This window comes from Enhydra lutris, unplaced genomic scaffold (genome assembly GCF_002288905.1).
Source record: "Enhydra lutris kenyoni isolate GAN:26980312 unplaced genomic scaffold, ASM228890v2 scaffoldscaffold6, whole genome shotgun sequence".
Taxonomy (NCBI): domain Eukaryota; kingdom Metazoa; phylum Chordata; class Mammalia; order Carnivora; family Mustelidae; genus Enhydra; species Enhydra lutris.
Window position 1 is genome coordinate 49,179,910 of NW_019154090.1, and position 134,941 is coordinate 49,314,850.

At 44.5% G+C, this 134,941-nt stretch overlaps 1 protein-coding gene across 1 annotated transcript; it reads left to right on the top strand.

Moving 5' to 3' along the window:
• The first annotated feature begins 5,370 nt into the window (after positions 1 to 5,370).
• Positions 5,371 to 107,103, top strand: LOC111141918 (synapse differentiation inducing 1). The gene is made up of 3 exons (XM_022494762.1): positions 5,371 to 5,931; positions 38,589 to 38,726; positions 106,945 to 107,103. The coding sequence occupies exons 1-3, from the start codon at positions 5,452 to 5,454 to the stop codon at positions 107,101 to 107,103; spliced, it is 777 nt and encodes a 258-aa protein (XP_022350470.1). The 5' UTR covers positions 5,371 to 5,451.
• Positions 107,104 to 134,941: the final 27,838 nt, after the last annotated feature.

Sequence of the window (134,941 nt, forward strand, 5' to 3'; positions counted from 1 at the left end):
TTTTTTTCTATTAAACTGAAACCTAACTTTTTATGATTGGTGTGAGATTTTTTTTTTTCACTACCTTGTGGAAAGCTCTGTCTAATTTCATAAAATCCAAGACTTGTGGGTTAAGAGGTACAAATCATGGAGCTGAAAGGGACCTTAAAGTTTCTCTTGCTGAACTACTTTATTAACAATTCCACTTTCATAAGCAAATTGCCCAAGATTACACAGACATTTAGTATCAAAGCTGTGACTAAATCCCTGGTTTCCTAGCTCTTAGAATAGTTTTCTTTGTATCATGACAGTCCCAAAGTAAGGAAAACTTGTTTCCATATGCTATGAAATTTGTACAGATGTTGTATACCTACTTTTGTTTTATTTTTTTTTTCTTTTTCACGATCTCCATCGGTTCTCTCTCTCTCTCTTTTTCAATTCACTGAAAGTATTTACTTGAGCCATAAAATTTATCTTTTGGAAGCCCATGTACTTTGAAACATCAGATGTGATATTCTGATCCTAAGTAGAAAGGATCGTAATGGCTTGGATTACTTAGGTTCATCATTTTCTTTTTTCTTTTTTTTTTTTTAATTTTACTTATTTGTTTGTTTGTTTGTTTGTTTCAGAGATAGAATTGAGTGATTCGTCAGTTGCATTTAAAACCCAGTGCTCATTACATCAAGTGCCCTCCTCAATGCCCATAACTCAGTTATCCCTCCCCCCCACACACTCTCTCCAATGTCTATCAGTTTGTTTCCTAGAGTTCAGCATCTCTTATAGTTTGCCTCCCTCTCAGTGTTCATCTTACTTTATTTTTCTTTCACTTACACTATGCTCATCTGTTTTGTTTCTTAAATTCCACATATGAGTGAAGTCATATGGTATTTCTATTTCTCTGACCAATTTATTTCAATTAGCATAATACCCTGTAGTTTCACCCACACCGTTGCAAATAGCAAGCTTTCATCATTTCTGATTGCTGAGTAATATCCCATTGTGTATATACCACAACTTCTTTATCCATTCATCTGTCAATGGACACCTGGACTTTTTCCATACTTTGGCTGTTTTGGACATGCTGCCATAAACATTGGGATGCATGTGTCCCCTTGAATCACTGTTTGTATCTTTTGGATAAATACCCAGTAGTGCAATTATTGGATCGTATCATTTTCTTATCTGTCTGGTATTCATCTAAACTTGTAAACAGGAGGGTTCTTCAAACACAGGTACAGATAACAAGAACCAGGGAAGGAGGAGTAACTGGGGATCACAGGCAGACACATGGAGCTGCCCCCTCACCTCACTCTCCCACCCCCACCTACCAGCAGCTGTAAGAGAAGAAGATGCAGCATAACTGACTGGTGTGATGCCTTCCAACTGGCTTCCAGTGCTGGACTCATAGAAACAGCCTCCAAAACTTCACAAAGAGAATGAAGTTGGGAGATTGGCCATTGATGCACTCCAGAAAGAGTTTTGTCAACAGGAGGCAGCATGTGAGATGTAGTCAAGGCTATTTAAGCAGATGAAGGGTCAAATAAGAGACAGCCACTGGTTCTGAATATCATGGATTGAGAAAAAAATATAAAATAAGCAAAGTATTATTTGTTATACAATATAACAAGTGATATTATACAAACCTATATGTGTTGTAAGGAGCCTGGGAAGAACAGCACAGTCACTGGATTAGGATTCCAAGAAGCAGTGAGGAGGAGGTTGGTGGGTTACCCCAATGAGTAGCAACATTTTCTCTCCTTGTTATCTCTGAGCTGCTAAACTCCCACTGGTGGAAACCTGCTCTCAGGGAGGATGGGGTAGAAGTGAACACAGAAGAAATGAGCTAATAGGAATTATGAAGTGAAATACAATATATAAAATAAGCTGGTCTGTGTTTAAAGACGTAGTGAAGGATGCTACAAGTGATAAAGATAAGATTTCACTGATTTCAGCCTCTTTCATCCCAATGTAATCATAACGTAGGATGCTCATAGTTGGAAAAATTCACTTCAAGAAGAAATGAATTTAAGTGTGTTCAATATATTTATTTGAAGACTTTTTAAAAAAGAGAGTAAATTATCCTATGTACAATGGAGCCAACTAGTGCAATAGGCCAAAACTTGCAGTATATACAGTGGAACAAAAAAAGCCTCAACCTTATGTTCAGAATCATCATTTTCTGTGGTGCAGATTCTGATTCAGTGCTCCCAGGTGTATTGACGAGTCCACCTTTCTAACAAACTTCCAGGTGGTGCTGATGCTGCCAGGTCTCGGCTGGTACTTTAGGTGTCAAACTGTGGACGGCACCTCAGAGACCTAAGTTGTGCCTACCTCAAGATGCTGTAACATCAGATTCACATTTGCACTTTGTGCAGCTCAAGGAGATCACTAAGTGGGGATTATTCTAATTACATAACACTTGAGACTTTATTTCAACTGTTCATTGAGTACTTACTGCATACCAGGTGCTAGAGAGGGAGAAGGTAATATTGGTTCTTTAGTCTCAAGGAGCTCCAGGAGAAGAGCAGAGCCAAGGGCTGGAGGAGGATGTTGACATTAGAAGCTGTCATGTTTGCTGAGAAGGAGGCAATAGGAGCCATAACAGAAAGTGTAATACAGTGGCTGAGAACACACCAGAAATGGGAGAGGTCCCTCTAGCTGGGCAAGAACATGCAACTCCATTGAAGATGTGGAGTTGGAACAGATGCATCCACATCTCTTTTGTAAGATACTTAAAACAAATTTGAGGAGAAGGAGCTGAGTCTGAGGAACCAAATTACACTTCAAGAAGATTATTCTAAGCTTTGTAGTACATCTGGCGATCACAAACCCTACAAGGGGCCCGATTTTGAGTGGCTTCTCTGTAGAAGGACAAGATTAGAGAGGTTGAGGGTTTGGATCAGAAGCACCTCAATGAGCATATTGTGCTAGCTTGGAAGATGATCAATCCCAGAGATGATGCTGACACATGTTGTGCCTTGCATGTTGCTGGTACTCAAAAGATCTTGTCTAAATAGTTTAATTAATGTTTTAGCTCTCAGACTGTAAATTTGTCTCCAGAGCTAAGTATTTCTCAGTAGCACATCAGTAGATGTGGCAGTGTGTTTTTTGACCTCTCTTAAATCTGACACAGTATCACATAAATAATACCCACCATCTCTCCGTGCATATGCTGTAGCTTGACTAGTCATTTGTCAAGTCTACTAAAATGTTATTTTCCAGTTAGTCACAAAGGTGACCTCTCTCTCTCGGCCAGTCTGAAATTTTAAATTCTTGTAACTACCACCAATAAAGCAATTATGGTATCAGAAAATTCCAAAACCTAATAAAAGCTAGAGTACTCAAAGTCCCTAAGATGTAAAAGTTTTCATAATAATAGCTACTAACTCACAAAGAGGAAATTCTTGAGGAAATTCATTCTTTTTGTTGTTAGGAAAAGTCTAAGCATTTATAAATCTTAAGAAAATGTTGTCCTTACATCATCATTATTTTATTTCTTATAGGAAATTACTCAAGTGCTTTTGAATTATTTTATTTAAAATTTTTAAAGTATTTTTTATTTCTTAACTGTAGTTGACATGCCATTTTAGTTTTATGTGTACAACATAGTAATTCAACAAGTCTATGCATTATTCAGTGCTTGCCATGATGAGTGTAGTCGCCACCTATCACCATACAACGTTATTACTTTACTTTTCATCCCCATGACTTAAGTATTTTATAACTAGAGAATTGTACCTCCTAATCTCAGGTCCATCCATGTTGTTGTAAATGGCAAGATCTCATTCTCTTTTATGGCTGAGAAATATTCCATTATATATGTGTGTATGTATATATGTGTGTACACACACACACACAAACACACACACACACACACACTACACACACTATGTCTTTATCCATTCATCTATTGATAAACGTCTTGGGTTGCTTCTATTCTTGGCTATTATAAATAATGCTGCAATAAACATAGGGGTGCATATATATTTTCAAATTAGTGTTTTCATTTTCTTTGGGTAAATACCCAGTAGTATTTGGTATTTTGATCATATGGTATTTTTATCTTTAATTTTTTGAGGAAGCACCATACTGTTTTCCATAGTGGCTGCACCAATTTACATTCCCACCAAAAGTGCAGGAGGGTTCCTTTTTTCCACATCCTCACCAATACTACTTGTCCTTTTGATACTAGCTATTCTGACTGCTATAAGGTCACCATGATTCTGATTTGCATTTCACTGATGATGAGTGATGTTGATCATCTTTCATATGGCTGTTTGCCATCGGTATGTCTTCTTTGGAAAAATGTCTATTTAGGTCCTCTGCCCATTTTTAATTAATTTTTTTTATTTTGTTTGGTTTTGTTTGGTTTGGTGTTGAGTTGTGTAAGTTCTTCATATATTTTGGATATTAACCTCTTATCAGTTACATATTTTTATCAGATACATCATTTGCAAATATCTTTTGTCTTTTTATTTGTTGAGGGGTTTCTTTGCTGTGCAAGGAAATGCATTATCTCCAAAATCTTAATCTTTAGTATCTTTTTCTTTCTCCTTCTCCTTTTCTTTCTTTATTTCTCCTTTCTTTCTTTCTTTTTTCTTTTTTCTTTTTTTGGAACATTCAATATGCTAGAGAAGAATGTCATCTAGGGAGAAACAACTTAGAGGGGTTTTTAATTGTATCCCATATATGTAGATGTTTCTCTAAGTTGAGTACCATTAAGGCAGGGGAACTTCTAGTTCAATTCCTGGAACTGTGTTGGAAGTCCAGTAGGCATGTGTGAGCATTGAGCTAGTGCTAATACATACGTTAGACGTTAGAATGTACACGTGAATGTTTCCTTAGTTGGGGAATTTTGTCTATATACAGAACTAATGGTGTGGGTCTTCTTGTCATTTATCTTCTAAATCTGTGTGGGACATTTATTTAAACCTGTTCTTCCTTGGGTGTATGTTTTCTGCTTAAATGAATAGCCATGGACCTGGGAAGATTAGGTCCCCATTACAGATTTACAGCCTTATTTTCCCTGTGGACTGGCCCAGTGTTAATGTGATTGGATTTACCCGAGGGTTTCAAGATGTTTGCTGGCAATCATAGATTTCTCTAGAGCTGCAGTGGTTCCAATTTCTGCAGATTCTCCTTTATTTGGAAGCAAAGACTTTATAGGGATGTGAGTAGTCAATTTCTGGCTTTATCTGACTGGTTGCCCTGATACAGTCTTTTAAAAATTGGTAGCATAGGTAGGACTAGACTATTGTCTGACCGGATCCCCCCAGCTCCTGTGCATATCAACTGACTAGTGCAAGCTGAAACAGCAAGGTTGCAGGTGATTAGCTTGTTTTCAGATGCGATTTTTTTTTTTAAATCTCATCTCTGTTTCCTCTTCTTCCAGGAGAAATGGGTCCCATGAGGCAAGTGTGACCCTGGAGTGCGGACTGCCAGCCTGACGCCCAGTCAGGGAGGGAGACCATCATGGATGGCATAATTGAACAGAAGAGCATGCTGGTGCACAGTAAAATCAGCGATGCTGGCAAGAGGAATGGCTTAATTAACACAAGAAACTTCATGGCCGAGAGCAGAGATGGCCTGGTGTCCGTTTACCCAGCACCACAGTACCAGAGCTGTCGGGTAGTGGGTAGCACAGCTCCAGCCAGCCTGGATAGCAGCAGGAATGAGCCAGTCCAGCAACTGCTGGACCCCAACACACTTCAACAGTCTGTGGAGTCCCATTTCCGACCCAACATTATCCTCTACTCAGAGGGCGTGCTGCGTTCTTGGGGGGACAGCGTGGCTGCCGACTGTTGCGAGACTACCTTCATTGAGGACCGGTCACCCACCAAAGAGAGTCTGGAGTACCCTGATGGGAAGTTCATTGACCTCTCGGCTGATGACATCAAGATCCACACCCTCTCATACGATGTGGAGGAGGAGGAGGAATTCCAGGAGCTAGAGGTCAGAGGATGTGTTTATCATGAGCCTTTGGGAACGGGACATGGAGATTGGGTGGGGACTTATGAGTGCCTGGCAAAAGTTAGGGATTGCAATTAATGTGCAGAAATGCGGAGAAACTGAAGCACTATTAAATATTAATTGAAGATGAAGGGGAGAAAGACTAGTAGGAGCTTCAGCAGGGATGCTGGCAGAGGTGACCCAAGGGAATAGCTATGAGGATGGAGCTACTAGTGGACTAAAGTGTTGCCAGCACCAGAAGTCAGCTGGGGATTCCTTCTAATGGCTCCCACTTGGGAGAGAGGGGTCATTGGCAAAAGTGATCAAGGTGAGAGGACCTAGCACATGGTCCTAGTGCCACATGAAGCTGGAAAGTCATGTGTAGGGACAATTTGAGAAGAGTTTTTGCTGTCACAAACCGTTTCCTAAATTTGGCATTCCAGAGTTCCTACTAAGGGAACCTTGGTATAGCTAAACCTGCTGGAAGAAACAGTAGGAATGCTGGGCTAAAGGGTAGATGAGTTGAGTTGTTACAAGAGTCACTGCTTCAGTAGACTGGAGGGCAGGTAAGGGCATTTGGGTTACATGCTTTGAAACGTGTTATGTTGGGCATGGTATAACACAACACAGCAGCCAAGAAAACCAGAAGCATCAGGCCTGGAGGTGGAATGAGAACCAGAATTAACTGGTAGGAGATGGTTTTAATCAGAAAGGAAATTCAGAAAAGGGAAATGTTTTGTAGTGATTCTTATGAATGGAGCCTATGAAAACCAGCTGGGAGGGAGTCCAGAGAAGTCAAGTTGTAGGAGAGGCCATCAGAGGAGACCTTTATACCCTCTGGGGACACTTGTTAAGGGGAACAGGATGGGGTTGGCTCTGGCAATGCTGAAGTTTTTAGAAAGCTGCAAGAAGTACTTCGGCTTCCATTCACAAGCCTTTTTCACATGTCCATTCGTTTTCAAGGCCTGAGGGCATTGCTAAATGCAAAAGTATGAATGTCGCTTGACCTGCATGAAGTTCAGGAAACAAATACACAAAAAAGCAATTTTCACAAAATACAGGAGTTATGATGGTAGAGTACCAATCCTGCTCTGAGAGCATCAAAAGAGGGAAGAGATGAGACTCCAAGTATAATGTGGGGGGTCAGGAGTCATTACAGAAGAAGCACCCCCCGCATTACATCTTGAGAAGAACCAGAACAAAATGGCTTATGGGGAATGGTGGTGGGAGAACTCTGGTCCAAGGGGATATCATGAGCAGAAAAAACACAGAGGCATCCAACCTAGGACTGCAGGGGACCGTAACTGTTTACAATAGTTAAGACCTGTGGATCATGATGAAGCTGGGGAGACAGGACCATACCAGCCTTCTGAGAGAGGCTGGAATTTAGGCAAGATCACAAACCTAGATGCCTACAAAAGTAAGGACAGGTAACAACATCAAGAAAGAGCCCTATATTGAGGAGAGTGGCCTGAGACTTGAGAGTCCAGGCCCACTGTCAGCTATAGGAGTGCTGCTTGCTGTACCTCATAGACCACACTGCTAGGAACCCCAATGGGCATCATGGGTGGGGTAGTCCCTGAGGGTTCTCAGACAGGAGGGCTGGGGTCAAATTCGAGTTTTCAGAAGCTGCTATGGCTGCAGAGTGGAACAGAGTGGGGAGATAAAGGGGAGAGGTGAGGGGAATGGGGCTAAGACCAGACTGGATTTACAGAGTGTATTGAGACCTGTCCTAAGAGATGATGAGAGAATCAGGACAGTAGTAGAAGTGAAGAAGAAGTGAAGTTTGCCATTGTTCAGACACGATGGGAAAGAAAGTGTCAGGTCTGTCCTGTGCAGAGATGTCCCTAAGCTTCCAAATGGTCAAGCTGGCCATCAGAAGATTTTCAGCTTTGTTAGGAATATTTGGAAAATAATAAATAATACTAAAAATGTAAAAGAAATCTGTGAATGTTTCCATCATCACTTTGTCACTTGTGTGAGCTGCATTCCTCCCTCCTTCTCCTTATATCCATCAACTTAAAGTCCATATCCTTGAATAACTACATTCCACCAGGGTAGGTGAGGATGAACAGGTGAGTAACTCATCTTCTTAGTCCTTAGTTTACTTCCATTCTGAGACTTCATAGTGAACTACACTAAAAGGAATTGTATTCCTCTTTCTTTAAGACTAGCATGGGCTTCAGATTGAGCTTGCACATAAACACGGCCATTATTTAAGTACAAATAGTCATTTCATGATATGTCTCAAATCACATTTTTGGCAATCAATTATTGAGTCCATTTTTTGGCAACAATTTTCAGACAATGACCTCAACCACTAGATGTGGCCTTTGGAACTCTGCATAGGACCAGAACACACTTAGAGACAGTCTTTTAAATTAAATGCTAGGAGGTTGGTGGCTGGCACAACAGGCTTCCCTACCTGGTCAGTCCAAGACTTTGACAGGTAATACAGGTTTCTGGGGAAATGAGCTCTCCCACCCAGTCTGTTTCCCTGTCCTGGCAACAGTAGTGATAGCCCATCAGAAACAGTTAACTTTAATGACACAGCAGCTGGACTCTTTACTCATGATGTAGTACTCATGAGTAAATGATGTGGTACTTACTGTGTATTAACATGTTTATAATCACCTCTAATACAATAAGGTGGAACATGCTGGCATTTATATCTTAGCCAGAAAGGGCACACCCAATGACATTGGTGAAATAAGTTGTTTAAAAGTTGGATTTCCTCATCTGAGACTTTCTGGTTGGCAAACCCAGACCAAGAAAAGGCTCTTTGCACAGGCTCTGAGGGGAAAAAATCAAGACACAGTATGTCTCCTGTCACTCCTTCAGTGCTATTTAATACAGCCATGGAAATCCAAAGTGGTTGACTTGGTCCATGAGGAATTCTGTAAAAACAAGATATTTTCTCAGCAACGTTCTTATGGTGTAGCCATGGTAGTCTTTATTTAGGAAGAAAAACTAATGAGTAGCTAGAAGAGTCAGCGTGCATGCAGCCACTGTTGTAAAATTTACTGTTTTTCCATTGCATGAAATAATAAAGGGGCATGTATCAGTTAGCATTTGCTGCATAACAAATATCGTAAAGCCTAATGGCTTAATACATTTATTTAGGTCATGATTCTTGGGGTCAACAGCTGGAATTGGTGTCAGCCGGATGGTTCTTGCACTGCTAGTCTCACTCAGTTTCCCTCACTAGTCTGTAGGTAGCTGCAGCTCAGCTATGCAGCTGTACTAGAGACTGCTGTCTGGCCATTGACTGAGATGACAGAGGTGGCTGGACCACATGTCTCTAATCATCCAGCAGGTCACTCCACCACATAGCAGTTATGCTAGAGATCCCAGGAGCAGCAAGAGAGGGTGAGTCTCCGCATATGAGGCCTTTCTGAGTCTTTGCTCGTGTTATGCATGCCATTGTCTTATTGCCCAAAGGGAGGTGCATGGCTAAACCCAAAGTCATTGTGGGAGGGACTTTTTAGGATGACAATATGCGAACAAATTGGGTACCAATTATTGTAGTCTGTAGTCTACCACAGAGCAAAAACATTTGGCCTATTTGAGGTCTATTTTTTTTTTGTAAGATCATCTGATTGAACAGAGAGACAACAGCCATAGTTATTTTGTGACTTAAACAGAAAACACAGTAGATATTGATCTGAAGCCCTTCCCAGAAGACAGCACTACTTCAGAGAAAACAACAACAAAAAATAATTCAACTTCTTCACTCAATCTATAGCAAACTGATACTATTTCCTAAAAGCTGCAATTTTCAGAAAGCCATTGTGCTGACAAAGAGCAGGGGTCCTTGTCACTAGAGTTCCTGTGTACCAGACAACATGCCTCCTACCTTATCACGCTACCTAGAGAGGTTCATCCCGGACATTTATAATGAAGACATCCCTGATCTAGAGGGTTGCTCATTTGGTGCACATTTCTGCAAGAACATGTGGAGTTTTCAATTAACCCTCAAGGTTTTATTAGTATGAGTAGGTTGGGTAACTAATGCCAAGAATCTTTATGGAAAGGCCTCAGAAACTGAAATTTGTGCTGCTCTATCCAAGAGATGGTGAATTGCTGGGGCTCTGAATCAGATCAGGAGAACTCAGGGGGTCTCTGAGGGATCATGGGAGTACAGAGGTGGGTGCTCTGCATAGGGTGCCCATTGCACTCAGTGTGACCAGACAGGCCTCGCCAGGAGGGACCCTCTAGCCACTCTGGGTGCATGATTTGGGGCCTGGTGCTCCACAACCCAGGGCCGCCTCCCTGGTGTTTGTCTACTGCTTCACCAGTGTCCAGACCACTGTTAAAACTGCAGCTTTCAAGAACACGAACAGCAGGAAACCACTTCTTTTCACACAGAGAAACTCAAACAGAGATTTCAGGCCTGGGTAATAAAGCAGTTCTATGAAATGGAAAATTTGAGTTTAAAGCTATGAAATAAAGTAGGTGGAGTTCATGGCTAGAGAGGTCTAAGCTCCCTCCTGCTGTTAAAGATACTTATCCAATGTTTAAAGGCCAATCATTACCCTTATATTTGTAATGGTGCAACCCCTTCAGGATCCTAGAGCACATGGAATATCATCACTTAGAAACAGTGTCCAAGGTGGTCGGGGGAGCTGTTTCTTCACCATGGAAAGGAAACGGAAGTTAGGACCCACTGAAGGAGTATCAGTCTGTGCCAGGCCCTTCATGAACCCGCTGTCAGGTAACCCCCTGGCAGCACTGGGCAACAGGTGCTGGTCCTGTCTCACCTTGTGCACAAGGACACTGAAACTTGGGAGGTGTCCAAGGTCACACAGTTGGCTCTACTGACAGCTCTTGGAACTGAGACATGCTGACTTCAGACTCTTGCGGCCTAATGGTGATGCTGTCCTCCTATGTTGGCGGGGAGGTGGGGGGTGGAATACGTGTTACTGTAAACTGCTCTTTCAGAGGCCACAGGTTAAAGAACAAGAAGGCAGGGCTGGGGCAGTCACAGACCACTTCCTCATTGCAATGAGCCTGCAGCTGGGTCTTCCCAAGACCAGGAGTCTGCCCTCCTATTACAAATTTGAAGCCTGTCAGGAAAGACAGAATTTCACAACTGTGATATAACCCTGACATGTGCCCCTTTCATAAATGTGAGTAAAGAGGAGGGATTCAACAAACACTTGAAGAAAATTCAAAACCATGAATGAAACAACAACAATAGAAATGTTGACCCAGAGGAAACAAATAATTCAGAAAATAATTGACAATATTATAAAAAATATTTTTAGTCTCCCTTGAGAGATTTGGGGCAGGGGGATTTGGGGTTTGATTTTCTTTGTTTGCTTCATTGCACTGGCTAGAAACAGATAGGATGTTGAAGGAAAATGGTGAGCAGGAGGCATCCTTACCTTGCCCCTGATCTTAGGTAAGCACTCGGACTTTCCTGATGAAGGATAATGTTGTCCATGCTCTTAATCAGGAGTAGGAAATTCCCTTCCATCACAACTTTGAACAATTTGGTCTTTCTAAAATAAAAAATAGTCATTTAATTTTGACAAATGCTTTTTCTCTATTTAGATTATCATGTGTGGGTTTTTTCTTTTGACCTTTATTCTATTAATATGATCTCTTACATTAACTGATTTTCAAATATTAAAGTCTCCTTACTTTGGGGGATAAATCCCCCTTGATCATGATATATACTCCACTTTAAATATTGCTGGATTTGATTTACTAATAATTTGTTAAGAATTTTTATGTTTGTGTCCATGAGTGATATTAGTCTGTGGTTCTTTTCTTGTAATATCTCTTCCTAGCCTTGGTATCAGGGCCTTATAGAAAGAGTTAGTATCAGCCTTATAGAAAGAGTTAGAAAGGGTTCCCTTTTCTTTTGTCTGAAATATTCTGCATAGTATGGTTTTTGGTTTTGTTTTTAACATTTATTAGACATCATCAATGAAGACATCTGGTCTTGGCTGTTCTTTGTAGGACGAGTTTTGATTACAGATCTGATCTGATTTTTTATTGTTTTAAATCTATTGTATTAAAGAAAATCTTAAGATTTTCCTTTCTTCTTGACTCAAGTTTATTAATTTGTGTCATTCTAGGGATTTTTCCATTTTATCCAAAATGTTTCCTTTGGGTTAAAATTGTCTTTTTTTTTTAGTTTCTTTACATGAGGCTTAGTTACTGATTTGAGTTTTTTTTCCCTTCATAATATATATTTTTAAGCTATAACTTTCTCTCAATCACTGTCTTGATTACAAATTTTGATATGTTGTTTTCATTTTAAATATTTTTTATATTTTATATTTTAAATATTTTTAAATATTTTCTAATATCCATTGTGATTTCTTATTTTACTGAGTTATTTATAAAAGTATTGTTTGATTTTTCAAATATTCTTAAGTGTCCCAATGTTTTTTATTATTTATTCACTTTATTTCATGTGGTTGAAGAACATAGTTTGTATAATTTCTCTCTTAAATTTATTGAGATTTGATATGGGACCTAGCATATAATATGTTCTGGGAAATGTGCCATGTGCACTTGTGAGAGAATGTGTATTTTGTCATTGTGTAAAGTATTCTATAAATGTTTGTTAGGTCAAGTTAGCTGATGGTGCTGTTCATGTCTTTTGTCCTTGCTGTTTATCTGCCTAATTAATCCATTGATTTTGTCAGTGTGTGTTTTATATATTCTGGGGCTCCATTGGTATGTTCATGCACATTTATTATTTTTTAAAGAGTTATTAATTTATTTTAGAAAGGTAAAGAGAGAGACAGCAGGGGGAAAGGCAGAGGGAGAGAATCTTCAAGCAGATTCCCTGTTGAGTGCGGAGCCCAACATGGGACTGAATCTCATGATCCATGAGGTCACAACCTCAGCTGAAACCAAGAGTCAGGTGCTTAACTGACTGGTTCACCCAGGTGTCCCTCTTATTATTATTATATCTTGCTTAAATATTGACCATTTTAGTATCATAAAATGTTCCTCTTTACGTCTAATAATATTTCTTGTCTTCAGGTCTATTTTGTGTGATATTAATATAGCCACTCCCACTTCCTTATTATTACTATTTGCATGATACATCTTTTTCCATCTCTTTGCTTAGAATTTCTTTTTGTCTCAGAATTTAAAGTATATCTCTTATAGGAAGCATATAGTTTATCTTGTTTTCTTTCTTTTTTCTTTTTTTTTAATTGTCTTACAGCCTGTCATTTGATTGGACTATTTAGTCCATTTGCACGAAATGTAATTTTTATATGATTGGGTTTCTGTCTGCCATTTTGATTGTTGTTTTCTACTTTTTCCTTGGTTTTGTTGTTGTTTTCTTTTTACCTCTTCCTGACTTTTTAGTGTTTGGCACCATGTCAGCCAGGAATGTGAAGAGAGCTTACTAAAACCCCTCTGTGGTTCTCTCATTTCCAGGAGTTCTCTGTTAAATTTCTGGGTTGTCCTCCAATCTGCCATTTGACCCAACCAGGACTATAGCCATAGGTTGGGAGAGCTTTAGGGTTTTCTCGTTCATAGCTGGGAATGGATTTTCCACTCTATTTCCAATCAGTTAAGCCCCTCCAGTTAGTTCCCATGGCTAGCCTCACCCCCAGAGAAATACTGCATGGGCCAAGCATGGGGGCCAGGCATAGACCCCCATTGTATTTACTCAAATTTCAGCAGCGGGTGGTAAGTAAATACTTCTCAAATACTATTGGTCTTTGGTCAATGTTGAGAACCTTTATAAGGCTGTATTGACAATTTTTTTCTAGTTGTTTCTGGAAGATAACATATGCCTACCTCCTGAGATTGCCATCATACAAGAAGCCTTGCTAGGATATTGCCTGAAGTATTAGACATGCATTTTCCAGCATCACTAGATTCAGACAAAGAATATGTTCAGATGTCCGCAGATGGCTTGCAGTTAGGTTAAGAATTTTAATCAAATTAATTATCTCTTAATAATATGACATATATTTGCTTATAGCATTAGAAAATTAAATTATCATTTTCCTCCGTTGGGACAGTCTGCAATTAAATATATTTAGATATCCCAGTTTATTTTGGATCCACCTGTGGATCCAAAATGAAAGAATAGTTTTATCTTCTTAGGGTCATAACTCATTTGTGTTGCCCAAACTGCAGCAACCACCTTATTTTTTCAAAGGGCACTGTATGAGTATGTTTGACTCATCTAGAAATTAAATATACTTTTATGAAATATTTTCCACTAATGAGGGCATTCTAAATACCACTTCCAAAAGAAAAAAAGTTCAAAATTATTTTGTGAAATATAAATGTGATTAGCATAAGAGTATGCCATTTATTGTTTTAATCTTTTGTATCAAGGGTAATTCATTTGAATGTGGAATTCAAGACACGTTTCTTAAAAAATAGAAATCAATCTCTTATGTTCTCCTCTAACTTAGTCTCATCTTATATATCAATAAAAGGCAGTGGAGTGTGTAATTATAGCCATTAGATGGGAAGAGAATCTCCCAAGATAATAAATCCATCTGTCGTAATACAAGCTGATCATTTTTCATATTCCTCTGAAATACTTTTCAATATATAAAAGGGTGGGAGCATCAAATCAAATTTATATGTCAAATAAATAAAAGCCTTTTTTTTTTTTAATTTTTCAAATTTGTGCTGACCAGATTTCTTGACTGGGACTTCTGAGCCACTAGTCACAATTGTGGGTGAGGAGGGGCTTGTCATATCTACAGCTGCCTTAACGAAGGGAACTAGTGCCAGAGAATTGGAATCTTCTGTCATTGCAAGACTGTACTTCTTGTAATGAAATCAGCTTTGATATATTTACATGTAGCTGTGAGCTAAATGCTTTCTAACATGGGTAAATGCAGTCCGAATACCAGTGAAGAGAAGACTCAGGCTTCTGATGAATTTCCGTCATACTCCATTTTGAGCAAATACCAGCAAAATGTTTATTCTAAACCCAATTGTATTTTAATAAAGTTTCCCCAAGCTTAGCTGAAGGGCCACTTATCTCTGGTAACATTCATTTGAATGAAAGCCAGTCCAGACAGGATCCTTTAGAGATCCAAGTAATGTAAATTTGCACAATCGTTTATGAAAACATTTCGTGTCCAGGCCACCACTAACCTCAACATTCTGGTGACTCTCTAATAAGTATGTAAGGCAGACTTCCTTGGTGATTAGACTTGAGACGTTGGTGGTACCATGTAACCCTGACCAATGCTGATAAAAACATCATCTCCTTCTTACCGTATCATAATACCATAAGAAAAAGAAAGTAACGACAGGTATTGAAGTTTGTTAGAGAGATGTATCCTTTGTATTCAAAGTGTCGGTTGATGAGAATGTGCTGGGAGGCAGGGTCCTTACATCCAGCACAGCTCAGCATCCATGAATCATGCTACCGGGAAGCAGTGACAGATACAGCACTAAAATCTGATGTGAGCCCAGCTTTTATTTGAACCAATATTTTTTTACTTTTCTTCACCAGCAAATCATTCCAGTTCTTCTTAAAAATAGAAAGAAAAAAAATCACACAAGTGAAACAGGTGGTCTGGAATGCATCACCAACTAACATGGTAGGTCTCCTGCCACGCAGTGTGCTGGGATTTTTTTCAGTGAAATTTCCATGACAAGAGGCATTTTGTGGGATCAAGGAGCTGTTTCTATTCAATCATCACAAGGGTGAGACAGACTCTGTCCTCACGGAGGAAGAACAAGCACAGCCATCTTCAGTGGAACCAATTACTGTGGTGCACGTGGCCTGTGTTTTATGCACGTGGAGGAGCTGGAGAGGGAAGGAGGTAAGAGGGAGGCCTTCAGTGTGGAAAGTATGCCGAGTGATTCTTGCCAGGCTCATCTTTCTCATTTGTGAGTGGACGGAAGCAGACTGCTGCCACCGTGGCTGTCCTGAAATTTGGAGCTGGCTAAAGATCTCAGAAGAAAAGCTGTTTTTCCTAGGTGATAAAAATCACATGGTTGACCCAGAACCTGTCACCAGAGAAATGCTAGATTATGGGAGGATAAATAGCTTCTATCCAGTTAATAGGAAATGCATGTACAAAATAAGATATATATACTGTTGTACAGTGATGTTAATTGAAAATGTCCCCTCCATAAGGTTAATCCGAGTCTTCAGTAATTTTCACATGGAGCCTCAAAAGTACCCGTGAGCAAAATGTAAGCCAGCCTACAGTGGACAGTGGTGTCATATGTCCAAGGACAAGTCACTAGAATTTCATGCTTGGGAAGTTGAGAACTACCAGGGGAAATGGTAGAAGTCTGTGTCATCATAAGACAAATCGAATATGTGGAGTCAGGGAACAGTCCTCACAGTTAGAAGAAATATATTTAGAAACAGAATACATTGCTTGGAATCTTATAACCTTAAATAAGATATTACCCATTGAGTCTAGACTGTGAGATACAGATTCAAGAATGAGTTAGTAGAGATGGAGGCTTGCTGGTGGAGGGGACAGGGCAGGGGTGGGTGGGTCATCTGTAAACTGAAGTTGGATCCCAGAGAATGGCCTTCTTTCTAGCAATCTGTCCATGTTGTGTTGGCTGGGTGCAATCTGGGTGTGTTTCAATACAGTAGATTGCAGGGACTTTTACTCTGATACTTCTGCTAGAAAATAGAGGGAAAATCAAGCCTTTGGATAGGTTCATCAGTCACTGAGGCTCCCCTTCTAGGACTTTTGCTTTTATCTCTTCTAAACTATAGTTAGGTAGCAGATAACCCAGAGTTCAATAAAACACAGACTTTCTGTGGGCCTTTAGGAAGGCCATGAGTTATGCTCCTCCCCCAAGGCCTCCAAACCCCTGCTTCTTCCCCACCACCTGCAGCCTCAGGGCAGCCTTCAGTCTTTCGACCTTGACCATGGGGTTTCTGCAGCCATTCCTGATGCCTGGAATGTTCCTTCCCTTGCCCTTCACTAGCCTGTCTTCTTCTCAGCACCCATGTTGCAGTTTCAGTTCTTTATCTGTTTCCCTACTGTTTTATTTTCTGTCTTCTTTGCCACAGCTGTCTGAGGTTGAGTTGGCCAGAAGCAGACAGCAATGTGAGGATTCATGAGCAAGCGATTGACTAAGGAACTGCTCTCGGGGAAGACAAGCCAGTCCACTGGGAGAGGCAGCCTAGGAGGGGAGTTTCAGGCTACGTGTCACTGAGGGGGTCCCAGCCTGGCCCTGGGAGTCCTCAGTATGGTCAGATACTGGTGGTCTAAGGACCACTTCTCCCACAGGTGCTGTCAGTGAGTGGTTTGCAACCTCCAGAGTGAGGAGCAGAAGCATAAACTCCCACTTATGTCTCCAGGGCTTAACCCCAGCTCCATAGGGTAAGCACATAATTAGGATTTGTGCTCATTACTTTATTAATGAAAAAAATGAATCTACAAGAGGGAGGGAAATTCCAACATCAATTTCCTAAGATTGTTTTTAATAGTAATGAAGCCAAACTATGTGAACACCCAAGCTCCTTGAAGAGTTTTCTTGGCAAGAATTTTATATAACCTTGAATTTGTTTGATACACTTTTTATAAAGTCACCTGTATCAAGTGCAAGAAACTGAAATAGGATGGGCGTCCTCCTGGCACACGGTGAGCTGCGCTGTAGTAGCATCAGCATATCTCCTGTCTTGGGACTGCTGGTTAGCGGCGCCAGTCAAACGGCTCCTGAGAAATGTTCAGTCCTGTGTTGCAACACAAGAGCAGATTGTGTTTTTCAGAAACCACAAAAACAAAGACAGGCTCCAAATAAGGAATAAGGGGGAAACTTGACATGAAGAATGTTATAAATGACACACCGTTGGTGTCTCATTTAAAAAAAAAAAAAATCCCACATTGGTTTTGCCTGGATAGCTCTCACTCTGTGGGCTGTAGAGTAGGGAGAAGCCACAGAAAAGCTGGAGCAACCAAAAGGCATTGGGGGTCCAGACAACACCCACCTTCTTCCCATGCCTGCCCTCAGTCCAGAGCCCTACTCTCCACTGGCATCCATGTCCTCCCTAGCTTTTAAACCCAGTGATTCAGAGGTCACACCCCAAACCAATTAAAATCACAATCTCTGGGGTCAATATTCTTCATAAAGGCTATAAGTGGCTCTAATTTAAGTCCCAGAAGTGCGACACCACATTTGTATGTTTGTATATGCCACGATCTTCACCAGAACAGCTGTTCTTAGACATCTTATCCCATGAACTGTGGGCCTGTTCCGAGTAGATATGGAGGCAGGCAGCAACCCTGGCACAGATTCCTTAAAACGGGTTCCACGGAACACTCACCTGGAAAAACAGAAAGGGTTTGACAACCCTTAGACACTCCTGATATTCCTGCAAAGCGACAGCCCTGCAAGTCCTATCAGCCAGTTTTGGCTGTGTCAGAATTCACATGGCTGCCTTTAATTTAGTGATTCTTGGGTTAATTTGACCCTGAGCCGTTTGGTTTTCAAAACACCATTGATTCTGGCCTCCTGAACCGGTGTGCCACAGCACACCCTGGCCTAGCTGTTCCTCAGCCAATTGGCACCATGCCAGGTGAGCTATGTGACAGCAAAGTGCCTGTGACAGTCGTTCCAGGCCCTGTCATGAGGACCTGCATCACGGTGCAGGATTAAGTCATCGCAGACAAGCTCCAGAAGGCCACTGTCACCTGGAGACACTCCCTCTTGAAACAAAATGAAGCTCATGGTGCCTGAGGGTTCTGGAGGATGGACTCTGAACTGTGAGCAGAAAACAAGGGGAGAGACTATTAGTTTATTGTACTATTGCTGCTGCTTGCTTGCCAAAGTGGAGGCTGGACAAAAAGCCAAGTAGCTCAGGGCAGAAAGCTGGGGAGTGTCCCAGCTAAGAGACTCCTTGGTGCTCCACTCTGGAGAGAAGCTCCCAGGGAAGGAGCGATCCCTGATGACTAAATGTCCACACGCTTCTTCTGAATCTCATCCAGTACCAAGATGCCCTTCCACGGACGAATGGATAAGGAAGATGTGGTCCATATACACTATGGAGTATTATGCCTCCATCAGAAAGGATGAATACCCAACTTTTGTAGCAACATGGACGGGACTGGAAGAGATTATGCTGAGTGAAACAAGTCAAGCAGAGAGAGTCAATTATCATATGGTTTCACTTATTTGTGGAGCATAACAAATAACATGGAGGACAAGGGGAGATGGCGAGGAGAAGGGAATTGAGGGAAATTGGAAGGGGAGTTGAACCATGAGAGACTATGGACTCTGAAAAACAACCTGAGGGTTTTGAAGGGTTGGGGGGTGGGAGGTTGGGGGAACCAGGTGGTGGGTATTAGGGAGGGCACATATTGCATGGAGCACTGGGTGTGGTGCAAAAACAATGAATACTGTTACGCTGAAAAGAAATTTAAAAAAAAACACTTCTGATGATAAATCAAAGTGACACATAAGCTACTTATTATCAGATACCATTCCATTAATTAATTAACCAATAATTATTTTTATTCCTTCAAACTCCTGAGCCCAGCATACTCAAGTATATTTCAATAAATATCTTTTGACTTTTTTTCTGGAAAGATTATCCATCATTAATGGAATCCCCCTCCCCAAATGGGAGAGAAAGAAATAAAAGAAAGAGTTCCTCTGGGAAAAAAAAAAAAAAATCTCATCCAGCGTGAGTGTGCTAAAGAATCACTTCCTGAAGGTGAAGGTGGGGACTGAGAATCTGGATTTCTAACATCTCCAAATTTGTGATGCTGCTGCTACCCCTGGACCACTCAGCAGCAAGGACAGAGAGCTTCCCTGACCAGTGGTCCAGATGGCTTCTCCTAATCCACTTATGGTTGGAGAACGTTCAAGATCAACCTTTGCTGGAAATATTTTCCATCTTCAGAGGTAGACCTACCCCTTACAGATGCTTCTGGAAGCCCAGGGATCCCTTTCTGTCTTCTTCTAAGATGGCCCCTCACACCCTTTGCTGTCCCCACCAAGACTGCCAGGGCCTGGACAGAACACCCACCCCACACACCCAGTATCTCTACTCTTCATCTTAGGACACTCTTCTACTCTTCTGCTCATCTAGATCACTCTGGACCCCTCTTGAAGTGAACCAAGAAATAGATAATCCAGAAGTGATCTGACCTGCATGAAGCTGACAGGAGCCTCCTGCCTCTCCTTCTGGTTACTTCCCTCCTTGGAACTCCTCCCCACTCTGTGGTTTGTGAGCCCCGCCACAGCCTTGTACCCATCTGGGTCGGATCTACCTCCCTCACGGCTGACCTCTGCCTCCCACTGCTGCTCTTTCCACAACAAGGATGGGCCCTTCACATGGTTTGACACTCTGCCTCCGTGTTGAGGTATTGGCTATAACTGAGGCTCGGATCCATATCTCTTCCGCATGCTTCTTAAAATGCCAGCCACTGGTCCAGTTCTATAGAAGAAGTAGAGATGGCTCCTGGAGGTTCAGGTTTTATCTTTGCTTTGGGCAGTGACCTGGAGGAGATAAATGTGCTCATAAAAGGGACTTACACAGCTCTCTGCTTTGCTAGCAGATTGGGCCATATTATCCCAGCTGGAATTGTCCCTTGTAACAGCCCCATCTGTCTGTTGTTAGCGTGCACTGGGGAGGAGGTATGAATATCAACCTCCTAGAACTCGATGCCCTTGGGAAGCTGTCTTCCGACCTATTTGGATGCCCTTCTCATAGCACCTGGCATCACCCTGGCTGGCAGGACTTCAGTATTCAGAAGTCCCACAATAAAGTGACAGGAATGTGAAGGGAGTTTTGGAAGAGCCACCTGCCAAACAAATGAGAGGCCCATATCATCCCAGTCACCTTTATGGATCTGGAAGCAGCAGAGAGGATTTTCAGAATAGGATAAAATTAACAATTCCTTTATTAGGGAGCCTGGGTGGCTCATTCAGTTAAGTATCTGGCTCTTGGTTTTGGCTCAGGTCCTCATCTCAGGCTCTGCACTCAGCAGGGAGTCTGCTTAAGACTGTCTCTCCCTTTCTCTCTGCCCCTCCCTCCCCTTCTTGTTCTATCTGTCTCTAAAATAAATAAATCTTTTTTTCTAATTGCTGTATTTCCATAAACTCTCATAATGTGCTATCAGTAGGGGAAGGGTAGTCATAGTATTTGTTGTATCAGTAAGGGCTAGTCTCCAGGCTGGGGATGAAACAAGATGGTACCACTTTTTTTTTGTTATCCTCTTTCAGAATATTCACTGCAGCTTAAACTGATTCATCTGAACAAATGGTGTGATCCTGGGCCCGCTGGTCAAACTTCTTAGAAAAGTCAGGATTCAGGGTTCCTGGGTGGCTCAGTCAGATAAGCATCTGCCTTTGGCTCAGGTCATGATCCCAGGATCCTGGGATCGAGTCCCCAATTAGGCACCCTGCTCAGCAGGGAGCCTGCTTCTCCCTCTGCCTATGCACGCTCGCTCCCTCTCTATCTCTCTCTCTCTCTGTCAAATAAATAAATAAAATATTTAATAGAGAAAAAGAAGTGTCAGGAGTCACCAAGTCCACTACTTGATAAACTGGAGTTCTCTGAGACAGTATAAGTACATCACTCATTGTAAAGGCCCAAGAAGCTGTGGCAGGGGCAAGGGGTGCTGCACAGCTGGGTTAATGCCTCCTAGCTCATCACAAAATCTACTTATAGAAACTGTCTCATCCCAGTCAGGAGACAGAAAGTGTGCATGCCCTTCGAGAGCTAACCTGTTGAAAGAGAAATAGGCCCTTTATAATATCAGAAATATAAATTCTGGAATGTCTGCAAACTGACAGTTATTCTCATTCCTTACCCTTAACTTGCTAAGGATATTTATGTTTGAACCATATGAGGAGAGTTTCTATATGGAGCAAATAAAAGGCAAGAAGAAATAATTCAATACTCAGGTAGTATATGGAAGGAAGAGTGACTCAGGTCCTGCATGCTTCCATCCCTAGTGTTTTCCTAGCTTGATCAGGAAGATGTGGTACCCCTACTTTACAGATCATGAACTTGAGAGTCCAGACAGTGGTTTTCCATCTTGGCTGCATATTAGAATCACATATAAAACTTACAATCACATATAAAATACTTACAAATTCCTGATGCTTAAAGCATCAGAAGACCCAAGCATCAGGAATCTTGAAGCACCTAAGTGAACCCCCAAGGACAACCAGACCTCAGGACATTGGTGACTGGCCCAAGGTCACACAGCTAGGAGAGACAGACCAAACTTGAGCTCTAAATCCTTTACTTTTTTCTATTCTACCATAATAACTAACTGGTATCTTTGAGTCATATTGATTAAATTATCTAAATCAAAAGCTTTCTAGAAAATCAATTTTTGTCAATTTTACTTTGGAAAACAAATACCAAACCTCAGTTGGTGACATGCATGTTGCATGTGTTTAGGGAGAGTGTGCTGATGTCTTCAGCTTACTTTGAAATGCATCCAAGCAAAGGTTAGATGAAGTGATGGATGGATAGAAGAATGAACAAATTGGTAACTGTATCATAAAGTCAGTAGAATAATGATAACAATAGTAGAATCTGAGTGAAGGATGTGTGGATTCTCTATATATTTATTTCCACTGCCATGCACATTTTATCCGTTGGAGTGCATGTTGATGCAAGGAATAAGAAAGCTGTTGTCTCTGTACCATTTATTCAGTAATCCACTCTTAACCTTCTGTTTCACAATTATCATATACAAATCCCAGGGTCATATTTTATTTCTGGAGTTTGTGTTGACAGGCCAATGTGTCTTTGTGGTTGAGTTAATTTACTGCACAAATGGTGGCAACTTTTCTCTGAAAAAGAAATGGGCTGTCACATTCACATTTAAATGTGAAGTGTGTAAGTCTAGAGGAAAACATAGGAAATCTCTGTAACCTAGAGTTAGGTGAAGAGTTTTTAGATGTGAAATTAGAAGCACAATCCCTAAGGGAAAGGATAGATAAATTTGACTTCATCAAAATTAGAAATTTACTCTGAAAAAAGATGCTTTATGTAATGAACAGACAAGCTGAGGACTGCAAGAAAAATATTTGCAAATCACATGTCTGACATAGAATGTGTATCCAGAGTATATTTTAAAACTCTCTAAGCTCAAAAATAGGAAATTAAACAAACTAACTTCTAAAAGGGTAAAAGAGGGCGTCTGGGTGGCTCAGTCGGTTATGCAGCTGCCTTTGGCTCCTGTCATGATCCCAGGGGCCTGGGATCAAGTCCCACATTGGGCTCCCTGCTCAGCAGAGAGCTTGCTTCTCCATCTCCAGCTCTGCTTGCCACTCTGCCTACTGGTATTCTCTATCTCTGTCATAAAATCTTTTAATAATCTGTCAATAAAATCTTTTAAAAAATAAAAAAATAAATAAAAGGGCAAACGGTTTGAACAGTCACTTCATCAAGTAGGGGTATGCAGATAGCAGGTAAGCAGAAAAAAAACATTCGGCATCATTAGCCATCGGGGACACACAGACTCAAACCATGATGAGATGCAAGGCACCCCTGTTAGAATGGCTGACATGCAAGACATAGACACTTCATGTGCTGGGAAGGATGAAGCCACGAACTCTCATTCATCGCTGGTAGGAATGCAGAAGGCTACAGCCATGCTGGAAAAGTTTGGTGCAACAATCCTACTCCTGGGTATTTGCTTTAAAGAAATGAAAACTTATGTCTGCACAGAAACCTGTATGTGTACATCATAGCATTTATTTGTAATAACCAAAACCTAGAAACTAACAACCTCCAGCCGGTGAAAGGACGGGCTTCATTCATGGATTGTGGCACTTCCTTATCATGCCGTATCACTCGGGAATAAAAGGAATGCGTTACTGATTCACACGGGTATTGTGCTGAGCGGAGGCCAGTCTCTAATGGGGGTGCACTGTCCGATTCCATTGCTCTGACATTCTCCAGAGGACAAAAGTGTAGCAACAGGCAGCAGCTCTGTGGTTTACAAGGGTTCAGGTTGGGGGAAGGAAGGTAACTATAAAAAGGCAGCAATAACAAGGAGCTCTTTGGAGGTGATGGGACCTTCCTTATATCCTGATTGCTGTAGTAGTTACATAATCTACACAGCAACAAACCCATAGGCCTATAGATAACCAACAAACAAACAAAAAAGGGCCAGGCCAAGCTGTGAGATCCGATTAGGTCTCTGGTTTCGCTTTGTTCCCGTGTCAATGTCCTGGTTTTGGTCATGTGCTGCGGTTATGTAAGAGGCACTGTAGGGTATGTGGGAACTCTCTGTTCTATCTTTGCAATTTCTACAGGAACTCTATTCTATTTCTGAAACTTTTATGTGAGTCTAAAATTGTTTCAATTGCACACACACTGAAATAGTTTATACGTGCATATACACATATATACACGTATACATATTGTATGAGGTCATTGCTAATGAATTTTAACATTCTTTCTATAGGTTTCAAAAACTAAAAATACAACTTAGATACAACTTAGATTCCTTTCAGTAAAGCAGAATATTTTAGAACAATAAGAAAATGGGGAAATTAATGATTTTTTTAAATGGCTGATATCTGATTATCTAAAACACCCCTGTCTGTCAGTCCCTTGATATGTAGTCAGAAGTTTGCTATAATTGGATTTTGCACAGAAGCAACCTTTGGTTTAGAAAATATTCTTTTTTTAAGGTTTTATTTATTTATTTGACAGACAGTGATCACAGGTAGGCAGAGAGGCAGACAGGGGCGGGGGGAAGCAGGCTCCCTGCTGAGCAGAGAGTCCAATGCGGGGCTCAATCCCAGGACCCTGGGATCATGACCTGAGCCAAAGGCAGGGGCTTTAACCCACTGAGCCACCCAAGAGCCCCTGTTTAGAAAATATTCTAATTCTTACAAACTAGGGAGCCCACGTGGGCCAACAGATACTTCCAGATATATGTGGTTGTGGTCCATGGGCCCTCAGTGAGCTGAGACCAAGCAGGTGGCTTCTGTAACCATGTAAATACAAGATTCTCCCTGATCCCATGTTTCAGGAAGTTGTATTGTAGGGTTGGAAGATGTGAATTCAGGGGTCTCACAGCACATAGGGGTTTGTGATTGGCCAATGCCTGAAACTCTGAGAGGACAGAAGAGACATTGAACAAGTCAGCTGGGAGATCCACATTCTACACATTCTGGAACAAGACAGGCATGCCTCTCTCTCAAGCAAAAGAGGTTTCTGGTAGCCTGGGGTGGAGAACAAGGCTGGACAAGTTAGGGGGAGCAGAGATGATGACCTGTGATCTCTTAAAAGAAGGGGTGCTGTGATGTTCACCTGTACCCCTCCCATAGCATCTAGAATAATCTCTTAACTAGAGACACATAGACTATTTGTTGGGTAGATAGATCGTTTGGATGGATGATGTCTCATTACCCCAAGCTTTCCCATAAGCTTAGGAGTACTCACATTCTACCAGGCTCCTCTTGTTCCTAGCCGGTCCTTCCTCACCCTCCACAGCCTGAAATTTCATTAATTGTTTTTCTCTGAGCTCCTGAGTTTGGTATTCCCCCGTAGATAGCCTCACTGTGGGCACTAATGAGCCATCCTGTACCAGATTCCCCCAGGAGCCTTTTGCTCCCTTGGCCCCTGGCGGTGGCACTCAGTTGCCCTGTCCTGTGAGATGATACCTCTGACTTTGCATGATGTCTGTGCTTTATTTTGGAAGCCCCCTTGGCCTTGTTTAGTTCAGCCAGACATCTCTGAGATGTTTGATGTGCTATGCTCCTGTGGGCAGGTGTGTGATACCAAAACACCACTAAGTAGCTTCTCTGAGGAAGCATGAAAAGGACAAGTTTGATAGAATACCAAATTTCAATGGAAAATGAATTATTCATGCTTCATGAAAAAAAGTGTATTCAACAATTTTTCCATTTTTTCCCATAATGCTCTCAGTGTTTCCATTAAAGCACAACTGTAAAAAGAAAACAATGTATGCAATCCTCAAAGGAAAAAAAAATCAATTTAAAGTATAGTTTTCTCCTTCTAAAATGGCATGGGTAGGAAATATATTTTTTTTTTACTTTTTATTTTTGAAATAATTTTAGGAATACAGGAAAGTTTCAAGACCAGTACTCCTGTATGTTTGTCACCCTGTTTTCTTCAGTCTCAATAGTTCCCCATACTTCCTTCATCATTCTCTCTATCCATATACAGGTGACTTTTGAACAACACAAAGGGTAGGGTACTGACCCCGCATCATCACAAATTTACATATAACTTTTGACTCCCCCAGAATGAAACAACAAATAGCCTGCTGTTGACCAGAAGCCTCAAGATAACATAAACTAAAAAAAAAAAAAAAAGAGAACAGTAACTATTAACACATTTTGTGTATTGTATGCATTATATACTGTATTCTTATAATAAATTAAGCTAGAGAAAATCTTATTAAGAAAATCATAAGATAGGGGCACCTGGGTGGCTCAGTGGGTTAAAGCCTCTGCCTTCGGCTTAGGTCATGATCCCAGGGTCCTGAGATGGAGCCCCCCTTCCTCTCTCTCTGCCTGCCTCTCTGCCTGCTTGTGATCTCTGTTTGTGTTTGTCAAATAAATAAATAAATTTTTTAAAAAAGAAAATCATAAGATAAAATACATTTACAGTACTGTATTTATTGAAAAAAAAATCCACATATTTGACCCACTCAGGTTTTGGGGGGTTTTATTGTGTGTGTGTGTGTGTGTGTGTTTATTTAAATTCAACTAGCCAACATATAGCACATCATTTGTTTCTGATGTAGTGTTCAGTAATTCATCAGTTACATATAATACCCAGTGCTCACACATCACATGCCCTCCTTAACGCCCATCACCTAGTTATCCCATCCCCCCACCCACATCCCCTCCAGCAGCCCTCAGTTTGTTTCCTATAGTTAATAGTTTCTCATGGTTTTCCTCCCTCTCTGATGACTCTCCCTTCAGTTTTCCCTCCCTTCTCCTATGATCCTCTGGGCTGTTTCTTATATTCCACGTATAAGTGAAACCGTATGATAATTGTCTTTCTCTGATTGACCTACTTCACTCAGTATAATCCCCTCCAGTTCCATTCATGTTGATGTAAATGGTTAAATATTCATCCTTTCTGTTGGCTGAATAATATTACATTGCATATATATATATATATATATATATATATATATATATATATATAGTATCTTCTTTAGCCATTCATCTGTCAATGGACATCTCAGCTGTTTCCACAATTTGGCTCTTTGGCTCACACAGTTTTTGACTCCTGCATTTTGGGCAAGACCACCACAGAAGTGAGCCCATGCCCTTCCTGGCACAGGGCATCAGGAGGCACATGGTGTCAGTGTGACCCATAATTTTGTCACCTGTTGACGATGGTGCTAGCCAATGTTCTCACTGGCCAAGAGATAGTGTTTCTTTGCAGTCAATCAGTATCTTGTAGGGTGGTACTATGAGACTATGGGGACATCCTATATCTCACTAGTTATTCTACTGGTTTTAGCATTCTCCCATAACAGGTAATCCCATAATCCCTTCTGTATTTATTAGTTGGCATTCCACCATGAAACAGTTTTCCTTTACCCCATATTTATTGTTTCCCTCATTTAGAATTTTATTTCAGGCTGGGTCATTGATTCTTTTTTTATTCAATGGGTTACTCTTCCATTTATTACAGTATTTATTTTATGTTTATTATGATGCTTACTTTTTTATATTCTTGACAGTCCTTTCAATTTGGCTTCTGTGTCCTTTTGATGTAACTCATCATTCCTTAATCATCTGCATCATCATTTCCTAGTACAACAAGCTCTTTTAGATGTATCTTTTATTTTGGCAACCCTAGCTATGAAATCAACCATTCCCCCAAAGAACCCTGGCTGCTTTTATTGGAGAACGGTATTTAGAAACCAACATCTGGGTGTTAAGTCTGTTCACTGCCCCTGGGAGGAGGATTGCTGTTTCCAGGCACTCTTAGCAGACTGAGCTGGGAAATACTTACATGCATATATTACATAAACTTATCTATATAACTGTGTGTTATAGGTTGATGGAAATAGATACTCTAAGTTTCAATCCAGTCAGCTCACAGTGGTGTCCTTCATGCTGTTTTAAGCTTCACTGCATTCCATGGTGTGGATGTATCACAGTTTATGTGAGCATTCTCCTTTGAATGAGCATTTCAGTCATTTCCAGTAGTTTACAATTGCATATAATGCTGAAGCAAATAACTTCAAGCATATGCATTTTCATATTACTGGAGGCGAACCTTCAGGATACATTCCTAGAAGTGAGATTACAGGTCCAAAATAAACACAAGTTTAATTGTGTTCTATCGACAAATATGCTTCATAAGGTTGTACCAATTTGCATCCCAATCAGCCTGTTTCCCCACAGTCTAACTAATAATAAATTTGATTGTACTTTTTAATTTCTGACAACTCAATAGGTGGAAAATGGTTTCTTGGTGTAGTTTTCCTCATTCTTTCTGTGAGTGAGGTTGAGCATAATTCCACCTGGACTAGGGGGAGGCAGGCCAAATGCCCAGGTCATGAAATTCAGGTGGTACCCTATCTCAGATGCTGGCCGTGTACATGAGGGCCTCTGAGAGTGAGGAGCACCACAGTGGCAATGATGCTGGGCTAAGAGTTCAGTCCTAGTTCCCCTCTTTACCTCAAAACCGGTTCAAATCCACCTTGCTACAACTACTTGGACTTTCCTTCTGAAACCAGTGAGGAACTCGGTGGATAATGTTTTGCATTCCTCAGACAAATGTAATGTAGACTAGAAGCAAGATGGTCTAAAAAAGATAATCATCACCTTATGCAATGATGTACACAGCTTTTCTGTGGAGAAAAATCATACATGCAAAAAGCACAGATTAGAAGCAGGGATGCCCCTCTAGAAACTGGGTCAGCAGTTAATGATAACTAGACATGTTAGGGCTGGGTAAACCAACCTCTGGATTAGCCATAAAACATTAGCTTCCTGTTTATTTCCTGATACTGAATAAGCCTAATTTTCTCAAGCTGTGGAAAATGGCCAGTACTCTGTATGGTCTGGCTGTGAGCACCTCTTTGCTCCCACTTCACACCATTTTCTTTCTCACTGTCTAGAGCCTTGTTTGTGTACAGTGCTCCTGACCCAGGGCCTTTGCATGTGTTGCCCCCAGGTCCTTCACAAGCAAGGGGCCTTCAGATGGGAATCTAAATTTCTTCACAAAATCTGAAGTTTAGTGTACAACTCAGTTATATCCATACTGTGGATAAAACACAAAAACGTGACGGTGAAAAAGTAACCTAATTACCAAAACACAGTGATTGCTTGCTGTGTCCAGATCAGTTTTACCTCATTCGTGGGGTGTTATTTTACACCAAGTCTTGCACACATGATGCATATTGTGCTTTGTGCTTGTTTATTTGGCAGGAATGAGATTTATCCCGGATTCCCACATTCCTTGTGGGCCCCCATCTCCTCACCCCTCCCAGGTGTTGGTTGTGTGTGGTAGTCTTGCTCCATCTAGCATTGCTCTGATTCAAATTTTTAAGGTATCTATGAACATCCTCAGTTTCTCCACAGACTCTGTAACAGTTGTTCTCATAGCCCCTCAGGAGAAGAGGACCAAGAAGCCCCCTGGCCTGGCCTCTGCCTAGCTGAGGACTTCCTCTGAGGACCTGAGGGACCATCTGCAAAGTGTTGGAGAACCTCTGCCCCCAGGAGCAACCTCCACCTGCTAACCACAAGGAGATGGTTCCTCCTTGTGGGCTGACTTTGGGAATGGTCTAACTCTGGCCCTCTGAGGTCCCAACAGGTCCAGGCTCTAGGTCGTACAGGTGCCTGCCTCAATGACACGCCGTTTATCAGCTGTGTTCCCAGGCAGGTCCCACTTCTCCTTCCTGCCAGTATCTCCTGTCATCATCTCCCAGGAAAACAATGCACCCCAATCTTTTGCTCAAAATCTGCTTCTAAGTGGAGCCACACTATGATCTGTCTCAAGAAAGCATTTTGCTATAAGTTGATTCCCAGAGCCCCTGAGCACTCCATACTGCAAGAAGACCTGACCTGGGGCGGGGGAGAAATGTAGAGATTTGGTCCTCCTACTCTAGCCATTGGATCAAATACCCATATCTTGTTAGAAAACAAGCTTTAAATTAATGCAGGCATATTGAATAGCCCCGTAGAGTGATCATGTCTTAACCAGCATACCCTAATTTCGGACAAACCAGGAGCAATGCCCAGACATAAATCTTAATGAAGCTTGCTTCATTTGACTCCTGTTTCCAGAACATTACAGATGTTAAGGCATCAACTGCCCTTAGATGATAATTAGACGCTTCCCAGACAAGAGATGAGTTTGCACTTTATCCAGGACAAGTAACCATCAGCAGAAGAAGATTCCCTCTTGACAACTACTCTGTGTGAAAGAATGTCTGTGTCCCCAGAGTGCTGCAGACCTAGCCCAGGAAAAATTGTGTTTGTGTGTCCCCTGCCTCATCTGTCACCTTTGCTGAGTGGGCTGTCTGAAGGTAATGAATGCTGGATGCAGCCTGGCCAAGACTCTTCCTGGAGTCACCCTCTGGACACCAGATGCCTGCCCCTAAAGGCTGAAACTTTTTAAAGGGAATTAAATTTTCAGATAAGTCAAATCTATTGACCATGGGAATATAGCCTTCATGGGACTATAGTAGGAGCTAAGACCTGAAGGCCCCACCACAAAGGAGAAAAGAAATAGAACAAAGAACATGGCTCTTAGAGGTGACCCAGAAATGGGTGTCCGTTTAGTTTCCACCATATCACATTTGCACACAGTGATGGTCTGTTCCTCAGTCTTCTTGCAAATAGTCTCCTTACATTACTTATGGTCAATCCTCTGTAACCCTGGAATCAAAGTTGGAGCTTCCCGAAGAGACAGGCAAGGTGGGAGGTAAGTGCTGAGGGGTGGCTGACCCTGCATTGTGTGTACCTGTTTACACAGAGGTATCCTGGACTGTGGGTCATGGGAACTGGGTCTCATTCATCCTGGAACATGGATGACACTGGGGCAGTATTGGATATCCCTTCTGAGTTAACTATGTTTTCCCCCCGTCTTCAGAAAAATTTCATATTTCTATGCTCTTAATCAGATTATCATCTTCTAAAAATACCTCCCTCCTCAAGGAATATAAAATCATTAAGGGAATATTGTGCCAGAAACTACCAGAGGGGGGCAAAAAAAAAAAAGTTTACTTCTGAGTGATGCATTAATTCCCTCATTTTCAGTCCTTGCCTGCCTTCCTTCCTTCCTTTCTTCTTTCCTTCTTTCCTTCCTTCCTTCCTTCCTTCCTTCCTTCCCTCCTTCAGCTGAGAGCTATTTGTTTTATAAACATTTACTTGGGAACCCAACATGAATATAAGAAGAGGTGGAGTTGTTTAGGTGCAGGTAATTTGGGGTCTGAGGACTGTCTTTCAGGAGGCCCCCGACCTGCCGCATGAAATGTAGCATGGAAGCACCCCTCTTTAAGTGAAAAGCAATGCAGCATATGCAATGACATGCACACTGTGATGTTCCACCCTGAAAAGAAAAGCATTGATTGTCATTACTGAAGCGATCAACTCGCCCTAATCATTGGGGAGTTGATTAACAAAAAAACAATTGAATTCCCAGATTTTAGGAATTAGAATAGAGTGTGAAGTACATGTGATACTTTACTGACACTGCACATAGTTTCACCTTCCAAGGATGAGCCAGGGCATGAGCTTCGGAGCAATGTCTGTTGAATGTTGCTGGGGAAAATCTGGTCACACCTGCTTTGGGCTGTCACCATGCAGGGCAGTAAGGAGCTGCTCTGTGAAGCATGTGGTCTGAATATTTCATACTTGAAAGAGACTGGGGCAAGGCCAAGTTTCTGCCTTCGTAATCTGCTCTGCTCCTTCTCTGGGCTGTTTCCCAAATTCTGAATTCACAAATTCCTTGGCCCTTGCTGAGCACCAGGAAGGGATGACAGACATGAACTTGGGATCCTTTCTGGAATGGTCTCTACCCTGCTGCTCTCCCTTAGCAGCGCCCAGGTCTGTGCCCACCCCCACCTACCATCTCGTCTCCTCCCTTCCACTCCCTCTCCTACACGGGCTTCCTTAGGGAGCCCAGAAGCAGTGGGGCTCTTTCTATCGCTTTGCTCCATTCTCCACTGAGCTATCCAAATGAAACAATACACTCAGCAAACAAGGGCTTCATTGGAGAAGTGTCTGTTCATGTCTTGTGGCCATTTTTTTACATGATTATCTGTTTTTTGGGTGTTGAGTTTGAGAAGTTCTTTATAGATCCTGGATATTAGAATTGCAAAGATTAACAAGGCAGGAAACAGCAAACATTGGAGAGGATGTGGAGAAAGGGCAACCTTCTTACATAGGTGGTGGGAAGGCAAGTTGGTGCAACCACTTCAGAAAACAGTGTAGAGATTCCTCAAAATTTAAAAATAGAGCTACCCTATGGCCCAGGAATTGCACTACTGGATATTTACCCCAAAGATACAGATGTAGTGAAAAGAAGGGTCATATGTACCCCAATGTTCATAGTAGCAATGTCCACAATAGCCAAAGTGTCGAAAGAACTGAGATGCCCTTCAACAGAGAAATGGATAAAGAAGATGTGGTCCATATACACAATGGAATAATACTCAGGCATCAGAAAGGATGACTACCCAACTTTTGTATCAACATGAATGGGACTGGAAGAGATTATGCTGTGTGAAATAATTCAATCAGAGAAAGTAAATTATCACATGGTTCCACTTACTTGTGCAACATAAGGAATAGTATGTAGGACATTAGAAGGAAAGGAAAATTGAGTTAGGGGAAATCAGAGGTGGGGGATGAACCATGAGAGTCTGTGGACTCTGGGAAACAAACTGAAGGTTTTAGAATGGAGGGAGGTGGGGGGATGTGTTGCCTTGGTGATGGGTATTAAGGACGGCAAGTATTGCATGGGGCACTGGGTGTTGTATATAAACAATGAATCTTGGAACATTGCATCAAAAACTAATGATGCATTTTATGGTAACTAACATAACACACACACACACACACACACACACACACTCGAAGGAAAGCAAACCAACAGACAAGCACTTCCAAGAAGTGCCTGAAGAGGCAGTCTTACATGTTAAAGCAGAAAACTTTGTTCGTTTATTCTTGCCCCCACTGCACCGATGTAGCAAATAACCTCTGTTTATAAGATAATTACTACCTAGTAGGAGAAATTAAATTATATGCCCAGAATAATTAGTGAATAATTTAATGTGGACAGGGGATCTCACACTCCATGCCAGCTGTAAGACCACAGAACACTGGGTCTGACTCTGGCAGGCACACAGAGGTTGGGGGAATGGCATCCCCCTGCCTGCATGTTTGTGCTGCCTTCTCCTCTGTTCTGCTAGTCAGCTTCCCTAAGTAGGACAACCCTGAACCTGACCAAGTCATCATTCTCCCCAACCTTCCCTGCGGTTTCCCCTAAATGAATGGTTAGGATGTGCACCCTGGACTGCATAGGGAAGGCACTGCAATGGGAAAAGGAGAGGAGCCAAGGTGGGAAGCAGGGCTGGAGGCAGTATATTCATGGGCACCAATAGCCCAAATGGAGCGAATCCCCTGGTTATTCCAGTGCTCTCTAAGCAAATCCTGGGAGATTTTTTGCTTCAGTTGGTACTGTCAGTGTTGGCTACATGCACATGTGAATTCTTTCACTCAACACATGTGCTTTGGGGGCACACAATGTGCCTGAGCACTCAGGATGCAGCTGTGAGCAAAACATGCAAAACTTTGTGCCCTCCTCGTGCTTCAAGGAAGAGAGTCCAACAGTAAAGAAGCCAGTGCCACCTGTGGTGCAAAGGTGACACACCAGGCAGGAAAAGGGAGAGTAATGGCAGTCTTATAGGATATCTGGGGAAGCTATAATGAGAAATGGCATTTAAGTAAAGCCCCAGATGAAGTGAGGAAGTCGGTCATGTGTGTCTCTGTGTCTCTGGGGTAGAGAGTTCCAGGTTGAGGGAGCATCAAGTGCAAAAGCCCTGAGTCAGGTACTCACTGAGCATATTGCAGGAATAGCACAGAGTTCCCTGTGGGTGAAAGACAGTGAGGTCAGAGTGAATATGAGTCAGATCTTACAAGATAGTGCTGTCCAATAGAACTTTCTGAGCTGTTGCAAATGGTCTACACTGCACTGCCAGCTATAGGTGTTAACCACCTGTGGCAACTGAGCACGTGGCATGTGGTGGTTTGGCTGAGGAACTAATCATTAGGTGTATTTGATTTTAGGTGATCTCAGTTTCAGTAGTTCCGTGTGACTATGGCTGCCATGCTAGTCAGCCCAGATGTGTGCTGTTGGCTGCTTGGAGGCCTCTGGTCTTGACCCTCAGTGAGACAAGCCCAAGGGGCCAGGGATGAGGTCAGGTCTGACCCATGTCTCAGCGAGTAAGCTCAGGTGTTGTGTTCAGTTCTGACCCTGCTCTGCCAGCTGCTCTTTGGGCACTGGGCCCCCCACGTTATGCGATTTCTCTATACCAAATCTCAGAGAAACCATATTCCACAGGATTCAATGTGAAGAGGAATGAGTGGCAGAAGCCCCTGCACCTATTAGCAGGTCTGCACCTTTACAATTGTCATTGTTGAATGACCTTGCTTGTAGAAAAATGCTAAAGCCCAGACATGCAGAAAGAAAAAAATCACCAACGTCCTCACCATCCAGAATCATCTAATTTCTAACGTTCTACTCTTATTTTTCATTTGAATTTTTATAAACATCTTTCTAGGGCAACAAGTAAACATTTATATCATTGTTTTCTGTGAATCTATAGAACTCTATGTAGAATTCTTCTGGGATTTTGCTGTTTTTAAACAGTGCTGTTAAGAACACTCTTGAACAAACACCGCTACATTCCTGGAAAGTGATCCTCTTTGGGGAGCCCTGCATTTGAGCCACCCATCTTCTGTCCCACCCTGCTCTGTGTGCTCCCACTCTTTCCTTGGGGTCACACAGAACAGCGTGCCAGATGAGCAAGCAGAATTTGGGGGGAATGGGAAGGCAATGCAAGGCCCAGAGGGGGCCGACAGGGGGACTTTATGTGAGGTCTTGAGTGACTCCAAATGACACACCAGAGCCCAGCTTTGCACCCCGAAAATGGCATCTTCACAGTCCAGGCTCAGTAGCCAAGTGAATTGGGATGTGTGAAACATATCATGCCTGGCATTATGACAATCTTATTAAAATATCCTAAGGAAGAAAACCCCAAGGGGACAAGAGCTGTCGCTCTGAGTGGAGGTGTTAGAACTGGGCAGAGAATGGGCCCATTGTATGAGGTGCCGGTGGACCAGCAGGCAGAGCCAAGGGACTCAACAGCCCCTTCCTCTGCCGGTGCCTGCTCAGTGCTGGCTGCCACAGAGGAGGCTCCCGCAGGAACTGTAAGCCCCCTTGGAATGCTGTCAGTCTTCCTTGCAATTCTCTAATCTGATGACCCATGAAGAGGATTTTTAGGAACAGCTGCTGTGCGTGATGGATTTCTTGGTGCTGGTGGTTGTGTGTGTTTTTCCCGATTTGGCTTATTGGTATCCACGCAGCCTCGCCCAGGCTGGCCTCCTCTCATCTCCTCTCCTCCCTGTTGGTGGCACGATGCCCACGGCCACTTATACCCACAGAACAGCCGCCGATGGAAGACAGAACATAAAATGAACCGGGCTGTTTCTGTCTGCCCTGTAATTTGCCTGAAGTTTTAAAATCTATTTTAATCAAAATTGACTAATTATTTTGGTACCATGTAGCCACAACTTTGCGATTTACAGACTGTGGTTCCCTTACGCTTCTAAATAAAAATCTGTGAAGATTTGGGGGGAGTGCCCTGAAATCTAATTCTTTGCTCCAGGGGCTTGAGGTATAATTCTAAGCAGATTTCAAAAACGGAAGTTGGATCTCAGTGTACCTATGTGGTCTGTGGCAACAGTTCACATGGCACATGCCTGGGGAAGCTCTCACTGCCCGCTACTCTCCCTGGCCACCCTATTGCCATCATGAAACAGACCAGTCCAGACCAGTCATTGGAATCCCTGGCATGGGCAGGGCAGAGAAGACACCTCACCTTTGGGCAAGATGCACCTGAGCCAAAATGGGGTTTGCTTTCAGCAGGGGTTGCTGACCAGCACAGCTTACACTACAAAGTTCTGGAAGGAGTGGCCACTGATTGGGCAGTTCTGGGATTTGGCAAGACGTTTAGCTCTCAGAGCCCAGTGTTGTCCTTCATAAAATAGAAATAACAATAAAAATAGTAACTACACCTATTTCCAGAGTTGCCATGAGACTCCAGCCAGTGCAGGTATATAAAACTCGTAGTAAACTGAAACAAACAAAAAGCCCTACAAAAGCTAAGAAACGAAAATACCCATAGACAGAGTTGTTGGCCATGTGCAAGCACTTCCACCTGTAGCATCCTGATGGGTTGGTGTAAAGCTCATTAGCTCCGTGTCTGTGTCCTGTGCTGAGAGAGGTGGTTGCTCTTTTATACCTGATCCTCCACCCCTCCCAGGGGCCCTCTGGTCACCGTCACCCCTGCCCTGGGACTGTCACTACAGGTGCCTCCCTTCCCAGACCTCACCAGCTCCTCGTGCAGAGGACCCTTTGCATTGCGGCTAAGCCACCCAAAGGTGCTGACACTCTCCTGTTTCCAGAGTGAGAGTCTGGAGGCCAAGGTAGCCTTGACATATGGCTGCTTGTCTGGAGACACACAGCCATGAAGACACTCAGGCCCAGCCTAGAACACTGCACCCCTCCATTCAGATCAAAGATGTTGGCTTCCCAGCAGGCTGACACATGCACATCTCTCCCTGGCCAGCCCTCCAGCCCCGGGTCTCACCTGTGAATTGTCCATTCCAGGGGTGGCTCAGTGCCATTTCCAGATAGTCATAAGGACCATGATTCTCATTTCCCTTCATTGTTTGAGAGACCTTATGGAAAGCAGTGCTACAGAGTGAAAAGCATAGAAATTTCACAGACCGGGCTCTGTCTCGGGGAAGCCCTGTGGTCCAGACTCGTGGAGTGGCTGGCACCCCAGGGGCCAGTGTCTTCCTAGGGTAGAGAACCTGCTTGGTAGGAAGGAGCCAGCTCCCTGTGACAAGGGATCCCTCCCAGTCTCTGACCCATGGTGGGGGGGCGGTGTGCATGTGTGCAAGTGTGTGATGGGTGGATGGGGACTGTGTAGACAGTGCATAGCCCACTTCAAGCACCGGGCCTCTGGAGAGGGTCCTTGTTTGTTTTGAATGAGACCAAGAGAATGTGCCTGTTCTCCCTCAACGACACAGAAACAGAATACTAATGGGAAGTTCCCATTAATTCCCTGCAGCCCTGTGGCTGTCTGCACACTGACAGGAGGCTCTGAATGGCAGTGATACGTGCATTTAGTTAACCCAAATAGGGAGGCGGCCCATGGCCCCCTGGGGACTTCATCTGTCTGTCCGTGCACCAGAATGTCAGGGGCAGCACACAGTGGCACTGCTGGGGTGGTCGTGGCAGTGATGGCGTCCACATAGCACAAGGCTCACTCACACTCAGTGTCCACCTGGGTGTTTGGGGCCTCAGGTCAGTGCCTGCCCTGAAGCCACCTGAGGCAGTGACCAGGCTGTCTGCAGCGCGCACCGAGTGCCTCTGCCCGCCCTACAGCCGGAGGCTGTGTGTTTAACCACCTCTGGCACTGGCAAAGGGAGTGAGGAAGCTAATGACCCTCTCAGGAAGAGATGCTCTGGTTCTTTTTTAGGAAACAAAATCTGGAGTAAAATGTGATTCTGTCTTTGTATAAAATAAGCACGGAGATACGCTGGCCCTGGTTTTTGGATGAACCAGCATAAGTGTGCCATGTTTTAATGAGGAGAAAAGATTCATGATGGGGACCCAACAAATGGAACAACCCATGAGGCGAAAAGCATCCTGTAGGCACAACATCTAGAGGTGGGGGTGGTGGGGGGACACCAGCTGTCTAGCATCCTGGAGCTAGGGAGCCTTCTGCAGGGAGGTTTGATCCATGGTTCCCATACTTGGTGAGTGCTGGAGTCTTCCGAGCTGCTTTTTACAAATCCCTGTGCCAGTCCCTGAACCCTGCACCAGACTCCCTAGGAGGTTCTGCCAGGCCTGGGATGAGCCCATGGGCTTGCCAAATGGCCTCATCACAGAGCTGCTTTCTCATGAAGCAGCCATCAGCTCCTCTGGAAGGAACGTGGACACCCAGGGTTGACGCTAGGCCCAGCAATGTCCTAACTCAGATCAGAGTCTGAGGAAATGAAGGGGTTTCAAGGAATGTCCCCTTGCCCCAAGCGGCCCCTGCCTAGCCCTGTAAACCAGTTTGAAGTCTTAGAATAAAGAAAGGAGTCCACATGCTGGTGAGTGTGCCTTCTGAATGTGCCCATCCCATCCTCGCATAGGTTAAATTTCTGTCCCCATCCTGTGTCCCTGGATCCCAAAGATCTGTGAAATAATGGACTTATGTAGTATTTGATCTTCTATGGAACCCAAGAGCCAAGTACTTGGAATTTTTCTCCTCCTATTCTTGATAAAGTTTTCCTTAACTGGGGCCTTCCTTTCTTCCTTTCTCGGAGAAGGAATCTTCCTTCCTATCACTGCACAGTAGCATCAGTGACCATCCCAGTTTCGACATCCACATTTGGGGCATTGTAGAGTGACTCCATTGTTAATGATCTCTTCTTCTGTCCCATCCCTGCCCATTTCTCTCTTGCAGAGCGACTACTCAAGTGACACAGAGAGTGAGGACAACTTCCTCATGATGCCCCCAAGGGACCACTTGGGCCTCAGCGTCTTCTCCATGCTCTGCTGCTTCTGGCCTTTAGGCATCGCGGCCTTCTACTTGTCCCATGAGGTAAGCCTCTCTCCAGCGGCCCCACATGCAGCACAGTGAGGCCACTGAGGAGGAGAGCCCGAGAAGACTGTGCAGCTCAGGTTTTCCCACGTGGCCTGCATTGTATGGAGGACAGGCCCAGGAGAGAGAGAGATCAGGAGGCCTCACCTCGGCGTACTGGGACTGCTTCATGGCCCCCAGGGCAAGGCAGGCTGTCCTCAGGAAGAGGGCTTCCTGACAAAAGCAGGCTGGGATGTGGGATGGACTCAGCCCTGGGAGGCACCCTAGACTTGCTGGGAAAGTAGGTGGGGCATGGGGGTGGATCTCTCTGCAGTCAGTCTCATTCATACAAAATAGGTTCTAGTTTCCAGCAGTCCATGTGTGCCCCTCCCTAGCTGAAGTTTTGCTGGAGGACATGGCCCATCGGATGGTGAATCTTGCCCTCCTTCCTTCAGCATGAGGGCTTCTGGGGGTCAGTACCCAGGCCTTTTTCATGCAAAGCATCCTTCTTGTTGTGCCTTCATGGAAGATAGGCTGAAAGATATTCTCTAGCAAATGAAGAGTACTCGCGTAGAAACAGTCTCAGTCCCGGTTTTTGTTAGTCTGCCAGCCACAGAGTGTCTCAGCATCCCCACAGCCACACCGTCATCCCAGCCAGACCATAGGAAGGCGGCTCCCTGGATCAGCGGGGTGAGCGCAGAGCCCACAATCATGTGTGTCCTTGGGGCATGCCGAGCATCCCTCAGCAGCCAGTGCTCCCTTTCCTGCTTCTAGGATTCTGGGGCTCTGGCAGGTCTTGGGTTGGAAACATTTATTTCTCCTGGCTTGAAAACAGGTCTCCTGGCTGAGTCCAGCAGTGACCTCTCACTGCTTTTTACAGGGTTCTGTGCTGACCTCATTTTGTTTGGTGAGAGGAGAGTCCCTTGATACATTTTCCTTTCTCTCCTCCTTCCTTCTGTGACATCATGGAGGAACAGGGAAGAGCAGTGAACACCCCTGAGAACAGATGCTTCTTAGCAGGGACTCTGGAGAGACCCCTCCAGGAAGTAATGAAGCAGGCCCGCCTCCCAGCCCTGCTCTGTAGTCCAGATTCTACAAGCTATTGGGTGGGGCCAGATGGAGGATGGGGCAGTCCTGCACTGCTGGGGTTGTGTTGAGCGGTTGTTCCTTATCCAGCTTGGCCTGGGGGATCTGTCTGACCTTCACTTTTGTGAGTTTATCCTACAAATGCCAAAAACACCCTTCTCTGGGGAAATAGGCATGGGCCAGGGAGCAAGACTCCAGGTCTGGCAGAGGCCTGGGTAGCTGTGTGGGGGGAGTCAGACCTGGGTATACCTCGACCCCAAGAAGGGGACATGGGCACTACTACATGGGCGAGGATTGGGGCACACAGTGGGGTTGGGAGACAGACGTGTACACAGATGCCCTCAGTGTGCAGAACATGCTCTGAAGAAGATCCCCAAGGCCCAGAGCCTGTCCTCTCCTGTGTAAACTGCACCCGGAACATGTGTGAGCAAGCTGCAAAGGGTAGTCTCACTATTAGAAAAGGAAGGACAGGAGTATGGGACATAGAGAACCAGCTTCTCCCACATCACAGGGCATTCAGGCTTTTCCCATGAGATGATGTGTGACATTAGCCTTCTCCCATGAATCCCAGTCCCGCCAACTGTAGTGGTAAGGCGGGGCAGGTCACTCTTAACCTCCTGGGTCAACCCAGCTGAGAAAGCCCTTTACCTACCTTGTCTGGCGTTGTTGGGAAGTACCATTGACATCAGAGCTATATTTTGATTGCCAAATTTTACAATGGGATAGTTTCCCCTTGGATTACATGGGGGCAGATGTTACCTGCTCAAAGGTGTGGCAGCCGACATCAGCGTGAATGTGCAGACAGGGCGCTGGGCAGAAATGAGCTCTGGTAAATGACTGGCCACAGGGAAAGGCTGGAGAGGCTGCCCTGTCTTGGCGGCTCCACATCCTAGGTGAGGCCCCATCTCTGGAGCAGGACGAACTGTGCACAGGGTCTCTGTCTGAAAGATTGCAACTATAATAAATATCAGGGCCACAACTGCCAACGCTGGCATTTAGGTTCTTTCTCGGAAAGTAATTTTATTCTTCACACCTTAAGAACCTCTTACTTGGGCCTGATGTGTCATGATGGTTAACACCTTTGGTTGTAAAGACCATTCTGATTATTCGTTTCACAGCGAATGTGAAATGCAGTGTCTGTGGAGGCCTCTGGTCACACTGCTCTGAAGAGAAAAGCAAATACTTTTGAATGCCTGCAGCATTGAAATTAGAGGACGGGCTCCGGGGTCCCTCCAACTCCCAGGCTCTCAGTCCTTCTTTTCCTAGTACTGTGAGCATGGATTTCCTTCAGTGGAACCCCAGCAAAGAAAGGGTACTACATCTTTGGGAGAACTCTCTGCAGGTTAGTGCCTATCACAGGACCCATGTCCCGAACCTTCTCCCCACAACGCTTGCTGTTTGACAGCCTAGAGCTTTGGCAGCTCAGGGCTTTCCTGCAGATCTGGGGGACACCCAGCCCCGGGCACATGGTGCTCCAGCCCAGCCATCAGGCTGTTGCGCATTCTGTGTGTCTCTTCAGCCCAACTGCAGACACAAAATCTGCAGCAGGCATTGGAGGGGAGAGGATGGGGCACACCATAGAACAGACACTCTGAGAGTCATTACACTTGATTAAATCAGTGCTCTCCTGAGCAAAGGCAGCTGGGAGAGCTCTCCCTGCATGCACTGGAGAGAGGAGAGCCCAGAGCAAGCCCATTTCTCCGGGGTCCTTTGTGGGCTGCTCCCAGGGCCTGCTGCTGCCCTCAGGTGTGGGGATACTGAGGCAGGGAGGTCACAGCCATCTGGGAAGACAGGACCCCTCACATTGCAAATGCTATTCACAAGGAAATCTTCGATGCCTAAGTGTGATTTGGGGTGATTTCTTTTCCTTTTTTCATAGATCAGATCTCAGTGTAGTCACTGACAATTACATCATGTCTGTGTGTTGTCAAAATAATCACTCAGCAAGCCATTCAGAAATGTGTGAGTCCATTCCAGGCAAACAAAACAAAGCAAATCTCAATGAATAGATGCCACAGGGCAGTGGGGAGGAGAATTAATAGGTTCCCTGGACTTACAAAACCTGGCTTATTTTTTATTCTGCCTTATTCCAGCTGGGTCCAGGTCAGCAGGCAACTTTACCACACCTCAGCTTCCTGATCCACAAAATGGTATCAGAATAGCCTACAGCATGTAGCCAGTTAGGCCACAGAAGTGAACATAGAGAGATGGTCCCTGCAAGGTTCCTGCAAAGTATCAGGGGCTGACCATGCTCTACTGGAAATCCCAGTTGTCTATACCCATGTGGGTCCCTCGTGAAGGGAGACCTGGAAGGAGACAGAGGATATTTTCTCCAACAGATTTTATAATTCAAATAAGGTTAGTTAAGTAATAGGAACAATAGTACTGAAGGTGTTAGCAAGCTAGGTGATAACTGCTGAGCACGTCATAGGTGCTGGTCCCACGTTAAATACTGTGCACATGCTTTCTCGGGGCCGGGTCCTGACCAGCAGCATCAACACACCAGCACAGTTTGCAATGCACGTTGCCTGACCTCACCGAAGACCTGCTGGGTCAGAGCATCGGGGAAAGGGCCTGGTAATCTGCATTTGAGCATAGGGCATCTGTGATGCAGCACTGCCATCATATCACTCTCTGGGCCATGAAATCGGGGCTCAGCAAAGTCGGATGTTGTCCTAAGGTCAGGGGTGTTTGGCCATGCACTGAGATTACTGGTATGGCCTGGTGCAGAGCACCTCTGGAGGAGGCAACTGCCTGGGCCCACGGGGATGGAGGACTCAAGAGTCCACGTGGAGGCCGGTGGGGGGAGGGGCATAACATTTGTCCACAGCCTTGTTTTACTCCAGCTGCATCAGTTGTCTGACCCAGCTCTCAATGCAAGCAGGTTTTATAAACCAATTCATAGGGCAGGAAGTGTCGTGTACAATGTTGGTAGCTCCATCTAGGAACCGAGGCTTCTGAATAATGTGGAGGATAGAAATGAAGCCCTAATTTGCTGAGTGCCTGCTGGGAGCTGGTTACTGAGCACATCTTTTCTTATTTAATCTTTGTGATGAGTTTGAAAGGTGGGCAGTTGTTATCGTTTTATGGATGAGAAAACTTAAGTTTCAAAGCGTTAAATGATGTATAGAAATTGGAGAGATAGCAAGTATGGGTACATGAGGTAAATAGCAATATTTCTAACCCTTAAAACTCAATCTTCTGCAATATAGTTTGACTTTTATCTGTTTGCAAACAAAAATAGTAGTACAGTACTTGTTTCTAAATCCACCATGCCTTACTGCGCTTAAAGCATGTTGTAGTAAGAAAGAAAGGTCCATTCTAGACAGGATAGCGGTGCTTGCCCTCAGTACCTTTACCTTTACTCAATCCCACAGGGCAGGTGCTATCAAGACAGAGGTTGGGGACCCTCCCCCAGAAGGCCTTGGGTCTGGAGCTGAGCCCCAGACAGGCTGGAGGGTTGCATGGGCTGCCTCTGTGGCAAACATCTCCTGCATTCCAGTAGTTATTATGTCTTGATTTCATTCCATTTTATAAAGTGTTTCTTTCTTTTACTAACTGCAAAATTATAACGGAAATTAAATGAGAAAAGGGTATTAAAACCAGATTATGAATAGCACCAGCAAAGGGAATTAGAAAAATTAGGGAGAAAAAAGAGGAAACTCTGTATATGAAAAATAGAAGAATGAGAGTACAACCCAGCCTATAAGAGTGTCCTTAAATACAGTCATTCATCTGCTATTTATTGAGCACCTACTATGCGCCAGGCCCTGCTCTGTGTGCAGGGATGCAGCGGTGAACAAAGCAGAACTCCACCTTCACAGAGTCAACATTCTCATCAAGAAAAGTGGAGAACACACACACATAAACTTCAAGTGTCCAATAGAGATACATTATACAAGAGAAAAATTAAGTAGGAAATGGATATGGAGCATACATTTTTAAATAGGTGGCCATGGAAAGGCTTGTTGAGGCAGTGCCATTTCATGATGAAATTACAGACTGGCCATGTGGACCTCTTGAGAAAGAATATCTCAGGCAGAGGGATAGCCAGGGCAAAGGAAGTGTGGGGAACATGCCTGGTGCACACAGGGAATGATGTGGAAGCCACTGTGGTTGCAGCAGGTGCCCTCTGGGTGTGGAAGAGAAAATGAGCCAAGAGAGGGGCAGGTGGGGGCAGACTTCACAGTGCCTTTTAGGTTGTAACAGTGACTCAGTCTTTTTATTTGGGCCGAGAGGCCACTGGGGTATTTGAGCAGAGGAAAGACACCACCTGTGTATACTCTATCAAGCGAGCCTGTAGAGGACGAGGGTAGAAGCTGGGACACCTTGCTGGAGACTGGTATAATCATCCAGGAATAGACCATCCAGCAGTGTTCTGGACCATAGAATCCTCCCCTCTTGTTTTCTCAGTGAAATAGCAACTCTGATAATAGCTCTTAGGGATGTGTCTGTCCTTTCCCCATCTGACTCCAGTAGGACTGGATAATATTAAATTATGGGAGAGAACCAGGCAATCCTTAGTAGTAATATATACTAAAGGTACTTACTATTTTTCCTGAATTTGACTTTCTCTAGCAGAGTAGAAACACAAACCGAGTACATTGCAAACTGTTTTTTTTCCCTCTGAATAAGTGACTGTGTAAATTTTACAAAGGTGGAGGAAAACAATTATGGAATTTGGGGCATAAAGACCTGTTGCTCAGATCAGCCCTGGTAGAAGACATGAGGGACAGCATCACTGTCCAGCAGGAATGAAATGCTTCTCTCCTGAATCTCCACCTTGGATATCAATACTAATTGATTACGGCTGATTCATAGGATTCTTGTCAATGTTTTCACCCCATTTCCGAGAAAGACCCCAAACTTTTCTGTAATCACTCTCAAGACGTGCCTCTCAAAGAGGGTGGGGACACGGTTTCCTTGCAGACTGCCAAATAATGCCATTTGTTGGATTCACTTACGTAGCTGGTTCTTGAGCCACCATTCTAATGGAGCTAAAAGAACCAACCCATGGGGCCATCAGGACTTGGATGACTTGTCTCATCTTCCACTTTATTGACATTGAAAGAACAAACTGACTGCTCTTAGAAAAATGCGAGATTGGTCAGATAACTTAAAAATATGAAGCAGGAAACCATTAGGGACTTCTCAGTGCCTAGACTTCTGACCTCTTGCAGCTGGAATGATTCCCATGTTGTGTATCTGTGTGTGTGTGTGTGTGTGTGTGTGTGTGTGTGTGTGCGCGCGCGTGTGTGTGTGTGCATTTATTTTGCCACCTGGAGAGATGATTAAATGTGAAAACACCTTTTTCTTTGTTACATCACTTCTCCACAGTGCCCACACATGTGTTTACCTCCATGTGGTTTCTGGGTCCTTGCTCTTGCCCCCCGCACACCCAGATGTCAATATGACCATCAACTGGTCACCTTCATGTTTACATGATTAGTCTCTGTGCCTACTATGGGGCACTCCAGTGTCACTCCCTGTACACACGTGTGGCTCATGCAGGAGGCAAAGGAGTAGTAGCCCTTGTTGCTGGGATGCAGGGAGCTTCACGACACCATAGAGAGGTGCATGTGGTGTCTGGGGCATGCTGAAGAGATGGGATTGTTTCCTCCATGATCAGGAAAGGGATTGGCCCTGAATTTGCTCATCCTTCCTTCCTTACCCCCAGCCTATCACCCAAGGCCTCTCAAGGTCTTCCAGGATGCACTTGGAGGAGCTGCCTTGGCAGCATTGCTCAGGAGAGAGATGATGGATGTCCACTGTGCATTTTTCTGCAGCTAAAAATGCAAGCTGAAGGGGAGAAATAGTGTGTGCAGAAGAGATTCTGGCTTTATGTTGTGGGAAAGGCTATGTGTGTTTTTCCTTGTTTCTGTTCTAGTATTTCAGGACGTGCTTCAACTTCTCCAGGGACTGCCCCATTCCTTGTTATGTCTGATTCTGAAAGAACTACAGTTATTAGGCTGTGTATCAGTTTTGGCCTTATTCTCCAGGAGACGCTGGGCTGAGAGAGAGTGAGCCTTTGCTGCAGTGAATGACCGAGGCCCTGGCCCAGGCCTGGGAGCTGGAATGCCTCAGGCTACTGCTTCCCCTGTGTGGCCCTGGGAGATGCGTAACACCACTGCAGCAAGCTGATGGGCACCAAGCAGAAAAATCTATCACCCTCCTGGACTTGCCCCAGGCTCCCTAGACGTGGAACCTACAGCAAGGTCGGGGCGTTAATGCTTTATTTAGAGGTACATAGAAGGAAGGAAAGAAATGGAAGTGCCTTACCACGCTGGTTACCACCTCCCAGCTCACAGGACCATTCTGGCAGGGGCCACTGGAGAGGGAGTGTTGTCCCACTCCCATGGCCTGCACAGGTGGAGTGTCATGCTGCCTTGGCTGTGGTGGGGGAAAGGCCTGGGCCAGAGCAGTCAGTGACCAGCCGGAGGCAGGAGGCTGAGGGACTCTGAGCTGCAGGAGATGTGTCTCATGCCCCTCCTCCTGTCCCTTCTCCAGGAAGCACAGGTGCTGAGCTAGTCACCTGGGCATCAGCAAGCTGAGGTTCTATCCCGTTATTGCCCGAGGGCTGCCCCTCCTCCATGGACACAGGAGCATTGATAATGTAGCAGGAAGACTCTCTGTGGTCTACACTGACCTGACACCAAAAGGAAAGTGGGTGGTATAATAAGCTGACATCCAGCCTTTATCCTGTACTAGACAAGAGTAGCACCCTTCCATGGAGTGAGAACTACAGTAAGAGCATTGCCTTAAATTCAAGCTGGGCAGGGTGCAAAGTGCTTTATGGGCACCTAATTTTCATAAAGGCCCTATAGAAGGAGGTAGCAGTACTATCACCACTGCACAGCTGGGAAAGGTGGATAGACCCTGTTCACATCAGGGTCTGTGCTATTTATGAATCTTTCAGATGCACTCAGATCCACTTCTGTGGAGGAAGTTTACTGTGGATAACATTTCATCCTCATGAGGACCATTGGCCAAGACACAGGTTCTCTTGGGCCCAGCAAGTAAGGAAGCAGAAGCTTAGCAAGTTTGTTTATTCAGGATCACAATAGCAGGTTCACTGGTACACCAAAAGGGGGGTCCTGGGGGTGAGACTGTATGGAATCACTGCAATGCCAAGAGAGTTCCTCTGTACCGGCATTTGGTACCGAGTCTAATTCAGTCTTATCCATGATCACTTATTTTTTTTTAATTTAATGCTGATTGATTTGAGTTCCCATGTAAAAATTATCTTTTATTAATTTTCTTATCAGTCCCCATTTATCCTTCCAACAAGAACAAGTTTGTGGCTTGAAAAATTATCCCATGGTTGTTTGTTGGAAGAATCAGTCAATTGATTCCTTTTTTAAGTCTTCCTTTATTACAATGTTTAGCTCTCCGAGAGTGGGATATATTGTTATACATTTCTGAAAGTCAGAAAAATGGAAAGGGACTGGAGAGAAAATAACTCCAAATACAGGCAATAACTAGCTTTTCTCTCCTTTGCACAAGTGTGTTTGTGTTTATTTTTCATGTTTTGTGTGTGTATGTGTCTGTATGTGTGTGTGTGTGTGTGTGTTCTTTGGGTTTTTTAAGATTTTATTTTTAAGTAGTATTTACCCCCATCATGGGGCTCAAACTCACAACCCCGAGTTTGAGATCAAGAGTTGCATGCTCCACCAACTGAGCCAGCCAGGTGCCCCTATTTGTGTGTTTGTTTTAACATCATTAATGTGAACATGATTTTCAAACCATTCTTAGTTTGAAAGTAACACTCAGAACAGTACACATGTATAACCACATAGCTTAACAAATTAGTCTAAAGCAGGTGGCCAAGTAACCATCAGCTAGGTCAAGAAATACAATACCTCCATATCCCCCTGCCACATTCCCTTCTGACCTTGGCCCCTGACCCCACCAGTGTGTATGGTCGTGACTTCCATAGGGCTCACTTCTTTGCATCTTTATTATTTATTCCCTATGTTTACTTTCCCAAGCCCTCATTACTTTATCTTTCCTGACTACACTTGCAAAAGCTGTGATCAGCATAAGTGACATCCTTATAGTGTCTCAGGTGTCTAAAGGAAAATTTCCAACCTTAATAGAGACATAAGAGCTTTCAGATATCTTATTTTTTAATCATGAAAGGATGTCGAACTTATCAAAAGCTTTTTGTGCAAATGAAAAAATTTATATGAGTGTTTTCCTTCAACCTACAACGAAGCAAATTGCCTTGGCTGATTGAAAAATGTCAAACTGAGCTTGCATTCATTGCCTTGTTTTTCTGTTCCCTGAAAGTTTATATAAAACTGAAATTATTTATTTGTTTTCTCTCTCATGGTATTCACTGGTGGAGCCATCTGGGCCTGGAGCTTTCTTGGAGGAAGATTTTTAATTACTGATTTAATGTATTTAACATTGATAAGTTAGGTTGCATTCTGGAAAGTTGTATTTTTCTAGAATTTTGTCAGTTTCATCTACATGATAAATTTATTAATGTTTTCAAAGTATGAATTTGGGCCTTATTTCCTTTTTTGTATATACATAGAAGTGTGGGTAGACAGATGTGCCTTCAAGAAGATATTATTGTTACTGTCTTATATTGTCAATATTTATTTGCTTGTATCTGCGTCCTCCACTTCATTCTTTGTTTCTTCCTAAATCCTTGACCTTCTGGCTTGCATGGTTTTCCTTTTATCTAGAGAATATCCTTTAGAATTTCCTTGAATATGGGTCACTGGTGAAATGCTATCTGTTTTGTGTCATTGGAAATATCATTTTATTAATTTCATTCTTCTAGGTGTTTTCACTAGATATGAAATTCTGGGTGGCAGTTCCATCTTCAGTTGTAGTGAAGCTTCTGATAAACCATTCACCAAGTTAGAATATTCTTTTTCTTTTTAATGCATCAGCTCTAGAATTTGTTTCCTCTTTTTCAGATCTGCTGTAACACTTTTTTTTTTTATAGTGATTAGCTGCCAGAATTTTAAACCTCTTGTTTTCTTGAACATAGTAAGCAGAGGTCTTTTATAATTGATGGCTGATGATTATAATGTCAGGGAATCCTGTGAGTCTATTTTTTAACTTCTCTTTGTTCTTACTCATGACATATGTTCTTAGATTTTTGTTGTTGTATGCTGGTCATTAGCGGGGGGGGGGGGGTATTCATGGAGAAATGCCTGAGTGGTCCAGTCAGTTGCGCATCTGCCTTCAGCTCAGGTTGTGGTCCCAGGACCCTGGGATTGAGCCCCGCTTAGGGTTCCCTGTTCAATGGGGAGCCTGCTTCTCTCTCTTCCTTCAGGTCCCTCTTCTTGTGCACTCGCTCGTGCTCTCGCTCTCTCTGTGTCAAGTAAATAAATAAAATGTTTTTAAAACGTATTAATGGAATATTTTGAGGATTAGAAGGATGCCACTTTGTTTCAGAAAGGTATTTCTTTGCTTTTGTTAGGACTTGGGGCACAAAGAATTCAGGGTCACCTTAGTCCAAACTCAACATTTTTTTGGTTTTGTTTTGGTTTTAAGATTTATTTTATTTTAAGAGACTGTGTGCACGGGAGCGGGGTAGGGGTGGAGGGAGAGGAAGAGAGCCTCTTAAGCAGACCCCACCCTTGGCTCAGCGCCAAGCCCAGCACTGAACCAGCCTTTGGGCTCGATTTCACCACCCTGAGACCATGACCTGAGCTGAAACCAAGAGTCAGACACTTAACTGACTGAGCCACCCAGCGACCCCCCCAGCTCAAGTTTTGGGTAGATGCAAAGCCAGGCTGTAATTCATGAGAGGACAGATACCTTTTCACCTCACTGTTTCTTCAATGATAACTCTTTGGTGCCCTATCCTGTGGCAGTGGCTGGTTTGCCAGGATCTCTGTCTTTAGTGGGCTCTGAGCCCCAAAAGTAACCAAAACACTCCCACTCAGTCTCCTTTTGTGGGTCAGCAAACATCACCAGGGCAGAAGTGTCTCCTGGTGACTGGTCTACCCCTCCAGATTCTTGCCTTCCCTCTGGCTAATAACCTCTCTTTTTTTTTTTTCAATATTTTTGATACTTATAAAAATGTTCTTCAATGTCTGCTCTAGGGCTTTTAGCTGTCTTCTGCAGAGAAGTTACTGGAGGCATTACCAGAAGTAGAAGCCTGCATGTCTCTCTTTCCTTAATTGTTTATATGGGGAATATATTTATTTCATGAAAGGAATATTTTTTAATTAGAAAATTGAAGGCTTGGTTGAAGAATTTAGATTATCTGCTGCTTGAATGCCCATTCCTTCTGGTGCTAACAGGAAGCTCAACTGGCTCTTTGTTCTGCATGAGTAACCAAGTACAAAATTACTGCAGTCAACAGGTGTGTGAGAAATGGGACAAAGCCCATCTGTGCCTTATGCACACTCAGAGGATGTCACATCCTTGTGTAAATGGTAACAAGTACAGGGTCTGGCACTTCTTAGAGGCTCACTGAATCCTGGTTACATTTGTGTCTGATGGAGAGCTATGCACACCCATGTTCTTCTTGGTCTTTTCCTAAAGAGGAGCCATGTGGCTTATAAACGTAGTATCATGTAAGGGTGTTCAGACACAGCTGGGAGAAGTTGGCCATGACAGAGACTAAATCAGGCCTCCGAACGATGGTCTGGGGAGATGCCTCTGAAGGACAGTGGACAACTGCAGTAATCCCATGGGGAACCTCTGGGAGACAGAGCACATCTTGCTCCTCCAAGGCACTCCACTGAAAGGAGGAGGTGCTGCCAGTCATGGGTTGGGAGCAGCTATCAGGGACAGTTAATTCTCTGCCCCATCTGGCTTGTTCCCGCATCATACCTGGAAAAAATAAAGACAGAGGTGACTGAGGGTGGGGGGAGGAATAAATCACGCTGATATCAGCTTTATGCTGCAGAAGGAAGCAGACTGACATAGGACTGAGAAGGCAGGGAAGGGCTAGAGAGCCTTGAATGCAGAGCAGAGAGTCTGCCTGTTAACAGAGCATTTTAAGCCAGAGAGTAACAGGTTGGAATTACAACCTGAAGAATAGTCAGGAAGCACAGAATGGAAACAGTATGTTCTAAAATAGACTCATCTCTAGATTAAAAAATCATTTTGCAAGGAAGTGAGCAGACACATTTGTCAGGCACTGTGGGGGTCTCTGTGGATATCTCTTTATACCCTTGGGGTCACTGGAGATAGATGGAGGAAGACCCTGGGCCATTCATCTCCCTCCACCTTCCCATCAGCCAGACGCTAGTCACAGCAAACCTTTGACTGGTGTGAAAAGGGACTGGAATCTTTTCAAATGTTTGAAGAAAAATGCTTTGGGTGTTTTCAGAAGCTGTCACCTGTCCATCTTTCTAACCACTTCTCTTACCAAAACAAACCAGCGTTTTCATGTTCTCCCATCTAAACCCTGTCACAAGGACTTCTGAAATGGTCATTTTTCTTTTTGCTCCAAAGTTGTATGTTTAGAACAGGTGCATTCACATAAAACTGGACCCTTGCCTATTCCACACATGCTAAATGGTGCTATTCATAATCATCGACTCATTTTGGAGTCCGTGTTTCACACACTTCAACACGCCTCTCTTTTGTCCTCAAGTTCATCATATCAAATGTCCCCTGACCCACAGTAAACTGAATATATCACCTAATGAATGCATCTGTGGGCACTAGCAGATTCTGCATTAGCGTAGGATCTGACTTTCCACTTGAGAATCACCAGTCATCCAAGGTAATAGGCAGAGAGGTAGAGATTTTCTGGCTCAGCCGGGTAACCACTAATGCCACAAAACCTGTGCTGGAGTCCAGGAAAAAGACCTGGCAAAACAGGTCTGCCCCAGTGGGTGCAGAGGAACAGGAGTGAAGGGGTCACAAGGGGAGAAAAATGCTACCAAGGGACAGATGGATGGAAAGGACTTGGAACAAGTCCACCTCAGTCTCCCAAGGTGAGTGCATGTCAATTGAGCTTATGAGGAGGGAGACCCATGGCTGCAAAAGCCTAGGCTGGCACAGAAATATAGTTCACTTTGCAGACAAATGATTTAAAAACACACACACAAAAATAGTGTGCTCACTATATCAGATGGATATATTTTACCTTCTATCAGGAAAATGTGCAATGGAAGCTTGACGACCATCAAAAGATCTCTCCCCTTCTCTCCCTCTCTCCTCCTCCGTTCTTTCCTCCCTCCCTCTCCCCTGCTCAATGGATATCTCTATCTTCATATGCACATTTAATATGCTGATTGTAGCTTCTGAAAGTTGTTTTGCAACCTTAAACAATTCCATATAAATATTAATGATCTGGGGCAGCCAAGACAAATCAGATTTCTGATTTTTGCTGTCCCCCCCACGCTCCAGAATCTAATGTTGGATAAAAGTTACTGATTTTTAACTAGTTTCAGTGTATAAATGAACAAATACATCATGTCTGTTTTGTTCCCTGGAGTGTATTACAGGGATTTTTTTTTTTCAGATATAGAAGATGCATTATCTCAGTAATTAGTACCTTGATTTTGTGATTATTTGTCTGTAGCAGAGAAACCCACATGTTGATTGTCCAAGGGCAGAGCCAGACAATGCCAGCAGATTCTCAATCTAGGTTTAAAATCTCAATGTATTAAATTTTGCATTCTTCCATCTGGCCCTATGGGATGCCTCAAATTACATTTCCAAATGTGTAAACTTTTTTCTTTTTAAAGGATGTATATAAAGCTTTGAAGATATAGTGTGCCTCTAAAAGAAGGGCTGTTCATGTTTCTTTTGCATCTCTTTTAAGATTAAGGTGCCTACACCAGTCCTGTGACATCCTGAGAACTAACACAGACCTGCAGCACCACAGGCTCCTGGTTTTGTGCCGTGGCCCTTGGCCATGCTATTGAGTGCTGAGTCCAGCCTTGCCCTGGTCCATGACAGAGGCAACAAAGGGTCACCACACGTGTCTCCAAATGCAGCTACATGGACAGCCCCTATTAGCCTCAGATGGCCTTAAGTCAGCATTTGTCAGGGGTGGTCAGTGGGATACGCCTGCCTCTCCTCTGAACTGGGAACAGGCCAAGGCTACTGATCCAGCTTGCTGTTCGTACCAGTAATTGCCAGCTTGCACAGAGGCAGCAACTTCCTTTGTTTCAGCTCACATGTGTATTGATGCAAGCTGAACATACCAATTCAAGAAGGGTTTTGGTGAGTCACTGGTCGATGAGCACATTTTAGATCCTCCTGGGAATCTAGGGCCATTTTTCATATATCTCTGATATTCCCACTTTGATGTCAGTGAAATTCAGTCTCTAACACTGTCAGAGAGTCCCTTACCTGACTACCTCACCCATAGGAACAATCTTGTATTTTAAAGGTACTTATAACATTACCATCTTCACCTCTGCATAAAAAAATGGTACAGAAGAGGCCACCTTGGTGGCTCAGTCAGTTAAGCATCTGCTTTTAGCTTGGGTCCTGATCCCAGGATCCTGTAATAGAGCCCCACATCAGGATCCCTGCTCAGCAGGGAGTCTGCTTTTCCCTCTCCCTCTGTCTCTTCCCTTCCTGCTAATTCTCTCTCTCTCTCTCTCTCTCTCTCTCAAGTAAATAAATAAAATCTTAAAAAAAAATGTATAGGAAGAGGACAGGACCCTGACTGATGACTCTCAAGGTGGGTATTCTTGATAATCTCCCTTTTCTTGCCTTTTTGATGAACTTAAGCATTTTCGGGAACTTTGAGAATCATATGAACTTCAGACATAAAGCTTAATAGATGCTGAATTCAGAGCTGAGAAAATGTACTATGTACTGAGCCCAGCATGTACTATGCCCAGCATGTACTGTACTGCTATAATGTACTGTACAGCATGTAATGTACTGAGCCCAGCATGTACTATGACCTGCAGAGTATGCACATTATACTGCTCATCTTAATTTTCCCTATCTCTTCTTATATGAGGCCCTCTAAATTTTTAAGTTGTCTAGGTTGTATATACAATAGTAAGGAGTCTTTGGAGCACAACTTCAGAATGTGTTTATGTCCCTCTGTATCTCTGTCCACCTGAGCTTTGCATCACCACAATGTGCAAGCCCATGCAAGAACTGAGAGCCCCACAGGGGTAGCTCCTGAGCTAGTAGGGAAGAGCTGTGGGGCTGGTTATCCCAGAAATAATTCAAAGATAAATGATGAAGCAATGAGTTCTTGAATGACATGCTTGCACTTTGCTTGGGGGACTAGGCAGCAGCAAGATACACAGACAGAGAGAGGTGTCTTCTAGAACTGGCTGTGCACTGGGGAATAGTGAAATATATGTGGTGAATTTATGAGTATGAGTCAGCTGCTGTTGGGGCCAGTCACCTCCTTTGGCCATGTCTTGGACCACTGCCATCCTGCATCTCAGCACAACTATGGCTCTCCAGAAAGCTTTTCCACTTTAGCTTTCCTATCTGAGCTCCCCTTACAAGATCCAACCTCCAAGAGAACAATATCACCCAACAGGAGCCTCCCTGCTACTATACCTTCCATTCAAACTCACTGGGCATTTTCAAAGCAAGCATGAACCCACGGCTTCTCCATTACCCATATTCTGTCATTATCCCCCAGCCTTACTAAGCTGCTACCCTTGAAGGCCATCTGCCCCCTCCCAGGACCTCAGGGCCTACCACCACCACATGGGGTCTCTGGTGGTCTCTTCTTTATCATCAAGGGAGTCACAGGAGCTTCCAGGTTGTCCTGGGATGGTCTGCAGGCACAGAAAGCCCCCAAAACAGACTGGCAATACTTCATGATCATCCCAGAAATCCTAAAATGCAATGGAGACATGATAGTTTGGTAAAGAGGTAGACATCTTAAGACTGTTCCTAGAGCTCAATTTTAAAAATTCTCGAGGTGCCTTGGGGGCCCAGTCAGTTAAGCGTCTGCCTTCAGCTCAGGTTATGATCTTAGGGTCCTGGGATCAAGCCCCGTATCAGGCTCTCTGCTTAATAGGGATTCTGCTTCTCCTTCTCCCTCTGCCCTTCCCCCTCAGTCATGTTCTCTCACTCGTTCTCTCTCTCTAAAATAAATAAAAATCTTTAATAAAAATAAAAATTAAATTAAATTAAAAATTATCTGCATTCCTGAGATGATTTTGAATATTTTGCTTGATTGTTACAGTGCCTCACATTCCTTTGGAAATGACTTGCAGAGTTTGAAAACCAAATGAATCTTATAAGAGACCAATCTTCCTTCCAGAGCCATCTGTGTCCACACAACAATTTGGAATCACCCTGTCAAGGGCAACTGGGAGCAGGTCTATGCATGTAGCATCACACACGAGGGAGCCAAGTGCTAATCAGCTAGACCTCTAGCTGTGGACAGGTCCTGCAGGGAAGAGAGATTCCACAGCAGGGTGCCTGAGTCACACGCACCACCCACAAAAGAAGCTCAGATTTATGCAGTGCCTGATTGCTCCAGCCTTTAAGCTGGTTTTAGGTAATTGGCAAGGTGTCTCGCAAGGAACACTCACAGCATGGCATGATTTATTATGCATGAATGTTGAATCATGAGAAATGGAGTTGCCCAAAGTTCAGCTGACATGCTCAGGGCTAAAGGAAGCCAGAGCCCTGAGTGCAGCTGCTGGCCTGTCCCACTCAGGCAACCGTGGGTGTTCTTTGCTGAAGGTGTACTTGTCAACTCCCAGAGAGGGGGCCTTGTGCCACGGATGAAAGGGAGTTGTTCCAGGCAGTTTGGTCTTCTAGAGAAAGTTTCTCTCTTCCCTGCAGGACCTGTCCAATTGTAGCAGGAGGAGGAGCTGGCATCTCAGTTGTTGGGTCAGACGGAGATTTTCTGTCCAGGGTGGGTTCTCAGGCACAAATCACAGAGGATTGTCTAGAATCTGCTCCTATGTGTGAATCTTGAGATGCTTAGGATAGTCTGGGTGCTACGTGAGAGTTCTCTTGATTTCTGTTCGTGGAAGTAGCGTTTGCCCACATACAAGGCTCCCTCTACTCTGCCCACCGCATCCTCTGGGAATCCTCAAAGTCTCTCTATACAAAGCTCGTCATCATTGTGCCTCCCTCAGTCCCTTTGTCTGACTCTAGGGCCTCATGACTTGTTTTCTGAGACATGAAACATGTTCAAGCCCATAACCCTGTTCTGGAGCCTCCATTACTAATATATCTGCCAAGACAGATAAGCCCATGTGGGGCCCCGGCTCACAGACTGCAGGGGCTCTCGCTGGTCTGTAGAACAGACTGGAGACCTTCTGCCTGGACTTGGGTCTCTACCTTCAACAGCCTGTCCTACACTCAGCCCTAAGACCTATTTGGGTTCACCTGCCACCTCCCCCCCCAGGAGGCTTTGTCCCTCCAACCTTGTGGTCTACTCATTTGGTCTGCAGAAATCCATGCTGGGTGCTCTCTCTCAGGCCCTTCTTGTGCTACCCAGGCCTTCACATAGTACAGCCCCTCCAGGGAAACATCCTAGTACTTCCTGGTTGTTTCCATTCCCTGGTGCCCATCTCAGATGGGTGAGGGGACCAACTTGGCTCAAGACTCATAGGGAATTGGGCCAGACCCATCTTCCTGTGGGTGTCAGACATGATCCCCAGGATGGGATAAACCTGTAATTCAGGAGTTCTAACACAACATTCAGGAAGTACATGGAGCCCTCCCTGCTGTCCTGTAATTTCACATCTTCACAGGAGTCTTCCTGCTTTACCCAAGTCACTTGCATGACTGTGCTGCATTACATAACCTCTTCCTGGCAGTAGCAAGAAAATATCGCCCCGGTGAATATTGCATTAATTTATATATCGAGTTCTCTAAGCACATGATTGGTTAAGTGCAGGTGAGTTCTGCTTGCTTCCATTCTTGGTATAACAGCTTTTCATGAGAAAGAACAATTTTTTTTTTAATGTTATGTTAGTCACTACAGTGCATGATTAGTTTTTTTTTTAAAGATTTTATTTATTTATTTGACAGACAGAGATCACAAGTAGGCAGAGAGGCAGGCAGAGAGAGAGAGAAGGGGAAGCAGGCTCCCTGCTGCCCAGAGAGCCCGATGTGGGGCTCGATCCCAGGACCCTGGGATCATGACCTGAGTTGAAGGCAGAGGCTTTAACCCACTGAGCCACCCAGGCGCCCCCATGATTAGTTTTTGATGTAGAGTTCCAAGATCCATTTTTCGCATATAACACCCAGTGCTCCATGCAATGCATGCCCTCCTTAATACCCACCACCAGGCTCCCCCTTCCCCCAATCCCTTCGCCTCTAAAACCTTCAGTTTGTTTCTCAGAGTCCACAGACTCTCATGGTTCATCTTCCCTTCCGGTTCCCCTCCTTCATTTTTCCCTTCATTTCTCCTAATGTCCTCCATGCTATTCCTTATGCTCCACAAGTAAGTAAAACCATATGATAATTGACTTTCTTAGAGAAAGACCAATTCTTTCCAAAAATTCTTTATCATTCCTCATCACTTCATGAGCAAGGAGGCCCCAAAGTGAGTTGGTATATCTCACAAGTAAGTGAGCTCTTCCCTAGATAAATTCTGTTTTTTCCCTTAAATAGGGACAGTCTGACTGAAGGTGAAAGTAATGGAGAAGTGGTGGCTTAGAGTTAGGATTTTAACTCTTTGTGCCCAGGACAGAAATCAGGTGTGCCCCAAGCACCAGCCCCCATCTGATTGGGAAGATGGTGACTAGCCTTCTGACATAGACTTCCTGGTGTTCCTGCCTTAGAGCTGGGGAGGAAAGAAGTGTTCGCCCATCCTGTGTGACATGGTGTGTTGCAAGCCAAGAAACCAAAGAAGGGCTCTGGGAGCTGGGCTTGCAAGTGATTTTAGCTGATTTTATGGCCCAAGAACTTAACAGAACTCAGAAGCTAGGCAGAAAGGCCTAAAGCAGAATCAACCTTAGCTGTGGCTCTAAATATATCTTAACTCAGAATGAGTGCCCCTTAGCTCCCAACATAGAATTATAATAGTAGTCTGTCAACATCAAGAAGTGTGAATTAAGGGTTTCAGCACATGGGGGTCGAGAAGCAAATGATTTTAAGAGTTAGGCACTTGGGGAATGGAGAGTATCCCTCATCTAAAACATCACTGTTGGCCACTCAGAGCCAGGGCATGTCACCCAGCATCCACCGCACGGACAGAAATAGTGACAGTGGCCATTGTCTCCCAAACATTTGCATGTGCCAGGCATAGGTTAGGCATTTCATGAGTGTTATCACACAAGCCCCCTTCCGATGCTTAGTTGACAGGAGAATTGCTTTATAGATAAGGAAACCAACTCTCAGCGAGATTAGATAACTTACCTGAGGCCCCACACCATAACGGCCAGTGATCAGGACACAGACCTGGGCTGGAGACCTGTCTCAAAGCACACACTTTTTTTTTTTTTAAATTAACATAAAATATATTATTTGTTTCAGGGGTAGAGGTCTGTGAATTATCATTCTTACACAATTCACAGCACTCACCATAGTACATACCCTCCCCAATGTCCAACACCAAGTCACCCCATCTCTCCCACCACCCTCCACTCAGCAAACTCTGTTTCCTGAAATTAAGAGTCCCTTATGATATGTCTTACTCTCTGGTTTCATCTTGTTTCATTTCTCCCTCCCTTCCCTTTTGGTTCTCTGTCTTGTTTCCCTATTTCCTCATATCAGTGAGATCATATGATAATTGCCTTTCTCTAATTGACTTATTTCGCTTAGCTTAATACCCTCTAGTTCCATCCATGTCGCTGCAAATGGCAAGATTTCATTTTTTTAAAGATTTATTTATTTATTTGACAGACAGAGATCACAAGTAGGCAGAGAGGCAGGCAGAGAGAGAGGGAAGCAGGCTCCCTGCTGAGCAGAAAGCCTGATACGGAGCTCAATCCCAGGACACTGGGATCATGACCTGAGCCGGAGGCAGAGGCTTTAACCCACTGAGCCACCCAGGCACCCCAAGATTTTATTTTTTGATGGCTGCACAATATTCTATTATACACACACACACACACACACGCACACACATATATGTATATATATATATATATATATATATCACATCACATTTTCTTTATCCATTCATCTGTTGATGGACATCTAGGATCTTTCCATAGTTTGGCTATTATGGACATTGCTGGTATGAGCACTGGGGTACACATGCTCCGTTGGACCACTACATTTGTATCTTTGGGGTAAATACCCAGTAGTACAATTGCTGGGTCATAGGGTAGCTCTATTTTCAATTTTTTGAGGAACCTCCATACTGTTTTCCAGAGTTGGCTGCACCAGCTTACATCCCCACCAACAGTGTAAGAGGGTTCACCTTTCTCCACATCCTCACCAATACCTCTCGCTTCCTGACTTGTTGATTTTAGTCATTCTGACTGGTGTGAGGTGGTATCTCATTAAGGTTTTGATTTGTATTTCCCTGATGCCAAGTGATATGGAACACTTTTTCATGTGTCTGTTGGCCATTTGGATGTCTTCTTTGCAGAAATATCTGTTCATGTCTTCTGCCCGTTTCTGGATTGGATTATTTGTTCTTTGGGTGTTGAATTTGATAATTTCTTTATAAATTTTGGATATTACCCCTTAACCTGATGTGTCATTTGCAAATATCTTCTCCCATTTTGTCAGATGCTGTTGGTTTTGTTGATTATCTACTTTGCTGTATAAAGCTTTTTATCTCATGAAGTCCCGAATAGTTGCTTCCTTTGCTTTTGGCAATGTTTCTAGAAAGAAGTTGCTGTGGCAAAGATTGAAGAGCTTGCCACCTTGTTCTCCTCAAGGATTTTGATGGATTCCCGTCTCACACTGAGGCCTTTCATCCATTTTGAGTCTTTTTGTATGTGTGGTCTAAGGAAATGGTCCAGTTTCATTCTTCTGTATGTGGCTGTACAATTTTCCCAACACCATTTGTTGAAGAGGCTGTCTTTTTTCCATTGGACATTCTTTCCTGCTTTGTTGAAGATTAGTTGACCATACTGTTGAGGGTCTATTTCTGGGCTCTCTATTCTGTTCCATTGATCTATGTGCCTGTTTTTTTGCCAGTACCATACTGTCTTGATGATTACAGCTTTGTAATATTACTTGAAGTCTGGAATTGTGACGCTGCCAGCTTTGGTTTCTTTTTCAACATTCCTCCAACTATTCAGGGTCTTTTCTGTTTCCATACAAATTTTAACATTATTTGTTCCATTTCTTTGAAAAAAAAATTGAGGGTATTTTGATAGAGATTGCATGAAATGTGTAGATTGCTCTAGATAACATAGACCTTTTCACAATTTTTTTTCTTCTAATCCATGAGCATGGGACTTTTTTACACTTTTTTGTATCTTCCTCAAATTCTTTCATGAATATTCTACAGTTTTCTGAGTACATGTTCTTTCCCCTTTGGTTAGATTTATTCCTAGGTATCTATGGTTTGGGGTGCAATTATAAATGGGATTAACTCCTTAATTTCCCTTTCTTCTGTCTTGTTGTTGGTGTATAGAAATGCAACTGATTTCTGTGCATTGATTTTGTATCCTGACAAAATCTAGTAGCTTTGAGGTGGAGTCTTTTGGGTTTTCCACATAAAGTATTATATCATCTGCAAAGAGTGATAGATTGACTTATTCTTTGCTGATTTGGATGCCTTTAATTTCTTTTTGTTGTCTGATTGCTAAGGCTAGGACTCCTAGTACTATGTTGAATAGCAGTGGTGATAATGGACATCCCTGCCGTGTTCCTGACCTTAGCAGAAAAGCTCTCAGTTTTTTCTCCATTGAGAATGATAGTCGCTATGGGTTTTTCATAGATGGCTTTGATGATATTGAAGTATGTGCCCTCTATCCCTACACTTTGAAGAGTTTTGATCAAGAAAGGATGCTGTACTTTGTCAAATACCTTTTCAGCATCTATTGAGAGTATCATATGGTTCTTATTCTTTCTTTTATTAATGTATTGTATCATATTGATTGATTTGTGGATGTTGAACCAAACTTGCAGCCCAGAAATAAATCCCACTTGGCCGTGGTGAATAATCCTTTTAATGTATTGTTGGATCCTATTGGCTAGTATTTTGGTGAGAATTTTCGCATCTGTGTTCATCAAGGATATTGGTCTGTAATTCTCCTTTTTGATAGGGCCTCTGGTTTGGGGACCAAGATAATGCTGGGCTTATCTTATGAGTTTGGAAGTTTTCCTTCCATTTCTATTTTTTTTGGAACAGTTTCAGGAGAATAGGTATTAATTCTTCTTTATATGTTTGGTAGAATTCCCCTGGGAAGCCATCTGACCCTGGACTCCTTGTTTGTTGGGAGATTATTGATGACTGCTTCAATTTCCTTACTGGTAATGGGTCTGTTCAGGTTAACTATTTCTTCCTGGTTCAGTTGTGGTAGTTTATATGTCTCTAGGCATGCATCCATTTCTTCCTGATTGTCTAATTTGTTGGAGTAAAGTTGCTCATAATATGTTCTTATAATTGTATTTCTTTGGTATTGTTTCTGATCTCTCCTCTTTAATTCAAGATTTTATTAATTTGGTTCCTTTCTCTTTTCTTTTTGTTAAGTCTGGCCAGGGGTTTATCAATCTTATTAATTCTTTCAAGGAACCAGCTCCTAGTTTCGTTGATTCGTTCTGTTGTTTTGTTTTTTTTGTTTTTTTTGGTTTTTTTTTGGTTTCTATTTCATTGATTTCTGCTCTGATCTTTATTATTTCTCTTCTCTGCTGGCTTTAGGGTGTTTTTTTTGTTTTGTTTTGCTGTTCTTTCTCCAGCTCATTTAGGTGAATGGTTTGGCTGTGTATTTGAGACCTTTCTTGTTTCTTGAGAAAGGCTTGTAGTGCTATATACTTTCCTCTTAGCACCACTTTGCTGCATCTCAAAGATTTTGAACAGTTTTGTTTTCCTTTTCATTTGTTTCCATGATTTTTTAAAAATTTTCTTTAATTTATTGACTGACCTATTCATTCTTTAATTGGATGCTCTTTGGCCTCCATGTATTTGCATTCTTTCCAACTTTCCTCTTGTGATTGAGTTTTAGTTGTGATCTGAAAATATGCAGGGAATTATCTCAATCTTTTGGTACCAGTTGAGACATAATTTGTGACCCAGGATGTAATCTATTCTGGTGGATGTTCCATGTGCATTAGAGAAGAATGTGTATTCTGTTGCTTTAGGATAGAATGTTCTGAATATATCTGTGAAGTCCATCTCTTCCAGTGTGTCATTTAAAGCCTTTATTTCCTTGTTGATCTTTTGCTTAGATGGTCTATCCATTTCAGTGAGAGGGGTGTTAAGGTCCCCTACTATATTTGTATTATTGTTGATGTGTTTCTTTTATTTTGTTATTGATTGGCTTATATAATTGGTTACTCCCATGTTAGGGGCATAGATATTTAAAATTGTTAGATCTTCTTGTTGGATAGACCCTTTAATATTATATAGTGTCCTTCCTCTTCTCTCATTATAGTCTTTGACTTAAAATCTAATTTACTGATATAAAGATTCCCACCCCAGCTTTCTTTTGATGTCCATTAGCATGGTAAATTGTTTTCCACCCCCTCACTTTAAATCTGGAGGTGTCTTCGGATCTAAAATGAGTTTCTTGTAGACAGCATATCAATGGATCTTGGTTTTTGTTTGTTTGTTTGTTTGTTTGTTTAATCCATTCTGATATGCCGTGTCTTTTGATTGGGGCCTTTAGCCCATTTACATTCAGGGTAACTATTGAAAGATATGAATTTAGTGTCATTGCATTGCCTATAAGGTGACTGTTATTGTATATTGTCTCTGTTCCTTTTTGGTATGTTACTTTTAGGCTCTCTCTTTGCTTAGAGGAACCTTTTCAATATTTCCTGTAGAGTTGGCTTGGTGTTTGCAAATTCTTTTAGTTTTTGTTTGTCCTAGAAGCTTTTTATCTCTCCTTGTATTTTCAATGAAAGCCTAGCTAGATATAATTTTCTTGGTTGCATATTTTTCTCATTTAGTGTTCTGAATATATCAGGCCAGTCCTTTCTGGCCTGCCAGGTGTCTATGAATAGGTCTAATGTTTCTACAATTGTAGGTTACAGACCTCTTATCCTGAACTGCTTCCAGGATTTTCTCTTTGTCTCTGAGACTTTTAAGTTTTACTACTAGCTGATGGGGTATTGACCTATTTTTATTGATTTTGAGGTTGGTTCTCTGTGCCTCCTGGATTTAGATGCCTGTTTCCCTCCCCAAATTAAGGAAGTTCTCCACTATAATTTGCTCCAGTCTGCATTCTGCCCCTCTCTCTCTTTCCTCATCTTCTGAGATCCCAATTATTTTAATATTGTTTCATCTTATAGTAACACTTATCCCTCAAATTCTCCCCTCATGATCTAGTAGTTGTTGATCTTTCTTTTTCTCAGCTTCTTTATTCTCCATTATATGGTCTTCTATATCACTAATTCCCTCATCTGCCTCATTTATTCTAGCAGATAGAGCCTCCATTTTTTATTATTCCTCATTAATAATAATTATATTAATTATTAATTAGGGGAATTAATTAGAATTAATTAATTGATTAATTAATCTATATTAATTAGAGGAATTAATAATTCCTCTAATCCTTGTTTAGATTTTAGTTCTTTTATTTCTCCACAAAGGGATTCTCTATATCTTATATGCTTTTTTTTTTTTCCAAGCCCAGCTAGTATCTTTATAATTGTCATTCTGAACTTTAGTTCAACATCATATTAATGTCCATACTGATTAGGTCCCTGGCAGTTAGTACTACCTCTTGTTGTTGTTGTTGTTGTTGTTGTTGTTTTGAGAAGATTTTTTTCCATTTTGTCATTTTGTCCAGAGAAGAGTAAATGAATGAGAGAACAAAATGCTAAAAAGGTAACAACAACCCCAGAAAAATACAAACTAAACAAATCAGAAGAGACTTGAAATTGGAGGGGGGGGAGGAAAAAAAAGAAAGAAAGAAAATATGATCAGACTGGTGAATAGAACATAACCACACCCTAGATTTTGAGTGTATTTTGGTCTGTTAGAAGAAACTGCCTCCCAAAATTTTAAAGAAAGAAAAACTTACTTATATACAAAAATAAGGGTAAATATTAGGAAGGGATGGACTATGACTGTAAAGATGAAAATTTAAAATATTAAAAATATTTGAAAAAAGGAATTGAGAAGATAAGAAGTTGGTTGAAAAAAGAAAGAAAAAAATTTTTAAAACATACCAAAAAAAAATACAAAAAAAAAAAAAAAAAGAAAGAGGGAGAGAAAGAATGTGATCAGGTGGGAGACTAGAACAAAACCATACACTAGATTTAGGATATATGGTCTGTTAGAAGGAATTGTATCCCAATATTTTAAAGAAAGAGTATATATATATATATTTATATAAAATATAAAATATATATGTATATTTATTATATATATTTATATAAAATATATATATTTATATAAAATGTATATGTATATACAAAAAATAAGGTTAAATACAATGAGGGATAGAAAATGACTATAAAATGAAAATTTAAAAAGATTTTATTTTTTCTTTTATCCCAAATACATGTAATTTTTTAACTTTATTTTATTTTTTCAGTGTTCCAAAATTCATTCTTTATGTATCACAGCCAGTACTCCATGCAATACATGCCCTCCTGAATTTAAAAAAAAGTAATTTGTGGAGCATAACAAATAGCAAGGAGGACAAGGGGAGATGGAGAGGAGAAGGGAGTTGAGAGAAATTGAAAGGGGAGGTGAACCATGAGAGACTATGGACTCTGAAAAACAATCTGAGGGTTTTGAAGGGGTGGGGGGGGGGAGGTTGGGGAACCAGGTGGTGGGTATTAGAGAGGGCACAGATTGCATGGAGCACTGGGTGTGGTGCAAAAACAATGAATACTGTTACGCTGAAAAGAAATTAAAAAAAAAAAGTAATTGATAAGATGTTACTTGAAAAAGGATAGAAGAAAAATTCAAAAAAATAGAAAAAAGAAAAAAAGTAAAAAAAAATTTAAATATTCACTTTGAAAGACTGAAGAATCATGGGGGGAAAAGCTATGAATTCTACATTCTGTATTCCCCCAAGCACTGGAGTTTTGCAGTTCTCACTGATAGGTAAACTTGGTCTTGGCTGGATGTTCTTACTGGTCTTCTGGGGGAGGGGCCTGTTGCAGTGATTCTCAACTGTCTTTGCTGGAGGTGTAACTGCACCACCCTTACCAGGGACCAGGGTAAGTAATCCATTCTGGTTTGTTATCAGTAGCTTTTGTTCCCCAAAAGCTTTCTGTACAGCTTTGGAGGACAAGAATGAAAATAGTGGCCTCTTAATCTCTGGCCCCAGGGGAACGAAGAACTCAGGGCCCCACTCTTCATTGCACCCTCAGAGAAAATCAGTCAGTCGGGACTCTTGTCTCCCTGGTCTCTGGCCATACTCAGTTCAGAGCCAACTCTTTCAACATATCTCTAACCCACCTCTCTGCAGAGCAAACCAGAAGATATCTTAGCTCCATGCTGTTCAGATAAAGGGTCTGGGTGCCTAGGATTAGAATTTTCAAAACCATCAAAACCAAAACCAATGACATTCGTCCCCAGCTCTGTGACCCAGAGCAAGTTTCTCAGCTTTACGATAAGACAAGACCAGATCAGTTAAGGCCACAGTACCATCCTGGCACTGCAGAGCTATTGTGTGCCCTGGGTGAAAGTAGGTGAGCATTCTCTGCATATGCAGTGAAATGGCACCATCTCATACCTGGACAGCCTCCCCATGTCCATATCTGCTTCTCTGAACAAAGGAGGCTCCCCCAAACCCCATGCAATCTGCTTGCTGGCCCCATGATCCACTTCCTAAGACATACGTGGGACATCTATTGAGAAACAGTGAGGCCTTGCAGGACCCCCAGAATAGAATACAAACACTTCAGCCCACCACGGTGAAGGCAGCCTGCCCATGATGTCTTGCCTGCATCCAGCTTGCCTGCTCCCACTTGTTGCAATTGCCAAAGCCTCCTGCCCCACCCGCCTCTGAGCCCCCACCCAGAGGCTTCTCTTTTTGCCTGCCCTCCGGTCATCATTCAGGAATCATGCTTATGTGAGAGTGAGTCACCTCTTTGCTGACATCTTTTTGAGACTGAGTGCTGAGTTCTGCTGCCTGCCTTGCCTTATAGGCCCTGGGACAGGAAGATCTTCTCCAGTTATGTGAAAGGAATGTGACCCCCAGGTGACAATGATGTAAATAAGATTTGGAGTCTGAATTCTTAGCATCTGGAGGCAGGAAAGAATGGGCATATGATAAGGCTTTGGGGTGGCTCTATGGAAAGGACATGGTCTCTCCCAAGTGGGGTGAGGGCTACTCACAGTACTGATTAAAGTTGACAAAGGAGAACACATGGGTGATCAAAGGAATTATGCATCCCTCTACAACCCAAACATGTATCATGATAGTGTTTGGTATTCATGGGATCTGTGGCCTAACAAAGGAGTGTAATAAATACTTGCCCCTCTGCTTGATTGGTTGGTGTAAACACTAAGACATGGAGGCAACACTTCAAGAATAAAGGACCTGGCAAGCAAGAGTGATTTCCCCAAAGCTTTCCACTCTCATTGGCTGAAAAAGGCAATCTGGGAGAACTAATTTAAAGTCCCTAATTTAAGATTCTGGAGTGATCAAGGCAATATATTCAATTAGAACTTAGAAATTGGGGCTAGGGAAATGCAATGAGAAGGATCACTTACACGCAGGAAATGAGCTAACCCCCCACTGGGATCTTTTTTGGAGGTTGTCAGTGTATAAATAAGATATAAATATGATTAACGTGCTAATTGACAAATTGTCGTCAAGGAGAAGTCCTGCTTTGCCTAGTTAAATACTCAGAATATATTTAGAATATTTACCATGTGGAAATTAATATAACTCAAATACACGAACCTTTCTTTTCAACACATACATGTTGAGGAAAGGAAATGAACAGAATGTAACAATAGCTTAGAATTTGAACTATGTATCAGGAAAAGTCCTAAAAGATATGAATGGTGAGGTATTTTTAATGGAGCATTATTACTTTTAAGGACTTCTACCACCTGGCAATTAACTAGTTTATATTTCAAAGGAGTTTTTTCAATGGCCTACTTTAATAAATGAAAGCTAATCATTGAAATTAACAAACGATTTGTATATGTTTATCAAATTCTTATAGACATTAGTGTAAAGTAGTTACGACAGCTTCCTTGCTAATATTTTAACATCCATCTAATTGGTCCTCATAGCTTTTTTTATCTTAATACTCTACCCCTCCCACATGATGCTCTTACAAAGCTGTGGGTACCCTGACACCCATCTGAAATCAGCCCTGGGACAGGAGTTACTCTAGTGTGGCAGGAGACACAACCCTGAGAATCAGAGACACCACATGACCCACCTAAAATCCCTGGTTGGTAACTCAGGCCTGGTCTTCTTAACCCAGACTCTGCCTCCTTGAGGGTCTTCTCTGGAGCTCCTTCCTCTTCCTGAACTGGGCTCCTACCCAAGTGTGAGAGGCCACTTCTGAATTTCCTAACACCTTACAGGGGGCCTGGGAGCACCCAGACTCTGCTGTGCCCTCCCCATCCTCCCTGTCCAGAGCACCCCAACTCCTCTCCAGGTGATCTCTTCTCACATGCACCTTTACAGGTCCTCAGTTTACCCCCACACTGCTGTCCCTGAGACAAAAGTTAGTGGGATCTTTTATGTTCTACCTGGTCCATCCAACATGCTGCTCCCCAGAGCCCTGAGTGTCCTCCTGTCAACCCAGAGAACATAAGCTTGTCCTCCTTCTCCTCTCTCATCTAGAGGTGAGGTCCCTGGACCTTAAGAGTTTAGTGGGGATCATTTGTAGCATCCATGAGCTTGAATGGGAAATGAAGTACATCATGATTTTTACCAACCTCTAACTAAAATGTAGCGCTCTCTTCGATTATGAATGTAGGCAACAACCCACATTGTGGTGGCTACATCACCAGCAGAAACCACAGCTCTCCACATCCCAATATGTTATTTATGTTCATCACTACCTTGAAAACCCAAGTACTAGTTACTGTTTAGTGCCTTAATAAAGTAGCACATTTGTTAACACGATCACAATTATGACTTTTTCACAGCTTTATTTCAGTGTATTTGGTTCCTGCTATAAGCTTCTGCATTCTATTTTGTGAATTTAAAGCCCCAGGGAAGGTCCATTTACTATGAGGGAACCAGAGGGGATCTGAGTCTCTGGGCTTACCCAGGAAAGCTATTTGGTTCCTTACCCAGGAAAGCTATTTGGCAGAAGGGAGCCCAAGAGGGGGGTCCAGCAGCCTCTCTACAAATCAGAGCCCCTGGCCTCCCCAGCACTGAGGGCCCTGCCTGCCTCTCCTCTGCTTGCCAGGGTTATTTCTGACCAGGCAAATTATGCTCCTGCTAGCCTGTTACTTTGCCAACCTACAAAGCCCCTGAGGAGAAAAAGACATCATCCCAACAGCAGTTTCATTACCTTTATATTTTACTCTTGTCTTTTGAAGCTAGGAAAAGATGTTCTGTATTAAAATGTTCCTTCCTGCCGTGCATAATGCTAATGTCCTCTACATAATAAAGCTAATGGAATATTTTACACACTGAAAATAGATGCAGTGACCTTTTCTTTCTGGAAGAGTCTCTCTCTCTCTCTCTCTCTCTCTCTCTCTCTTTTTCTTCCCCTCTCTCACTCCTTCCCTCCACCTTGCCTTTTTATTTCCCCCTCCATTTCAGATGTCAGTCCCCTATAACCAAACTACTGGGGCATCTTCTGGAATCAGTATTTCCTCAATTGAAGCAATAATAACAAAGGGAATCATCAGATAATACAGAGGGAAACAAAAGCACTCATTTCCTCCAGTTATGACCTCTGCAAAATATCAGTTTTTTGTATAAGAAGATTCAGATCTTGGGGAACAGATAAAAGCACAGTTCACAACCCAGATGGGAGGCTTTTGTTTCAATTAGACTCCTGTAATTTAGATCTGTCAAAAGGGTCTAGAGGGAGGTTATGATCTTGGATTTATCATTTTTTTCCAAGCTTTATTGAAGTATAATTGACAAATAAAATTGACATATTTAAAGTATATAATGCATCACCTTTATGAATGCTGGAAAAGTGTAAAAGTCTGTGTAAAGCATGAAAGTCAGACTTACTGGAGCCCCCAGCTGAGCCTGACAATTACTGGGTCCCAAGGATCCTTAACCAAGGTGGGTACTGAGGACCTGGATGGGACAGAGCAGCATGTTCTTGTATGCTCCTCACGGAGCAGCAGGTTGCATTGTGCCTCCTCTGAGAAGCAGGCACCCCCAGGCCGTTCTGTCCTTAACTGTCACTTGTCATAGTTAAGTCTGTTCTTTTAATGTTGCCATTATTAAGGGAACTGGAGGCAGCAAGTCACTTGTACAGCATTAATCATGCCTCTCTTATTCTTCAGCATTCAGGAGGTGATAAAAGAAACAAGACAGAGGTCAGCCTGTTTAACCTGGCCCCAACATGGGACTTACCAAAAGGAATTGTCTGGAAGGCAGTGGGAAGTAAGAAGGAGCAAAGTTTAAAGTATTTTCTCTGTACTAATTCTCCAGGCAGGAGGGACCTTTTATTCTGGAGATTTTTCTTGTTTCTTACAATGGGAAAGAGGGTGGCAAGGATGTTGAGTCTTCCAAAAGGCACAGCTACACAACAAAGGAAGAGCAGGAAGGAAGTTATGGTCCAGAGACACCTCTCAAATTCCCCTTTCCAATGTTTTCCTCCTCCAGCTGCCATCCAGGTGTTCCTGTTCCTAGATGAGTTGGTATCTAGAAACAGGAAACTGCACTTGCATGTGAGCACATATACACCCACAATTTAAGAATTGTATGATACATTGTACTTATTTTTAATGTTTGTAAGTCAAATAAATGTAGCATTGTGATCATATAATAGTATAACCTTTACTGACTACAATATTTTCATTAGCTAACAGACAACAAATCTCTAGGGGTAAAAGGATGGTCATCTCCTAGATAGTGACCAGAACATGTCATATCCCTGACTCCATGTGGTGCAGCCCAACCCGGACTTCTTGTTTAAACTCACACAGTTCAGTGTTCTCTGGTTCAGAGCATCATTGGGATGGAGGAGAAGGGGTAGAAGTAAGTCTTCTGTGTTCATGAAGCCTACATGAGCTTGGTACATTGTCAAGTTCTGCATGTGGAGCAGCTGAGGGCCAGGCCATTTAAATACAGACTCAAAAATCCTAGCAGCTAGTAAGAGGAGAACTACCCTACGACTCCTCCAGGAAGATGTGAATACTTCTACCTCAGGGACCTTGTATCATTTCCTGCAAACTCCCACAATCTATGTTACTCTTCCTGGTTTTACAGTGAAATTTGAGTTTTACCTCTACATTTTACTTAGGATGCTGATCCAGTTATTTCTGGAAAATAAACCACCTTATACCTATTGGCAGAAAATGACCATTTCATTATGCTAATAGTTTCTGTGTGCTGGCAGTTCCGTAGGCATCGTTTGGATGGTTTGTCTTTGCTCTCAAAAGGTCTGGGAAGGGTCAAGTCTGAGATGCCTTCACAGCTTGGGCTGGCAACAAATGTGCTGTCTTCGCACCCATGTCTGCTAACTGAGGCTGGCTGTCGGCTGGGACTTTAACCAGATCGTCCATAGGAGTATCCACTGTGTGTCCTTTCCAAGTGGTCTCTCCACATGGACTAATTTGAGTTCCCTCACGACATGGAAGCTACGTTCTCAGAAAAAGTGTCTCAAGTTATCAAGGTGGAGCATAAGACCTTGCATGAGCTAGCCTTCAAAACCAGGTAACATCACTTCTGCTAGGCTGTACTGGTACAACTTGTAAAAGTCCATCCAGACTCATGGGAGAAAACATATATGTCAAGGCTCTAGAAGAATATGAGGGATAGTAAATATTGTAGCAGCCATTTTGGGGGAAAATATAGTCTGTCAGAGCTGCTTTTGTAGGGATGAAGAAAATTAGATGCATAATATATTTGTATTGTCAAGTTTGTAGGAAAATGAATAATGACAGAACAACTTTCTTTCCTAAATATTATGCCGAAAAAGAATATGTCAAATTAACAACACTTTTGAGACCTAAAATCCCTTCTGGTCTCTGAGGTCATGGCATTATTACAGGCATCTTTACTCAGAAGCTATTATACTTACCAGCACATGCTGGCATGATAAAAATGATGATAAACACATTGCCTAATGAAGATAGAAGGGCTGAGAATCTTGTGAATCTTTTATCAGCAAAGCAAACAGCACTATGATAGCAAGGCTAAATAATAGCATTAAATGTTTTAAATTATTTTAAAAATAAGCCAAGTTGGCACATTTCTATTAATATCTACCACCTGATGCTATGTGTATGTAGAGAAAAGAAATAGAAACTGTGTCAACAAAAGAGCCACATTAAAGTGTTTATTCATCTTCAACATGAATCTCATTTGTTATTCTAAAATCAAAGTGCCAGGAAAACCTATCCTATTTGTTTTTGCTACTTAAGTAAATAATTTATCACATCATAAGTGCATTTTGCTTCAAAGGTTTGAGCTTGGCTTAGCACAAGGTTAACACCAATTGGGCACACTCTCTTTTTTTAAGTGGCCATTTACAAAATGTATCATCTAAGATTTGCTGAAATACTACATTTCTAAGTCAACACCCTGCTCATTCATATTTTTAAATAACTATTTTGCTATTTGGGCCCACACCCCTTTGATGATACGTCTGTGAGGATCTCATTACTTCCTTTGTATTCTTATCTGCTACAAGGTGGTCTCTGTTTTTGCTGTTGTTGCTGTTGTTGTTTGGTTGGTTGGTTGGTTGGTTTCTTTGATAGGGGGTATATCTCTACCCTGGAAGTATTGCAGAAAGAGTTTATCATTCTTTATGTACTGTACCTCGGGCCCACTGTGCACTCCAAAAAATGATACTTAGAAGATCAGAGAACACCCCCTCCTCTCACATCCTGTCACTGCTGCATAAGCCTCTAGTACAATGACCATGGATTTGAGCAGGGAGAGATGAAAGACATAAACTCTGTTTAAAGAGCAGTATATATAGAAGCCCCAAAGCCAGAAGGGAAGATGAAAATAAGGACATTAGAGGATTTTGAAACTTTTCATACCTAAAGCTACAACAAACATCAAAAATGTTCCACTCCTGGCCAAATTAATAAAAATTACCACACTAAATGCTTATTTACCTCAATATCTACTGCCCTATATGACAAAATATTGCAAGGCATTCTGGAAGTCAAGAAAAAATTGAAAAGACAAGTGATCATAAGAACCAAACTCAAATTATGACTCAGATGTCAGCTGATATTATCAGAGACTTTAAAAGTGTGATCAATATGTTAAAGCTATAATGAAAAAGCTTTAATGAAAAAGGCAGAAGACATGCAAGAACATACAGGTAATGAGCACAGAAAGATGAAAACTGTAAAAAGGAAGAAGTTAAAAACTGTAACAGAAATGAACATTTTTGTTGGTAGACTTAACACAGATAAGAAAAGAATCAGTGAACTTGAAGATAGGTCAAAAGAAGTCATCCAAACTAAAACACAAATAGGAAAAAAGAATGGGGGAAAAGAAGGAACAGAACATCCAAGAAGTATGGGAACAGATACAATGATGTAACATGTAATGTAATTGAAATACCAAAAAAAGAAGAAACAGAAGAAATATTTAAAGAACTGATGGCCAGAAGTTTTCCAGTATCAGTGACACTGTCCAAGAAGTACAGAGACCACCAAACAGGACTGAAACAAACAAACAAAAAGTAGATATGACATATTTAAACTGTAGAAATTTGGAAACAAAGAGAAAAATTTTAAACATTCCTGAAGGTGCATAAAAACACCTGATCTATAGAGAAACAAGGATAAAAATTGCAGCAGACTTCTCATCAGCAACCATGCAGCCAAGAATGCAATTGAATGCAATCTGTTAAAGTGTTTTAGGACTAAAACCAATAAATATAACCTCAAACCTAGAATTGTACGTACTTCAATAAGAAAAAATATGTGTGATACTATCCTTCAGAAGTTGAGGACAAATAAAAACTGCTTCAGACAAAAAACTGAAGGATTTCATTGACAGTAGAACTGGAGTCTAAAAGAAATATTAATTTTCTTCAGGCAGCAGGAAGATGATCAGTTAGAAAATTAGATCTAGAGTTAAAAAAAGGAATAAATAAAAAGGAATAAAAAATAAATAAAGGAAGAAATAAAAGTTAAATGTAGTCTTTTACTTTTCTTAATTTACCTCAAGATTTACTGTCTATTTAAAACAAAAATAGTAACAGTGTATATAAACATGTGAAAGTTAGAATTAACAACATGTCACAAGGGAGGAGAGGAACGATTAGGGAGGATTATGTCATAAGATACCTGCATTACACATGGGATAATGTGTTATTTGAAAGTAAACTTGGATTGGTTTAAACTGTTACTGTAACCCTTGAGACAACCACTGACTTATATATTTTTAAAAAGAAGTATAAATGATAAATCAATAGAGGATATCAAGTGGAATCGTATAAAATGGTCAATTAAAGCCAGGAAAGCTAAAAATAAAGAGGAAAATAGAAATAATAGATAAAATAAATATGCAAAGATGGCAGATATTAATCCAGTTATATTATTAATCACTTAGATGTAAGGGGTTTAAACACACTAGTTGCAAAACAGAGATAATCAGGCTGGTTAAAAGAAAAAGAAAAAAGAAAAATGAGACCCAACTACATGCTGTCTACAGTATAAACTATGTTCTGTCTACATTTAAAGAATCCAACTTAAAATGTAAAGACCCACATACACTAAAAGTAAATATTAAAAGTAAAGATACAGAGAAAGCTGGAATGTCTATATGAATTTCAGATGAGACTGACTTCAGCACAAGGAAGATTACCAGAGATAGATAAATACATTGCTCAATGTAAAAGGGTCAGTTCTGCAGGAAAATATAGCCACCCTAAATAGGTATGCACCTAAGAACAGAGTCAAAAATCTAAGCCAAAAACTAGTAGAGAATTGGATGCAGTTACAGTAGGAGACTTCAACACCCCCATCAGTACTTGAAAGACCAACCAGAGAGAAGATCAGTAAAGACACAGAAGAATGAACACTGTCAACCAGCCTCACCCAACAGACATTAAAAGAACACCTCATCCAACAATAGCAGAGCACACTTGTTCTCAAATGCACATAGAGCATTCAACAAGATAGACCACATTTTGGGCCACAGAACAACCCCTAAATTTTTTTTGGAGAATACAAACAATTCAAAGTACATTCTAGGAGGGAGGAGTCAAGATGGCAGAGAAGTAGCAGGCTGAGACTACTTCAGGTAGCGGGAGATCAGCTAGATAGCTTATCTAAAGATTGCAAACACCTACAAATCCAACGGGAGATCAAAGAGAAGAAGAACAGCAATTCTAGAAACAGAAAATCGACCACTTTCTGGAAGGTAGGGCAGGCAGAGAAGTGAATCCAAAGCGATGGGAAGATAGACCGCGGGGGGAGGGGCCGGCTCCCGGCAAGCGGCGGAGCAATGGAGCACAAAATCAGGACTTTTAAAAGTCTGTTCCGCTGAGGGACATCGCTCCAGAAGCTTAACTGGGGTGAAGCCCACGCGGGGTCAGCTTGGCCTCAGGTCCCGCAGGGTCACAGAAGGATTGGGGGTGTCTGAGTGTCGCAGAGCTTACAGGTATTAGAACGGGGAAGCCGGCTACTGAGACAGAGCCGAGGAGTGAGCTTTAAGCTTGGGGTTACCTTGAACCGGTCGCAGGCTCGGTCAGCTCGGAGCGCGGCCAGAGGCCAGGGTGACGGGAGTAATTGGGCGCTGTTCTCTGAGGGCGCACTGAGGAGTGGGGCCCCGGGCTCTCGGCTCCTCCGGGCCGGAGACCGGGAGGCCACCATCTTCATTCCCGCCCTCCGGAACTCTACGGAAAGCGCTCAGGGAACAAAAGCTCCCGAAAGCAAACCCGAGCAGATTACTCAGCCCGGCCCCAGGTAAGGGTGGTGCAACTCCGCCTGGGGCAAAGACACTTGAGAATCACTACAACAGGCCCCTCCCCCAGAAGATCAACAAGAAGCCCAGCCAGGACCAAGTTCACCTACCAAGGAGTGCAGTTTCAATACCTAGGAGAGCAGCGGAATTCTAGAGGAGGAGAAAGCAAAGCACGGAACTCATGGCTTTCTTCCCCATGATTCTTTAGCCTTGCAGTTAATTTAATTTTTTTTCTTTTTCAATTTTTTTCTCTTCTTCTAAATTTTTTTAATTTTTACCCTTTTCTTTTTTAACATTTTTTAACTAGTTTATCTAATATATATATATTTTTTCCTTTTTATATTTTTTCTCTGTTCGTTTTCTTTTTTTATTGTTTCTTTTTTTTTTTTCTTTTTTCTTTCTGAACCTCTTTTTATCCCCTTTCTCCCCTCTCAGGATTTGGGATCTCTTCTGATTTGGTTAAAACATATTTTCCTGGGGTTGTTGCCACCCTTTTAGTATTTTACTTGTTCCTTCAGATACTCTTATCTGGACAAAATGACAAGGCGGAAAAATTCACCACAAAAAAAAGAACAAGAAGCAGTACCAAAGGCTAGGGACCTAATCAATACAGACATTGGTAATATGTCAGATCTAGAGTTCAGAATGACGATTCTCAAGGTTCTAGCCGGGCACAAAAAAGGCATGGAAGATATTAGAGAAACCCTCTCGGGAGATATAAAAGCCCTTTCTGGAGAAATAAAAGAACTAAAATCTAACCAAGTTGAAATCAAAAAAGCTATTAATGAGGTGCAATCAAAAATGGAGGCTCTCACTGCTAGGATAAATGAGGCAGAAGAAAGAATTAGCGATATAGAAGACCAAATGACAGAGAATAAAGAAACTGAGCAAAAGAGGGACAAACAGCTACTGGACCACGAGGGGAGAATTCGAGAGATAAGTGACACCATAAGACGAAACAACATTAGAATAATTGGGATTCCAGAAGAAGAAGAAAGAGAGAGGGGAGCAGAAGGTGTATTGGAGAGAATTATTGGAGAGAATTTCCCCAATATGGCAAAGGGAACAAGCATCAAAATCCAGGAGGTTCAGAGAACCCCCCCTCAAAATCAATAAGAATAGGTCCACACCCCGTCACCTAATAGTAAGATTTACAAGTCTTAGTAACAAAGAGAAAATCCTGAAAGCAGCCCGGGAAAAGAAGTCTGTAACGTACAATGGTAAAAATATTAGATTGGCAGCAGACTTATCCACAGAGACCTGGCAGGCCAGAAAGAGCTGGCATGATATATTCAGAGCACTAAACGAGAAACACATGCAGCCAAGAATACTATATCCAGCTAGGCTATCATTGAAAATAGAAGGAGAGATTAAAAGCTTCCAGGACAAACAAAGACTGAAAGAATTTGCAAATACCAAATCAGCTCTACAGGAAATATTGAAAGGGGTCCTCTAAGCAAAGAGAGACCCTAAAAGTAGTAGATCAGAAAGGAACAGAGACAATATACAATAACAGTCACCTTACAGGCAATACAATGGCACTAAATTCATATCTCTCAATAGTTACCCTGAATGTTAATGGGCTAAATGCCCCAATCAAAAGACACAAGGTATCAGAATGGATAAAAAAAACAAAGTACATTCTAGACAACCTAGAAATCAAAATAGAAACCAAGAGGAGAAAGATAGATGGGGATTTCCCAAATGTTTGGAACTTAAAAATAGACACTTCTCCAGAACCCATGGGTTAAAGAAGAAGTTTCAAGAGAACCCTTAAATATTCTGGCTAAATAAAAATGAAAATAAAACTTCCTAAAATTTGTAGGATATAGTTAAAGCAGTGCTTAGAGGGGAAATCTATACCATTAAATGTATATATAAGCAAAGAAAATTAATCTAAAATTCACAACCTAAACTTTAGACTTAGAAAATTAGAAAATAAGAGTAAATTAAGGCAAAAAGAATGAAGAAAATAATTATAAATAAAGAAGAGAAAAGTAACATCAAAAACAGGCAAACAGTAGAGAAAAATCAACAAAATTAAAAGTCAGTTCTATGTAAGGATTTGAAAAGAAAAATCAATAAAATTTTAAAAGATCAATCAAATTAATATAGCTCTATCCCAGCTAACCAAGAAAAGAGAGAAAGAGAGGGAACACAAATTATCTGTGTCAAGAGTGGGAAAGGGTTGTCACTCCTGATGCCTTGGAGAGAGAACAAGAGAATTTATCTAGAGTGGACCACTTTATGCCCATAAATTCAATAAGTTAGATGAAAGGGACCGATTCTTTGAAAACAAACTCTCAAAACTAACTGAAGAATTGATGGAGAACTTGAATTGCCCTACAACAGTGAAAGCCATGGTTCTCAGACTTGTCTGCATGTTGGAGCCACCAGAAAACTAGAAAATCTATGGATGCCAGTGTCCTACTCCTGGTTAATTTTATGTGGCTGGAGTGGGGCTGCAGTGGAGCCTGGGCACCTCAGTGTTAGGACCACCTGTGTAATTGAGTTGCCCAACCAAACTGCTTCTGCCCTGTGTCTCCACGTTCTGACATCCTTTGAGTGAAACGACATTTCCCTACTCTTCAGAAGCTTTTCTCTTAGTGAATCTTTTAATAGTTAAAAACATTAAGTTTCCTCAATTCCAGTGACTGGTGTTGACTTTTATTCCCAGCCTTAGAAATGGGAAATAATGTATTCTTAACAACAAAATGTTTTGCTGACAAATGGAAAAGGAAGCCCTTTGTGAGCCTGTGTTTGACTCTATAGTCTTGCCACCACACTGAGCACAGAGGAAGAAACCATGAAGAAGGAAACACTTCCTCAGGACTCCCTGTGAGCAAGACCTCCTCACTCAGATGGGTATAAACATGGAGTTATGGAATAAAGTGTTCACAGTTTTTTGGCATGGGGATCCCTGGGGCCTGGAGAGCAAAGTTGGTGATAAAAAATTGAAGAGTACACGCTCTTGGCTATGGCAGTATCTTCAGATCTTTTATTCATGTCATGTGTGTACAACGTGGATGTGAAATCATTTTAGATTATCTGTACTTAGGGCACTTAGATGAGAGAGTGGTAGTCGCCAGCCAGGAACAAGGAATCTGCATATAGAGGACAACGGGCAAGCTGTCAGCACAACTCTCCACTGGGCTGTCCTTGGCATGCTCACCTGCTTCCTTATGTAAAAATCTTTGGATAAAAAGGAAAAAGCAGAAGAATTAGCACTGTGATGTTTGTGTATTGATGTATGAGCCATCAATGGAGGCTGCTTCACTCAAGGGTTCATTGCTTTACAACAGAAAGTTTGAAAGATTTCCAAGTGAAGATGATGCTCTATGGCTCATGGATATTTCTATGAAGCTGAATTCCCAGCCTTCCCTTGGTCAGCCTACAACCAAAAGTGAAAGCCAGCCTAAGCTGTCAGATCTCAGGCAGGAGGGAAGTCAAGTTCATGCTGTACACTCTTAAAAGTCCCCACGTGGACTGTAAGATCTAGACCCAAAAAGGCAGAGGATGGTGATCTTCTGAGAATAGTAGCCATCATGAGCAAGAAAACACTGCTCTGTGGCTTGAGATCCACTCTCCCCAGACCACACTCACATGCTTGCTGGAGGAGCCCCTGGGTGGGATGGAGCAAGGCCCACAGGCACCATATGGAAGAAGATCCCAGCAGGTGACATCAGTGACTGCCCCAGGCCACAGGGCCAGAGAGGCTCTGATGTAGCCTCTGCTCTGCCTTTCCTCTGCCATTCCTCCTCAGAGAGCTTCAGACTCTGGCAGGGACCTGCTGGACTGACATCACACACAAAGGCTGACTTCCTGGCTGAAATAGAGACAACATACATGCTGAACGGAGACTGAAATACTCTTTAGAAATACAGCTCCAATCAGGTTGATAAGGAATCCTCTGCCACCCCTCAGAAAACAACTGTGGGATTTAGCAGGACCCTGGAGGGGGCCAGAGCTGTGCCCACCACCACTTTTTCTATCTGTCTTCATCAAATGTCATGTAAAGGGCCCAGTAGAGGCAGAATGAAAGTGGTGTTCGAGCTATGGTAGCAGTGGACTTTTGGATGAGAAGCTGCACACACACAACACTTGGGTGAGAAAAGGGGTTCCACGTGGCCACTCTGAAGGCAGGGTAGGTGAGGACTTACTCTGTTACATACCTATGTGTTCCCATCTCCCCACCAAAGCCAAAAAGATCTCCCCAGGGCAAGGGAAGCATTCCTCTGAAATGCCATGGATGGCACTACTACTTGCCCTGGCCAGACTTCCCGAGCCATGTTCTGGGATGAAGACAGGTCCCCTGTCCAACTTCTTAGTCATGAGAGTCAAAAAATGATGTCTTTGATGTCAGGGCCTTTCAAAGAGTGATGGCAGTTTTAAAATAACAGTGTACCAAAAAGAAAGACAAAGATAGGAAGAAGAGGGAGGGAGGAAGAAATCAGGCAGGAAGAAAAATGAGGACCACAGGGAAGAGGCACTGACATGCACCCTAGCCCTTCCAGTGTTCCAGAACTTTCTAGAGACCACAGTGTACACACATGTCACAGAAAAGAAGCTCACCACTGCCTAGCCATACTGTATCATGGGAACCCATGAAATCTGGGGGCCATCCATACATTTGTAAAGCACTGAGGCATCAAAACTGAGTGATTTACAAAGCCCGCAATAATGCCAGTAAAGAGAAATTCACAAGGTGGAGATTTTGCAAAATCATGTTAAAAACACCATTTCCAGGTGTTTCCAGGGACACTCGCCCTCCTGCCTGGCTCCACACTGGACATGCTGCTTTGCCATCAGGACAGCTGGACCTTGGGCCATGCACAATCACACAGTCAGAAGCTAGATGGCAGCCCCAGTGTCACAGGGCCAGCTGCATGGATGTTTCACTTCTCCACACTTTGTTTTACTCATCCAGGAAATGGGAAATGCTGCTGGCAGTGATGATGCATACATAGAAACAGAACTACGGAGACTATAGAAAGAATGTTGACAACTCAATAATAAATAGACAGAGATTTTTTTAATTTTTTTTTATTTTTTCAGTGTTCCAAACACATTGTTTATGTGCTACGCCCAATGTTCCAAGCAATAGGTGCCCTCTTTAATACCCACCACCACGCTACCTAACACCCCACCCTCTCCCCTCCAAAACCCTCAGTTTGTTTCTCAGAGTCCATAGTCTCTCATGGTTCATCTCCCACTCCGATACCCCCCCTTCGTTTTTCCCTTACTTCTCCTAATGTCCTCCATGTTATTCCTTATGCTCCACAAGTAAGTGAAACCATATGATAATTGACTCTCTCTGCTTCACTTATTTCACTCAGCATAATCTCCTTCAAAGCATAATTTCATGACGTAAGATCTGCTGACATGTCTCGACCTTTAAGTGTCTCACCTGGAAACAAGTAAAAATTGCAAAAATGAGCCTAATGATTCCCCGTGTGTCTAGCACCTCTTTTGGTAAATAACATGCAAAACCATGTGCTATGAAGTCAGTCTTATTTTCAATGACCATTTAAAGATTGGTAATAACATAAGCCTCCTTGGCTATTTCTATACCCCACCATCAGCTGACCTTTGTTTGAATAGTGGGCTTGCAGTGTGGATAGTTTCTGGAACCAGAGGCCCAACATTTGGACAGCAGCTTAGATTTCTGATAGTTACACCAACCAGGATTCTGGAAAATTGTGGACAGAAGGTCACCACTGTCCACCTCACGTATTTCCTGTGGTCCTGTTCTCTGCCCTCAGAGGAGACCAGAATGGTTCTTCATTCTGCAAATGTGCTGCTGGAGTGCAGGCTACTGGCCATGGGGTAAGGGAAGCATAGCAGTGAGGAGCTAGGGAATCAGTTCATTTAAACCTTTCCAGATGTACGGAATTCTTGCCCCCTGGACTTAATGTCTAATCTAGTTACAGCATTACAGCCCCAGTGGAAATATGCACAAGATGCTAACTACACCATTTCAATGAGATTTTAATCAAAATTGTCCAGGGACTCTGGCCCCTTTTCTTCTTTATAGGGAATCCAGGTCCCAAGAAGGCAATTTGGCTACGGGTAGGGTGAGCCAGGAAAAGCAGCAGAAAATGGCCTTTTTTGTCAGGTATTTCATGAGTGTTTGGGGGAAGAGGACAGTAAACAGTTGTGCCTTTACCAGGAACCAGTTCTGCTGGAGCTGAGCACTGAGAAAGGAGGCAGGCGCAGGAGAAGCTCACAAACAGGGGCTCAGAGACTGTTTCCTCCCTTCTGGGATAAATCTGTAAGAAGCTAAAACAACGTGAAAGAAACCATAACATTTCAAAGGCCCTGGAGGGTACTACCATGGATGATGTGATGTTTCTTATTTTCCTCTTGGCCAATAAATTTACTGTCACCTTCCGTAGCACAGGGTAATCTTTCCATCATTTCCAGTGGCTCTTCATGTTCCGTTCTGGTCCTTGTCTCCCCAGGATAATCAGAAGCGATGAATGGTCTGTGTTTAATGTGAATATGATGTGGTTTGGTAGCCTGTGGCAAGTTTACTGCTGCTATAAATATTTGGTGAGTAGGCAGGCCTGGATATTGTCTCCCGCTGATCAAAGATCATCTCTAGACCAAGAACACCCTTACCCTGCTGATTTGGGCAGAAGTTACAACCATAAATGCAAATACGGGATCACTGGCATTTGCCTTCCTCCCCAACATCGCCCAACTCTGAAGTTTCTCATCTGGGTTTCAGACCAGTCAAACCTTCCCTCACTTCCAGACTTTCTCACTGGGCTATCTTCTGGAATGCCTTCGAGAATGCATTCATCACCTTCATCACCAGGCTGATCCTTATGAGAAAGGTGGGACTCAGCTCAGACAGCACCTCCTACAGACAGCCTTCTGACCTCCCAAACTCTGTCTGAGTCAGGTGTCCTCATCACTTACTTCTGGTGGTCTGCGTGGACTCCTGTCAAAGCCCTGCCATGCAGGGTGTGCTTCTCTGCTCTCACCTGTGGGCTACCTGAGATGGGGTGGGCCCCCACCTGTTCAGGTGTCCTGTTGTCTGCTCCCATGGCTGGTACATGGTTGGGACTTCATTCAGAATTGAGTTGGAGAGATGAGTTCTAACAGGCAGTTTTATTAGTTGTATGTTGGGGGGAAGTAGTGTTATTTTTTCCTTTCTAGCAGAAGAGATTGCCCAAAAGTGTAAAAAAGATACCAGTGCATTATGACAAAAGTAAAATCTAAGGTTCAAGTTGTCAATGAGCCTTTGAGTGGAAGAGCCTTATTCTGCTTTTCACATTTCACTAGGAGGAAATGGGAAGAGGGAGCCAAGCACTTTACCCTGCACCAGATGCCCTGTTCTGAGTCATGATTGACGGCTCACATCAGCACACTGTCACCTGGTACTTTCCAGACCCAGTCCTGTTAAGTTCGCCAGCATCCACCATTCTCTGCCCCATATTCCTTTAATTATCAGGAAACCCACGGACATATGACACCATTCAGTCATCACACCTGACACATCACACTCTTACAGTAAGCAGAAGGAAGAGGAGAACAGAGAAACAAGGATAAAAGTGAATCTTGCTCTCCATGCCTGTTCCTCAAAGCCAGCCCCAAGGGGATGTCCTCATACTGCGCATTTATAAATCCATGTACAGCGCAGTTTGGGTTTACAAATAAAAGAGGACCAACATGCACCGCAACTTGCTTTTCCACATAATGTAAGTACTTTTGGTGTCAATACATAGAGATTAGCATCGATGCTTTTAGTGATTCTCTTGTGTTCTCGTATGACTTTGCACTATCTAATCATTTCCCTAAAAAATGAGCATACAACTCATTTCGATTTCTCCTTTTGCAAGCACACCCACAAGTGAGACCCCATTGAATCAAAGGTCACACACATGTACACTCAGTAGATATTATAAATTGACCTCCAGGAGTTGGTGCCACTAAGAAGATTTTACTGCTATCTTCCTCACCAGGGCTCAGGGTTCAGTTTTCACTCACCTGACAGATAAAAATAGAGACCTTACCACTTTTCAATTTGCATTTCATCAGTTACTACCATGTTAAATATCTTTGCTGTTTTTACTATTTCCTCTATAACATGCTAGTTCATACCCTTAACTACGTTTTATTGGGCCTTTACATTTTATTGATTGGCAGACACTCTTTTCATATTATAACTATTAGCCTGTTGGCCATTAGCTTTATCATCCCATTTCCTCCCAGCAGACTTGTCAGTAGTGGTGTTTGCCATACAGAGAAATCCTGGGATCTCTCTGTAGGTGTTGAAAGGAAACTCAGAGAGCACGGGGTCCAGTGTGCACAGCTGACATGGGCAGGTTGTTGAGCACCACACCATGAACCAGCAGAAAGCAGTGCCGGTGTCTCAGAGACCCCATCTGAATCAGCCTCTCCCACAAAGCAGCCCCAAGAGCAGCCTGGCTGCATGACTCTCTAGCCTCCTGTGTTTCCCCGAGGGGAGGAAAATTGGGCTTCCACCTGCCCCTCCCGCCAGCAGGAGGCCCTCCAGCACATGGGAAGAAAAGTAGTAAAGCCCACGACTTGTTCCATGCTGGGCTTTCTTCAGGTTGGTGAATTGTGAACTCATGTGGAATCGGGTATCCTTTCTTCCCACCAGGACATGCAGGCAGAAGAGGAGAAAACTGTGTGCAGAAGAGCCCTGTTGTCCTCCTGTAGAACCCTTTGCTCAGCTCCCATTTTCTTTCTACATGCACCTCCTACACATGCTTCACAGAACCTCCTACTAAGGCAGTTTCTTATTTCGACTTTTATTTATTCTACTTTCTCTTATCATTCACAGGTTTTGCGATTTTCCACTTTTCTGACTTTTCATGCGCCCGTAGTCTTTTATCGTTTCCCAGCACCGATGCTGAAGAAAGGAAGGGATGGGCATGGTAAAGACTAGTTGGGTGCAAGTGGACATTGCCCATTTTCCTAAATGAACAATGTGGTGTCTTCTGGGAGCTACTCAGTCTTTCCCCAAGTTCTCCTGCCTCATGTTAAATACTTCTTAATGGGAAAAAAAAAAAAAAAACCTTGGTGAGGACCCTAAAGGAATACTTTTTACAGCCTTTATTTTCTTCTTTTTATGCAATTAAAAAACATACATAATTTTGCACAACTGGAGCAATGTACTTATTCACACACACTCCATATTTTCCCATGCAATCTTTTATCCCTCCATGTTGTGCTCAGGTCCCCACACTAGTTCCCTCACTGGGCGTCTATGTTAACAACCTCAAATGCTCACAATGACCCCTCTATCCTCAGCCATTTTTATGCGCACATCTGTGCACTTTTGCATCAAGTACACCCATCTGTGTGGGGGTCCTATCATTTGTTTTAAGTTAGATAAGATTTGACACACTTACTGCATCTCAGTGTTTTCTCTGACAATACTTCCCAACACTCTTGAAGTTTCTTACTAAACCCATATTACTCTTTTTAACATCCATGCAGAAATCTACAGGAAGATAATTGCAATTCATTCAACTATCTTCCATCACAGTGCATTTACTCCTTCTGGGTTGGTGGGGGAGGGTTACTATGAACAAAGTTCCAGTCAAATGTAGCCTTTGGTGAAAGTTTATGTCCCTATTTACTGGTATTTAAGACTAAACTGGATGTAAGATCCTTCCTTTATTGAAGAAAACAACTCTTTTTCATCATACATATTTTGAAAGCAATTTGAATGTAGCATTTTAAGGGAACCTTGTCTTGGTCAATCCTATAGAGAATCTCTTGAGAATGCCTCCCTCTACATCTGCCAGACATTGGTCAACCTTCCCCTGAAGGGGAACCTTGAAGAAGGCAATTCCCTACAGCTTCATACAGTTTCCTGGGAGTTATCGACAACCCATTCTTCCTGCAGTCAAACAGGAGGCATTGGCCTTGAAGAGGGTTTGAGGAGTCAGGGCACGGAACCCATAGATCCACCACATAGAGGAGAGATGTCAGGTATATTGTGAACAGGCTAGTGAATGAAGAAAGAGCAACAAAATACACTGTGCATGTGTATATATGATAACTTAAAATTCCTTCCACCCAGAGCAACATTTTCCTCAAGACCCTCCTTCTGTCCCTTGCCTCCTTCCCACACTTGAATAATCTCTCCCCAGCGAAAAGAAGGATGCTGGAGAGATGAGAGGAAAAGTGGAACTGCAATGACATTCCCTCAATTCAGAGACGTGCGTCTCCAGGTCCCACCTGGCCATCAGATCTTCTTCAGAAGCCTCTTGCTAACATGGAACCTCCCCCAAAAGTGTGGGCTCCCCTAGCCTCCTGTCACAGGGGAGAGCTTTCTCAAGTGCTGATATCCCTCAATGTGGTATATACCAAGTCATTAAAGTCCTAAATTCCAAATCAAGGAAAGGTGAAGGCAGATGTTCCAGAAACAATACAAACAAGCAAAGAATCAAACTGATGCTTCCCCAACAAGCACCATCCAGGGATCCAGCACCAGAGGCACCGGGAGGAGGGGCTGCAGGAACAGAGATGAAATCAAGTGGGCTGCATCCTCTACCTACCTGGTTCACTTCACAGTTCCTCCATCCTGTTCTCCAGAAAACCTCTCTAGTTCCTGTGGGCTCTGTGTAATCAGAACTCCCTGGACACAATCCATCATGGAAACATCTTAGACCCTGCTGAGACCCTGTGGGGTTAAATGCCTTGACCAAGCCCACAGCTGGTTCATGGCCATGCCAGGACTCCTACCTGCCTATCCAGTGTCAGGGAGCGTGCTCCCTCCTGACGTCACATTCCCTAACCTAACAAGGATCATAAAACATTAAGGCAAATAGGTCCTCTAAGCAAAGAAGAAGAAATCTACCAGCACAACCAACCACTGATGGGACTGATGCTGAGCCCCTCAGGGACAATATAGCTGAAAGGGACAGAGGTGACAGAGAACCCAGACACAGCCAGGACAAGCAAACCAGCTCCCATAGAAGGCAGGATGGATTGGCCATGCTGGCCAACTTGGTAGAAATGGTGTGACACCCCGACTGGGTGAAGCCTGGACTTATGGAAGCCTGAACTGGCCCCTGGCATACCACCACATGCCAGGAGGAGCGGGCTTCCAGAGATGGAGACTCTCTGAGCCTCAGAAGCTAATCACACCTGACCTTACAAGACACAGGAGTGGGAGCCAATTGCTGAGGGTTTGTCGAAGGCTCTTTGGCCTTGAGTTGCCATGACAACACCCTATTTGAGACACACCCCTCCCTTCCTACATCGGGAAGAACAGGATCTGTGAGGAAAGGAATAGATACCCAGTGTGGTGCAGAAGGCCCAGGAGGCTGCAGAGCATCCCCCGACCCTGGCACGTAAAGTGAGGTCATCCCCCGGAACACAGGGGCCTCTTCGCCAGCTCTCATCTTTCTGCTCCAGATGCAAAATGAGATCTTTTGTAAGAAGAGACAATAACCGAGGAATGCACAAATTTTATTGAGAACAGCAATATGGTGGAAGGTAAAAATAGAATTGGCGTGTTTTTTTTTTTTTAACGTGGCCCTGGATGAATATCTGTAGTTGTGATTGCTACTGAAAACCAACCAACCAAGCCACAGAAAAGGACAGGACTGTTGGTGTAGTAAATGTGAAACCAGAGCCCTGGGCTCCCCATGACTCTCAGCTCGGGGCTGTGATCCTTTCCTTTTCCAAGTGTGCAGAGTGAACACACTGTGTTATTTATGAAATATCCCCCCAAGAGCCCACAAATGCGCAGGGTCAAAGGCCAGGCTCTCAGGCCTTGCACTGAATCAACAGGCCACCTGAGTCTAGAAAGCCGCCTGCTGTCCTCACACTCCTCCTCTCTCCAGGGGTGGTGTAGGAAGATGAATGTGGGGCCCAGGAATTAGAGGTGAGGGAGGTGTGGTCCTCACAGCAAGAGAGACAGAGATGCTCACATGATGATAACAGAGCCACCTGCCACCCTCTGAAATGTGGAGACAGGAGAGGCTGGTACAGAACAGCACAAAAGGCTTGTCTTTGTGAGGCGAGTGGTGGCCAAGGAGTGTGTGACCAGGTTTAGGAAAGGGCTGTCAAATGGCCAGCGGGGGACCCGCATCCCCAGGGGAGGCCTGTTCCAGGTCCAGGCAGGTGGCGTACATCAAGGTCAGAGAGTGCAGTCAGATCAGACGCACTGACAGCAGGGTGCTGGGTTCTGTGTCACATCTCAGCATCCTCAGGGCTGGAGGAATGTTTGGGGTCTCTGCACTTGAACTTCCCCCACCCCGAGGACCCACACGAACACCTCTCAGCCGCACACATTCACAGAAGAATTGAGTGGTCAGCCTGAGGTTGTCTAGAGAAAATGACCCTTGCATATCAATTTGGCTTTCTGTTTACCACCACTGAAATTTTGGGTGGTGCATTAACTACGAAAACAATGGGGAAAACTGTAAAAACAACTACATTTAAGAATTTAGTCTGTTTCTTCCAGCCCCTTTTTTTATCCATTATTCTATATATAAGTAAGATTAAGTCTTAAAATCTACTGTTTTGTAACTGATATTGTGAGCATTTTTCATATAATTAGCAATGTTCAGTGACCATAATTGTTACCTAATACCCTATCATAGGGAGATAACATGATTATTGAATTATTCACCTTTTAAAGCCCTTAGATTTCCCCCAACTTTCCAGTGTAATGAATAATACTTTGTAGGGTTTTTTTTTTCATGTTTTACCTAAATCTTTTCTAGTCTTTACTGTCAATTCTTAAGAAAAAAGCTTTTCATTTTTTTTAAAGTAAGCTTTTCTTAACGTGATTAAAGCAATTTAATTCCTGATTATCTAGCCCCCTACTGTGGGGGGTACTTTTTAAAACAAGTGTGTTTTGTTTATTATGTAATTGGTTTTCTGTGAAATGGACTGGAAGGAGGGTATTTAAGAGAGGAACAAGAGAACTGACATGTCACCCATATTACAGCATTACGAGAAAGTTCGGTGTGCACATCAGTTCGAGTTCTGGGGCTCTTTTTTGGACATCACAGCATGAACTTCACAGTTCTCCACAGAACTCCCCAGTTCTGTGGAGACATGTAACTGACACCCTGACCGAATTCCACAGGCAAACCAGTTGCCACACATATGACGGGGAAGCACCCCGGATACCACAGGAGACCCCAGGTACGCCTGGACTCAGCTGATCAATCTAAAGTGCCAAAACTTTGTGCTCCTGAGAATTTGTATATGTCCCTGGACTGTGAGGATTTAAGGGAAAGATCTGTGCGTCATCTTCTAGCTTTTAAAAATCTTTGATCTCCACACCCCCCCCCCCACCATTTATCTCCAGGAAAGAAGAGGGACTTTTGCCTAGAGATTGAAAATGATGGCGGTAGTTTCCACTGATGGACACCTGTTGGAAGCTGTCACTCACTGACTGTAATCTTGGATAAAAGTTCACCTCACTGAGCCTTAATTTCACATTTCCAGGAGCATATTGATGGATTCACATGCAGACGTGTTTAGCAGGAAGTATCTGCAACTTTTATTGAAATGAGCCCCAGAAAAGACAGATTGATGCATGGGCAGAGTTGTACCGATGAACAGACATCTAATAACATAAATAGAGCAAAATGCTATTAGCCAGCTGACGTGGTGGATACATAGGTGTTTGCTGTAGGTTCTTTCAACTTCTCTATTTTCATAATACATTGTTAGAGAAAACAGTATTAATAATGGCACATACTTCACGGTGCTGTGGAAAGAAGGAATGAAATAAGTCAAGTGTCAGTGTGGTGTCTCACATAAAGCAGTAAGTCAGTATGTCATCGTTGCTAATATCTGTCACAACAACCAGCTAGATAGGGATCATACTCTGTTTTAGTGAGAAAAATAAAATTGGGTACTCAAAAAATAATGAGTAGTTCAAGGGCTGAGCCAGGTTGGGTCAGCTCTGGTTTTGAGCTAGGAGTGCCTCTCCAAAACCCTGTCCTGCCTTCCAGGTCCCCAAGAACGGAGCATAGGAAGGAGGACCTCCATCTGTAGTCACCACTCCTCCTCTCACCTGCTTCTATCCCATAGCCTGGCTTTGTTTTTTAGATAAACCTTTTACTTTAGAACCATTTTAGATTTATAAAAATTTACATAGGCAGTACAGAAAGTTCCCATCTACTCCTTGTCCAGTCTCTCCTCTTGTTGGCATCGTAGGGTGTGTCCATTTGTCACAACGAATAAATACATTGTACTAAAGGTTTGTAGCACAAAGAATCCATGGCGGTCTCACCAGTCCTTCCCAACGTCCAAGGCCCTTTCACAGACACATTTGGAACATTTTAGTGGATATGTCTGTATTTAGTAATTTCTTAAGAAGTTATGAAAGGTCAAAAAAAAGTTATGAAAGGTCTTTATTCCTTAATTGGTTGGCTTATTATTAATTTATCACTGGCCAACCATTGTGGTGGATAAAGACTTGCTTTCCTACAGAAGTCCTCCTTCCCTACAGTGCATGCTTCCCACACCTCTGCCCATCCCCATCCTCCTAATATGGTCATCACAGCATCTAATTAACTCATTGTCTCCTGAGGGTGTCCAGTTACTGCTCTCCCAGCCTCAATTACTGTAGTTCATGGACTTAATCTTTCTCTTTACCACATTCACCAATAGCCTCTACATACATTTTTTCAAATATCAGACAAACTATGGATTTCTTCTGTCTTTCTGTTCCAATTTAAGTTGACTGCTCTTTGATGCCCTCCCTTTAACCTCATCTGAGGGGTTCCTTTTGATCCTTTGTGTTTTGTTTCTTGGATCTCAGATCTGCTCTCAGGAATACTTATCCCTGCAACACAACCTACTGTCATCAGTATTCATCTATGCAAGGAAATATGTCTTGCTTTCCAACCAGATGGCAAGTTGGCCAACCTGGCAAGGCACAGAACCATGCAGAACCAGGGTAACTTATTTCTGGAATATAGGTCTGGGGACTCTGCCTGGGTTTCTAATTCTTTTGAGGAGAGAGAGAACATGGTGTTTGGCCAGGAAGGACTATGCACAAATCCATAGCCTCAGAGTGTGCCATCTATGAAAGGACCTAGAAACTTTTCCCCTAGGCTTCGGAAACAAGGAGGCCAGCTCTGTATCTGTCCTGGACCACCAGGCACACTCAGAAACTCAGGGCCAGGCTAATCCGAGATGTGGGCCCCAAATTTATAAATAAGCATGTACAGGAACCCTGCTGCAAAATTAAAATACACATAGATTCAGGATTTATGCTACAGACAAAAGAAAGATGCTTTCTAAGGACTGACAGTTTTGCAAACCAGCAAGGAAGAAAATAATGTATCCTAGCTCTTGATAAAACCACACTAGAACATTATAATCTGTACAAGGGGGGAATCATACAGCAGATTTACCTCCCAAAACAGAACTATTACTTCCAGATTTCAATTATCTCAAAACAACTCATCTTTAATCTGAGATTATTATAGTACTTTATAACAAACTCAAAGAAATTGAAATCATTTAAGTGATTAAGAAGGAGTAGAAACCCATATGGATAAGAGATCATATTTTTAAAAAAATTTAAAAACCCAAATTTGGAAAATGGACATACAGCTTGGATTTTTAGAATTGGAAAATATAGCATGCCTGTAATAAAAAGCAGATTGACTGGATGCAACTGAAGAAGAATTTGTATGCCAGGAGATAGATACATGGGAATCACCCAGGTAAGAGAGATGGAAAACAGGAAGGAGGCACAGCACACAGAAAGAAGAGTTCCAACATGAAACCAATAGGACTTCCAGAAAGAGAGAAATGAGGACAAAATGAGGCAGCAGTAATATTTAAAATGGTAATGCCCAGAAATTGTCCAAAGTGAAGACAGGTATAATCGTCAGACTGAATTAGCTCACTGAGTCCTGAGCAGAAACAAGTAAGCTGAATATACATAGGAACACGGCTGTAGAGCATGGATTAGAAGAATCAACAAAGGGCAACAGGAGCCCTTCATCTCCCTATTTTACTGTTTTACCCCTGACCACCTCTTTGTTGCCCACAGCTTTGACTGCCACTTACATAAAGTCAACTTCTGGTTTCATAACTGCAGCACAGAGGCAAATATTTGTCTTTACTTGAATATCTCAAAGGTAACCTCAAATCCGGGGCCCAGGGGCCAATTTGCCATCACCCTGAGGGCCCCTGTCCCCCCAAATCAACACACTTCCCCCCTGTTTCACTGGTGTTGCCTCTGACTAGCCACAGTCTTCTATCCCTGTCCCTCCCATGGGCTGGTCTGGAAGAGGCCTGGGGAACATCTGAAGATGCACATATCGTGCTCTCCCGCCCACACTCCCTTCCCTCCTCTTCAGGCAGACCTTCAGTACCTTCCATCCTTAAGGGACTCACCAGACCTACATGGGCTGGGCCTCCCTGCCTCTCCATTCTGTTCTCTCTTCACGGCCTCTTTCTCCTGTGTGCCACCCTCAGCCAGCAGCACCCCTTTCCTCTGCCTATTCAAAGGACAGGACATCTCCAAGGTCAACCCCTGAGTCCCCAGGGAGGCGTCCCTGGCCCCCAGGGCAGGTCATGCTCCTCTGTACCATGCTTTCGTGGAACCATTTCGACATTAATGTTCAGCTCCCCAGCCTTTAATCTTCAACACACAGCACAACATGCAACAGCATCTTGCATGAGGATGATGGTAAAAAAGTATTCCTTTAATGAATGAAGGATTTTAAGGAATGATTTTGCAGCTAAATCCCAAATGTTTGAGTGAATCAGTACCTTTTCCATCATGAATTCAAACACAATGCTGACTTGTGAATGCAGCAATGATGTGTCCTGCAGGATGCCCCCACCCCCACTCTAAGCTGTGAGTATCGCAGTGTTTGCTGCTGAGATTATGTCTGGTTCTGGTGGCTGGGCCTTCGTGTCGCTGCACTTGGCTGGTTCCCTGGTTTCTAACATTCAGTCAGTCCTCTTATGATGGCTTGCTTAGCAAGGAGCTGGATTTGAACTTGCTAAAACAGTTTCATGTCTCCTGCCAGTGAGTAGCTCATGCTGGTCCCTGTTCGGGGCTCACTTCTGACTGGCTGGCCTCGTTCCGGGGAACCTCGCTGCCTTCTGCTTGGCTGCAAGACCTGCCAGCTGGGGTTGTGCATGTTCCAATGTTATTTCCTAAGGGATCTGCAATTTGTTTTATTTTTCTGCTGTAAGAATTCCTCACCTAAAGCAACCCCAAATGTGTGATGACAGTGGGAAAGGGGGAGTCAAGTCTCAGAACTTATTTTTGAGTCAAGTGGAATCAAGGTGAGGTGGTCATGGCAGGCATCCCTGGGACGTGACACGAGGGCAAACCCCAAGGGACAACAGTTGTAAATCATACAGAAACCTCTACAAACCACCTCTGCTGAAAGGAAAAGTGTCCACTTCAAAACAAAAGCTTCAGTTCAGTTGCTTTGCATCTTTTCCCCCAGAACATGCCTGTGAACTGGACTGCTGAAGACTGTTTGTGTCCCCAAATCCACATGTGGAAGCCCTGACCCCCAGTGCAATGGCATTTGGAGGTGGAGCCTTCCAGAGGTATTGGATTAGGATGAGGCCATGGGGTTGGAGCCCATGATGGAATTAGTACTGTCCTAAGAGAATAAAAGGACCAGAGTGCTCTCCCTCCTCCATGTAAGGACATGGCAAGAAGGCAGCCATCTACAAACCAGGAAGAGAGGCCTCACCAGAACCCTGATCTCAGACTTCCAGCCTCCAGAACTGTGAGAAAGAGTTGCCCCGGGTCTATGGTAATGTGTTACAGAAACCCAAGCTAAGATACAAACTTTCTAGTCCCTCCCCAACCTCCCACAGTCCTCCCTTGCATGTACCTAATTATGAGTATAAAACACTCATTTCCTAAGTTTAGTTTTGTTATGCTTTTTAAATCCCAAATGAAAAGGGGAATTTCCATTTGGAAACCAGTTTCCAGCTGGACAAGCTGTCATAACTGGGATTATTTTGTGAAAGGTGTCCATACGTCTCCTGCTCTCTGGGTCCTTGAGAGCTGTCATTTAAGAAGTATCCTGATTTTTCAACCTGAAGGAAAAAGTGCCTGTTCTTTCCCACAAGTGCCTGTTGGGTCACATCCCCTGTGCCACATTTTAGGAAACATTTGGTTCAAAAGGATGTTGCTATAATGCAGCTTTTCCTTTCCCTATTTTGAGAATGTTTGCCTCTGAGGCATGATTTGATGTGATATGAATGCACAGCAGAGTCCCCTTTATTCCACTGCATCGCCCTGTTTCAGCTCAGAAGCATGGATTTCAAGCTATGGAAAAAACACTGTAATTCACTCTACCCACGTGTGCACAAACTCCTCACTCTCGTTCTCCAGGCTCCCTGATTGGGAGCAGAGTGCAAAATCACAAATATGCCTATGTTGACTTCTTTATTAGACCTTCTAATGAAGTGCCGGATGTCAGATGTGAGTTAATGAGAATCTGCTTGGTTGGAATGAATTCAAAAGCAAAGACAGAAAATATGCTTTTATTGGACTTAAAAGAATAGGGGAAGTTTTTAAAGTCCCCTAATGCCAGTAATTTAAAAGCACCCTTGTATGCAGGCAGTGCAGCTCAGTGGGGAACTGGGGTGTAACACGGTCCCTTGTCTGTCCACAGGACCTCTCAGGAGCAGAGGGGACATATGGGCTCCTCAAAATGGTATTTGGACATGAATTTGGGGGCTTAAAAATGAGATGCTGGGTTTCAACAGACAAATCTCTACTCTGATATAGAATTTGATTGGAAAAGAGCCCACATGTGGGCAGGAGAACTTCCTGAAGTCTACGGCAGATGGAAACAGCTCTGTGTACAACAAGGTTATATGCTAAGATCCATCCTGAGGTAAGCTTCAAGTTTATCCTGGTGAGAGAGGGTGCCTTGACTCCTGCCAGCCACTGTTGGAGAAAGAACCCTGTCCTCTGCAGCTGGCCAGCACCAGGTATTCTCACTACAGCCCACTGGATTAGGGAGGAGGGACCCAGGGTATGAATATTTTGGTTCCTAAGACTGTTGAGATGGTATCACTTGAGAATTTGCTGAGAATTTTCATCCTAATAAATACAAGATAAATTCAATGGTAGCAATATATATACTGATGGCATGAGGTTCTCTCTCCCTTGGCCCCACCTTTCTCAGCCCAGGTATAGACCTGCAGCTCATAGGTCAAAGGGGCAGCAGGACCATCTGCTAGTGCAGACATTTGATTTGCCAGAGAGCCTGCTCAAGGCTGAGGCTCACCTCACATAACGGGGAGGTCTTTTTCCCTCCTACTTCTTTTCCTGCCTGTTCCCTCACCCTCTCCCCATCCTTTCTCTGGAGCCCTGTGCTGGCTTTCCTTGCTGGGCTGCTTCAGTGGGAGCTGCAGCCACAGGAACAGACGGTGCCTATTCAGCCATCAACATCCCAATTGGCAGCGTGGGAAAGCCAGCTCGCTCTTTGGTCTGCTCATCTGTGTTTTGGGTAAATGAGCTGACATTCCTATTCAGACGATCCACATCCCATAGAGTGCAGATCCTTTCAACTGAAACAATAATGATAACTGTAATGAGCAAGGGTGCTCAGAGATGGTTTTGCTTCCTTGTTCTAACGGGAGGTTTAGTCCACCAACCAAGAGAGAACCACGCTGACACAGCATCATCCATCTGACTACAGTGATCCCAGGGGGTGTGGCTGAGGACTTTCATTTCTCTTTCATTTCCTTTTCAAAGTATTTTTGAGGCTTTTGGGGAGGCAGCGCAGCTTCATGCAAGAGCATTCCTCTAGAGTCAGACCTACAGGTTTCGAATCCATCACTTTAAGAGTAGTGTGACTTTGAACAAGTTTCTGTCCCTCCCTGAGGTTCAGCTTCCTCCTCTGTAACTGAGGATAATCAGAGTCATTATGTCATGACATCTTGGTACTAAGACCCAGTACCTGGGACAGAGTAGTGAATGTTCTGGTGATCTCTTGCTCTGTAGCTAAGTACTGAGTGGCTTGAGACAATAAGTACTGGATGCTTGTGTGTGTGTGTGTGTGTGTGTGTGTGTGTGTGTACACAATTACAATATACATATTATAATATATATATACATTCCTAGGTCTGTTGCTGAGAAAGCCCAGAATCAATGAATCAATGAGAACTCTAGAGTGACAAACAGCACCCAGATCTTGTTTTCTTTTTTTTTTTTTTTAATTTTTATTCATTTGACAGAGAGAGAGAGAAAGAGAGAGAGAGAGATCACAAGTAGGCAGAGAGGCAGGCAGAGAGAGAGGGAAGCAGGCTCACCGCTGAGCAGAGAGCCTGATGCGGGGCTCAATCCCAGGACCCTGAGATCGTGACCTGAGCCGAAGGCAGAGGCTTAACCCACTGAGCCACCCAGGCGCCCCCAGATCTTGTTTTCTAACACAATCTTCCAATAAAAGAGATCAGAGCTCCAAGGGAAAATGGCTGATTGTAGGATTTAGGCAGAAAATATACAAGATGAACCTGGAACAGCATCCTATAATACAAAAAGGAGAAAGTGCCCCAAAACAAAAGGTTGGGAGCATGTCAAGGGGACACATGAATCAGCCTAAAGGAGCTTTCAGTGGTCAAAGTGACAAAACAAATAATGTAGTATTGAATTATAAACCAAAGCATAATGTAAATATCCAAGTGTCCATACTATATAAATAAATGACTGGATGAATGAATCCCTGGGGAAGAACACAACCATCTCCCATACAGATGAATTACAAATAATTTATGTAGGGACTCTACCTGAAGGAAGTAAAGCACATGCCCCATATCATAAGTGTGGGCAGGAAGGAGCATGACTGTGCAGTGGAGAAACCTGACAAATATTATCTCTGCTAGGCAATTAAGGTGAGCAACCTCAGTGATAAACCCTGTTGATAGGATGTAACCTTGACATGAAGTCATTAGAAGGGCACTTTACCTCTGTGGTCTTCATCCCCAAAATCCTCTAGATAGCTCCCAGTAGAGGGGCATCCTACAATATATTTAACCAGTGTTCCTCAACACTGTCAAGGTCATCCAAACAAGGAAGGTCCTGAAAGCTGTCACAGCCAAAAAGAGCCTAAGGAGACCTGACATCTGAATGCAATGTGGTATATTGGTTGGGGCGCTGGACAGAAGGTGGGCAGTAAGTTTTAAAAAACAGACTTTAGTTTATTTCATCTCTAATCCTGACTAATAATAGAATTTCCTATGATCTTGTGATCACTGTCATTCCCTAAAGACCTACATTCTGAGCACCTGTGACCCCAGAAGAAGCAGGAGGGGCTGGGATACTCAGTAGGAATGTAGAGGGGTGGCCTGGGCAGGAAGGTGGTGGTGAGAGACACCAGGAAGCAGGGAAGAGTAGAAGGCCTCCCCTTGCCCCCCACAGAGGCTCCCATTTTGCCTGGCTTTCACTCATGTTCTCTGGGCTTTCACTGGAGGAGTCCCAGTCTTCCAGCCCTCCTCTTACAGGCAAACAGAACAAGTATGTGGGGGAACCATGGCAAACTTCTCTCAGGATGGGACCAGAGGCCAGCCTGTCAGGGAGAAAGTGTCAACTGAACACAAGAGGCCACAGGATGGAAGGTCCCGGGGAAGACCTCTCAGGAGCTGGGAGCTCTCCAGGGTTTGGCAGCTTCTCTAATCTGCATGGAGAATGCAAGATGACAGTAGTTCACACACCCCACATGAGTGTAGCACAGCAGCCGCTATTCCTGTTAATGTGTGTGATTGCAATTTTGTTCTCTATGAAATGAGATCCACAAAAGAAATCACTTTGATGATAGGGGCCCTGGGATGTCCCTGGAGGAAGTCTGGCCCCCGAGGGCAGTGGCCCAGACCAAGGGCAGGAGGAGTGGCTCTGTGAAGGCCCATGCTTAGTGCCTGCACCCAGGTGACCGAGGTTTGAGTCAGGTTTTACCCTTATACAGTTGTACACTTGTTTCATATCCATTGTCCTTTCTGGTGTTTGGACCGACTAGCAACAGAAGATCCATTGTTTTAAATGGCTTAAAAAAAAAAGTTGCTTAAAAGGGGGAAATCATAAAATGTATGTGGAGCTAAATACATGAGAGAAAAAAACAAGCATGTTGAGGATTGGTGTGAGACGCCTGCCTCTGGGAGGCTTTCCATCCTTGTGGCTTAGGTCCAAATTATCCTGCTGTTCTCATTCAGAACATTACATGGAGTCTGTCTTTTCTTCAAGTACAGATCTGAGTACCCTGTCAGTGCATAGCGAATGGTAAGTAATAAATAATGGAAATAACCTTTGCAATAATGCAAAGAAATGTAATCCAGTCAGACAGATATTGGTAGTAGAGAAAAAATGAGCCATAAAGTATCCAAAGTGCTTTAAAATTCCAGAGAGATGGTTCTGGAGACAGCAGGTGTCTTTGGGAGCCCGTCACAAATCTTAGAGACTGGTGTCTCTAAGTGGTATTAGTGGTGTCTCTGGTGGCATTTTCTGCTCAGGCTCTTCCAGCCATACCTGGACCTTGCTCCTCAACAGGAATGGAGTGAACGTATCCATGGGTGACACAAAATGTGGAAACATCTGACCCTATTCAACCTTACCCTCAAAATAAGTGTAAGAGAAACAAAGCAGCAGGTGTTTCTTAAAGAAAATTATGATTTTACTAGAACCTCAAATACTTCCAGCCAAAGGAAGTGAAGATATTGACAAAGCTTATAAGAAACTCAGCCCAGAGCTAAGAGAAAAGCTGGCCCAAGGTTCCTGGCCCATCTGTGAAGGACCATAGCCTAGATCCTTTGGGACATTCTAGATCATCTCAAGAAGTGGAGATGGTAGCCTGATGGGGGCCAATGCATGTCCCCATGAGAGATTCCACAGTCACACGAGGCAGATGTTCTCATGGCCACCATGCTGGACAGCACAGACATAAAACACTTCCATCCTCACAGAAAGCTCTCCTGCAAGGCACACACCTAGACAGTCCCTCTCTGACCCAGCCTCTGACACTGTTCTCTTCCCCCTCCTCTCCTGGATTGCCTAAGGGGCAGCACACCCCTCTCCCTCTGCCCTGCAGAGCGTTGCATCAAGCCCAAACACCAAGAGCCACATCCTTCCTGGTGCTCAGCAGCAGAGTCAAGTGGATTTTACCTCGTGGTTATAAATATTTCCTTTGTGGATATCCCTGATTTATCAGCTTTATCTTCCTTATCAGCTTGTAGACTGTGTATAACGTCAGTGATTGTCAGCCATGGGGATGTCTCCAGGGGGGTTCCTGTACAAGGCGGAAATGTTTCTGACCAAAGTATGTTTGCACTCAGAAACAGTGGGAGAAAATGCTGTGCTGCCCTTTGTTCTTTTTTCATTGAGCAAATGTGTGCTGAGCCTGGCCAGGCTCTTGAAACGTGAAGCTGTAGGGCCCCAGGATGGTAAGCACCAGAACTCCAGGAGCCTCTCTCTCAGCAGGGACATGTAGGGCTCCCATGAGGATATAGTAGGTGAGTTAAGGGTTTAAAAGGCCACTGCAACTAAAGATACAAACATGGTGCTCTGAAGGGGCACGTGCACCCTAATGTTTATAGCAGCAATGTCTACAATAGCCAAATTATGGAAAGAACCTAGATGTCCATCAACAGATGAATGGATAAAGAAGATGTGGTATATATACACAATGGAATACTATGCAGCCATCAAAAGAAATGAAATCCTGCCATTTGCGATGACGTGGATGGAACTAGAGGGTATTATGCTTAACGAAATAAGTCAATCGGAGAAAGACAACTATCATATGATCTCCCTGATATGAAGAAGTGTAGATGCAATGTGGGGGGTTGGGGGGTAGGAAAAGAAAAAATGAAAGAAGGTGGGATTGGGAGGGAGACAAACCATAAAAGACTCAATCTCAAAAAACAGACTGAGGGTTGCTGGGGGGAAGGGGGACGGGAGAGGGTGGTGGGGATATGGACATTGGGGAGGGTATGTGCTATGATGAGTGCTGTGAAATGTGTAAACCTGGCGATTCACAGACCTGTACCCCTGGGAATAAAAATACATTATAGGTTTATTTAAAAAAATAAGTAAATTTAATAATAAAAAAAAAAAAAGGCCACTGCAAATACAGAGGCCAGTGAGCAGTGTGAAGAGGGAAGCCAGAGCACCCCTTCACTTGATTTGCATCTGTGTTTATAGAGAAAGCAGCATCTCCTTTCCTTCTCCCTTACTTCCCTTCTTTGGTTTTGATATCAAGATTTTACTAGTTTTATAAAATGAGTTTCTCTATTCTTTATGAATAGTTCTTATCTGGTCATTTATTTTTTCGTAGAATCATTTCTTAAAGTATCTTGGGGTGAAAGAGTAGATCTTTTTAAAACCATGCTTTCTTCCAGTAGCTGACCCTCCCCAAAGATATCCAGTAACCTGACTTCTATGCTAACAGCACAGAATATTTTGCACTTTATGTAAAGAGAATCCTTTGTCTAGTTTCTTCTGTTCCCCATTATGTTTCTGAGATTTACTTCTTTACCACTACTGGGTACCATTATTATTTATTCCTTTTTATTGCTGTTGGACATTTGGCTGGCTTCCAGTTTGGAGCTATTATGATGGTTATTGTTACAAACATTTTTGTAGATGTCCTTGGGTGAACATGTAAACAATATCTCTTAAGTATTTACCAAGAGGAGATTTGTTGTTGACTCATATGCCCATATGTTCAGCTGTAAGAAGTACTGATCCTTTCCCCAAGTAGTGTTAAGAATTTACACTCCTTCCGGGATGATATGAGAACTTGGTTTTTCCACATTCTCACCAAAACTTGCTACTGGGTCTCTTTTCCATTTGAGCCTGTGGGTTACTGTACAGCACTGTTCTTTCAAGCTGCACTCTGCTGGGACATGCCTATACACTCAGGAAGGAGAGGTGCAATTTCTATCCCTACCCCTTCCACTAGCTTGCCAGCCATGGTGTCTGCGCCTTTGGAGTGAGGTGTGGTGAGCATGGCCAGATAGGGAATAGAGCAGTTTAACCCAGTTCAGCCTGGCATGCTAGGCCTCATGCCCTCTGGGCCTAGAGGATGTATACAGCTTTCTTTCCCATCTGTGCGCTTTGGTAGGTTCTTAGCAGACCCCAAACACATTCTGCACCCTCAAACTACAGTTGGCTTGAGACAAGCCATATGTTTTCCATCAGCATTTTCTGTGGAGATCTGCTTGCCCCTCAGCTGTTCTCTGTTGGACAGGATCTAAGACAGGCCCTGTGGCAGCCCACCATATCTTCTCCTTGATGGGATGGCCTATCTTGTCCCCACAGAGCAGCACTTCTTTCAGCTCTGACCTTGAAGCCACTGGAGCTGCTCTCCTAAAGAGAAAGGCAAACACCTACCCTCCTACTGGAGTGAACCTGGGTTTCACAGCATGCTTTAATATCCCTTCAGATTCCCTCTGCTGCCTCCAAACACCCAACCCCCATTTGTCCTCTTCATGGAAGCACAGATGTCTGATCTGGTTCTGCTCTCCTATTTGGAAAATCGGCAATGGCTGATGAGCAGCTGTATTGCTGGGCCATGTCTCTTGTGATGTTGAGCCTCAGACAGAACTTCTAGCTGTTGTGAGTGAGCAGAAGAAGGAAGGCAGGGCAAAGTGAACAAAGAAGGTCATGGGCTTCAGCATGCCAACGAATGCCAAGATAAACCTCAGGTAAACCCAGAGCTGAGTGGGCAGCAAGAAGGGCAGCCATATTAGGAAGTGGAGGAGAACTGGATAGCTTGGGTGATAGCTATAGCCCTGGCTACAACAGGACCTGGACACACAGAAGTATGAGAGGAAAGCAGGGTCCCCAATCTGGTCCAATCTGGAGACCACTAGGAGAAGCCAGTTCCTGCAAATAAAGCCCCTAAAAGTCACCACTCAGCAGGTTCTGTCACCACCAATGGAGAAAGGTGTGGGGAGGTAAATAAGCATAAGCATTAAAAAGTGCCCCCCAGAAAATATAAATTTGTCTACAGTCCTCTGCAAGCTGGCCACTCTCATGAAAACCTGAGCAAAATGACCTTTAATTGAGTATAAGAGGTTTCCTGCCTTGTGATACATGGCGTGTTCCCCTGACATGGTGTCTTGACTCTCTGCCTGTCCCAGCCTCAGGAGGTGTGACCCCCGTGGTACAGCTGACTGACCTCACGCTTAGCTCAAACGTGTTTGTCCTGGTTACAAATTCTCTGTTGATATTATTTTTATTTCCTCAGTGTAAATCCCTTCACTCAAGGGAGAGGAAAGGAAGCCAGTGTTTTTCATGACTTTTAGCACTAACATTTTCCTTTTGCTCTTTAAAAGTCAGGTTTTCTATATATCTTCACAACCAGATAAGTGAGGGTAATCATGTAACTAAAGAACCAGAGCACACATTTAATGTCTCAGTGTGAAATGTTCCAGCAGCAGGGCTAAATGCCTCCAGGTGTGGGTTTGGAGGACATTTCTCTAATTGGGGCTGTGACTGAGTCCTTGCCTCCAGAGTGCACAATGGGGCCCGAGGGCTTCTTGCCCTCTGATGCTCCCCCCTCCCTTGTGACTTTTGCTCTCAGCCTCCTTCCAAAGGGTGCAAGTCTGGGTCCCACAGAAGGTACAGCTGGTTGCTGCTCAGGACCTTGCTGTTTTCTAAGCAAAAGGTTCCAAAAAGAAAGTAACAAACTTCACTCATGACCTTTTGGAGAAAGGGCAGGGAAGGAAAATCCAGTCCCAAGAGATAAGGTTCCCAGCCCAAAGTGGGAACAGGTAGGATTTCCTTTCCTCTGCAGGGGTCTGAATGGGAAGGGCACTTTGCAAACTAGACCAGAGGGGTCAGCTCACAGTGTCACATGTCCTTCTGCCCAGTGTGGTGACCCTCACAGTTTGGCCTTCAGGGGTGACAGAGGTGGCACTGAGAGTTGCCTATAGGCAACTGCCCTTGAAACATGGCTTCCATAGGGAGGAACACCTCGTAGCCTAGTCCTGGGAGCCAAAATGGTCACTGCCTGGATGATTTGGCACCAATTTGATCCTACTCTGGCTGGAGGATACCTGGACTATGACATCATGTGTGCGTCCTGTGGCTTCATGGGAGGTTACATTCACTGTGCAAGAAGAAGCCAGCCTGAGCCATGAGAGCACTTCTGTGAAGGGGCCCGCAGAGCAGATCCTGTGATGCCCCAAGAATAGGCCTCTGTCTTAGGAGGGGACTCCGGACAGACTAGAGGTGAACAGGGCCATTAGGAAGGAGCCCAGAAGGTTCCAGCAGGAGGACACTGTGAGCCAAGTGAAACCTACCTCACCTCCAGCCCAGTGGCCCACCTCAGCCCACAACACAGTAAGAACATTGAGAAGACACAGCCCAGACCCCCCTGAGGTCAGGTCAGAGCTGGCCCCTGAGCAGTTCTCAAATTCCTGACCCTCAGAAACTGATACGGATGTCAGTGCTTCCTCTCGTCTGAAGCCACCAAGCTGGGGATGATGTGTTTCTCGGCAATGGATGAGCACAGCCATCAGGAGAGCGCAGGCTGAGTTGTGTGTCTGGACAGTGGCAAGAGTCTCACTGATGACAAAGAGCCTGCAGGTCAGGGCCTCACAGAGGCTGCTCCAGACCCATAGCCAGGTCCTGGCAGATGCAAATGTTCTATCACCCCCGTACCATAGCTGGTTCATTCGGGAAGCAGACAGCTCACCCCAGCTAGATCATCTGAGAAGGGTCGATTTGCAGAGGTGACTGGCCTGGGGCCACGAGGAACAGTGCAGTGACTGGGGCAGGTGCATCGGAGCATGCTTGGTGGCCCATGTGGAGGCCTGGAGAGAGCAGGATGGAGGGTTAGAACCTACAGGAGCCGTCCTTGCTGGGACCCTCACAAATGTTGAGCCCTTCCCTCCTCCAGTCTGATGGGGCTGCTGGGAAGCTCTCAGGGAGAAGCTGGGGACCAGAGAAGGAACCAAGTCAGTCTCCTGGCCACTGTGGGAAGAGCATGGGTCTGGAGGGCAAAGGGCAGGAGGCGGTATCGGAGCCCCTGCTGACCACACCTGCCTCATTCCCATGGGCCCACTGCACAGATGAGAACTCTGAGTCTCAGTCTCCCTCTTTCCCCTTTAATGTCAGTGGAACATTTGGTTTGAAGTAGTCACACACAATCCCTCGGTGGGGAGGGCTCTGGTGGCAGGCTACCCCACTGTGGGAGGAGATGAGGCTGGGCAGGAGCAGGTTTCAGGGTCAGAAGGCCACACATGCCATGCTGCAGGGTGCAGGGACCACAGCAGGTGTGCTGTGGAAGGGTCTGTCGTGGGCAGCATTTAGAGAGAGTGGGAGAGGTGCCAGCAAATCAGGAGGCAGGGGCCCCGAACAAGCCCAAGACCACTGAAATAAGCCATGTGGATGTCCGAAAACAAGTAGGATGGGGCGTAAGCCTTCTGTTTCTTTTAGCACATGTCACTTTCCACAGAGGAAGGCATTTCCCCAGGACAGACTCAGATTAAGGATGGGGGCCTCACCTGCAAGGCACACTGGCCCTGCCAACACAGGGCTGAGCCTGATGTTACCGCTAGAAAGGAGGCAATCAGGAGGAAAAATGCCAGCAAATTATAAACTCCTGGGACCATAATCCAGTCAAGAGGGAATGAGGTTTGGAAATGATACCCCACAAACTAAAAACAAAGCTATGAATACCCAGGATGTGGACAGCTTCCCTTCCTGCAAATGTCCACATACAGGAATCAATACAGCACCTTGCACTCCAATTGGACAGGCCACGAGGGCACATAGCTGTCACAACCAAACATGTGGGTGGACTTCAGGCTGGAGATACCCTCCAGGAGGCTGAGTTTTCCCCCTGAGCTCCAACTCCAGCTCCAGCTTCGTTTGCTCTATCACGGGGAGGCTGACATGAAAAGATGCTTCTGTCAGAAAATGTGGGTCACCAGGATGCTCTCCATGACAGATCCAGGGCTGTCTTCCTGTGATGCAGGAAGTCTCATCCCAATTTGCTTGGACTGGCCCTATTCCAGCACTGAAGGTCCCAAGTCCTGCAAATCCCCCCAGTCTTGAGCAAGCCAGGACAAGCGGCAACCTTGGTCTTGACCTTGCCTGCATGTGGGAATCACCTGAGAGGATGAAAGGCACAGAAGCCAGGTCCCAGCCTGGAGCTTCTGGCCGGTGTGCTACCAGGAAATCAGGAGTTCTCAAAGCTCCCTGGCAACTGGAATGTGCACCAGATTGGAGAACTCCTGCTGCAGAGACATCTGATGGGGTGCAGTTTGTGCCAACGAGACCCACAGGCCGTTCTGAGTATGGGCTCTCAGCGTGCCTGCAGCATAATCACTTACAAACCATGGGTTTCGGGCACAGATCAGGTTGTAGACAGTGTAGATTCCCAATTAGGACAAGCAAACAACATCTGCTCATTCCAGCCAAGAGGCACCTGTGACGTCCTCCTGTCCCTATCAGGAGACACCATGTTGGCTCTGTTCCTTGGTACCTCCTCTTGGTACTGCCCCCCACTCAACCCCAGTGAAGCAGTCAGAGCAGCTGGGAGAGGGGCTGCTTTGAGAATTCAGGGAGCATGGCTGACCCTCATCTCATTAAAACGCACATGCACACACAGTCTTGCTTTCAGCATCAGGGCTTCAAAGCCCCCAGACCCAGGGCAAGAATCTCTGCCCTCATGCCTAGCAAGAAGACCCTGGAGACTTAGCCCAGAAGTTTTCAGAATAGAAATATTTCTCTGTGGTTGCACCCTCTCAGATAGATATGCAACCTGCTTTACAGCCACAGGATCTACTGTCTGAAACAAAGGATGCGTCAGACACCACCTTTGTTAGGCCAGGATGCCCACTCTGTGGAGTGCAAATGACATAGCTACCTCGCAGGAGCTTCTGCGAAAAGCAGACACTGAGAGGCATTGTTGAAAAGCAGCCTGCTTGTCAATGAGGCTCTCTCTGTTTACTGGTTTTGATGCATCTCAGCTGATAACATCTTGAACGCAACACTCTTCCCGTTGGAACAGATGCCCTATAACCAAACAGATCGCAAATGGAGTTCTCCCAGCTTGGGCTATGAGAGTCAACTGTGGAGCCTGATTCCCCAGCAGACACTCCTTGCTCCTGGGGATGAAAGCGCTGACACTGTGAGCTTAGAACCCAGCAGAGGCGAGCTCTGTGGAGTTGGGCCAGAGCTTGGGTCAAGCCTGCCCCATGCCACTCCCTCCTTGTAGAGGCCACCAGGATGCACCTGGGGGCCCTACCACCTGGAAGAGTTTGAAGGGAGTGATCTCGCACAGCCCACTCACCTGGTCATTCCTCAAGTGTTCAGCGAGTTCCTACCATTCCTCCAGGCTCCAGGTAGACCTCATGGACATGGCAGACGTGGACCTACCTCTGGAGATTATGGCTGAGCCGGAAAGGCAACTACTAACATAGTTACTGAAACATGTGAGCTCTGATGAGATAGGCAGTTGGGACCAAGGCGCTCCAGGCAGGGCCTGTGTTGTGGGTGAGGGAGTGCCCAGCGTGCTTTGCCTTTCTCTCTAAACATCTGTGTCCTCTCCTTGGGGACTCAGGGTGATGATCATGAGAGAGAGCAGCAAAGCCCCATTCTAATGGAGAGTGGCCTCCTGGCTAAGGAAGGGCAGTTCCAGTGTGATGTTATGGGACGCTGGAGTGTTTGAGAGTACTGCATTAGATAAAATGAAATGCAGCTCATTAAGGCTTAATTAATTAATTAGTATTGTCCTAGGAGGCTTCCCGTTCTGCATTCCCTTAGCTCTGCTTCATCAAGAACTGTCAGCAGTGAGCTCCCAAGCTCCCTTCCAAGCCAGAAAATGAGGGAAGGAGGGCAAAAACTGAGCTCCACGATCCAGCAGAGAGGGGAAGAGAGGCCACCAAGCAGACCAGGGTCCCTCCTCAGCCTGACACAGAGTTCCACATCTCATCAATCAGGGTCAGGACTGTGGAGGGTGGAAATTCATTTCACAAGTTACCTCTGAGTCTCACTCTTTGTGGTCCGTGGCAGATACGGCAGCATATTTTAGTTTAAGTAAATGATATACTGACTCCCCTACCGGCCTACACAATGCAGAAATACCCCTGATGACAGGCAGAGATGGGAGCCAGTGAAAATCTGGCTTTCTGGAGATCGGCCAGAGAATGAGCTAGGCCATCTACTTGGGGAGTAGGCTCTGCCTGTACCCTGACCCCAAAGAATCCCCAGCCAGACTGGGGTTAGCTCTCCTCAGCATTACTTGCCCCTCCCAAGGGTCATGGTGCCATGGTAGCCTCCACCCCCATCAGCCAAATTCACCATTTTCCTCACAGGTCCCTGAGGGTGGTTCCAGCTGAAGCACATGATGGTCCCCACACTCTTGTGTCATCCTTCTAGTCTCACGTGTAGAGGGGGACAGCAAAGGAAGGAATTGAGGATGGGTACATAGGATCTGCTACAAAATACCCAACCAGATACAACATCCAAAATCTCCATGTTCCCATCCACCTGTGACTCCAAGAAACATGAATATCACCAAAGCAACACCTCACTAGGCAACTGAGTGAACAGAAATATGGGTATTATCTTATATCAAATATTTTATTGATGGATGAATTCTACCAACACCAGCTATGGTGAGGAAGGATAATAGTCAGAAACACATGATTCCATGGGTACCAGCTGAAGACTGAAGTGTTAAGTATCCTGCAATCAGTTTAATGATCTTAAGCTATAGTTTCCTCTTTTCCTCAAAGAAATGAGAACTATCATTTCTTTCCCCACACCGCTACTAGTTTGTAAAGATTAAATCAGGTAAATGTGAACATATTTTTAAAAATTCAGTGTTATTCAAATGAAAGAAAGGACAGCCTTCTATAGAAATGAGGGTGCTGGGGGTGTCATATCTCTTCTCTCCCTCACATCCTGGTGCCAAAGGCCCCAGGCCCCACACTGGTGGTGGAGTGCTGCCATCCATGGGCATTCCTAGGGGCTCTTTTCTTTCCTTTTTTTTAAGCTTTGACTGCCTTGCAGTCTGGGGGAGCAATAGCTGCCCAATTTCTTCCTTACCAGTTATGGAATGCCTCCACCATGCTGGAGCGTGCCCAGTTACCTCTTAGTGAGTTCTCCCTGTCTGCTGTCACTAAGTTCAAGGTTGGAAGTGCGCCAGAGGTGAGCACTATACTCACATCGTTTGCTCCGACTTGCTCATCCTGATTTCCTTTTCTCCTCCCTCCTTTCTCTCCAACAGACAAACAAAGCCGTGGCCAAGGGGGACTTCCACCAGGCCAGCACCAGCTCCCGACGGGCCCTGTTCCTGGCTGTGCTGTCCATCACGATCGGAACTGGCATCTACGTGGGCGTGGCTGTGGCCCTCATCGCCTACCTCTCCAAGAACAACCACCTATGAGCTTCATCCAGGCGCACAGGGGAAGAACCGGGGCCAGTCGTATGCAGATGCAAAGAAGACAGGGCTAGCAAGGGGTGGACGTGCAGGTAGACACACCTGTGTGATGCTGTACGCTCTAAGTTATTGCCGAACGGCTCCATAAAGCCCTGGGATTTTTCTACCCATGGATTTCTTTTGTTTTTACCCTTTAATTTCATTTTCACAGCACTGTGTAGAGCACGAGGCAGATGGGCACTGCTGACCTTTCCAAAGGGAAGCTCCAGAGATCCTGATCCACAAGGCCTTCTTGGATGGATTCTGGTGGATTCATGACAGTGTAGTTCTCTCTGCAGCCTGCCAGTGCCTGGAATGCCATAGCATTAGCAATACACAAACAGTACAAATGTGTTTATTTTTTATGGAATATGGTGCAATAGGCAGAGGGCAGGGGACACGCCACTTCTGTCTGTGGCCCTGCTTCACTCCACCGGCATTCCCCCATCCACGAACCTCCCTTGCAGGAAGAGAATGGGGCTGGCAGGAAGAGAACCAAAACTTCCGGCAGGACTCCCAGCTATCACTGGACTTCAGATGGGTACAGCCCTGAGAATGCAAAGCCAGAATAGCATGGGGTCTATCCCCAGGCCCACTGGACACTCCCTCCACGCTGCCCCAGCCTAGGAACATCCAGCCTCTTTTGGAATGTGTCCAAACTCAGCAGCCACCACGCAGCAATATTCAGTCTTGGGGCCTCGTTGATCTAGGGTGGGGGGCAGACCGCAGACCCTCCAAAGACCCTTCCTGGAAGGACCAAGGTTTGCTCTGGGAACTGTAGGCAAAGGAGCTGTGGACACCGTCTCAGCATAAAGATGCCTGTGTTGACACTTACCCTGGTGATAAGCAGTGACACCAGTGATCTTTAAAAAGAAATGAACCTTCCCTGTCGACTAAATGAATAGCTATTTTCTTGTCATTTTTTTAAGTGCAACTACTGCTTCATGCTGCTTAAGTTATCAGACGAATGCTGAGAAATAAGTAATCAGACATTTTAATACCATTTCACTGCTGTTTTACGAGTGTTCATTATTTAACAAAAAAATTATCTTTTAGCTTTCTTGCTTAAGACTTTTTTTTTTTCCTGATGAATTTCCAGTCTTGGGTTTCATTTCTACTTTTCACTTGTCTTAAATAACCACAGAGCAATCTGGAACTCAGCTGATAAAAGAGTAGGAGGGTCTCTGAAGACAAGGGTCACAACACCCCTGGCTGCTTAAGTTAATATCCTTATCCTAATAATAATATTAGGGGACACAGAGGCCATCTCTCTAGGACAGTGGTTCCATCCATGGCACTTAAACACTCCCTGCTACTTGGATCCCAGCTCCAGAAATCCTGATGTCCCTGACCAGGGCCACTGCTTGGTCATTCCCATATGCAGCACAAGTCAGGAGCCACCGTCCTAGAAAAAAGAGTTTCATCGTATTTCATCTCCCTCACCTGCCCCCTTGCCCTTGACCTTAAATGCTTAATATTCTAAAAGTGTTTAGCACTGCCTTTCTGGGCTAAATCCAAGCTCCATCTAGCATTTCTCCCTAGTGGATGCTCCAGAAATATAATCAAAGGCCCTAAACCGAAGAAGAATATATGGAGGAAGCCCAAAGCTCCCTGTAAGAGTCAGGGTAACTTGGTGATGGAGTTAATGGATTGGGGTCAAGCCAGCTGTGTCATCCATATGGGTGCACATCTCTGAACCTCATCTCTAGGAAAGGATAACAAATGTCCACTTCTGAGGACTACTGGCGACTTCATGTGCTGGTGATGGGGTCCCTGTGGTTGCTCTCAGTCTTCTGGACAACCCATCCCACGACTTGTGTCCTCCCATCTTCTCAGCCCAATATCTCAGGATGTATTCATCATGACCAAACTTGTGTAAAATGGCCTATTTGTATTTGTCCTAAATTGGTCCATTTTAAGTTCAAGAGGTGCCCAAAGTTCCATATCTTTGGATTTGGTTAAGAAGTAGAATCCACTCCTTATGTCCTCCCTACCATCTCCACCACCATTGTCATGGCTGCTGTATCCCAGCCCCTTGGTGCCCACATGCTCTGTCTCCTGCTAGACCACCTTCCCATCTTCTCTCAGCCCCCTGTCTTTCCACATGGAAACGCTTCATGCTAAAGGGATTTGGGCCTCCCTGTACTTTCTCAAGTTCTGCCCCATCTTTCTCAAGAACCAGCACAAGACCATATGGTGCAGGTGGCCCTATGAGTTTTAGGTTGTTAGGGTCAAAGCCAAACCAGCCAGAGGACAACTTAAAGAAGCATTCGTGCCCTTGCAGCTTACAAGACAGGTGGACCCCGTGTGGCCCATTCCTACAACTGGCTTGGCCTTGGTGTCGGAGGAAGTGGTTGAATGCCACCCTCAGCGGAGCTATTACTGACCGATGCTTAGCACAGCAATCTTCGTGTGTCGGGGGCACGTCTGCCTTTCTAGACTCACATTTCTCTAGTTGGTGCAGCCACCACAGATGGGGCACTGACCTCTGCAGGCAGGCCCTGCACTGGGCACTAGACCCACATCAGCTCACATCATCCCAAGAACCCTGACAGGCAGGCAACAGAACTGAGGTTCAGAGAAGGTAGCTCAGCCAGCACATGGCAGCTGTAGAGCGACGATGAGATTTCCCAGCCTGGTGCCACCCTGCCCACACAACAGGTAGACCCTGCCGCCTCACCCCTGACCATAGACGAAGCTCCCCATTCCACAGCCACTCATTTCAATCTTGCAAGAACTCCTGACTACAAGCATTTTATATGTAATTTCCCCCAAGAATCACATGCCAGGGAAACAGCAAAGTCAAGATGCAACCCCAACCATCACATCCTAAGCCCATTCAGTTTTCTCTTAAAAACCATGCAGCCTTGACCATGGCTCTACAGTAAGAAAAATCTGGGCACAGATCACATTGTTTGTGGGTCAAGACTCTTGGGAACATAAAAGCAGCTTTGGTTTGTGTTTCACAGCATATCTTTGCTGGAGGGTGGTGGGAACGAGGAGGGGGGTTGGGGTGACTTCCCTGGAAAAGGTGACTTTGGCACACATGGTTAGGGTGGGTTTGCTTCCTCTACATATCTCCTTCCCTCATCCTTAGAGATGTTCCCCTCAAGCCCCTCTCTGCCCCTGCTTCACTAGGCACCCCTGGATTCATCAGGTGTCCCCTGCTTCACCTGGTGTCCCTGCCTGAGCCGAGAGTCCAGCTTTCCCCAGAGAACTACAGTGACTCCCATGGAGGGCACAGTGAGAGAGGCTGCATCCATCTGTCACTGAGCCCTCAGCGGCTGCCCAAGATGTCACAGTCAGGCCTCACAGCTAGAGCTAGGAAACAGGACTGGTCTCTCCAAAAGCTGGGACAGGGCATTCCTAATACCCAGCCAGTCACCATGTACCTCTCGAGATGTTAGAGGGAACTCTCATTCAGAGCAGCCCCTGGGTTTACAACGCACCAGCCTGACCGTTTGCCAACAGCTGCTATCGCTCTAGGAAATGATGCCAAATGTTACAGCAGCTGAGTCACAGCCAGCACTGCCTTTCAGAGCCCATGGCCTGACTGTCAGGGCCTTGCCTTTGAAGTTTTATAGTGTCTCTTAGAGGCCCCTGGTGAACTGGCTTGAGCAATAGCCCTTATGAGGATAATTTTATGTACCTCGAAGCTCACCTGTATTTGTTGTCATAGGTGCTGACATCTGGTGACCCAATTTGGCAATAAAGTGTTAGAATTCATGCCCTGAGCTAGGGCCACCCTCTCAGAAAGTACAGCTGTACCATCTCTTATCTAGAGGCCACGTTCTCACCTCTTCCTGCCTTTGAGGTTGGGAGCCTCAGATAGAGCCCTAAGTGGAAAGACATTTCTGACGTCTTTGTGATGTCCCCACTGCTATGACCTCTCGAAAGCCCTTCCCTGGTCTCCAGGATGAGCCGCACCACCCAAGGGGTGGTGGCCTCACTCCCCTGAGGTTCTCACCCAAAGATTCTGTTCAACCTGGCAAAGCAACAGTGGACGCCAAACCCACAGATGCTCGGGGCCTGCAGACACCTGGATCCCTGCCAGACAAGCACGTAAAACGAGTAAGGAATTTGTCGTCTTGCTGAGCCCCGTTTACCAGCTCTTGCTGGTCTTGCCGAGCCCCTTGCTGAGCAAGAGGTCAGAGCTCCACGTGGATGAGGAGGGAAGGGATGGGAGTTGCCGGCCCTGCACTTAGGGTACAGCAGCCTTCTGCTGGCCGGTGGCTGCCCCTTGCTGCAGGATGACAGATGGACCACAGCCTGCTGCAGCCTCTGAACAAAGCTCCAGGGGAATGAGAAGAGCAAGCGCTGCAGCCGGACACAGCAGGGCATGGTGACCACAGGGAGTGGAGCACCACATAGGTCTCTGTCCTAGAGAGTGCATCTTAGGGCAGGGGCAGGCCCTTGGGGGCTCAAAAGGTGTGCGCAAATCCACCAGGTGGAAAAGGCAGTTTGGTTGTCTCAGGAAGCATCATTGAGGTGACAGAAGAGACCGCGGGTGCCTCCAGGGAGAAGCACCAGGCTGGAGACATTCCCAGGGCTTTCCAAACCCAGACAGTGCTGAGAGGCACAAGGCATTGTCGGACACACTGTCTCAGCTTTTCTGCCTCCACTGAGCTTGGCAAACAGCGTTGTGACTGCTCTGGCCTGTGTGCCCTGGTCCTCACTGCTGCTTCACTGGGCCCTGCCATGCAGTGGTCACTGCGGCAGATCCAGGCTCCAGAGAACGAGATGATGGCCGTCACTGCCCTCTGTCACCCAGATGCCCTTTCCTCTAGCACACAGTGAGCGCAGGGCTGTGCCTACCCAGGCCAATGAGGCAGGTTCACCCGTCTCGATTCATCACCCGGCCATGTGTCCGACTGACCAGCAGAAACTGATGGAAAGCAAGTCATTCTGCGAGGGGCTGGTCAAGTTCCAGGGCATGTGTCCACTACATCCCGATGGCTTTAGGGGGCGGTACCTGGTTTTTCACTGAAATCGGGTCATTTGGGGCCAATTTAAGAGGTGGGTAGGTAGGTAAGTAGCTAGTAGATAGATGATTGATTGATAGATGATTGATAGATGACAGATAAAATGTCACTACATCTTCAAGAGTGGGAGGACTCAGGAACATCACAGGGCCACACCACATATAGTTGTCCATTTTCTGGGGCCTTTTGACTATGACACCTCATGTCACCTAATCCAGCTCATGACTCAGCTGGAAAGCAAACAGGGATTTGGGTCTGTTGTCTGTCTATACCAGAGAATCCATATTTAGATTCAAACTATTTTATTAAGCTAATCCAGATGTATAGCTGGGACAAGATAGGGAACAGTTAGCATTCTTCTCAATCAACTAATGTCTTCATTCCCTGCATATGGTCCCAGCACATTTTCTTAAATATGCATTTTCCTATTGACTTGGTACATAATGTATTCCCAGTAAATAGGAAGAGAGTTCTGGAAGACAACCTGGATTAGATGAGAGCTGGTAAAGGGCTGCACAGTCTCCCAATGGGGCACCTTGACGTAGGACTTTTCTTTACTCCCTCAAGAGGTCCTTGTACAATAGGAAGAAAGAGATGGTCACTGTCAAGCAACAGTGCCTGATTTAGAAACAGAAATCAGGTCACTCCAATATCCCACACCCTTCATTTCTGTCCTTGATGGAATGAAGTGTAGAGGTCCCAGATGACTCTCTCCTCATTATCATCCCCAAAGAGATCTAGCTATTCAAGTAACCCAAACCAATCTCCATCTGGCATCTTGTGCATTCTCAGGTAATAGGTCTTTTTAAAATAACAAGGACTTTAACTTAGAAGAGGGCATGGTCATCACTGCACATCTGTTCATGCTTGGCACAGCCGAAGGCTAAGGCCTCGATTTCCACAGAATAAGAAGGCCACCTACCTACAGAATAATAATCTGGTGGCTGAAGAATTGATTTGGGTTGTCCTCTTTAGTTAAGAGTCCAAGGATAAAGGAACAGTGACACAGAGGATAACAGGGAGTTACAGAGAGCAGGACATCTGTCAGTCACCAGGCTCTAGGGTTGTAATTTCTGTCCATGCCAGGGGCTAGGTGCTACACACTACTGTGACCCCCGTATCCCGGCAGGAAGACCAAGGCTTAGGGAGGGAAAGAATTTGTCCCAGGTCACACAAATAACAAGAATCTGAATCACGCTACTGTTCTACCTGAATCCAAGGTTCACAATCTTAATGCCCCAACACATGCCTTACGATTGAATCCAATATGTTTGCCACTGGTACTCAGGAGAAACAGAGGGTGGCCTTTCTAGTTTTCCAACACTATCAAGGGTCAGATGTGAAGTCCCAGGACCAAGGAAGTCCAGCATGCTCTCTCCACTGCCCCGGACTGAGATTTCTGGTCCCTTACCCTTCCTTGGACTGAATCGATCTTATTTTTTATTTTGAGCCTAGGAAAATCAAGCCCATGTTCCCACATCTCTGGAAGATGGTGGTGGCCTTGGGGAAGGAGGAAGGCTGTGCCCTTAGGGCCAGCACATGGTCAGTGGGGAGTAGACATCATGATGTCCCCCTTCCCTCTTAAATCTCACCTCAACCCTTCCAGGTGGTTGCAGTTTCTTCATTCCCACTTTACAGATGAGAAAACTGAGGGTCTGAGGACAAGGACCTTGCCTATATGACAGAGCAGGTCCATAGCTAGCCAGAGTTCAGACGAGAAGCCCTGTCTCCTAGATGGCAACACCTCTGCTTGTGCATCAGTGAGAGAAGAAAGCCTGGGTGCCTTCCAGGGGCCCTTTCCAGGCCTGGAGGGGAGGTAAGGATGCACAGAAGGCATGGATGTGCTAGAGGGACAAGACATCCCTGGGGACGTGCATGCCAGGCTGCAATCCTGCATCCGGGAGAGTGAGAGCATTCCCTGAAGAGTCACGTCTACAGGCCACAGAGACAAAGCACTGGACAGAAACAACAGACACATTCCTCACAGATCTGGAGGCCAGAGTCCAAAATCAAGGAGTCAGCGGGGCTGTTTCTCCTGGGCCCTCTCTCCTTGCCTTACAGACGGCCACCTTCCCTGTGTCTCCTCATGCTCCTCCTTCTGTATGTGTCTGTGTCCACATCTCCCCCCACCCTTTTTAAAAAAAAATTTATTTATTAGATACAGAGAGATCACAAGTAGGCAGAGAGGCAGGCAGAGAGAGAGCGGGAAACAGGCTCCCCTGCTGAGCAGAGAGCCTGATGCGGGGCTCGATCCCAGGACCCTGAGATCATGACTTGAGCCGAAGGCAGAGGCTTTAACCACTGAGCTACCCAGGCACCCCCTCATGTCCCCTTATTATAAGGACACCAGTCCTGATGGATCAAGGCACACCCCAAAGACCTCATCTTATCTTATTAACCTCTCTGAAGTCCTTATCTCCACGTTTAGTCACACTCTGCAGTTCTGGGGGCCAGGCCTTCAACACAAAGACTTGGCGGGGGGAGTGGAAACAGTTAAGGCCTACAGCACCCAAGCCCATGCATCTTCCATCCCTGTGACTGCCGCTCCTCAGGCACAGACACAGCCCATAGTCATTCTGAACTCTTCACCGCTCCTCCCCTCCACCCCTACCTCAGCCCCAGCCACGTCATCTCTGCTGTCCATCTATGCCTGCAGGTCTCAACCAATCTGTGTGTGGTGGGCTCAAGCCGCCCACACGTTGAGGATCCCGATCCCACTGTTCCCACAACAGGAAACCTAACTTGTACCTGTGCAGGATCCTGATGTGGCTGTGTCACTGAGCCAGGTCCCCGGAATCCTTCAGGCGGAGGGTGCACCTGGCAGAGGGTGCACCTGGCAAAGGGTGCACCTGAAGGTGTCAGGCTTAACTAGGGACACAATGACGAAGCTCCCCAGGCTGGGGGCCACACGGTCTCACTTGGCCTGCCTTCTATCCAGCCACAGCTGAGCCCTCTCAGACTGGGGCTCCCAGGCAAACTCAGACAGCCCAGCCTGGAGCTCTTCTCCCCTCAGTGTGGAGCCCCTTAGGAACCACATTTCTTGGGTCAGGGGGAAATGGTGGGGCCCACCAGGACACAGATGAGAGAATCCTGGACACAGGGCCACCCCCAGGTGAGGCAGAGAAGGGAACTGGAAAGGACAGCCATCTGCAGGTACTAGAAGGGGCTGTCCCTAAGAAATGCCCCGAAATCCTTGGCAGGTCAAACTTTCAGTTTGGCTCCTGAGGATAGGAGCTAAGACCCCTCCAGCTGCTCTTACGTAGCCCTGTGTCTGACGCAGATGTTCTGCTCTGAAACCCTGACTGTCCTCTCTGAGGAATGGGGCCAGCTGGTAGCCTGTGGCATTAACTGTGGCCACCCAATTCCCAGGACAGTCCTGGCCAAGGGCTGAGCCAGGTAGTGGCACAGAGCCTAGCTGTTTCCACCCAGCACTCATGTCCCTCTGGGGCACTTCACTTGGCCACAGGTGCAAGATGGCTGCCTGGTCCAGCCTCCTCCATTATTCACACACAAACACTCACTCTCCAGGAAACATCTTTACCCCCAAACTTAGAACTGCTTCCTGGAGAACCCAGCCAACAACGGTCTCTGCTGGTGAGTTCTGGGAAAAAAGAACACGGATTTTAGGAAGCTGAAGACAAGGAAGTGAAAGTTCTTTGGAACTTTCTCAGGTGCCTCTGTCTTCCCACCATCAGGCCCACGATCCACAAGGCCATCTGTGAAGTGCCTTCATGTCCCTCACTTTGCCCACAGGCCAGCCTCCCCTATTCTGAAGGATGAGACTCGGCCCCCATGGAGATGGCTCCGGGACTCACGGCTGTGGGGTGCCCTTCCTCCCCCTGAGCTCCTGCCCCCAGCTGCTGGCAGTGTCCAGCTCTCAGACTCACTCTGATTGAGACCGGTTAGATAGATTTAGAAAATGCACTCAGACTGCACAGCACAGCGCGAGCTTCTGTCTCTCTAGGTGCAAAAGACAGGGGCCTGTGTTTCCAGAAGGCCGCAGTTAGCAGAACCGAAGAGAAGGGATAGCTAATGTTCAGCATAAACGTTAGCTGAACCACGGTTGACAGAGCCATGGCACTTTATACAGTTTTTCATTCTGTGGTTTCTTTGCAGTTAAACTTCCTCAGTTTTCCTGTGCTTATCAATGCAAAAGAGATCCCCTTCTGAACTAAAACCTAGCTGCGTTTTTCTGGGAGCAGAGCTGCATTACAGTGGTGGAACCGGGAAAACTCCCCTCACTTCTAAGTTGTGTATCCAACTTATGTATTTATTTTAAATATGCTTTGCAACTTAAAAGTTAGAAAAGCAAATTTGATTCCATGAAAAATGAGCCAGACCAGATCCCCCAGCCACAGTGGAGCCACGGAGCCTGAAGGATGGATCTTGAGGAATGTGCCACAACAAAGAAGCCGTGAGCAGGTGGACTGCCTTAGGCTCTGCTTCCCACGCCTCCTCAGCAGCTCCAGCATCCCGACAGCATCCTCAGCATCCTCCTCAAGCAACTTCAGGCATAAGGAGCCCACATCTTTGCCCCGGACCCTGCCCACCCCACACCTACAAGTTGGGGCTCTCCCTTAGCAACCAATAGGGGCCCTCCAGACCCAAACTTCCAGTAGAGCTCTCATGTTGCAGCTCAGATTTGGAAAGACAAGGTTTTTGCACCAGCCTGAACAGTCTGGGTCCCACTGCCCTGGAGTGTTGAAGGTGGCCTCAGGGCATCTCAGTGTCACCCCATCGCCCCCTCAGCAGCTGGGAGGTGGCTGATGGTGGTCCAGACACACTGGCCTCTGCGACAGCTGAAGCATCTTCCTGCCCCATCCAGTGCCCATGAACAACTCTGCCCATCATTTAGGGCCAGCCAAGGCCCGCCTTCTCCAGAAAGCCTTCTCTGACCACAACCCCAGCACATAGGGGCCCCTGCCTGATGTGAACTCTGGAACATAAAACATCAGCCCCTAGAACTCATTCCCAGATGATCGATATGCATGACTAACGATGCATACATTTATCCAAAACACTTATTTCGGGGCTCAGTGCTGATCTGAGCTCACAGGATATGGTGATCAGTAAGAGAAAGAACCACCATTTGCAGGAGACAGACAGTGGACCTATAAACCAACAGCTATTGAAGTAACTGCAGAGCTTGGGAAAGTCATGAAGAAACAAAGGCAGGTGACAGAATGGGCATGGAGGGGGCCAGGCAGAGGTGGTCAGGGATGTCAGGGATGGTGAATCCAAGGAGGTGACACTGAGATGCCCCAAGGCCAGCTCAGGTGTCACCACACACAAAGTCCTGGGATAGCGAGAGGCTTAGAGCCTCAGGAATGGCTGGCATGCTTCAACCTCATGTGTCATCAGTGATGGGGTGTCACACAAATGTGCCTGAAGCCAGCTCAGGTTCACTCAGAGCCTCCGCCCCAGGCTGGTGTCCTACCCTTCCTAACAAAGGCATGGACATAACTTGTTGTCCGTGCCCCTCTCTCTATAACCAGCAACAAAGGATGTGGGAGGCTTGCGGAGAAGGGCTAGGATGGCCGAAATGAGGGGTGAGTTCAGGTTATCATGCCATAGGGGTGACACATGCCCGCTCTGGCGATAATCACTGATGATATAGATGACAAAGATGTTATATTTGGGTGTTACAGGATGCCTCTTGAAATAGTTTCTCAAAGAGCATAAAGAGAAAACCTCATGTAGTTAAAGTTACCCTGGACATTTTGTAATGTAAAACATAGAGATCCAATAAACTAAGAGTGTAATGTAAAAAGTTTACATTATTTTAGCAGGTATCAGAAGTTGGGATTCATAGCCCTGCACAGCAACCCTCTGGCACCTTGTGCACAGCATGGCCCACCTCATCTCACCGCAGGGAGGGGCCCCGTTCATCAAGGGGCTCATCTTGGTGTCTCACTGTGGGTAACAGTGCAGCATGTGCAGGAATGTTACAACGTGCCAGCCCATCCTGGTGGCCATTACCCTCAACATGGAGACAGTACATGGGGTTTTCTGAGGGTCCCTTAGTCTTCTGTCAGGCCACCTGTTGTTTCTTTGATTCTTCCTTCAGAATATTGAAGGAATCATCACCTCACACACACTGACCATCCCCTCAGGAACCTCTTTCTCCCCCTCATCAGTGGCTGGAAAACCTTAAAACCACTTGTATTCTTTGCCTGGGTTGGCTTTAAATGCATTGATTTTTTTTTTCAGGCTTGATTGCATTTGTGGCCTCTGGATAAATGCTCATTGATTGAGACAACTATTTAAGGAGTGTCCCTCCTTCTACCCTGCCTCCAGCGCTCTCTTTTTCTTTGCATCCGTGGAGTGCAGGTCAATTAAATACCTTGATGATGGAGCTCTGCTGTAATGTCTGGAATGATGTGGAAAGAAGGCTTCCCTTAAATGTTTGTTGAATTCAATTGAACTGAATTTGCGATTTTATGCATAGCCCATCCTCTCCAGGTGAGTGATGTGCTAAGCCTGTCCCACCAAAATGAGAGGCCCATCTTGAAGTGAGTAAGATCTGGAAGCTGGAGAATGAAGGTTGTAGGTCTCAGTAATGAAAGATCACAGGAAATGTCCCTGGGTCATCAAGCACAGGGACTTCCCAATGGTCCTTTCCGTTATCTAAGTCCTGACAGTTAGCCCCCGGGGCCAGCAACCTCTAGTCAGGATCCAGGAGGATGAGTTGGGAACACCCCATGCTCTGGCATTACTTTAGTGTCCTGTCTTCAGCCCTGGTTTCTCAGAGTTTGAATTCTGATCTTCATTGATTACAAACAAAATGAATTCATTCTAAGATCACTAGGAAGGGACTTCCATTTCAGGCTCCCCAAGCCAGCCCTTCAGCAACCTGAGTGGCTCACTGGCAGAAGCAGGACATGTGAAAGTGATCCTGACCAGCTGAGAAACTCAGAGAACAAGGGGTATCGTGAGGGCGAGTGCAGAGGCATTTCTCTTTCTTTTGTGCACACATTGGAGAGAGGACATTTACTATAATCATGGAGAAAGGTGGGCAAGATACGACTATAACACAGTGAGATTAGTTTCCTGCCAGTGTGTGGACTCCGCCTGTCACCACAACCCTATCCCATACATGAGTTTGCAGAAACAGGTGATGAGGTTGCCTGATGCCTGGATACCCCTCCTTAGTGTGCAGGGCACATCCTTCCCCATGCTGCTCACATCCTCCAGGGGCTAATTTTGCAGGGTCCTCTCCAAGTATTGATTGAACTTGAACAATGAGAACAAAGGGTTAGTGGCTTTGACCTCCTCTGGCTTTTCTGTTGACAAATCCCTGCAGCCAGCTCACGGAGCCACCAATTTGCTCCTTAACTTTTCTCAAGTTTGAGGTTAATTCTTTTTTGCTCAGTAAGTGACATAAAAGTGAATATTTCCCAAGGGCCCAGAAGCAAACTGCCTCTAATTCTCTCCCTCACGGGCACACTCGCAAGATAACAGATTATCCAAGTGGCATATCATAGTTCTACTTAAAAGCCTTCTGCACTTCCTGCAGAATGGCATTCCATCTCCTCAGCCTGAGGGGCAAGTCCATCCCACCTGATGTTTAGCCACCCTGTGGCCTGTCCTCTCCAGGACATACCCTGACCTCAGAAACACCAAGTAGGAATGGGGCTTGAAACAGAAGCCATCCCACAGGAAAAACAAAAAGATCCACAGAGGCTGGGGACACACGGCCCCAGAGGTTGTCCTCCAAAGGACCTCAGTTGCTGGCACTCACCAGAACCATCCTGAACTTTTGTCAGTCTGTGTCCATGGACAGATATCCTAAGGATAGTCATGGGTGAGCAAAAAGCTGGGGATATCAATGTGCACAAGAAGCAAACATAGAAAACATGTAGGATGGTCTCTCTAGACCTTGTGAATGGCTGCGTCCATGGTCCCACCTACAAATATTGGCAATCTGGTAACTCAGAGCTCGTCAGTGATCTTTAGGTGTGTACCTCAGCCCTCCTGTTCTGAGATGTGGGAGAGAGTGGAATTAAGAGGTGCTTAGAGCCTGACTTTCCTCCTCATACATGCATGCATCTGGGAGCCTCCTCTGGTGTGAGAGTGGGAATAGGGAATTGAAATCCTAACTTTGGCCCCTAGGAGGCTCCTCTCATTGTACTTTCCCCTGTCCCTGCCCTTGGACATGCTGATCCCTGAGTGTGGCATACCCAGTCCTGCCCAGGTCCCCCACCATCCTTTGACCTCACCCCCAGCCCACACAGGGACATGTCACAGATGGGCACACCCCTAGAGGTCCAGGTAAGTGTAGACACCTACCAAGCCTTGCTTTCAGGCTGCCTGCAGACTCAGAACTTCTCTCTCCTTCCTCCATGCTGGGACACATGCAGACCTTCATCCATTCATTTACTCAACAGCATTTACTGCAGACTCAGACTCTTGGCCATTAACCCTGGAGGGACTCTGGCGCCCTGAAAACAAGGGAACATCAACTGAGCAAACCTCAGCACGGCAGTAAGCAAAAAAATGCAAGTCACAGAAGATACACATTGTGATCCATTTAGATCTGGTTCAAAGGGGAAAAAAATTGAATCATAATGAAGGATGCTTCAGGGATAAAACTATAATGAAAAGCTGGGGCATGGAAATCACACAATCCATGGTAGTGGTTATTTCCTGGCGGGGGTGGGGGTGGTCAGCAGAGGGAGATGGTGCCAGTCGTCTTCTCAGGCTGGCTGGGGCTGCATGGGTGAGGGTTCTTCAGCTTCCACATTATGCATATTGCTTGGACAAATGATATGGTTCATGGTTTAAAAAAAGAAAAAAAAAAGGTCAAAGATTGAATTTATGCCAGGCACACTGCTGGGTTTGAGGCATAAAGAGTTAAGAAGACAACGCCCCTCTCTCAAGGGCTCCCTGTCTCCATGCCTGTGAACTTCAGGGAAACAGAGCTATTCCACTTACAGGCATCAGGTTGGCAGGACATGCTGGGGTCCTAGGGGGAATGTTCTCGAACACCTCGGAGCCTTGACTGCATCATGAAGGTGGGGGGCCCATCGTCTCCCACGGAACCGCCATGAGGAGTAGATGAGGTGAGGCAGGTAACAAGCGCAGTGTGGCACAGCCTGGGAGGGGAGAAGCCGGCACCAGGCTTGGGCTGTTGTCATTATGATTACTAACTCCGCCCGGCATCATGGTTGTTGACATGACTATAACTTCCTCGCTCTTTTTTTTCTCTTTTTAACATTGTAATTTTTATTTTTTTTACTAACATATAATGTATTATTTGTTTCAGGGGTACTTTTATGAGAACAGAGGTCTTATTTCATGCACTAGTTTGTTTCCCTTTTCATTGATCATTTGAGAAAGTGATTTATATATTTGAATCTAACTGAACTTAATCCTCTCACAAAATGCCCTTGTGAACTACACAGGTGGGTGTGTTTGTTTGTAAGTGGGGAAACCGAGACTCAGAGAGGTCAGATGGAAACCCCTCTCAGCAGACAAGGCGGTTCCTCTTATGATAAGGAAAATGCAGAAACAGGAAGGCTACTATTCAGAGAGAGTGGATTTTCTCTGCCTCTGAGAATTCAACCACAAACTCAAAAAGAAAATGGTTCAAAGTGTTGAGAAAAGAAGTCCAGCGTTGCTGGACATCATGAAATCCTACCCGCCAGCATCATCAGAAGCCTCAGTTTCCTAAAAGGGGAACTGGAGACTCTAGCTTCACTTCAAAAATACTTTGCTTAAAAATTAAGAAGAAAAGTCTCCTTGGAGGTGATTTGCTTAAAAATTAAGAAGAAAAGTCTCCTTGGAGGTGATTTGCTTTGTGACATTGCTATAACAAACTTCTTTTAATCTTTGAGAAATAGAAAAATATACTCCCTGCAACTAAAGCAAAAATGAGCAAACTTCAAGATACCGGTCCCAAAGGCAAGTATCTGTTTGACTTTCTAGGGCAGTGAGGGCATGGGGATGGAGCCAGATGGAGGTCCTTGAGTCCAGGTCCCAGCGGGCATTCATCTGATGTGTGGCTGTCATCAAACGGCTGACCTCTCTGTGCCTGGGACATTTTGACTGCAAAAATAATGTTCCTCATGAGGGTGATGATATGGGGGGGGTGGGGGCGATGAGAAATGACATCTTCCTCTTACTCCTACACATGAATGTTGATGAGATAAAACAAGAAAACCAAGCCATATCTAAAGCAATTTTCATTTCCTCATAACAAGACTTCTCAAGGCCTTTCTTACCTCTGTTTCTACTCTTCGATTTCCATAAAAATCCCTTGCGTGCTGGGCTTGCTTCAGTTCCCTGGCCAGCACTGGGATCGCTGCATGCCTCAGAGCTGATGGTTGATGCAATCAGACATGGCGCTCTACTGGCTGTAGTGTAATTTAATTCAGACGCCAACTCAATAGCCAGACTCATATTTTCTTCCAAAGCTGAGCACAGGAAAATAAATGCACTATATGTATAGAGAATAATGGATTAAATACACCCTTGATTGCTGAGTTGCAGTTGGATATTAAAATTGAGTTAAGAGGGGCACCTGGGTGCCTTAGAGGGTTAAGTCTCTGTCTTCAGCTCAGGTCATGGTCCCAGGGTCCTGGGATCAAGCCTGCATCAGGCTCTCTGCTCAGCAGGGAGCCTGCTTCTCCCTCTCTCTCTGCCTGCCTCTCTGCCTACTTGTGATCTCTCTCTCTCTCTGTCAAATAAATAAATAAAATCTTTATTTTTTTTATCAAGTTAAGAATACATTGATTCTTGGCAAGTGCTTTCATTCATTCACTCTTGTATCATCTCATTCAACAGACACTTCACTGAGCACCTGCCATGTCCCAGGAACTGTGCTAGGTGCATTCTACCAGAAAGGAAAGAGGAGAAATGGTTAGTCTTATATGTATGAGTGAATGTGCGTGCCATGATCACATATGAATTATATAATACATATATAATGAGACAAACATGAATGACTAGGCAAACAAGATTGTTGCCCTAAGAAATGAGCTTGGATGTTCTGTGGGAAACAGAAGCATTCCAGCCTTCCAGAACAGTTCCCCAGACAAACATGGGTCAACTGACTGCAGTGGGACTCCACGGGTGCCCAAAGGAGGGTGATGGGAAGAGTTGGGAGTGGTCAGAGGTCAGAATAAGGGAACAGTCCATCAGTAACCACCAGCAGTCCTTCAAATTCAGCCTTAACCATTAACCCCTTATCCTCCCCCAAATGTCCTAGAGCTGGAAGGGGTCCTATGGAACCCACATCAATTTGATTCTGCACATCAGAGGCATGTGGTCCAACATGTGGTGTGGACCATTGTGGTGGGGCTGGGGCATACATGTAGTGAACAGATGGTTCTGACCCACTCTCAGCCGAGAGAAGTGATAGGGGCCATGGGAGGAGAACAGGTGAGTACTCAGGGCCGAGGGGCAGGAGGCCCTTCTGGGGGGAACTATGGGACATAGCTTCACAGAGGAGAGGAGAAGAGAATCAGAAATGACTACTGGTGATAGATGGGAGTGATAAAGTTGCCAGAAAGGGAGAAACATGGGGGAAATGCAGGGATGAAGTGGGAGACATGGTGTGGTGGGGGGAGGAGAGATGGAAGGCTTGGAGCACCAACGACAACTCTGAGCTGGACCCCAAGAAGGTGAGGGTTGAGTGTGGTGCAATGGCAAGGACTGGCAAGGGCAGGGTGGTCGCCGGGAACAGGGAGGAGTCTGGAGGGGGCGGGCCATCTGACAAGCAGGCAGCTGCTCCCTGTCTGCCCAGGGTCTGAATTGGGAAAAGGCTTTATGGGCTTCACCTTTGCAGACTCGCCTTCATGGCCTCAAAGGGACGTTTCATGGAGGCCCCGAAGGGTTCGGGGAGGGAGGTGCATTGGTGTAGCCTCTGGAACAATCAGCTTCATGACCTACCCCCAACATCCTGCTCTCAGGTGCTTTCCACTCATTCCAGATGGACCACCCAGGGAGATCTTTTTGCCTATCTTGAATTATTTAGGCACCAAAAAGTAACCAAATGGGCTTGTGTTAACATTGGTGATTCAGACTTTTGGTCATACAAGGGATAGAGGCTGAACAGGTAGACTGTCCTGTCTCCCTAAGTGGACAGGTGCCCTGAGGCTATAAGCTGTCATAATCCAGAAACAGAACACCCAAATCCTACTCTACTACTTCTCTCTGTGTAATCTTGGGCATCTCTCTGAGTTTTGTGTCCCCCTCTGGATGGAGAAGTGTCCCGAGTTCCCTCCTAGCAGGCTGTGAAGAAAGGAGGAGGCTGAAGGAAAAGAGCTGAGAGCAGCGGGTCTGCATCAGGCTTCCATGAGCTGCCTTCCATCCTCCTACTCTTCTTCTTCTTCTTTTTTTTAAATTGTGCTATGTTAGTCACCATACACATCATTAGTTTTTCATGTAGTGTTCCATGATTCATTGTTTTGTGTATAACACCCAGTGCTCCATGCAATACGTGCCCTCCTTAATACTCATCACTGAGCCAACCCATCCCCCAATCACTCTCCCCTCTAAAACCCTCAGTTTCTTTCCCAGAGTCCACAGTCTCTCCTGGTTCATCTCCCTCTCCCGATCCACACCCCTCATCTTTCCCCTCCTTCTCCTAATGTCCTTCATGCTATATCCTCCCACTCCTCTTCACTCAACTGTACTGAGAAGTGCTCCTCAGATGTCCTCCCTCCTCCTCCTCAGTGCCCAGCAGACTGAATGCCTTCCTTGTGGACAGGTGCAGCCAGGTGACCCCAGATTTCCTGACAAAGGGATGTGAGTGAGGGAGGTGAGCCGTTCTCCAGTCCAGGATTTAAGAAGTGGCTGTGCCTTCTCCATGCTCCTTCCCCTTCTGCAGCTGAATCCAGAGAGGGATGATGAGGCCCTAGAGAAAGGAGGGCATGGTGGACAGATCCCTGGGAGGAACCTTCAGAAACAGGTGAGCCATTTGCCAACCAGGAAGTCACCACTGTGGACGTTTCAATGAATAAGCAATAAACTTCTGTCTTTGAGACTTTGGATATTTGTGGGTCTTTTTGCTTTGGGAGCCAGCATATCCTGAGACAGATGCAAATTATCTGCAGAACTTCTTACAAGGAGAGTGGCATCAGGGAGATCTGTCTGTGTAAACAAAGCAAGGGGATTCCGAAGAGAAGACAGGGCTGTGGTCCTATTATCTGGTCAAGTCTAAAACAGCACATGCCTCAGGGAAGAAAACAAGCCCCATCCCAACTTGGACCAGCCCAGGGTTCACAGCCATTCCTGAAAACTGGCAGGTTCAGCCCAGATCACAGAGGGTGGCCAGTAAGCCGAAGTTCCCTGCTCTGAAGACCTAACTTCCCAGAATAAATGTCTGACCATGTGTAGCCCATAATTGTGTAATATGATTAGGTCTAACAGCCCTACTTAGCCTGGTGAAGAAAAAAATCTGAAAAAGCGGCAAGAGAAAGCTCTAATTAGGAGGCCGGAATGGCAGGGCAAACGGCATTCATTACCGGGGCCCCAGGCCCTGCTGCTGGGGCCACTCCTGACAGCTGCAGGCTGCTCGGTGGTTCCCCCACCTGCTCCCCACCATACCCACAGCTGGCACAGGACTGGCCACGCATCTGGCTTGGCTCCTCCCTGGGTGCTGGCCCAGGCCAGGACTCAACCTCTTTGGAAGGAGACACGACAACCTTCTGGACAGAATTCACTTCTAAATCAGGGGGGTTCTGGTTGGGGTGTTTCACCAATTGGAACATGTTCCAGGTTGTGCTTGAACTCTGACGTATCTAAGCATGGACCGTGGTAAAATCTTCTCCCCCCTTTCACTCCAGTGCCTTCCTGCTCCAGTGCCAAGGCCCTCAGTGACACATTGGGGGTAAGAGGTGGGGGACATGGGTGGCTAAGTATCCCTGCTGTGGACACTTCTTAATACCAGGCCACAGACAAGAAACAGCACACCCTGGGCCCCATCTCTACTCTCAAGCATGGGCACTGGCAGCCTTGGAATCCCAGCTCAGCCACGCACTTGCCCTGTGACCTGGGGCAAGTTACTCCCCATTTCTGGGCCTCTCTCATCACCTGAAAAGCAACCATGATACCTGCACTTGATTTCCCACGTTGGGAAATCATATCCCAGGCTGGGATAATGTCAGCTCCAGCTCTGCACCTGAGGCCACAGAACTGCCCATAGCATCAGCATCCTCACAAGGCGTGAAGCCTTGACAAATCATGACTGAGCTCATGGGAGATGCTGATCTTCCATGAACCTCCGTCTTCCCTTCTGCTGGGTGATGGAAGAGCCTCTGCCCTGCCGTCCCCAGTGGTGGCTCTGTGAGGCACATGGAACACACAGAAGCTGGCACAAATGCCGCACATCCGCCTGCTGCCACAGTTTCCTAGCCATGGGACAGCAGGGGGGTTCTGCAGATGCCAGAAGGAACAGGTACCAGGGACTTGTGGTAACTGTTGTAGGCAGCCGCTGCTCAGAGTGTGAGGGGCCTGAACTCCATGTGGGTGTAGAGTGATGGCATGAAAGCATGAAGGGCTATTCACTCACCAGAGCCCAGTGGCCATGGCAACCCCATCAGCAGCTCCATTTGATGATGAGTAAAGTACATTTAAATTAATTAAGAGTCCAACATTTCCAGGTCCAGGCAGGGACCTGTCTTTCATGTGCTTCTCTCCAACCATTCGGCTCAGCTCTAGGCAAGGCTGTTGGTTCCTGGAGGCTGGGCCTGCAGGCAGTGCGCTGGCTCTCCTCCCCAGGCTCCTGCCTGCTGGAGGCATGGTGTGGGGGGGGGCTCTCCGAAACTTGTGTTGACATGCTCCTGCCTCCCTGCTTCCCACTGCCCAGACTTCTAAGTGAGCCAGCAGCCTCCTTGACCCACACCATTGATCCATCTCTCTCACGAAGCTGTCACTGATAGGCTTGGGCCAGTGCTGCCTTCCCTTTCCTACATCGTGAGCCAGGGCTGCTGCTTTACTGGAACCAAAAGTGCAATTCTTCCGAGTCCTTTCTAGTCACAAGAGCACATGTGACATCTTAGAATTTGGAACAAAAGCCAAACGCCAAGAAGAAGCCACAGACAACTGCGGTGAGCATGAGCATGCGGGGACCCAGGTGGAGCCTGGGGACCCGAGGGTGGAAATCTGCAGAGACTCACGCCAGGGAGCTGCTCCCAGGGCTCCAGAAGGATGGGCGGTCCTCCGTGGAGAGACTTACTGCAACAATGCATGTGTCTCCAAGGACAGCTTTGCCTGGGCCTGGGACCTGGGCCCTAGGGGTGGGAAGCACTGGGTGGTGAGCAAGGATGGGGTTACAGTCCGTTCTAACAGGGATTGGGGGGAGACAGCAGTTCCTCTCTCAGACAGCTCTGTTGGTCCTTATTTCACATCTCTGAATCTTTTTCTTCAGGTCACTGAGGCCTTGATGGTCAGTAACAGCAAAACAACAAATGTGCAAAACTGAACAAGCAAAGCATGATGGTATGTTCCTGGCTTATAGCAGATAATGGGAGCAAGCTTGCTCACATGCCTGGTCCCTCAGAATCTCCTCATGGTGAGGTTTGCCCTAGGGGTAACATAGATGCCAGCCTGGCCTGGGAGACGCCAAAGAGCCTGCCTGGGGTCCTGGGATCTCCTACTGATCCCTATAAGGACTCTGGATTTGGGATGTGCTTGCTTGGGAAGCAGCAGAGTATGTGCTAGTGGGAAGTGAGATGCAAGACGCCTCCCTACAGTAGGGACTGATGAAACACACTGCAAATAAATCCCAGGCATTCATTCAAGGGCACATGCACCATCGGGCCTTGAAGGCCTTGAAGTGCATGTGCTCAAATGCCTCTGGAAATGCTCTGCGACTAGCAGTTAAGGAAATCTGAGGCTGCAAAAGTCATACCACTTTATATTAGATAGGCGTACATGAATTATTGAGACAAGAACAGCTGTAGCGAAATACATGCTAAACCACCTGTGGGATTCTCTATGGACAAAATTATAGCGAACATTTTTCTTACAACTTTTTCTTCCTTAGCAGGGAGGTCTTTCTTCCTAAAAGTCTTTTAGTATCTTCTTAAAATCCCAGCTTCCCAAATACATTATTATTTATGTATATTTTGGGGACATTTGGGAAGCTGGGACTATATAATATGTTATGTATTGTATATTACTATGTTATTAAATATTATATATATTATTATATATAATGATATACATGAATATATTAAATACGTTTGAATAGTTGAGATTTTGAAACATTACTAAAAGGCTTTTGGGAAGAAATATTTTTTTGCCTCATTAGTTTCCTAACCCTGGGACTTTCAGGAGTGGGAAAACTATTACTTTCCCAGCTCCTGATGTTCAGTCCTGACCGAGGTGGGGTCTGGCTGCTGGACCAGGGGTTCCTGGCCAGAGTGGGGACATCAACTCTGTGAAGTCCCTACAGCATTACCAGGGAGAGGGGAGGCTGAGAGCCCAGCAGGTACAAGTTCATACTCCTAATAAAACCACCCTTATTTGGAATTGGGTCTGTCTTAATTTCAGTCCCCTGTAAAGCAGAGCCTGAAACAAGGGTGTCCTTGCTAATACTTCCCTGAGAATTACAACCTGAGGGAAGCAAGCATGAGCAGGTAGGGCAGTGAGGCAGGGAAGGTCAGAACCAAAGAGCTGCATTACTGGGCTGGTCACCACTCATAGTTCTCCCAGCTTCTTCAGGGAGGCATGTGTTCTGCTGTCTTGAAAGAATTTGTACAAGAGGGACAGACACAGAGGAAAGGAGAAATCATCCTCTGACTTCTATCTCCCATTGATCAAAAGTAATCCCATGAGAGAGCCATCTCTCACCTGGGTAGGCTGCACCATATGGTGGGCCCCAGGCAGCTACCAGGGAGACCAGATCGCAAGAGATAACCCTTGCCCTTTGCTGAGCACCTGGGCACTACAGCCCGGCCACCAGGTGGCGATGGAGCTGCAGACAGGGTCCTCCATTCCGGGGTCTACAAAGATGGGGTAGGAGCCAGGTGATCTTCCTGGAGGGGCAGCAGTGCCATAGAGAGGAAAGCCAAGGCCATCACTTAGCAGAGGACCAGTCCTGGGTGCATGAGTTAAGCCTGGACTTCCTTCATCCTCCCTTCCATGCGCAGGCTGTTGTCAAGGACAGGGGACAGGAGGGGAGGTCTGTAAGCTGCCCAGACCACATTGAACAGGCAGAATTAAGGTTACTATCGGTATTAATACTGCAACAAGAAAAACCACTCTTACACGTGGTTCACTTGGGTAAGTCTGAGTGCCAACTGTTAAATAGTCAGCAATTTAGGAAGCCCATTTTTAAACCGTTGGTAGGAACGTTTACACCACAGAGATCGGAAGACAGGGCAGATCAGAGTCTCCTTGTGGGTTATTTTCCTTCTGGATTGCCAGTTTACTAGCACACTGCTGCCTGTAAATTTTTTTACTTCTGAAATTAAATTACAAAGGATGGTTCTGGAGTCACCTGCATTGACTTTTAGTCACTATGTGTCTACTAATGTGCAGATTCTCAGTCCCACCCCTCACCTCCACTGGCTCAAAGATCTTGGAATCCTCCCCCATTGTCTTTCCCACTCTCCTCAAGACCCTGCTCAGGTGGGGTCACTTTTGCCTTCACCTCCCTTTCTTGCTCAGCACAGTGTCTTTCCTTGTACAATTAATAAAGAGCCCCATTCTGACTTTGTCTGAGGACGGCCATAGTAGCCTGGTTAGTTACAACTTTGAAATGTAAAAGACCAATTGTTTGATGTGTAGCTGGCAACGAGACCTCTGCTCCCTTTCAGAGCCCTCCAGAGGAGACAGATATGTCAAATACGTGTCGGTGCATGCGCAGGGAGTCACAACCCTCCACCTGCCCCCTGCTCAGAGCAAGACATCCCTGGGGGTTTACAGACAAGGATCCAGACACACACTGCTGCTCTTTTATCCAGACTGGCATGTCTCAGACTTGAACATGCACATAAAACACCTGGATATCCTGTGAAGAAGCAAGTTCAGACTTGGCAGATCCAGGGTAGGGCCTGAACTACTCATTCACTCATTCTTTCATTTATTCACTGAAATTAACAAGCCCCCAAGGTCTGTTGAGGTTGCTGGTGTGGGAACCATACGTTCGTCCAAAGGCATCTGTCACCCATGGAGTCTTCATGAGGTAGGTAGTTGGTGCTCTGACCCTATTACTGATAAAAGTATTATCACTCTTTGTACATTTCTAGTACCCACTACCTTTTTCTCAAGGTTTCCCAGCTCAGACTTCTAGTCCCCTGTTTCATTTACCTATTGCTGCCCAACAAGACACCTCAAAACTTCTCAGCTTAAGTAACAATAAAGAATTTCATCTGGCCTGGCCTGGGTGGTTCCTCCATGCCAGTAGGATACGGCTGGGGCTATGGCACACAACATTCACCTATCTGGTACTCCAGATGGGTGAGCTAGAACAGGTGAGAGCTGATCAGACATAGCTCTCTCTCCAGCTGACCTTAGCTCACACTAGCTTTGGCTCCTTGACAACAAGGTGGCCTCGGGCCACTTGGACTTCTTACATGGAAGCTGGCTTCCATGAAGGAGCATTCCAAGAAGACAAAACTCACAGGCAAATATTTATCAAGCCTCTGCTGGCATCACACTTGCTGATAACCCATCCTGAACAAGTCACACGCCCAAGCCCAGGGGCAAGGGGAAGTGGGCCACTCGAGGGCAAGTTCACCAGGCAATGTGGCTCATGGGCCAAGAATACAATAGTCTGCCATCACCTCTAACCTCTTATTCCCTTCTTCATTTATACTTACTCATCAGTCCTTATCTCAAAATTAATTCTCTTGGAAATTATCTCACCAAATAACACATTTAGGGGAGTCTTGGATCTTAGCACTTATTATTAGAGAGCTGCTTTTTGAATTCAGCTTCATTTGAACATTTTAAACAGTTCATTAGAAGTTCAGAAACTCTCATTGTCATGCAAGATTTGCTTGCTTAAGTTATTACATTGAAAATTAATTAATTCTTTTAGTCATATTTTAATGGAGGATGAATTTAATTCTTTAGATAATAAGACAAATTTTTGCTAAAGACTGACAGCTGTGGGTATTAATCACTGTTCTCATTTCAGAAACTATCCTGTCAACTCAATTTTATTATTTCATGGTGGAAGAATGGGTTAGAATTTGCCACTGGCAAAAAAAGAATCACGGTCTCACATCAGGCATTATTATTATTACCAACAGGGTAATGGTTGGACACTCAGAGGTCGTCATAGGTCGTCATAGGAGACCAACGCCCACAGCACCAGTGACTGTCTCTCAGCATCTTCAGCTCACATTTCAAAGTTCTCCTGTGGTTGCTTCCAGGATTTTTTATAAGTAATATAAATGGGGAGAGTCCTCTGGCATTTTCTATAAAACTCTTTTTGTCCCCATTTTTTTCATTACAAAATAATAAGAGCATGATAAAAATGACCCAGATGGATGTAAAGGAATTGCAGTGAAAAATCAGCTTCTTTCCATCCTACACGCCTGTGTGCCAGACCCCAGTATTCCTGAGTGCAGGCTCTGGGGTGCTCAGAAGATGTACATGCACACACAACAATACGTTTGTGTGCATGTGCTCATGATTTACACCAATGGCAGCCCACCCTAAATATAGGTGTGTACCTACCTATGTGCCTTTGAAGGCTCAACTTGGCAGAGCACCTAGGAGCCCTTTCCATTCTGACACATACAACTCCCTCTTCCTGGTCATAATCTCCTTTCTCCTGGGTGATGCCTCTTGAAGATAATCTGGGCAATTTCTCAGCTGAAGACTCAGCCATTGGCCATTGATCTGCTTAGGTTTCTTGGGTGTTCTGGAATCAATCATCCAGTCAATATGAATTTTGAAATTTATTTACACAGAGTTAAGCAAAGTATTCTTTTGAATTTGAATTTGAAACATTGTTTCTGTATCTGTGGTTCCCTCCACTTTTTCCTTATGAATTGCCCTCATTTTAAGCTGCTGAATTGATTGTGTGTGTGTGCACATACTTACGTGCCCATGTATAGCATATGTGCATGTGGGAGCTTGTGAATGTGCATGCAGATGTATATCTTCAAATAGGCTCTTGAGATTCTTTTCTACTGCTCATTTTCTGTTTTCAAACTCATCAAATTCTGCTTTTATTTTACTAAGTTCCCTGCCTTGTCTTTTCGAAGGCTAACTTTGTTTTCTTTTTTTCTTTACTCTTGTGACCAAGATAGATATTAAAGTCTAAAAATAATTTATTTGAGCACATCTTCAGTTATATGACATTATTTTTACTATTTTCTTTTTTAATTAATTTATTTTTTTTAATAAACATAAAATGTATTTTTATCCCCAGGGGTACAGGTCTGTGAATCGCCAGGTTTACACATTTCACAGCACTCATCATAGCACATACCCTCCCCAATGTCCAAATCCCCACCACCCTCTCCCATCCCCCCACCAGCAACCCTCAGTCTGTTTTTTGAGATGGAGTCTTTTATGGTTTGTCTCCCTCCCAATCCCACCTTCTTTCATTTTTTCTTTTCCTACCCCCTAAACTCCACACATTGCATCTCCACTTCCTCATATCAGGTAGATCATATGATAGTTGTGTTTCTCTGATTGACTTATTTCGTTAAGCATAATACTCTCTAGTTCCATCCACGTCGTCGCAAATGGCAAGATTTCATTTCTTTTGATGGCTGCATAGTATTCCATTGTGTATATATACCACATCTTCTTGATCAATTCATCTGTTGATGGACATCTAGTTTCTTTCCATAGTTTGGCTATTGTGGACATTGCTGCTATAAACATTTGGGTGCACATGCCCCTTCGGAGCACCATGTTTGTATCTTTAGGATATATACCCAGTAGTGCAATCGCTGGGTCATAGGGCAGCTCTATTTTCAGTTTTTTGAGGAACCTCTACACTGTTTTCTATAGTGGTTGCACGAGCTTGCATTCCCACCAACAGTGTAGGAGGGTTCCCCTCTCTCCGCATCTTCGCCAGCATCTGTCATTTCTTGACTTGTTAATTTTAGCCATTCTGACTGGTGTGAGGTGGTATCTCATTGTGGTTTTAATTTGTATTTCCCTGATGCCGAGTGATGTGGAGCACTTTTTCATGTGTCTGTTGGCCATCTGGATGTCTTCTTTGCAGAAATGTCTGTTCATGTCTTCTGCCCATTTTTTGATTGGATTATTTGTTCTTTGGGTGTTGAGTTTGCTAAGCTCGCTTACTTATTTATTTATTTATTTACTTATTTATTTATTTATTTGACAGAGATCGCAGGTAGGCAGAGAGGCAGGCAGAGAGAGAGGAAGAAGCAGGCTCCCTGCTGAAGCAGAGAGCCTGATGCGGGGCTCGATCCCAGGACCCTGAGATCATGACCTGAGCTGAAGGCAAAGGCTTTAACCCACTGAGCCACCCAGGCGGCCCGAGTTTGCTAAGCTCTTTATAGATTTTGGATACTAGCCCTTTATCTGATATGTCATTTGCAAATATCTTTTTCCATTCTGTCAGTTGTCTTTTGGTTTTGTTAACTGTTTCCTTTGCTATACAAAAGCTTTTGATCTTGATGAAATCCCAATAGTTCATTTTTGCCCTTGCTTCTGTTGTCTTTGGTGATGTTCCTAAGAAGAAGTTGCTGCAGTTGAGGTCAAAGAGGTTGCTGCCTGTGTTCTTCTCAAGGATTTTGATGGATTCCTTTCTCACATTGAGGTCCTTCATCATTTTGAGTCTATTTTCATGTGTGGTGTAAGAAAATAGTCCAATTTTATTTTTCTGCATGTGGCTGTCCAATTTTCCCAACACCATTTCTTGAAGAGGCTGTCTTTTTTCCATTGGACATTCCTTCCTGCTTTGTCGAAGATTAGTTGACCATAGAGTTGAGGGTCTATTTCTGGCCTCTCTATTCTGTTCCATTGATCTATGTGTCTGTTTTTGTGCCAGTACCATACTGTCTTGATGATGACAGCTTTGTAATAGAGCTTGAAGTCTGGAATTGTGATGCCACCAACTTTGGCTTTCTTTTTCAATATTCCTTTGGCTATTCGAGGTCTTTTCTGGTTCCATATAAATTTTAGGATTGTTTGTTCCATTTCTTTGAAAAAAATGGATGGTATTTCGATAGGGATTGCATTAAATGTGTAGATTGCTTTAGATAGCATAGACATTTTCACAATATTTTTTCTTCAAATCCAGGAGCATGGAACATTTTTCCATTTCTTTATGTCTTCCTCAATTTCTTTCATGAGTACTTTATAGTTTTCTGTGTATAGATTCTTAGTCTCTTTGGTTAGGTTTATTCCTAGGTATCTTAAGGTTTTGGGTGCAATTGTAAATAGGACTGACTCCTTAATTTCTCTTTCTTCTGTCTTGTTGTTAGTGTAAAGAAATGCAACTGATTTCTGTGCATTGACTTTATATCCTGACACTTTACTGAATTCCTGTATAAGTTCTAGCAGCCTTTGGGGTTTTCCACATATAGTATCATATCATCTGCAAAGAGTGATAGTTTGACTTCTTCTTTGCTGATTTGGATGCCTTTAACTTCTTTTTGTTGTCTGTTTGCTGAGACTAGGACTTCTAGTACTATGTTGAACAGCAGTGGTGATAGTGGACATCCTTGCCATGTTCCTGACCTTAGCGGAAAAGCTTTCAGTTTTTCTCCATTGAGAATGATATTTGCGTGGGTTTTTCATAGATGGCTTTGATAATATTGAGGTATGTGCCTTCTAGCCCTACACTTTGAAGAGTTTTAATCAGGAAGGGATGCTGCACTTTGTCAAATGCTTTTTCAGCATCTATTGAGAGTATCATATGGTTCTTATTCTTT

What these genes read in the sequence shown, in the direction of transcription:
- LOC111141918 (XM_022494762.1), top strand. Translation starts at nt 5,452, where the DNA reads ATGGATGGCATAATTGAACAGAAGAGCATGCTGGTGCACAGTAAAATC. An exon ending in AGGAATTCCAGGAGCTAGAG is followed by an intron (nt 5,932 to 38,588) that starts GTCAGAGGATGT and finishes TCTCTCTTGCAG; the next exon opens with AGCGACTACTCAAGTGACAC. An exon ending in CCTTCTACTTGTCCCATGAG is followed by an intron (nt 38,727 to 106,944) that starts GTAAGCCTCTCT and finishes TCTCTCCAACAG; the next exon opens with ACAAACAAAGCCGTGGCCAA.